We start from the raw sequence: 144,179 nt of genomic DNA on the forward strand, positions 1-144,179 counted from the left end.
CTCTCCCAAAAAATGGAGGAACTCATCTTTGGAATGTATTGTTAGCTTGGGGAAGAGTTGTATAAGGACACAATAATCTTTGTGAGCTAAGAAGGTGGAAGTTACAACGTAAGGAGTGAGACCAGTAGAGCATGCAAAGTAAGTGCCAGCAGGGGCAACAATATAGAGAAAGCTAGAGTTAACAACATGAGTGAGATTGCAGGTTGTTTGAAGCTCTATAGGGGGAAGCATGGACGGACCCAGGAGGCACATCCCACACCCAGATACCTGGGTAACCATGAGGCCCACCCCATCTTGCCATTGCCACCGTAAAGCCATGGTGTCATTAGTCACTGTTAATTCTGCATATAAGGCTAGCCCTTCATAAAAAGGGGGTCTAGGTGAATAACGTACCCAGCATACCTGAAATTCAGACATATTGGTCTGATGTATGGCCTCTATAGAGGCGTTAACCATGGTCAGAATAAGGTCTGATGATGAAGGCAATCTAATGGTAGGGTAGATTCAAAATAGAGTGACATCAGTAACAGCTTGTGGTGTTGAGAGAGAGGGGGGGTATATGTTTTGAGCCTGGCTGGGAGGGGGCTGATGAAGAATGGGATTTGGTCCTATAGCAACTTTAGAGAATTGAGGGGGTTTTTTAAGAAGTTTAATTTTAAAAGTGAGGCTGGGGTCTGTCCCAGAGACATATAACCTAAGGCCCCACTCAAAGCCTCTGTTGGTCCAATCCTGTCTTTTGCCTTCTGGCATGAAGCTGATATTGAGTGGATTAGACCACCCTTTTCTAGAAGAATCATGTCTGCATTCCGAATTTAGCGGTTTTGGATCAGAGACAGTATAAGACTTTTTTGGGGGGGGTTAAGTATGGTCTCGTTAATTGAAGCTTGTAAAGAGCTTAAATCCGTAGATAATTGAGCAAACTCTTTTTGAAGCTTAAGCACATCCCATAATTCAGTTATCTGTTTAGTGAGATGTTCTTTGGCACCAGTAAGGGTAGAGGGGTGAACCTCTGGAGGTAGCAGAGTGCGTAATAGAGTGGGTGCACAAAGCTGGGAGGGGTAAGGGGGCGGTCTGAAAGGGGGGGGGGGCGATGCAGCAGGAGGCCAGTCAGGATTATGGTATTTAGCAGCCTCCTCCTCAAGAGAGGTAGCGTCACCTGGATCAAGAGGCTCGGGATCGCAATTTTTTGAAAAAACTGGGTTAATGAGAGGCATACATTGAGAAGCAGTTTTGGGGAGAATAGGCTTGGGTAAGGGCGGATATAACTTTTCTATTGTTCAGGGGGCACCAGAGTTATTGGAGCTACAACCCATATCAATAATGACTGATGGGCAAGGGGATTTCTCAGGAGGAGAAGAAAGCCAAACTAAAGAAACGCTGTGTGAGAGAGGGTGGAGGCAGTACTTAGCGACAGAAAGGAGTTGTTGTTTATCTGGATCTGAATACACTTCCTCCACTATGTCTCTTACGAGTCCCCAGTAGGAGTAAATCGTGGAAGGAACAGAATCAGGTCCCTCCTCTAGAATACGGTGATTTAGGTCTTTACCGACCTTTTGCCATTTTTCAGGATGAATATCAGGACCAGAAATAATGAACCAGGGACACACTTTGTCAATGAAAACAAAAAAAAATAATGAGGTCCTTTTTCTTAACTGTAATTCCTCTTTCCCTGAGTGAGTTCTTTAAATCCTTAAGAAAAAGAGCCTCTTTACTAAGCTTTTGGCCCATTCTGAAAATTGGACGAGAATGAAAAATAAGAGCCCTGACTTACCGTGTCCTGTAGCCGAAATCGCGAGCGACGAAATGGCGGGGCACTCTTCAAAATGTCTCTCGGCGTCCCGAGGAGATCTCTAGCGCAGTTAGTTGTCCGGTTGAGACCCGTGCCTTGAGCCCCACGTTGGGCACCATTTGCCCCCGACCTGTGGGGCCAATGTTACGCAGGGTGGTCGAGGAGGGCTGCAACCTGAAAGAACGGGCGGGAAAGAAGAAGGAGACCAAGCGGAGGTTTTGTCAAGGTTTCATTTAATGTTGGATTTTTTAGCTCTTTTATAATCAACCAGCAGGTAGGGCAATAAAAAAAAGGGAAAAAGGGAGAGGGGGTACAAGGAAGGAAGAAGTAGGGCCACCTGGCCGTAATCTTCTGGAGCATCTTCTCAGAATCTCTCTTGTGACATCTCCCAGAGCAGCTGTTTGTTCTTGGGGGAGGGGCTGCATGAGAGCTGCTAGTTCACTTTTGTCCTTAGGGCAGTGAGGGGCCATATGAAGGCTGTTAGTTCTTCTTTTGTCCTAGGGCAGTCAGGTCATGGTCTGTGACAGATATTTACATGGATGGAGAACACAGGAAAATGCTCCTAATGGTTTATAAAGATGGCACATGTGAATTGCTAGACACTATTTTCAACAACTGACAAAGTCACACCCAACTCACATCTCTTTCAACACCCTATGACTCAAGTACAATGTTATGTTCCCTATTTCACAACGATAATCAGACACAATGTATAATCCAGAAACTTAGTCAGTAACACACAGTTAACATGAAGCATATCTGGGATTTGAATCCAAGATATTCTACTTCCGTGTTAGTCTTAGGTCCTTCTCACTGCACATCTCATCTGATCTCACTCTTCAGTGAAGATTCCTCTTATTCTGTTTTTGTCTTTGTTTTCCCATTTTTATCTTCATTTGTGTATGTGTGTATGTACATGTACATATGTACAAAGTGTATGTGCCATGGTGTGTACGTGGAGGTCAGAGTATAATCTAGGGTATCATTTCTCTCCTATCATCTTGTTTGACACAGGATCTCTTATTCTCTGCTGCACATGTCAGGCTAAGCTGGCCTCTGAGCTTCCAGGGAGTCTCCTGTCTCTACCTCCCATCTCACCATAGGAGTGATAGGATTACCAGGTCCAGCTCTGCATGGGCTCCTGGGTTGTGAACTCAGATCCTAATGCTTATGTTGTAAGTGCTTTTACCCACAGAGCCATTTTTTTAAGCTCTCCTATTACCATTTTAAGTTTTGTAATTATATTGAGGTCCAGAAGATACTCTCCCCATTTGATGACTAGTAACTTTAATTCTGTCTGCAACTAAATTTCTCCTATTTCATAATACAGAGCACATTTACATATTCTGGGTTGAAGATATCAATATCTTAGAGGAGACTAGCATTCTGTCTACTCCAAGTCCCACTATGTACTCTCCACATCAGCACTCTGTGTTTACAAACAAAGCTATGCCATGAGCAGTTTCTCTTTGAGTGAGCCAGATGATGTCTCATATACTCTGAATATTCCAGGGCACCGAGGTGATTGACACTAGGCAAATTTGGATTTCCAAACTATGTTTTGAGTATAGTCATAAACTCCCACAAGTAAAGTTGAAATGAAAGGGACACAGGTAACCACTGACAGTCAGAGACCATGACCTGGCTGCCCTGAGGACAAAAGAGAACTAGCAGCTCTCATGCAGCCCCTCCCCTGAGAACAAACAGCTGCTCTGGGAGATGTCACAAGAGATTCCTGAAATACCACAAGATGCTCCAGAAGATTACGGCCAGGTGTCCCTACTTCCTCCTTCCTTGTACCCCCTCCCCCTTTTTCCCCTCCTTATTGTCCTACCTGCTGGTTGATTATAAAAGAGCTAAAAAATCCAACATTAAAGGAGACCTTGACAAATCCTCCACTTGGTCTCCTTCTTCTTACCCGTCTGTTCTTTCAGGTTGCAGCCCTCCTCGACCACCCCGCGTAACATTGGCCCCACAGGTCGGGGGCAAATGGCACCCAATGTGGGGCTCGAGACACGGGTCTCGACGGGACAACTAACTGCGTTAGAGATCTCCTCGTGATGCCAAGAGACATTTTGAAGAGTGCCCCGCCATTTCGTCACTCGCAATCTCAGCTACGGGACATGGTAAGTCAGGGCTCTTATTTTTCATTCTCGTCTGATTTTCAGAATGGGCCAAAAGCTTATTAAGGAAGCTCTCTTTCTGAAAGATTTAAAGAGCTCCCTCAGGGAAAGTGGGGTAAGAGTTAAGAAAAAGGACCTTATTAAATTCTTTATCTTTATTTACAAGGTCTGCCCATGGTTCATGATTTCTGGTCCCGATATCCATCCTGGAAAATGGCAGAAGGTCGGCAAAGATTGAAATCACCGCCTCCAAGAAGAGGGGCCCAATTCTGTCCCCTCCACAGTCTTTTCTTACTGGGCACTAATAAGAGACATAGTGGAGGAAGCACACTCAGACCCTGATAAACAACAACTCCTTTCTGTCACAGAATACTGCCTCCATCCTCTTTCACATAGTGCTTCTTTAGTTTCACTTTCCTCTCCTCCTGAAAAATCCCCTTGCCCGTCGGTTATTATTGATATAGGTTCTAACTCCAATAACTCTGGTGCTCCCCAAGGAGTAGAAAGGTTGCACCCGCCCTTGCCTGCGCCCGCTCCCCCCGAGACTGCTTCTCAATGTACACCCCTCATTAACCCAGTTTTTTCAAAAAATTGAGATCCCGAGCCTCTTGATCCGGGTGATGCTACCTCTCTTGAGTAGGAGACTGCTAAATACCATAATCCCGACTGGCCTCCCGCTGCATCAGCCCCCCCCCCCCCTTTCAGACCGCCCCCTTACCCCTCCCAGCTTTGTGCACCCACTCTATTACCCACTCTGCTACCTCCAGGGGTTCACCCCTCTACCCTTACTGGTGCCAAAGAATATCTCACTAAACAGATAACTGAAATACGGGATGTGCTTAAGCTTCAAAAGAGTTTGCTCAATTATCTACAGATTTAAGCTCTTTACAAGCTTCAATTAAGGAGACCATACTTAAACCCCCAAGTTTAACCACAACAAGGACCACTAAAAAGACTCTCGCCCCACAGCGTTCCCTGGCCTTTCCGGTGGTTACACGCTTTGCCACCGCCCCTCAGGTATCCTCTATGGATGCCCCACTGGAGGAATTTAATTCTCCTCTGGGTTCCAACAACAAGGATGAGACCTCCGAGGCTGAGGAGGGTCCTGATGACGCATTAATTCCCCCTATCAGAATCCCCGCTGCTGTACCAGCCGCTCAGGCCCCAGACGTCCATTATCGCCCCCTGCGCTTTAAAAAGATAAAAGAATTTCATTCAGCAGTACAGACATAAGGCCCAACGGCCCCTTTTACCCTTTCCCTCCTTGAAGATCTCTCTGGGGGGGGGTGGGTCACTTAACCCCTGGAGAATGGACCCGAGTTGTTCAGTCAGTTCTAACCCGAGGACAATTTCTATCCTGGAAGCCAGACTTTATGGATAGGTGCCAATCCATCGCTATAGTTAATCTAAGGGACCCCAATTTGCCCACTGCAAATTGGACCCTTGATAAGCTGACTGGCCAAGGTAGATATGTCACTGAGGCCCACCAATGGGGCTTTGCTCCTGGCCTCCTGGCACAGACAGCCAATGCGGCCCTTGCTGCCTGGCGAATGATCCCTATGCGGGGTTCTGTTACCTCCCCTTTGTCAAAAATTACTCAGGGTACCCAAGAAGAATATACTGATTTTGTGGGCAGACTCACTGAAGCAGCAGAATGTATTCTCGGCCCGGGAGGCGCCAAATCCAAGTTCCTAAAACAACTAGCCTACGAAAACGCAAATTCAGCTTGCGGGTCCGTCCATGCTTCCCCCTATAGAGCTTCAAACAACCTGCAATCTCACTCATGTTGTTAACTCTAGCTTTCTCTATATTGTTGCCCCTGCTGGCACTTACTTTGCATGCTCTACTGGCCTCACTCCTTACGTTGTAACTTCCACCTTCTTAGCTCACAAAGATTATTGTGTCCTTGTACAACTCTTCCCCAAGCTAACAATACATTCCAAAGATGAGTTCCTCCATTTTGGGAGGGATGAACATCTCTATCATGTGCCAAACGGGAGCCTATCACTGCCATCACTCTTGCTGTTATCCTGGGGCTGGGTGCCACCAGAGCAGGCACAGGCATCGCTTCATTAGTCACCTCCCAACAACAATTTAATCAACTCTCTTTGGCAGTAGATAAGGACTTGCAGGAATTACAAAAGGGTCTTCAAGACTTAAAGGACTCTATGGTATCTTTGTCTGAAGTAGTCCTCCAAAACAGACGTGGGCTAGACCTAGTCTTTCTACAAGAGGGGTGTGGTGGTTTGATTCAGGTGTCCCCCATAAACTTAGGTGTTCTGAATGCTAGCTCCCCAGCTGATGGAGATTTGGGAATTAATGCCTCCTGGAGGGAGTGTATTGTTGGGGGCGGGCTTAAGGGCTTTATAGCCAGTTTCCCCATGCCAGTGTTTGGCACACCCTCCTGTTGCTGTGGTCCATCTTATGTTGGCCAGGGGGTGATGTCCACCCTCTGCTCATGCCATCGTTTTCCCCTGCCATCGTGGAGCTTCCCCTCGAGCCTGTAAGCCAAAATAAATCTCTTTTTCCCAGAAGCTGCTCTTGGTTGGGTGATTTCTAACAGCAATGCGAACCGGACTGCAACAGTAAAGTGGTACCGAGGAGTGGGATTGCTGCTAGACACCTGACTGTGTGGCTTCAGCCTTTTGTAGCTGATTTTCAAGAGGAATGTGGAAGGAGTTGAAACCTTGGCCTAAGAGATGCCTTGCAGTGCTGTAAGTACAGCTTGATGGTCTATCCTGGTGAGAGCTGAAAGACCTGAAGGCAGTAAGAACTATGGACTGTGAGGTTTGGCTTATGAGAGTGAGAAAAAGCTTTGCCTGGACTGGGCTAGCAGTTTGTGTGAGAAGCTTGCTCTTGTGCCCATGTCCTGAGAAGTTGTGCAGGGTTGCTTAGCGTAGAAATGAACTGGTGTGTGCAGAGGGATATGGCACAGAAAGGAAAATCTTTGGGTGAACTGCTGCCCGTTCAGCTGCAACTGAGAGATTACAACCTTTGAGACTGGGCTAGCTGACCGGTCTGGGGCAACAAAAAGAATGTTGACTCTTTTGAAAGGGCCTGAGTGCTCAAGGAGTGTCCTGTTCTTCAAAGTTTGCTTTATTCCCCCCTGGATTAACAAATTGGCACCCTACCTGGTATCGTGGAGTATAAGAAATGCTGGAAAGAGGGTCATTGAGTTTGCAACATGGTCTTGTGTTTTGGAAATGGCCATGGGCAGTGTGAAGCGGGTTTGCTGGTTGCCTGCATAGAGACCCCGTGGGGCCATGAGGATGAACCGTGGCTTGCAGTGGAGACCCAGTGGAGATGCCGGGACCATGAGATGGCTGCCGAGGAGCTGCCGGCTCCAATGAAGTTCCCAGGACTGTGAGTAGCCTAGCTGGAGGGGCGGAATTGGAATGCCAGAGACTTGTTGCTGGTTAGAATTATCGGACTTGAAGATTTGTCACTGGCTAGAGTTGCTGGACTTGAAGCTACAGAGTTTGATGTTTGCCCTGGTTGTTTTAAATCTTGTATTGGTCGAATGTTTCTTTGCTATGCCCAATGCCATCTATTGCAGTGTGAGTATTTATTCTGTGCCATTCTGGGTTTTTTGAGGTTATTTTTTGGTATTATGGCTCAGTTAAAAGATCTTGAACTATGGGGATATATGAACATCATTGAGATTGATAAAAACTATGGGGACTTTTAAAGTCAAACTGAAAGCATTGTATTTTACATCATGTATGGATATCAGTTTATGGGGGCCAGGGGTGGAATGTGGTGGTTTGATTCAGGTGTCCCCCATAAACTTAGGTGTTCTGAATGCTAGCTCCCCAGCTGATGGAGATTTGGGAATTAATGCCTCCTGGAGGGAGTGTATTGTTGGGGGCGGGCTTAAGGGCTTTATAGCCAGTTTCCCCATGCCAGTGATTGGCACACCCTCCTGTTGCTGTGGTCCATCTTATGTTGGCCAGGGGGTGATGTCCACCCTCTGCTCATGCCATCGTTTTCCCCTGCCATCGTGGAGCTTCCCCTCGAGCCTGTAAGCCAAAATAAATCTCTTTTTCCCAGAAGCTGCTCTTGGTTGGGTGATTTCTAACAGCAATGCGAACCGGACTGCAACAAGGGGGGACTCTGTGCTGCACTTAAGGAAGAATATTGTTTTTTGCAGACAAAACTGGCCTAGTTCAAAATAGTATTGACAAGGTCCGTTCCAGTTTGGAGGAACGAAAGCATAACCGGGAAAAGCAAGAGTCATGGTACCAAAACTGGTTCTCTACTTCTCCTCTGTTTTCCACATTACTCCCCTCTATTCTTGGTCCCTTCGTAGCACTCCTCCTTCTTCTTTCTTTTGGACCTTGGGCATTTAAACGACTAACTTCTTTTGTCAAAGAACAGGTTGATTCTGCCACCAGAAATTCGGTGTCTGTCCATTACCACAGATTATAGCTAAAAGAAGAAGTGGGCCAAACAGATGAGACACCCCTCAGCTCTCCTTCAGCCCGATTTGATTTTTCTCCCTTGGCTGACAACAGGTCATGGTTTCGATTCCCTAAATGGCTGCAAGGCTCCCAATGATGGGATTATTATGGTACCAAGTCCAGGGGCACACCGCTAAACTATGGCCACAGCCAGAGACGAGAATATTGTAGAGACTATTCCCTGGAGGCCATCCACACAGCCTAAGACAGGCGGATTACCTTCCATGAGCTGTGATCGCAGCCAATGACAGGATTATTGTGGATCCAGGAGTGGAGGCAGCCCTAATAGTTTAAGACGGGCGGGCCATCTTCAGTAACTGGTGCTGGGATTGGAAGCATGCCATATAGCCTAAGACAGGGTGCCATGCCCATTTCAATTATACAAAGAGGGAGGAAATGTCAGAGACCCTGACCTGGCTGCCCTGAGGACAAAAGAGAACTAGCAGCTCTCATGCAGCCCCTCCCCCGAGAACAAACAGCTGCTCTGGGAGATGTCACAAGAGAGATTCCAGAAATACCACAAGATGCTCCAGAATATTACAGCCAGGTGGCCCTACTTTCTCCTTCCTTGTACCCCCTCCCCCTTTTTCCCCTCCTTATTTCCCTACCTGCTGGTTGATTATAAAAGAGCTAAAAAATCCAACATTTAACGAGACCTTGACAAATCCTCCACTTGGTCTCCTTCTTCTTTCCCGGTCGTTCTTTCAGGTTGCAGCCCTCCTCGACCACCCTATGTTAGATTGGTTCTGCGGGTCAGGGGCACCATACAAATACTTTTAGCACAATTTAATTTTGTATACTGTAAATATATGCAAACATTGTTAATCCAAAAGGATCTTTCAGAGCTCTTACTATTGACCTATTTAGCTTTTCCTGTTCTTGGTCTAATTCTCCTTCAACAGCTTTTTCTCAGTGTATTTTGCCTTGACATAATTAACTTATCTTCTGCATGACTGGTTCCAAGTGTAATTCCTGTCTCTGATTTATGGTCATCAAGAAATTAAGCAGCAGTAGTTTGAGCATGTCTGCCTACCAAGACAATTTCACTCAAACTTTAAGATCATTTTTTCTTATCCTAAATATTTAACTTAATCCTCGTGGTCACTATCCTCTCCTCTCCCCTCCATTCCAGTAGCATCAACCCCCCTACAAAGCCTGGTTCTTGTTCCTGTATGCTCGTATTGCACTTTGTTCTTCATTTAAGATGACATATATTGTGTTTTGCTTTACATATTGTAGGTCTATCCATTTTGTATTCTTTACTAGACATTATGCCCAGGAAGATACAGATCCTCAAATGTCTAATGGAGTAATATAATACATTAAATGTTCTTTGTTGGATCCTTATCATTTCAATTTTTTCAGGTATATAAAAGTTTTTCTTTTATAATTTCTTAAGAATCCATTACTGTCCTGACAGAGTTCATTTCATTCTCCTGTTGCTGTTTTCCATGCACTGAGTTAAGGAGGTGGTATCTAGTCTCTGAACATGCCATGCTCTCACCTGCCATCAAGGAGGTTTCCCTAAAGACTGTAAGCCAAAGTAAATCACTTCCTCCCATCAGCTGCTTTTAATTGGGGCTTTATCCCAACAATAAGAAGATAATTGCCACTCTTACCAATGAAAAATTAAAAATAAATATACTTTATGTATAAAACTTAGTATTTGCAAAATAAGATATCTTATAAAAGATGTTGCTGTATTTTCCTATCAATGACCAAGGTTTATACTAATTTACAATAAAAGCTTCTGTCTACTTACCAGAATGTAACAATTCTCTGCAGAATCATAGTGGGTACACTGCCAAAAATACTGACTCTTACTGAATATAATGTCTGCTTAAATTATATCACTACAGTTACAATTATTTATTTTTTCCACAATATGCAATACCCTTAGTAAATTCACCAACAGAATAATACATGACTCTTTCTTGGCTAATACAGAAATTGACTTTCTACATATTTGAGTCCAAATTAAAATTGTATGAAAACCTTTTGTATTTACATGTAAAATATATGGTGGATCTAGTCTCAAGTAGTGAGAATTTTTTTAATATACCAGGTTAAATATAGAAATATTTAACAATTATGCAAGACACAGTAAAACTATAATTTGTAAAGAACTGTACCTTACATTGTGGAACTTTTAGCATTCTGCGGATGTTAGATGGTCGCAGTTAACTCTAGTTCTCTAGGACATAAAAAATGCTTAATGGGCCATCATGTTCTATTTTTTTAAGTGTTTTTTTTTTGTTTATTTTTATTTATTTATTTGGGAGCGACAGACAGAGAGAGAAAGAGTCAGAGAGAGAGAGAATGGGCCCGCTAGGGCCTCCAGCCACTGCAAATGAACTCCAGATGCGTGTGCCCCCTTGTACATCTGGCTAATGTGGGTCCTGGGGAATCAAGCCTCGAACTGGGGTCCTTAGGCTTCACAGATAAGTGCTTAACCACTAGGCAATCTCTCCAGCCCAATGTTCTATTTTTTAAAATGAATATTCCTATGGAGAGTTGAAGAAAGTGTGTGGCATAATCTGCCCATCTTCCAAAATTATAACTTCGTAAACAATCCTAATATTGGGGAAGTACCAGATGCCAGGTTATGGTGTACCTTGTCTGTGCTAACCACAGGCAGAAGAACATGCTCTCCTCCTAACCCAAGATCTCACAATCTAACTACAAACTTGGGCAGGAGGCATTTTAGCACATTTGCTCTGATTTCCTCCTTTGAGTGCCTATGCACATAATGTACCAGAATGCTGGTCAATTTAGAAGTAGTTTTGGAGTACTTAAAAGGAGGATGGAGTAAAATGCCTGTTACTTCTTTAGGGAATGGGTATATGAGTAAATTGAGACCTTAGAAGTGAAGCATCTTTTAGTAAGTGTTCTTTCCATAACAATTGAAACTGTTTGAAGATGATTTCTTTTCCTTGAAATCTCACCCATGCTAATGGAGTACAAACTTTTTTACCCACTTGTGTGTGTGCGTGGTATGGTGGTGATGGTGGTGAGTGAGAGAGAGAGAGAACATGTTGTAGCCAATGTGCTTGACTGCTATGGGCTTGGCGAGCCTGCAATAGGGTGAGTAAGCCCACAGTGGGGTGGGTAAGCTTGCAATGGGATGGGTGAGCCTGCAATAGCCAATGCAGAACATCTGGGTAACCTGATCCATCACTTTTCTGCTATTCCTTGCTTGAGTCAGTCTCTTAAGAGTCATGAAGCTTGACTTTTTCCCCCAACCTCCTGTGTTTTGCAGATTGCTGCTGGGACTGCATGCTTCTGTGTTCTGCAGATTCAAGCTAGGGTACCCTGCGGACCTCTCAGGCTCTCATGCTTGCTCAGGAAGCACACTTTACTGCTATGCCATCTTTCTAGTGCAGAACACAAACTCAATATATGCTGCCAAAAAGTCAATTCCAAACACAAAGCAGACTGAGGTAGGAGGATTAACATTGAATTCAAGGCCAGTCTGGATTACAGTGAGACCATGCTTCAAAAAACAACAAAGTCTATTTCAAACTTTTTAATTGTAATAAGAACAACTAACATAATATGTGCCTTTTAAAAAATATTGAAAATATGCAAAATGTTATCATTAGCTCTAGCTATACTACTGTATAAAAGATCTCTATGATTTATTCAACATATACAGTATAATCTATAATTCTTGAACAGTAGAAACTCTCTACTCCTCTCCCAACATATCCTGGAAGCACCATTATTTTCTTTGATTTGATGAGGTCAGCATTTTCAAATGCCTCCTATAATTGGGTTTGCACACTTGTCCTTGTGTAAATTTTTTTGTTTATTATAATACCCTGTAAGTTCTTCTTGTTGTTGCATATTTTAGAATTTCCTTCTTTTTGAAGGCTGAAAATTCTACCATATTCTATTGAACTATGGACCACATTTTCTTTTTTTTTAATTTTTATTTTTTTTAATTTTTAAATTTTTATTAACATTTTCCATGATTATAAAAAAAAAAAATCCCATGGTAATTCCTTCCCTCCCCCCCCCCCGTATTTTCTTCATGTGTATGTCATTGGGCATTTAAGTAGATCAATGTTGTTGTAGCTATTTGAATAAAGCTGCAGTGAACATGGAGTTTAAATATTAATTCTTTATCTATTGGATTATTTTGCAAGGAAATGTAATATAGAGTATAATTTTATAATAAGTTCTCTTTCTTGTATTCTAGAATATGTCTGAGGACAAATATTAAAGTCTTGTTTACAAAATATGGAGGTTTAATTGGTCAAGCCCACAGAAATCATCTGCAAGAATGTGCATGTTGAATCTTGGCCACAGAGTAGATGTCCTCACCAATATATGTTTAGAGGAACTTGAGCTCATCACTACCTCCATGGACTTTTTTGTTGTACTTGTTCGTTCACGTTTTGTGTAGCTAGGACTGCTGAGCTTTGTGTCTCTTGGTGTGGTACACAGCACTGCGTACAGGATGAATGAAAAATTGGATGACTATAAGCAGATGATCAGTTGTTCTGAAAAGCACCTATTAAGACACTTAATATCATCATGTAGCTCCTTCTTTGACAACCATGAAGTGTCAATTTCATTTTAACCAATATGATAATTTTAAAAACCAATATTATTAGAATTTGAAGTTGAAACTGTAGTGTATTTTTTTTCCTTTCTGTCCTTCTGTGTGTAGGTAGCTAGACAAAGATGAAAGACAAATATTGAATTTTTGAGTATGGTGCCCTATGCAAAACGGATGCAAACAAATCAACAGAATGATGTGCCCTAGGTCACAAAATCTCTACACAAACACTAGAGTCAAGTCTTTTTAGCAAATTTAGTGTGTTCTTGTCTCAGGCATGTCAGGTCAATGTGGCTTCTGCAGCCACAGGGATGCTTAAGTACCACCAAATGAAAAATATAGGCACTGTGATATCAAAAGTAAACAAATATGAAATAGCAAGCTCTTGATGGACCACAAGAATCTTTAAGCAGAAAAGCAGCAACTCCCTGTACCATTATTTTAGCCTGCTCTGGCCTACTACACAGTGCCAACTCATCAGTAGGAGAATTCAGGACAAGCATTTCTTGGAGCCAAGAAAATGAGATGGTTAATGAGATGGCATCTGAACACTCTGGTTTTTTGGCAAGTAAAACCAAGTGGACACATCATAATCTAAACATTGCTCCATGAAAAGAACATACCATAAATGTTGGAAATATTAAATCAGCCCTCAATACCAGACAATGGTTTTCTAGTTGAAGAAATGTAGGAGAGTTGAATTATTTTGCACACTATCCTAATGAAGAATAGTTGAAATATCTGTACAATCCCACCTACCCTCTCTCAGATAGTTATACCAATAAAGGCTTTGGTTTCAACCTGGATCTCTGTCAAAGAAATGTAGGGCAGTAGTCTAAGAGATTATTCATTCTAGTATATGCGTGTAAATACAGAAAATAAATAACATACATTAAGGTCATAAAACAGGATGATTTAATGCAGAGATATCAAGGCAAGAAAGACAAGTCAGGTCTTCTCATTCTGGAAATGTCATAGAAGACTCCTCTGAAGAAGCTTCCGAGTTCTACACATTCATTCATTAATAAGACGTGTCTTTCAGGACAATAAATTTATAAGCAATTTGGCAGTATTTGTGAACAGGCAAATATTCTCCCACCATTTCCTTCAACAACTGAGGGAGAAGGCAGGAGGAAATAAAAAGTCACTGTTCAAAAAGCATAATAATATGACATTGTAATATATGCCATAAAGAGTAAAGCAGATATAGTGGATCAGAAAAGTGGTCGGGTGTTAACATCTAAAAAAGATGGGCAAGGAGACTATTCATGATATGATATTAGAACAGAGATTAAAGCAGGTAAGGTATTCAGCTATAGTATTCTTGGAAGGGAATTCCTGACACAGGCCACATGTAATACAAACTTTTCAGGTTGTTTTCTTCAAGACTACATAATATAGTCAGAGGCAACTCTGGAGCAGACTTGAGAAAACATCCAGAGGAAGAGGAGATTTCAGAGACGTGATGGAATCCACACTATGTGGGATCTTAGAGAGCACTGTAAGGTCTGTGAGTTGACAATGTGCCATATTATTTTTGTCCCACTTGGGCAGAAATCAGAGAAGATAGACTTGGTCAAACAGAAATCTCTTGCCTCTCTCTTGACCTCTAAAATTCTTCCTCTCAAGTACCTACTTGCATATACCCACAAACACAATATCTATCCTTGGAAAAAAGCTGTCCATGCCAGCACTCCAGTCACTGATGGAGCTTATTACCTGCCCACATGTCAAAGTTCCCCCAGGTGACCTTGGCATAGATACAGGATGAAATCAAGACCTTTATTGGTTTAACTTTTTCTTGAAATACATGGACATGTATGTGGCCCATTGGTCTTGGTCATCACCACTCATATGATGTACATGAAACCACAACATCAGCATCACCTGTGACCTTCTGAGAAAGGCAGAATATCGCCCTCTTCAGATAACTTTGTAATCAAAATGTATAATCTGCCAGATCCTCTAGTGATTTGTATACATATTCAAGACTGAGATACATTTCTACAAATCATTTACCTCTGCTCTCACTTCTTCTCTATGTCTATACAGACAAGTCTAACTGCCCAAGCACATTTCTTAAATTAAAGTAAATGTGAATCAGGAAGAAATTTCTGAACCAGAATTTCTCAGGAGATTCCTCGTGCAAATCTGCTCTAACTTAGCACCCATGGTTTATTACACAGAAACAATTTATAAATTCATTTCTGTAGCCGGAAATATATCCTACTGTGCAATTTGATATCATCATATAATTATTTGTTAATTCATTTTGGAAACTTTTTTTCTCTCCTCTTAAGTTATAAATATCATGGAATGTTCAGCATGTTGACATTAAAAAAATGCTCAAGTCTATGTAGAAAAATGTGAAGATATATATTTCTCAGAGTCTAATAATGTGAGGCATTTTTTTACTTTCATTTTCTTCTCTTTCCCTATCTTTTTAAGCAGTATATATGAGGAATATAGTTTAAGATCAGACTTTTTTTACCCACATAAGTGTGTGCACATATACACAAGCATTAAATATATAGCATTGCATGCATTGTCATATCCAACTAAAATAATAAACCTCAAAACCATATGTAATTATGCCCATATAATTTCCATAGCTACCAAAACAATCCCAAAACCTCAACAGTTCTATCAAGGGACAAAATAAATATATCACAAAATATTTTTTCTCCTTAAGTTCATGGTAAAGAGAAGTTTATAATCTGACTCAAACATTGTATTTGAAAGTGACTATGCTGCAGAAATACCAGCCTGAAATATTATCTGTGTTTGACAAAAATAAAAATGGAATCCATTCCCAGTGCCTCATATTTATGTAGTCACTAAAAACCAGTAGAAAAATATCTAATTTTGAAGTTGAAGGTGTTTCTTCATCATTAAAAGTACATCTTCTGTGGCATGAGAAAATTAATTTGAAAAAAGTAAGATCAATTTGTGAAGTGACATTTTTCCCATTTCAGTATGGAACACTGCAGATTATCACTCAATGGACAGATGAAAGGTCACTGCCAAATCAAAAAACTGGCAATATAAGTCATTGATCCAGGAGACCAAGCAAAATACTGAGAGAAAACATGAAACTGTCATAAATTAAACGAAATCAACAAAACTGACCTGCACCTTTAAATACAAACTTGACAAATATTTGTCAGGTAAACCATTTTGCCCATGCAAAAGGTGATCATTTAAAGCAGTTCAGAGTTATCTCTATATTTTCTGAGCTATTTCATAGGCATCACTTTTTTCTACCTCATTACAATTCAGAAGAGTAAAATCAGTTGAGTTGTTTCTCAGGAAACATGTTCTTTCTCATTTACTAATCTGTCCACTAAGTAGACATGCCTGTCCTTGTCAGAAGCCGTAGTAGGACGTGTGCTTGGCAGATAGAGGATGAACATCCGTAATGCAATGTATTGACACAAGATACAAAAAGAAACTCTGCTATGCTTCCATTTTAGTACTAAAGAAATGACCATCCATAGTTACATTGTCCTAATTCTAATAAAAATGTCAGACTGGAATACACAGCTATTATAGTTAGAATTAAAATACAAACTTTCCAATAACATGCAAAATTAGTTTGAATAATTCAGGCCACAAAATGCCCTCTGAATTATCTTGGTAAAAGGAAAATATAACTATATCTCCTTTGTTTAAACTGTATGGAGCTTGAATGTTATAAAATTTTATCTTCCTTCAAAACAGAAATATACAGGTTTAGCTATTGATAACCATCGTTTTTGAAATAAAATACTAAGGAAGTTCAAATATTTTAAACTATTTTTAAAAGAAAACACACTTTTAGTGATATATACTATTTTTTTGTCCTATTTCAGTAGTGAATCACTTGTGTTAGTTAACATTCTGATTGCAAAATTCTCACCCAGGAGAGCTCTAGAAATGGAGTATTTCCATTTAAAGACACTGGTGGCTAAGCTATGTGGTTTTAAAATCGTGTCTAAATTTTTTTTTAAAGGTACAGGACAATGTTAAAGAGATAAAATAAACTTTTTTAAAAAATTACAATATGCAGGCTGAAGTATGGTATTTCAGTCTCACATTGCAACCTCAGTTGCAGGTTCACAATGCTGGTAGAAATCACCCAACCAACAACAGCTTGTGGGGGGAAAAAAGAGGTTTATTTTGGCTTACAGGCTCGAGGGTGAAGCTTCATGATGTCAGGGAAAACGATGGCATGAGCAGAGGGTGGACATCACCCCCTGGCAAACATAAGGTGGACAATAGCAACAGGAGAGTGTGCCAAACACTGGCATGCGAAAACTGGCTATAGAACCCATAAGCCTGTCCCCAACAATAACAATGCCTCCTGGAGGTGTTAATTCCCAACTCTTAATGCTGGGAACCTAGCATTCAGAACATCTATTGGGGACACCTGAATCAAATCACCAAATACAGCTTAGTGGTTATGGAGCTTGCTGCAAAGCCAAAGGACCCAGCTTCAATTCCTGAGGACCCACATTAGCCACATGCACAAGGTAGCACATGAATCTGGAGTTCATTTTCAGTGGCTACAGGCCCTGGAATGCCCATTCTCTCTCTCTCTCTCTTTCTCTGCTTATTTCTCTCTGTCTCTCTGTCTCTCTCTCTCTGTCTCTTTCTCTCTCTCTCTCTCTCTCTCTCACACACACACACATCCAAGTCAATAAAAAATAAAAATAATACATAATGGTTGTCTAAAATCTATGGCCATTGTATCATGCTTTAGTGTGGACCTAATTGGAGATTTAGATAAAGCCAACATTTTTTAATAAAAAACATAGAACTTAACTTGCTTTAGATCATACAGTTTTCTCAGAGCTCAGCCATACTGACCACAGAATGTAACTGGGCACTCATGTCAGTGTTCTCTGGTAAACAGAATCATTTTGGGAAAAGAAAAAAACCTAAGTGAAAACCTCTGCAATTATTAGTTCCCTCACGCCATGAAGTCATGGTTAGTCTTACCAGTGTTTCCTAGTTTTCTCCATTTATGGCTATTTCAGCTTGCTGTCTGTGGAATAAAGGAATAATGTGGTATAGGAATTTGATGGATATTCAAAGGCTGAATTATTTTTTTTGCAGAGTTCATGCTGTATCATCATATTATTATGTGCAATAATATTTTCTTTTAAGATTTTGATATATTCTACATTTCTGTATGGTTTACAAGTTACTTTCATTAAAAGAACACATTGTCATGAGTGTGTTATTTTACAAATTTTAACAAACATGGATATTTCTTTCAACAATGTAAAATTTATTGAATAACAATGAATCCATATGCTATAGCAGGTTCATTGGCGATAATTTACCAAGTAGTCCTGCTTTCATTCATAGCCAGGGCAAGGTAAATAAAGATTCTTTTACTCCAGTCATGATTACCAATATAAACTCACAGATCACACACTACACAACACAGAATAAATATATGTACATATATGTATATATGTCATTTACAAAATGGCCACAAAGATTAAAGAGAACACCTCAGTGCTCATGGTGTTCAAAGAGGCTTGAAAGGTCAAAGCTGGGATTTGTATGTCCAAGAATCATGGGATGGGTGAGGGGGGGGAGAATCTGCCACTCCTGCTCCTGAATCAGGGTGCTGTCAGGTCATGGGCTGAAATGTAGCTCAATAATTGAAGTTTGGGACCATAGAGACAGTGGAAGACAGAGTGCAGGTCTGAGCTAATGGACAGACAGCAGGGTAGATGGATGAATGGGCCGAGTGAACTATAGGACAAGTAGAAACCAAGGCCCCCAGGACAGTGCTTTCTGTCGAGGGGTCCTCTGATTAACGCAACTGGAGGACCATTGACAAGGTCAGTAAGGCTAGGAAGTTAAACCCTTTCCTCAGTCTGTTGTTTCCAATAATTTCTCCAGATTGGTCTTTCTGGTATGATTTTAATGCACTTGTATGTGGTCCTCTAGTCCCAATTTACTTTGATAAATGTATAGTGTGACACCCATTTTAGCCTAAGTTATCAGGCACTCCCTCGTGGTTGGTACCAGAAAGATGTCGCTTACTGCTGCTTGAAAATGGAGTCTCTCAAGACAATGCATACTCTAAAAAGCCACTGTTTAACACAGTTGGAGTAAATTCCAAGTGGGAATTTGAAGTAAGTAGTATGAATTTATCATGGTGTAAGATATCTTAACCAGTTGTTTTAGTCAAGTGACAGGATAAAATTTTTAAGTTAATGATATGTGAATTTTCATTCTTGTTAACATTTTTCTAGATTCTTTCATAAATTCATGCCTTGGAATCAGTACCTCAAAACCACATAAAACATGTCTAGTATGAATCCTGAGTTTACTCTTCTTTGCTCCCCCAGAAATTTCAGTGCATTGAGGATATGGGGACTCTGGAGGACTTAGAAGATGAAGGAAGCAAAGGAAAGCTTCTTGGCATGAGTGATCCCCACAGGCACTCAGTATGGGGGGACTAAGGATGACAGACAGATTCTCTGGGCCTTTGTGCTTTATAGTAGGTTGGAGATAAAGGAGTTGGCAGTATGAAATCATTTATGCATCTGAGTCAAAGGAAAATAACATATAACCAATATATGTGCTTTTCACTTCTGCTTTGCCAAAGGTTTTTTCCTGTTTTCACTGTGGAGAATAACATTCCCCACAGTAAATGATTCAGATCTGTTGCATCAAAGAAACCTCCCAAGATATTTGCTTTAAAAAATTGTTTGGTCACTGAGACCCCACTGGATTTGTAAAATCACCATTTCCAAAAACTGCAGCCTTAATTCAATTGGGTTTCCAAATTCATTTTCATCACAGCAAAGTTTGGAAACCATTGCTATGTAGGCACAAATGAATGTTGATTTACGAACTTTATATTCAAAAATTAGTACCATATCATCATGCACCTAATTTTATTCTAGGGACTAATCTTTCAAATATTCCTCAGGCTGAGATAAAATCTTTTCTTTCCACAGTAACATGGGAAATTAAAGACAATGAAGTGAGACAGTAACTAGAACCCCTACCACCCCCCCACACACACACTTCTTAATTCTTAGACCATTTCAATACTCACTGCCACATATGGCAAAAGAATGAATTGCCATTTTACACCATTCATTTACATCTATTTGCTTCAATTTAATCTAATTTATGCTAAGTATGTGTGGTATATTTTTTTTCCTGAAAGGACATTTTGTGAATGAAGGTGCCCATAAGGAACAGATGACTGGAAAGTGAATCACAGCAATAAGCATTTCTCACTGGCTACTAGTCCTTTTAGTGTAACTTTAAAATTGGAAAGATTCTAAAGATATATGGTATAACATTGACGTATTATAGAAGACTGTCTCTTGCAGAAAAGAACATGTATTTAACATGACTATAAGCCATACTGGAAAGTTAATATTTGTAAAGTATTGATGCATACATGCACATGACACTAATTACCTGGTACAACTGTACACCTCAAGACATCCTGTGTTTAAACCTGCACCACATAATCTATGCACTGTTTACTTTACATATGATGAAATAAAGCACATTGACTTAGCTTGGGTATTTTTTCTTTAAATCCCAGAATCGATTTATGGAAGAGAAGACCTTCTTCCAGTGTGAGACTGGGCTCTATAGCTATGAAGGAAGTACTCAAATGGAAGGAAATACAAGGATAATTGTTTAAAGGGAATTATCTTTTGGGTGTGGAGAATAGAATGGTCTTGACACAGGGCATTATTCACTTCTTAGAATCCACACATAGAGGCCAGATTCTTGAGAAAATTCCTAGGTTTCATGGTTCACTGCTTAATTAGAACTTTCCCTAGTACTCATCATAAAAGAATATTCTTTTCCTTACTTTCACAGAATATAAGTGGGATCAGGATCACTTGAATATTGAAAATGTACCTTAATGACATTTAACCCCCAAAAGAAAAGAAGTCATAATGTCCCAACCTGGTGACTTGCAACTTCAGTACTGTTTTAGAGAACAAAGAGAGACTACTATTCATTGAATACATCATGAATGAAGTTTTAGAATCATGATTGTGCTTGTTATCAGGAGGTAGTAATAAAAGTGAGCAAATCGGAGCAGGGAGTGGTGGCAGTGCCTTTGATTCCAGCACTCAGGTGGCAGAGGTAGGAGGATCACCGTGAGTTCGAGGCCACCCTGAGACTCCATAGTGAATTCCAGGTCAGCCTGGACTAGAGTGAGACCTTACTGCAAAAAACAAACAAACAAACAAACAAAAAATGTAAGCAATCTATCTCAACAGTTCAAGAGACACTTTACTATAAGCAAAACTAGAACATTTCTCTATAGGGCGGCCAGGAAAGCTGATCCAGAAGAGCTCAGAGTTTTGGAAAAGGAACAAAAGGAGTCAGTCACATTAGGACTAATGGTTGAGACCTGTGGCACAAGAAACTGAAGATACTTAAGACGATAGGGGTCTGAGGCAATCAGGCAGATTGGATGGAACTGTGTTTCCTTGTAACCTTTAGAAGAACCAAGTTAAAATTACAAAATGTCTCAGCCTTACTTCAAAATATTACAGAGGAGGGCTGGAGGGATGGCTTAACAGTTAATGCATTTGCCTGCAAAGCCAAAGGACGCATGCATCTGGAGTTCCTTTGCAGTAGCTCTGGTGTGCCCATTCTTTCTCTTTTTCTCTTTCTCTCTCTCACTCTTTCTCTGTTAAATAAATAAATAAAATATTTTAAAGTATTACAGAGGAAAGATATAAATATGGCAAACAATATGGGTAAATCTTTAGTATTTTTCAAGTGGAGCAAACTCAAAATTATCTTTTCTTGGTATGTTTGAAAATTATATAATATTTTTTTTTTGAATTTAGCATAGGAAACATCATCATTGATTTTAGCTACTTACAAAACAGTTGCTATTTTAAAGTAATGATTGGATTTTGCAAATGAATATCCTTGTTACATTCTGAGGAAAGCCATGGTCCTGAAGCTTTAGAGCTTAACAAAGACATGGTGCATTATACTCCACTTTAGAAGGAAAATATTTTGGAACGAATTTCCCCATCCCCATTACACATGTGCACGTGCGCACACACATGCACACACACACAAACCCCTTCCAAGTAATCCAGTCCAGTTAGCAGAATATCTAACTTCTTTGTTTCCCAAATACAGTCATTAAGCTGCTATGAGGAATGTCCGTGGTATTTCTTCATGTCTGTATTTAGTAAGTGGCCAACTGTCTCCTCTGGGAATGATTGTGATTCTGATAGTATGATTGCCCTCCATTTTGTATAAAAATATCTTTTTCTTCATGTAATACCATGACCATGTGGAAGCATGATTGTGAAATTGTTCCCAAATGTCCAAGAATACTTTCCATGTTTATCTCCTCTTGTTTATTCCATATATCTCTTTCCTTTAATCATCTGCTACTGTAACATTTTCAGTTCAATATTTTCCTTCTGTATGCCTGTGAGTTCTGTTACGTGGGGAAGACTCATAGTACTTGTTAATCTTCTTATCCTTTTCCATCACAGTTGACTGGTCACTTTTTATCACCCAAAAGTGATCCTTGTTGCTGGGACAATGGTGTTGGCAGCAGCATCATGAAATACAGGACAGATGTACTGGTTTGATATAAGAAAAAACATATAAGATCATTCATATGAAAGCAATCATGTTATGCCTTTACCAAAACTTAATCACTTATCATTTATGTACTTTAAAACATTTCTAATACTCCTAAAAATGCTAGACAAAATCTCAATGATAGATTTTTATCTCAGGATACCATGTTAATCCTCTGATTCAGTCACAATCCCACATGAGTATTCTGTAATATAAGGATTAGATTACAAAAGTAATCACCCATGATAATCCTTAATAAAAGAACAAGAATCAGACTGGTGGACAAGGCAATTCACACACACACACACACACACACACACACACACACACACACAATCACAGCATGCTATGGAAATGTTTACCTTGTACATCATGTATTTCTATAAATAACCATGAAATATATGCCAAAGAGTAGCCCTTATTTGGTACCATAGTTGATTTCATTGTTGATCAGAACCCATATAAAGACAAATTTATAGCTGAGAAGAGGATATCAAGGAAAGCAAATTTTGGAAGTGATGCTCCTCTTAGGATCTGGGGTCCACATGAACCTGCTTCTACGTGCTGTTGTTTGTATAGCCTGAAAGCCAGAGCTGTACCCACAAGCCATGGAAGCAAGAGAAAAAGGCAAAAGCATCCTACTGTGGTGACAGATCCTAGTGAAGGAGGGTGTCCTGGAGTGGGGCAGGAGAGAGTCTGCCTGGCACCTCTGGGAGTCTCTAGAAGTTCCTCTCTCATTGCTTCAGTACAATCTGTAAAAGTAATGAAAGACCAGTATAAGCAGAAAACGAGCAAACAATCCAGAGACAGTGGACATTACTCAGAGCACTCAGAAATGGAAGCTGAGATCACTGCCAGGTAAATAACAAAAGTCAACCAGCTAAGAATTACAGAAAGCAAAGGACATACGGAATGTGTGATGGGCAAATACTGCTGACTAACAATGTGTATGTTCACAAAACCTAAGAGTTTTTGACACACTTAAGTGTTCAATAAATATTTATCAACTGAATGAATTTATCTACCAGGATAATCATATATAAAGTGTCATTAAACAATGTTTTGTGAACTAAACAAAAAGATACATTAATGACAGAGTTAGAAATCTCTACTGTTTGCTCCCAGTAAATGAATACTACTGTATAACCCTATATTGTGATTTCATTAACTTTGTCTCCCGATAAAATCTTCTGAGTAGTCCTATTCCTGATTAAAAGTTCTTGAATTGAACTTTGATATTTTTTTTAATATGGAATGCTTTGCAAATTTCCATGTCCTCCTTGAGCAGGGGCCATGTTAATTTTCTCTGAATTGTTCCAGTTTTACTATATGTGCTGCCAAAGTGAGCACCTGCTTTGACTTTTAATGTATTTATATCAAGGATCCCAAAGAAATAAAGTTTATAAAAAGAGGCACCTTCAGGTGACCAGATTGCAGGGGCAGAATGACGTGGTTAATTTCAAAAGTGAGCCTGAAAAAATGACAACATAATCCCACCCGTCTCCACACTTGCCTGATTCTCAGTTTTATCTTCACCCTTCAAACTCTCCTAGAAACATCAATTGAAGAAAATTACAGGCCGCATTACCCAGAATCCTTTGCTAACACAGCAGTGGCTAACAAGTTAGAAAGAGATAGAAAAGGAGTGTCAGCAGGCAGGTGTGTGGGCATCAGTAGGCAGGCAATGAATCAGGTGTTGTTTTTGCCAAGCCCCTGAAATCCTCTTTTGTAAATCATCAGCTTTCTGTTACTGTAGAAAATACGAGAGATAATAAGCTTATGTATGAAGAGGAACAGGTTATGTTAGCTCACAGTATGGGTAGTTTCCGTTGATGGTTGGCGCCATTGCTTTTTGAGCATGTAGTAAGACTGTACATTGGTGCAGTGTGCATGGCTAAGTTGTAAAAGAAAGAGAGAGGAAGGCATTTAGGTGCTGTTATTCCTTTCACGGGCAAGTCTGTGGTGATCAAATCTTCTAAGAGACTTCCACCACTTAAAGATTACACCACATTCCAACAGTGCCTTGAGCAAAGAACGCATCCTTTAGCAGATTCTTTATATGTACTTGCATATGCAAACCATAGCATCTCCTGATGATTACCCTGTTCTGTGATCTGTGCCTTGTGACTACTGCTGGAGGATTCCTGGACCCCTTCTGAAAAGGACTCACCCAGCTGCCGTATGTAGCTGAGGTCACTGGTGACAACTTCTTTGCTTTCTATTTCTCAATTTTCAGTGATTTCTTTTTCTTCAGACCTTGCAATGGTTAGCAAATCTCTTTCGAATATCATACACAGGTACAACCACTTATGAATAAAATACTATACCACTCCACATTTTAAATTATGTTTTTTATTTATTTATTCATTCATGCATTTAATTGAGAGAATTAATTAATAAATTGTCATGGCCTCTTGCTGATGCTGTAAATAAATTCCAGACACATGCATTTCTTTGTGCTCATGGCTTTAAGTGGGCATTGGGCAGGCTTTGTAAGCTACAACCCACCACCTCAGAGTCTTCTCTCCAGCCAACTATCCGAGTCTTTTACCTCATAAATGATATGGCAAAATTTCATGAAGCAGAAGGAATAATCTCTTAAAAGAAAACAGAAAAGGCAAGTATTTGTTGATATTTGCTTAAAATTACTGCAAAGTTTTCTAGTCTGAGAGTACCTCAAAGATGGATCAGAAGTAGTTTGCAGAAAATACTGGAAAACAATATTATTTTAGCAATAATTTTTCACTTTTAAAATAATTTTAATGCTACAATATTGTAATTCTACCAAACATCAGATAGCAACTAGGAGTGGGTGTTCTGAACCATTACAGAATTGTTATTAAGTTATCTACATTGTCATACAATAATAGTGGTAATCATACTGATGTCTTGCATTAGCACTATAAAATGTTTCAAGGAATAGTGTTGTAAAATTTCCTCTTAAATATTCAGTCTTGAAGAATTATTCTATATTTCCTCCCAACTTTCTATTTGTTTTCACATAACATAAAATTATCACCAACATATATACAATAAGTATGGAGTCTTTCATATAAGCAAGACATTATTCTATACATGTGTCTGGGACACATTAAATGAGTGCAACAATTTACATGCTATTTGTCTTTAAATGGGACCTCAGAGTCTTCCATGATGCTTCCATTTATCAACCACACTGTAGCTGTACATTCTGACTCCTAAATATATCTTACATCCTCTATACTTTCTCATCTACATGATCTCTCCTTCCCTGGTTGTCCCTTGTTCTTCCTTTTTGCCTCCCTCCTTTCCATGACATTTACTGACTTTTCTCCATTATAAACTCTTCTTACATGTCTTCAAAAAAAAACTTGTACTTTGAAGTAATTTCAAATTTAGGTAAATTAAATATTATGAACCCCTATAGACATTTTGTCCACATTACCATACAAGCATTTGCAACCACAGTAAAATAATCACAATCAAGTAGTTACCACTGATAAAATATTGATTAAATATTTTCAGCTGGCCCACAATCACATTCAAATTCTAATGATTATCTTAGTATTATTCTTTAAAGGAATAGGATCACCATAAGACTATATTACATATTTTAGTGTTAAAATTTCAATACTCATAAAATTATGGAATAATTTGTCTGGTTTCCTGTATTTCTTATTAACAATGGATTTGAATGTCAGATACTTCTTAAAATGTCATATTAATTTATCTTCTCAAAACATGTCATGTTACACTAGCTAAATTTTATATCACTATGAATTTAATCTTTATCATTTGATTAAGATAATATCAGGTTTTTCCACTGTAGAATGAACCAATAAACATATTTATAGAGAATATTGAAGAATTTTTTTTAAATTATACTCTATCACAAACTATACTGTTCATCATTCAATTTAAAGCTATCAATTTTTGCTTGTATTGATGAATTGTGCATTAATTAATCATTGTTCTGGTTGTTGGAACATGCTCATGTTCCAAGTCTAGTATTCCATTTAACTTACTAGTTATTTAACCTCAAGTAGACTTGCCTTTTTTCAGATTCAACTTAGCAGGGCATGGTGGCACATGCCTTTAATTGTAGCACTTGGGAGGCAGAGGTAGAAGGTAGGAAGAGCACTGTGAGCTTGAGGTCATCCTGAGAGTACAGAGTGAATGCCAGGTCAGTCTGGGCTAGAATGAAACTCTACCTTGAAGAAAAAAAAAAAAAAGACTAAAGAAAAGAAAAAGAAAAAAGATTAAACTGTTTTCTCTAATAAACACACCTTGATGTTGAAGACACTACAGAGATAATTAAAGGTTGTCTTTGAAGCAAAGGAAGCCAATAGCAGGCTGATATAGCAATTCTATTTTAATTAATTTATTTGATTCTTGGTATCTTAGTTGAAATGTAACCAACATTTAAAACATGCCTTATTCATACAGAAACATACAATCCCTAGGAAAGCATACAAAATCAACTTCCTAGATTTTATGATACCCTATTTTTTGAAAGAAATCTAAGTCAGCTTGTTGATGTTTCATTCCAAGATGCTAGTTAAGCTATTAAATTTTATGAGATCTGGCTCTACCACATACTAGACCTATGAAATTAAGCAACATATTTATCTTCAATGACAAATAAGGTTTATCATATGAATTACTATTCTGTACATAAAATATAAAGAAGTAGGTTCATACATAATAGGTTATTAGCATGAACTCTGACATATACTGAAGTATATTTGGTATATCATTATTGGTGTTGATATCATGTTCATTTAAATATTAACATTAGAACTTTCTAAATTGATATTTTGGCAAGAATTTATATAGTATCAAAATCAAAATTATATTGTGCAGTTACCATTAAACTAGGCAGAGATATTTTCTTAAGAAGCAATAATTTAAATAAATTGCTATACTACTTATGACAGAGTTTCTATTTATTTTAAAAGATGGGTCTTTAGCTGGCGTTGGTGGCACACACCTTCAACCCAAGCACTCAGGAGGCTCAGGTAGGAAGATTGCTTTGAGATGGGGACCAGCCTAGGGTTACAGAGTGAGTTCCAGGCCAGCCTGGGCTAGAGTGACACTCAACTTTTGGAAAAACAAGAAAAAAATATATTAAAATAAGCAAAATAGGGCTGGAGAGATGGCTTAGTGGTTAAGTGCTTGCCTGTGAAGCCTGCGGATCCCAGTTCGAGGCTTGATTTCCCAGGGCCCACGTTAGCCAGATGCACAAGGAGGCGCACACATCTGGAGTTCGTTTGCAGTGGCTGGAGGCCTTAGTGCGCTCATTCTCTCTTTCTCTCCCTCTCCCTCTTCCTCTCTGTCTGTCACTCTCAAATAACTAAATAAAAATAAACAAAAAAAAAATTTTTTTAAAGCAAAATAAGCCAGGCATGGTCACACACGCCTTTAATCCCAGCAATCAGGAGGCAGATGTAGGAGGATTACTGCGAGTTTGAAACTACCCTGAGACTACACGGTAAATTTCAGGTCAGCCTGGGCTAGAGCAAGACCCCACTTCAAAAAATAAATACATAAAATATTTGTCATTGTATGCTACACATATGTACACATTCACACACATACACACAATAATACCTAACCAATGACAAAAAACCTCCCTAACATGTTTTAAGTAATTATATGTTAGTAAAATTATTTTCAAAGTATTTACCTAATCCATAATTGCAAAATTAATTATGGAAATTACCTTACTGTTTGCTTTCATTTAGAAAAGCAACTATTTAAATATCTATCTGTATTTTTCTTTTAGGAGTCAATAATGTTCATTTTGTAACTTTCATAAAACTTTTATTTTTCATACAAATTTAAACGTATTTTGTTTCTAAATTACATAGAAGTGAACATTTATAAAATAGAGCTTTAAGCGAAAAATCAAGGTTGTATATAAGTATACACCTTCCAAATCCTCAATTATTAGTGACAATTTACTTGGACATAACAAATAAAAATACTTGAAACTTTCTATTGATATGGAAAGGTGCTACTGCCCTCTTATGGAAGATTTTTGACTTACAGTACTTTTGCATATCCATTTCATAGTGGGGATATAAAAAGATTTTAACATTGTGATTTGACTCATTATTCTTTACTGTGTTTTTAAATATTTGTTTCTCTTATTTCTTATGATCTTAAAATGTTTTTTAAATCATTTCATAATTTTTTTCTCTCCATTGTAGTCAGTAGAATTTCAACAAAATTCTTTCTTGCATGGTGTTCTATAACCAATTAAAATCATAATGATATATTCAATGGAAAATTAAGACATAATAGTAGAATATTTCAGTATTATAGTAGATAAAATAATCATTTCAATGTTTAAACTATGGCTAACATGTATGACAAATTGGAAAGTAGAAAAGAGGGAAATATTGAATATCTTAGTTCAGATGTATTGTATATGTCATTCATTGTCCTACAGACAAGGCAAATAATACTACATTATTATCCCAGTTTATTTTCACATTAACCTGAATAGCTTAATGCTATCATCATAGTGGATTCACATAGGCAAATGGAGTCATAAAGAAATTGCATAAACTGTTTAGTCACTTAGAGACTAAGCAACACTATATAAGCCATGAATCTATGTAGAGTAGTTCCAAATTCCACTTGTTCTCTGATCAAGGCAAAGTATATGAATATCTTTCATATTTATTTTGGACTTCTGGACAATTTTTCAGTTCATGACTGCTTAAATAATGTAAATTATATCTATACCATATTAAGTATATTAATTTTATCCTGTGATAAGAATGGGTTTGTCAGGTCTTCTTTGCAATGATAAAATATAAAAATCTGAGCTTATTATAAAGAAAAGATGTTTAATTGACCTCTCAGCTTTAATGTAAAAGGCCCAAATTAAGCCCCCTCATCAATTTGACCTCTGAGGAATCCCCCAATGGCTACATCACATCATGGTTAATGGCAACATGATAGAACTGGCAATGAGAGGAAGAGTTCACATGGCAAAGACAGGAAATCATTAAGAACAGGAAAAGGCCAGTTTTTAACAATTTTTTTCTTGGGAACTAATTGGGTTCCAACAAAGGCTGTTCAGACCCCTTCTGTGGATGGCATCCTCAGAGAACTCCTACTAGATTTGACTTCTTGGACCTTCCATCATGTGTCACTTCATCACATTAGGGAATCAGCTTTGAACATATTAATCTGAATGACAAATCACATACAAACCACTGCTACTTGTGGGGCCATTCAGATATGGCCTTTTTTTATTTTCTTCTTTCCTACTTCCAAATCTCTTTCTGCTCTATTCCTCTTTCCTTTAAAAAAAATGTTTTACTCTTCATGTCAATTTATGCATATATTTTGGAAATATATTTCTGAATAAAACCAAATACCTGGCACTTGGAGTTAATCAGCTAATGAAGGAAAGAGAATATTCTGTGATGAATGCTGTTTGCAGAAATCAGCAGAGTACATTAACAGAGCATACTGCCTGATAAAGACCGGGACCATCTAAACAGAGAGCTGAATGGTGGGTTGATTCTAGCCAAAGATTAAGGATAGAAGTAAGAGAAAAGTAGGTAGGCAGTAATAAGAAGTAGATGAGAAAGAAGAGTGGGTTTCAAAGGACTAGAAATACAGCAAGACTGTGGCATGTTAGTGGGCAGCTGTGCTGAGGAGGTAAGATTGAGAACCTGTCTTGAAGAACTATGGATATCACTTTATGCAATTGGCAGTGAAAGAAATCGCAATTTTGAAAGATTTTGGTGCTTTGAAGGATGTATTATTATGTAAAATATTGTAGGAGTTTCTTTATCTTCTTTAGGCTTAAGGCTTTATTTTGCATAGCTGTATTACCATATTGCCATACAATTTTAAAATCAAATGTTTTTAATGTAGAAATAAAACCTTTATTTAAATATAAAACCAACAACCAACAACATTGTCTCAAAAACAAAATAGGAGCTGGAGAAATAATTCGGTGGTTAAGGTGCTTGCCTGCAAAGCTTGACAACCCGGGTTCAATTACACAATGCCCATTTAAAGCCAGATGCACAAAGTGATGCATGCATCTGGAGTTCATTTGCAGGGGCTAGAGGCCCTGACATGCCCATTTTCTCCCCCCCCCCCCCGCCTCCCCTTCCTTGCAAATAAATAAATAAATATATAAAATATAATAAAACAAAAATTAAGATATTAAAAATGTTTTCTAAATATAAATAGGTACCAAGAAAATTTGTATAATGTATTAGTATTTCAATAACTATGATGTGTATTTGTAAACTATTTTGCAGTCTTTAACATATAAATAGCTAATTGTGGGTTCCTGGGCCCAGCTGCAGTTTCCCCAAAGGCAGAGGTGTCCCAGGCAACCCTGGAGACCAAGGTCGTGCGTGCATGAGGAGAGAAAGAATCACTCCCGGGAGTCAGTTTGGGTGAACAGCTCTCAATTTATTATCAGGGAAATGGATTTATAAGCAGTTGAAGGCAGAAGAGGACCCTAAGGGGATTGGTGGGTTTAAAAGTTGCTAGCCTATGCCTAATATGGGGACATTCTTTCCAGCAGTAGGCAATAGTAAAGGGAAGGTATGCAAAGGTCCTGGCTGATACCATATATGGAGTTTCCTAGGCAACTGGTCAAAGGCCACAGGATAATGGGCAAAGTCTAAGTCTTATCTGAATGTCCAAGTAGCCAGGGCTTGGAGAGGGAGTGGCCTTACTTCCTGCCGATCTCGGGTCCAGATTTTGTCCGTGGGTCCTGGCTCACTGCGACCCCCAAAAAGAGCCTAGACCCCCAAGAATGGTGGGGAGGAGCTCCCCTGCCAGTCCTGTCCTGAGAAATGACCAGTGGGTTCAGGCTGCTGAAACCCCTCCATAGCCTGGGGCCTTTGTCTCAGATAGCTTAGGTTTGCTTTAACCCAAGACACTGCCTATGTTCAACAGTTAAAAGCTAACTAGTATTTCCATTATAGATTAGGCATGTATTATGTGTAACCTGTTATATTTAATAAAACATCATAATAATCTCTGAAAATAAATAGAACTTCTTTGAAATAGGCTACAAAAATAGATTTCTTAATATAGTTTTGAGTGGTGTGCTCAAAGTATGTAAAATAAAAGTCTAAGATACCTTAGAACGCTGATTAAGTGCAGATATGCTTTCATATTTGGAAAGAAACTGCAGGTGCCTGACCTGTTTAACAGTGCAGTTTTGGTCTGCTCATTTTCTTGCATATCCAAGGTAACCCTGAGAAGTCATCTATAGGAGCCAGAAAACCTTTCCATGCCTGGATGACCATTGAAAGACATCCAACAGAGGAAAGCAAGATGCCCCATTTTTTTTCATCCATTAGCTAGTGTGTGCGCCTTTCTGCACTGACACTGCAGACAGCAATGCCATTCACACATACACACAGTCCACTCATTTCTGATGGCCAGACCACTAGTGGGCATGTAGAAATTTAGAGTTATATTGAGTTTTTTTGGCAAATGACTGTTATTTTCCTTCAGAAATACCATCTCTGAATTCCAGAAATGTTGAATCTCTATTGTCAAAACTTTTATGAGATTATTTGAAATTATATTTTCATAATATAGCAATGTGACTTAATTATAGGCAATTATGACTTCCTATGAGAGAAGCTACTTGTTACATGTTGGATCAAGCCAAAGTCTCAGTATTTATCATTACTCTATGTGTCATAAAATATCCTTCCGGGATGAACGGCTTGCAGTTAGGGCACTTGCCTACAAGGCCAAAGGACCAGGTTGATGCCCCTGGACCCACGTTGCCAGCTGCACAAGGGGAAGCACACATCTGGAGTTTGCTTGCAGCAGCTGGAGGCCCTGGCCTGCCCATTCTTCCTCTCTCTCTCCTTTCTCAAATAAAATAAATAAAAATAAAATATTTTTCAGTGAGGAAAAAAAAATTCTATTCAGAGAGTGAAACCCCACCTTGAAAAATCAAAAGGAAAAAAAAGTTCTATTCATTACGCTAGCCTAAGTCTATTTTATCACTCCACCTAAAAATAGACAACCAGGTCAAACAGATAACTTCAACAAACTAACATTTTTAAAACCTGAAAGTTAGCATAAGAATTTGTATTAAATCTTTCCTGGAGGATGGTTGTGACAGTTAGCTCTCGGTACAGGCACAAAGCCCCTGACCGAAGCCAGCATGTGGGAAGAAAGGGTAATTTGGCTTAGAGAGTCAAGGGGGAAACTCCACAGTTGCAAAGAAAAATGTGGCATGAGAAAGAGGATGGTCATCACCTGTAGTGGTCTGATTCAGGTGTCCTCATAACCTTGTGTGTTCTGAATGCTAGGTTCCCAGCTGATGGAGATTTGGGGATTAACACCTCCTGGAGGGAGTGTAATGTTTGGGTGGGTCATGGCTGTTCTAGCCAGTTTCCCCTTGCCAGTGTTTGGCATACCCTGCTGTTACAGTTGTCCACCTGATGTTGGCCAGGAGGTGATGTCCATCCTCTGCTCATGCCATTGCTTTCCCTTGCCGTCATGAAACTTCACTTTGAGCCTGTAAGCCAAAATAAACCTTTTTTTTTTTTCTCCCCACAAGCTGCTCTTGGTCATGTGATTTCTGCCAGCAATGTGAACCTAACTGCAACACCTTCTGATCAACATCAGGTGGACAACAGCATAGGAGAGTGCACCAAACACTGAAAAGGGGGAGCGGGCTATAATATCCATAAGCCTGTCCCAACAACACATCTCCAGCAAGGTTCCAATTCTCAAGTTGCCATCAGATGTGGATCAAGCATTCAGAACACATGAGTTTATGGGGAACACCTGAACCAAACGACCTCAGTGGTAAAGAAATATTACTTAGCCCCAGATAGATCCCCAACTACAGACCAAAGTAACAACTACACCCAGACCTAAATTGGTAAACCAGTTATTTTATTGTAGTCTAGGGTGCTAGGGTCATAGGTGGCTCAAAGGCGGCTGCAGCACCATAAAGTGCATCCCAGCATAGGTAATGACTATATATCTGGACCACACGGCCATGCTTGCAAGCAGCTCAGCTGGGCACTCTCCTCTCCCAAGCAGTTCTCAGTCTTCATATGCTCTGGGGGAAGGACCTTGTGAATCTTGTCAGTTTCAGGAGCTTTCTGATTGTTGCAAGATCCTCAGCCCATTTCATTTTCTGAGATTTCAGGAATTTCCTGAGTCTGAATCAACTTCCCTTGAGAATGATATGGTACATTTTTTTTTTTTTTAATTTGAAAGCGACAGACACAGAGAGAAAGACAGACAGAGGGAGAGAGAGAGAATGGGCGCACCAGGGCTTCCAGCCTCTGCAAACGAACTCCAGACGCGTGCGCCCCCTTGTGCATCTGGCTAACGTGGGACCTGGGGAACCGAGCCTCGAACCGCGGTCCTTAGGCTTCACAGGCAAGCGCTTAACTGCTAAGCCATCTCTCCAGCCCGATATGGTACATTTTGGAGGAATACTGCATAATAAAACTATGAGAGAAGCTACTTGTGACATGTTGGATCAAGCTAAAGTCTCAGTGTTTATCATTACTCTATGGGTCATAAAATATCCTTCTGGGATGGATGGCTTGCAGTTAAGGCACTTGCCTACAAGGCCAAAGGACCAAGGTTGATACCCCCAGACCCACGTAAGCCAGCTGCACAAGGGGAAGCACACATCTGGAGTATGCTTGCAGCAGCTGGAGGCCCTGGCATGCCCATTCTCTCTCTCTCTCTCTCTCTCTCTCTCTCTCTCTCATAAAATAAATAAAAATAAAATATTTTTCTTTGAGGTAAAAAAATTCTATTCAGAGAGTGAAACCCCACCTTGAAAAACCAAAAGGAAAACAAAAATTGTTGTCTACAATAACACAGAAAGGTAATTAAATGATAATGTGAGACTAAAATCCTGTATTAGTTTTGCTGCTGGAATGAGTCTACAATTTTAGCCATAAGTTAGGTTTACATGCATTTATGAATTAAGACTTGTTTGAATATAAGAATTTTATTAAGATGTACAAATACAACTTTTAGTTGAGAAAAGGTCTCTATGCTTCATGGATATGATTTATTATTGTTAGGAGGTATGAGTAAAGAAATTATAAAATGCTACATAACATGATATTATGTGTGATATACATATAAAGATTTAGACTGCTGAAAATAAATCCTAGAACTAGTTTACAAGTGGCTTCAGTTGGATAAAAGAAATGAAGAGTAGGCATTCCTAGTCAGAATGGCTTGCTTGTTGCTGGGTTAATGGGTTTTCCATGCCAGCATTGCCCTAAATCTATAAGTAGTACATAAAAAAGGACTGATATAACATATAATAGAGTTTATGAAAAAACTAAACTAAAATATTTATAAAGAGCTAAACTAAAATGCCCAAAAGTAGAATAAGAAAGTATACAGTTAATAATGAAGCCTCAATTTATTCCATTTAGCAAAAACTGGCCCACCCCGGTTCCCTCTACCTCAAAGAGCTCTCTTCATTTCATAAAATATAGAATATTTACTGACCTCAAGGGTTCCAATCTTGATCATTTTACTAGCCCCTCAAATTAAAACATAGCTTTAAAATGAAACAGGGAAAAAGGCATAATTCAGATCATTAAGATTGTTCTAGGAAGATGGATTTTGGTAATGGGTGCCTATCTTTTAATTCAATTGGCCTTGTTAATAATATGGTTAATGCTAGTGATGCATAAATCATATAAATGTCACACTAACACTGTGCTTGAAAGTTGTAAAGAGTCCCCCTTCCCAGGTCATGGTAGACTGGAGTACAATGCTCACAGATCAAGGTAGAATGAGATACCATGTTCTTAGGTCAGGAAAGACTAGGACACCAGCTTCTCATGTCAGTATACTCCAGGGTATCATGCTGTATCACATTTCCAAGTCAGAATTCACATAGGTACCAAGGTCTCAAGTCAAATTAGATTAGTATACCATGATGCAATGTCAGGTTATTACTTCTTTGCTTTTTATAAGTAGTCATTTAATGGATACTTAAACAACATATTTTTCTGCAAATGTAATAACATTTACTGAGAAAAATCTATTCTCAGAAATAGACATGTCAATCTCTTTTAAAGAAATTATATTTTCTTTAATACATAAGTGAATTTGTCATGAAAATGAATTGTTAAAAACAAAGCAGCTGTGATGTTATCATTCGCCTATGGGATTTAGTTTCTTTCATTCTTATGATGCCACATGTGGTACTGATTGCATGAGCAATGCATGGCACATTTCTACTGTTCAATAAATCTTGTATTTTAGGGTATATAGTGATGGTGGTGGTGGTGGTAGTGGTGGATGTACATATGTTGATGCTGGCAGTTTTAATAACCATGGTATGCTAAAGCAATAGTAAAATTAAAATGATATGGAATTTAGGACAACATACGGAATTTTAATGTAATAAATTTGGCCTAACCCCCTTTTTATCTCCACATGTCAATCCTTCTTAACACAGTATTTAAGACACCCATACATTTTAGAACAACCTGGTGACTCAATTTTGGGTCAGTCATTTGAAACATTTATTTGTCAATGCCAACATCATGAAAATTTAAGAAACAATGGTATATTCAATACAGATCACATAGTATGTGTTCCTTCTGTACTTCAATAGTTATCTAGAGTTTTATCATTTACTTTCCTTTTTTTGAAAACTTTATGCCTTAAAAATGTCAAGTAGACTTCTGAAAGCATTCACCTGCTCCAAACATTGCATGGATTCTACTCGTATTTGACTGACACAGGTGTAGCTCCTTTGAGGATAAAACAAAGGAAACACAGAGTCAGCTCACAAAGAGTTGACTATTTCATATTTGAAAAATGTTCTTATAACTAATTCCAACTTTTCACCTAAATTGCTATAATTATAACAGCTCCATTTAGTTTGAGATAAACCAGGGATTTTTTTATCCTTCTTTTTTTCTTCTTTACCCTCACAGTTAGTGACCATGAATATATGCCAAATGAACCCTGAAGAGTTTTTACATCTTTGTTTCAGAGAGATACAGACAGAGGGAAGTAGACAGACATAGAGATAATGAGTGTAGGTAAACCACGGCCTCCTGCAACTGCAAACAAACTCGAGACACATGTGCCACTTTACACATCTGGCTTTATGTGCATAGTAGGGAATCAAACACAAGCCATGAGGCTTTGCAAGCAAATGGCTATAACTACTGAACCATCTCTCCAGACCCTCTATTATTTTTCAAAATGTTCACACTCCACACCTAAACCTAACCCCCAAATGGTTCTACTTCAGCAGTTTATAAATATGGCATTCACGTGCACAAAATTCAAAAGTGCAATTGTCATTTAGAAACATGCTAAACCTTAGATTTTCTGGAGTTGAATATATATCTATAACTTCAGTTTTAATAGTAACTTTTGCATAAACTTGCATATAATATATCTTTAAGTGTTTTCAAGCTGAAAGTGCTAGCATCATAAGAGAATAGTAATTATTCAAAGCTAGATAGAATATGGGGAGGGAACATAGAGAAAATAAAGACAAGTTGGCTAACAACACCAAATTATATCTACATAAGGGGAATAAACTCTAGCCTTCTACAACCTATTAGAGTGACTATAATTTGAAACATATTTTATATTTTAAGTAAAAAGGAAGACTTCATAGACTCCAAACACAAAAAAATGGTAACTCTTTGAATTTGAAATGCTGACTATGCTGATTTGATCATTACACATTATATTGTGTTATCATGGTGAACACCATCAATATGCACAATGATACCTGACAAGAAACAAGAGTTGGGCTGGAGAGATGGTTGAGTGGTTAAGGTGTTTGCCTGCAAAGCCAAAGGACTCAGGTTCAATTCCTCAGGACTCACATTAGCCAGATGCACAAGGGGCACATGCATCTGGAGTTTGTTTGCAGTGGCTAGAGGGCCTGGTGTACCCATTCTCTCTCTCTCTCTCTTTCTCTGTCAAATAAATAAATAAATAAAAGTAAACTATTTTTTAAAAAATGTAAAGAAATAAGAGTCAAGTCACTGGAGAGAGAGCTTAGCAGTTAAGTTGCTTGCCTGCAAAGCCAAAGGATCCAGGTTTGATTCCCTAGTAGCTATGTAAAGCCAGATGCACAAGGTGAGGCATGCATCTGGAGTTCGTTTGCAGTTGTTAGAGGTTCTGGCACATCCATATTCTCTTTCTCTCTCTCCAATAAAAATAAAATAAGTAAGATTCAGGCTGGAGAGATGGTTTAGCGGTTAAGGCCCTTGCTGAAAAGCCTAAGGACCCATGTTTGACTTTCCAGATCCAACATAACACAAGGTAACACAAAGATTAGGCAAGCAGAAGGGTGCACATGCCCACTAGGTGGCGCAAGCATCTGGAGTCGATTGCAGTGGTTGAGTTCCTGGTACGCCAATTTTCTCTCTCTCTCTCTCTCTCTCTCTCTCTCTCGCTCTTCCCTCCCTCTTGCTTTCACTCTCTCTAAAATAAATAAATAAATGAGATTAAAGAAAATGAATACCAAGTAAATAAATAAAATTGTAAGTGCCAACACTTGAAATACATTTGTTTCCATGTGATGACATCCTATGACCTTGATGCATGAAGATAATAGCTCCTTTACAGTGACTCCAATGCCTACCTGTGAGACCATGTCCTTCATCATGCCTTTTTTTTTTCATTCAGAGCACTGTACTAAGCCATTTTGCCACTCATCAGTCTACTATACAATTGAAAAGAGACATCCCTTGGCTATAGCAACATTAAAAGAGATAGTAAAAGAGAACGTATTAGAAAAAAAAATTACAGTACAGAAAAGGATACTTTAAACTACTTTTTTTTTTTTTTATTAAATGGTACAGTACCTGGGGAAGGACAGGTAAGAGGTGTCACTAGCAATGCAGAGTACAAAATAAAGATGATGATAATATTTGTTTTCTAATTATAACAGTAGTTTGGCTTAGTAGTAAGAATAAGGCTATTTATTTATTATTAATATTTTGAGACTGGATCTCTCAGTAGCACAGCCTTGACTCGATCTCATGATGTAGCCCAGTTTAGCCTCAAACTTATAGCTATCCTTCTGCCTTAGCCCTGTGACTTCTGAGATTACAGTTGTGAACTACCCCCCACCCCCCAACCATGCCTAGCTCAGCGTTTTAGTTAACAGATGCTGAAAGTAGAGTGAATAGTAATTGGTAGAATGATTGACAACTCTTCGCCATGAAAGCAAAAGGAGAGGACTGTGTTCACTGCTTTCTCACTTCTTGGGCTTGCTTTTCTCAAGTAAGGGTGTTCATAGGAGTACAATTCCTGCATTATGCTTACTACTCTGTGAACAGCAGTGTGGGAGTGTAGTTCCCGTGTAAGGCAGGTTCCCAACTGGTCACCTTTACCAAAGGGAACACTGTAAGCAGCACCTTACAGAGCTACCCAGGTACCTAGGTCCACTGCAACATTGTTCAAAACAGCGAAGTTGTAGGAACAAAGTATCCATGAAAGGATGACTGGATAAAGAAATGGTTATAGGCTGGGCATAGTGGTGTACACCTTTAATTCCAGCACTCCAGAGGCAGAGGTAGGAGGATCATCATGAGTTTGAGGCCACCCTGAGACTACATAGTGAATTCCAGGTCAGCCTGAGCTAGTGTGAAGCCCTACCTCAAAACAAAACAAAACAAAGGTTATATACACAGGTAGTAAGCTACTATTCAGCCTTAAGAAAAGAGGTACTACTATCTGCAATAACACAGATAAACATGATAGACACTGTTTTGTGTGAAATAAGCAAGAAACAGACAAACATTGCACAACCTCACTTATATGTAAAATTAAAAAAAAAAAAACAGTCAAATATGTGAAATTGAAAATAGAACAATGGGTTAACAGGGCTGCAGGGTGACAGAAATATAACTTCAGCAAAAGTACTTCTTAAGGCAACACTAACTGCACAGGAGGTTTCCAGAGAGCTATATGTATTTTTCAATAATGTGAGGCAACAATCAAACAACTTTCACCCACAACGCTACTTACCAGCCCTTGCTCTCTAAAGTGGTTGTAGCCCTATAAACCAACTTGTTCATCCCACTTGGAATGTGAGGAGTATTTGAAATGCTTAATTGCTGGCTGAGATGCAAAATAATCTGACTCAGGTGGTACAAGAAACATAATCCCTGTCAGGTAACTCAAGGAAAATCAATAAGAAAAGCAAACACCATTTTTTTAAACTTTGTTTATTTGTAGATTAAAATGTAATGCCATACGATTTTAACAATCACTTAAAAAAGGATTTATATTTGCATAAAACAGAAGCAAAACAGAAATCTGTGAAATAAAATGCCATCTTGCTTCAAGTTTTTAAATCAGTACTTAGAGTACTAATGTACATCTATATACATTGCAAGTATATTGTATAAATATACTATAGGTAAGCTTGAAACGACAATAAATATTAAGTAGATTTTTAGGCACACGGCATAGGAAAAAATGCAGAGTCTGCATAATTCTTGAGAGTGTGGTATGACTCATTCTTAGATCATTTTCAAACATCTATTTTACACAAAATATACAGCCATGATCCTCAAACACCTCTCAGTGTGACCTTTCATCTCAACATGAGTACATTCCTATTCTTTGATACTATTGCTCTATACAGCTATTACATAAGAAAATAATCTGCAGGTTTCTTCAGCTAAGTGCCTAAGCATGTTTTCAATGCTTCCAAAATAAATCCAGCCTATATACATAATATATCATGGAAATATCCTGATAGGCACCAACTCACACAGCTGCTCATTTTAATACTGGGAGTTACCCTGAAGGCAAATTTATAAGGTATATTCATTTTTGGATTGCCAATACTATTCAATCGAGAAATTATTAGAAACTGAGGTAAAACCTTTTTTGTTTGTTTTATAAGAGATAGAAATGTTGGAAAATACGCCAAAAATATTTTTTTTTAAAAAATCCCAACAAACATGGACCTCTGTCATTGTAAGTTTTGTTCATAATCCTCTGTGTGTAGATTTAAACCAAAGAACTCAAAGCAACACTTTGCTTGGACTGTCTTAAACTGTCGGGATTAAAGACAACAGCCAGGGACGCCTGAGATCGCCCTCCGTAAGTGAAGCCCGACGCTTCGCACCATAGAGCCACGGTTCATTGAGCAAACAAATGAACCAAACATAACCTGTGCTTTTGCCCAAGCTACAAGTCAGACTCAGGCATATCTGGCATATCAGGCATGTCTGCCATCAAATAGCCGATTCCGTAACGTCCATTGGGAGCAGTGTCCAGCGTGGGTGACCCACTCTGTTTCCGATAAATATTTTTACCAAAATTGGGAGATGACATTTCGCTGGGTATCTTTCCGTGAATGAGGCTTGCATCATCTCCCTCTAAATTGACTGGCTCTTTCAGGACCCTTCCTCTTTTATAGGTCACAGATGCCAAGTTACCAGAAGAATCATCTATCAGACTGCAGCAACGGATAATGAAGACGACTGGGACGGGAAGTATTGCCAGGACCATCAGAGAGAAGCACACAGTCATTCCCCACACAGGGTAGCTCAGAAACTCCTCAGATGCCTGTTAAAGTCAAAACATCAGTTACTAGTCTTTCTATGTCACATCCAAAAGACTTTCATTGCTTTCCGGTATGACAGAACTCAGTGGAAATTCACCAAAATCCACAATTAGTCATTAAGACTCTTGTCATTTTTACTTCTGTTCCTCAGCATATTGCACTGACACTATAATTCTAGGAAGACGTGAATAATAAAACAAGAGAGAAATAGAGAGACAAAGACCTCAACTCTTATAGCAGAATGAACTATAAAATCAGCTCCTGCAAAACCAAAAGTGGTGTCATGCCTTTCATCCCAGCACTCTGGAAGCAGATGAAGGAGGATCACCTTGAGTTTGATGCCAGCCTGGGACTACACAGTGAGTCAACCTAGGCTAGAGGTGAGACACTACCTGGAGAAGAAAAAAAAAAAAAAAAAAAAAAAACTTCCCATTTTCCCATTCCACATAGAAAACAGAAAGAAAATAAATCAGTGTAAGTTTCAATAATCAGGTTTTGGAGTGTACTGCTACTAAGCAACAGTTCTTGTACATGTGCCATTATTATCTTTCAAAAATTTGAGAACTGAAATTGAAGCAAATAATAACACAAGAGTTTGATAGGAATAGCCAGCCTGCTCATGTCTCCATTGTGACTTTGCTATTATTATATGTAATTATGAATAGTTACTGAGCATACAATAGTTAAAATAAGCAAGGTGTTTTTCATAACTAATGGATATCTTCATGGCCAATCCACATGACAATAGAAACGTAGACAGTCATTGACTATAGAAAATGTTTATAAAACTTTATTTCAGGATTTGCTTACTTTAAATTATGTTTATATGGTTAATGTGCATTTTTACTGTTGTAAAGTCACAGATATAATATAACTAATTTGTTCAGAAACTATGTTTAGGGTGGTATGTATAAAAAGTTTCTAGTTAGAAGGACCCAGAAGACATCACTTCTACAAGGTAAAGATGAAGACCTGGTTTCACAAGCATAAAGCAGGTAAGACTCATTTGCTCAACAATTTCATGACATATTATTTTTTCAGTTTTCAAGAGCACAATCCACAGTTTACAAATTCCCTAAACAAAAGTAATATTGCTAAAGAGCCAAAAGGCTACACACCTCTAAAGTGGTTGTGGTGGTTTTAATGGATGCCCCCAATTGATTCAGAAGTTTGTTAAAACTTGTAACTTAGATGTCCAACCACCTAACTAGAGGAGGTGTCACTGTGGGCAGATCCTAGGATCCTGCCATAAGGTGTGTTTGGGGGACGATCAGAATTCCAGCTAAAGACATACAGAAGGCTAGAGTTCTGCTAGTAGGAGTTCCTGGAGTATGATTGCTGCTGGTGGTGGTGGTGAATTTTCTCCCTGCCATAAATGTGCCTGGTTTGGAAGTTCACCCCAGAAACATGAGGCAGTCTACTACAGTAGTATACTATTTACTTTAAAAAACTGTTAGTTTCAGGCTGGAGAGATGGCTTAGTGGTTAAGTGCTTGCCTTTGAAGCCTAAGGACCCAGGTTCGAGGCTCAATTCCCCAGGACCCACTTTAGCCAGATGCACAAGGGGTGCACGCATCTGGAGTTCGTTTGCAGTGGCCAGAGGCCCTGGCGTGCCCATTCTCTCTCTCTCTCTCTCTCTCTCTCTCTCTCTCTCTCTCTGTCTCTCTCAAATAAATAAATAAACAAACAAAATTTTTAAAAAAAAACAACCTCTTAGTTTCTTTATAGTGTTTTTACCTGATCTTCAATCCATGCATTATACCCAGGAGGACTTAATCCCATGTTCACAATGCTAGAGGTCAGCAGGGAAAGCAGCATGAGAGGGGAAATGTACTTCCACATGTAATAATAGTATCTGCTTGGAGGAAAGCCCAACATCTCCTTTAGGTCCTCTATAAACCTGAGAAGAAGAGATTTAGTTATTCTTCAAGTTTGCATTGCTACATGTTAAAACTGTGCAGGTACTAATGACTTACAAAAATTTGACTTTGAATTCCTTGTAACATTTTGTCCTGATCAAACATTCATTTTAGGAGATAACTTACAGATAAGGAACATTTATTTATTGAGTAAAATGAACCTATGCACTGCAAATTTCATTTGGTTAAAACCCTATCTATATAATTATAATTATATAGATATATAGATATATAATTATTGAAAAAAATTTAATAACATTTGATGAATATGATATCTTCAGTATACAAATCATGTTTATATCACTTTTAAATAGTATAGGTTCCTTAATATCATCAAATATCACCAATTAATGATATTTTCTCCATTATCACTATTTTTTTTTAAATTTCAAGATACTTCATTTTCAAAATGGGTCACACTAAGCTTTGGGCCCATCCTGCCATTGTACAAGCTACAAATGCTTGCTCAGTAGCTGAGTGGCACACTTTAGTATGTTTTAAAAGTGAGTAAAAATCCATATAAAACCAATATTCAAATAGTTTTCATAGGAACACAGATAAGTGTGGCCCCATTGCCCAGCCTTCCATGCTGCTGCATCTGTGCCAGCCCTGCTCTTACAGAGACATTTCAATTATCACTTATTTTTTTAAAATTTCTTCTAATTGAAAACCTAATTAGACATGTCTTGAACATATACTTAATTTCTAGGTTCCCCACCTGTGTTTGCTATTTCCTCCTACATTCTATAGAGTCAATTATAGACATTGTCTGAGAGTTGTCTTCTCAGGATTTCTGATGGAATCACCACTGTGTTTTGCATAAGTACAAGACCTCTTAGCAGGGTTTTTTTGGGGGGTGGGGGGTGAGGTAGAGTCTCACTTTTGCCCAAGATGATCTGGAATTCACTATATAGTCTCAGGCTGGCCTCAAACTCTCAGAGACCCTCCTATCCCTGTCTCTTGAGTGCGGGGACTAAAGGCTTGAGGCCACCACAAAAACACATGACCCCCTTATCAAAAATAAATTGTACATAGAACTGTAGAATCATCCTGAGACTTGGTTGACTCTTTTAAAGTCAGGGTACTGACGTACAATTTATTTCATATAAAATTCAGCCTTTTTAGGTATATATTATGAATAGTGTGAACCCTGCACAGACAATTAGTCATTAACAAATTATCAAAGCCCTTTGTATTTATCTAAAACTGAATCACACTTCTCATCCAATGGGCTTCCTAATGATCTCTGTGTATCCTAAATCTAAATGTATTCTCCAACAGATTCTTCAGTGAGATTAAACAGGTTCTTTCATGTATGAAATTGTCTTTGGTCACTGTACTTTAAATGCCAGTTTAAATAGATTTGAGATACTTTCCTTTCTTTGAATATCATAATCATACCTAATAACATAATATTGTTGCATGAATTATTGATATAATTTGATATTTCTATTAAAATGATTTTATCAAAACAACATCTTGTCTTTTGCAGGACTTTAATTTTCTTCTATTGAACTATAGCTCTATTGAATTATTTAACATTGACTATTTCTGATACTGGTCATAATGTCTAATATTATTTTCTACAGTACCATGTGCCTTTTCAACATACACATTGCCTCTTATTTCATGTTGGTTTCTTGAATTATAGTTTTTATGTTTATTCTGGCTACTTCATATGTAAGAATACATACATACATATATATATATATATATATATGTGTGTGTGTGTATACATACATATATACACACATATAATGAATATGTTAAATTATAGTTCCTTTAACTTATGTTCCCATTCCTTTTCATGCATTATTCATTATTTCATTATTATTAATGTTGTTTGTAAATTCTTCCATATTCCAATTCTCACATAATTAAGCTATTGTGCTTACAGGTTTGTGTTCCTTGTATTTTGTTCTCAGCTTTATTCACACATTATTTTTACACTTACAAAAACTACCTTCCATGGTGACTGCTTTATTTTATATCTCCATCAGTAATGAAAAAAATTTCTTTTGTCCCACCTTCTCAGCAGCATTTTGTGTGGCTGGTGATCTGTATGTTGGCCATTCCAATAAGCAGGTGGAACTATCTCATTACTATTTTAATTTTCATTTCAAATGATGTCATGGAACAACTTTTCAAAACTCACTTGACATCCACAGATTTTTCTGAGGGTTAACTTATGCCAGTCAGCTCTATGGCTTTTTTGCTGTGTGATTAATTCAAATCAATTTCCTAGTCTATATTTCTTTGAACTTTTAATAAGAAAAATAAAACCATTATCAACTTTGTTAAAATATTTATTCACTACTAATAATATGCTTTATATGACTTGAGGACTCAATTCTTTTTATTTATTTATTTACTTATTTATTTGAGAGAAAAAGAGAGTTAGAGATTGAGCATGCCAGGGCCTCCAGCTACTGCAAACAAACTCCAGACACATGCACCACCATGTGCAACTGACTTACGTGGGTACTGGAGAACAAAACCTGGGTCCTTTGGCTTCACAAGCAAGCACGTTAACCACTAAGTTATCTTTTCAGCCCATTGACTCAATTCTTTACCCCACATGTACTCATATTTCATAGACTCTCATAAATTTCATGATATTATTATCACTGGATCCACGTATGCCAATTAGAGACAATGACCTTAAGCATATTGGATCAATGCTTCAAAGTCTTGTATCTCATGAAGTTAGTCTTTTCATGTCAAATTCATATGCTTTTCTCATCAAACAGGTGCTTAACACATTGAAATAATGTTTCAATATGATGCTTGTGAGAAGCAAATGATACATTTATCTCAAAGCAGAAAAAGCAGTTCCCTCAAATATTTCTAATAATATAAGGCACTATAAATACATATTTCTCACATTATAAAGTTTAGCAAAATAACTAGCATATAGGTTTTAAGTAGAAAAGACTATTTAATCCAGGTCTACTGCTATTCCAATAGATGATGAGCAAGTATCCTGGTATTTATCTAATTCCCCCACCTGTGAAATGGAGGCCACAATAACACCTAAATGAAACTGAAGGTCCTTTGACCAGTCAGTGTCCACTGGATCTTATATTACTCCTTGATGATCAAAATTATGCCAAAAGCTCCAAAATTCTCAACGATCTAATGATGCACATAATGCTTTTCACTCATGTGATGGGGAAATGTACTTGAGTGAATTCTCAAATGCAAAGGCTCCTGCTACATATTTGACATGTTAAATGATTTTGTCTTTCTATTTCTCTCCCATTTTAAATAAAACAGATGTTGATAGTTGGGCTTTTCAAACAGAGATGAAAATGAGTGCACGTAATCAAATATACTTACTTATCTATGCCATACACAAAGCTGACAGCAACGTTCTCCAAGATGACTACAATTAGCAGAGGCAATGTAGCAGAATAATCATCAAACATTGTAACAAAGTAGTTTCCAGAGCGCTGCACAAATATCAGGCCAATGCAAAACGCAAGAAGGCAACAAATAACTAGAAAAAAGAAATAAGTGTGAAAAATGAGACGCTACTCAAAGTCAAGTCCTTTTTAAATGTATAACTATTATATTCATAAACATGTTTTAACTTTTATTACTTGTTATGAGCACTATTTTCTAATACTATAGAACTTTATATATTGGGATTTACATTACAGAGGCTTAACCTCAGTTAAGTTCACTATCAAGAAGAAACTCACATCCCTGAATCGGTGGAAACTTGTCTACCTGAACAAATAATAGATGAGGCAAAATGGAAAGAAAACTTAAACATGTGAATTCCCATGTTTGACTTCTACTATTAACAGCACAGTGAACTTTCCAGGCAGCAAGTAATCATATGTAATTCTAACCTTTAATAAACTTCTATTGATCTGAAATCCATGTGAAAACCTTGAATTAATAATGAGTCTAATCTGGGTTCTAGTGAGATTAAAAAACCCATATGTGTTTGACTGAAATATGATTATGACCGAAGCATAAAAGGAAATTCTCACCAAAAGAGGCCTTAGCACCAACCTCTGTTTATGTCTTTGCCATTCCTGAAGCAACTGGAGTGTACAAACTAGCTATCACAAGGTCAAGAAATCTGATTACTCAAGCAACATAGTAGTATCTAGCTATAGTTTCCTAAATTATATTAAAAGTCCAACTGCATATACTTATAAACACTTGCCATTGATATTTAATCATAGAGATACGTTTGGTATCTATGGTGGTTTGATACAGGTGTCCCCCATAAACTTAGGTATTTTGAATGATAGCTTCCCAGCTGATGGAGATTTGGAATTAATGCCACCTGGAGGGAGAGTAATGTTGGAAGTGGGCTTATGGGTATTATAGCCAGTTTCCCCTTGCCAGTGTTGACACACTCTCCTGTTGCTGTTGTCCACCGCACCCCAAGTTGGCAAGGAAGTGATGTCCACCCTTTGCTCATGCTGTCATTTTTGCCTGCCATCATATAGCTTCCCCTTGAGTCTGTAAGCCAAAATAAACCCCTTTTTCCCACAAGCTGATCTTGGTCAGGTGTTTTGTGCCAGTAATGTGATCCTGACTACAACAGTGAAGTTGGTACCAAAAGTGGAATCATTGCTGCTTGAAACTTGACTGTGTGGCTTTGACCTTTTGGAGCTGATTTTCAAGGGGAATGTGAAGAATTTGAAACCTTGGCCTAAGAGATGTCTTGAAATGTTGAAAGTAAAGCTTGATGGATCATTCTAACCAGAGATAGATTACTTGAAGGCAGTTAGAATTATGGACTGTGAGGAATGGGTTATGACAGAGTTTTGACTGGACTGGGCTAGAGGCAGTTTGTATGAGAGACTTGCTATTTTGCCCATGTCCTGAGAACTTGTGCAGGGTTGTGTTGCATAGACTAGTGTGAGTTAAGGGATATATCTGTTCAGCTGCAATTGTATGAGAGATTACAACCATTGAGAATGGGCCAGCTGACATGCATTGGGACAACATAAAGAATACAATATTTTGAAGGGACTTGAATGCTGAAGGAGTGTCCTGTTCTTCAAAGTCTGCTTTATTCCCCCCTGGATAAACATACTGGCAACCCCTGGTATTATGGAGTATAGATATGCAGGAAAGAGATGGTCATGGAATTTGAAACACTATCTTGTGTTTTGAAAATGGCCATGGGCAGTGTGAAGCAGGTTTGCTGGATGCAGTGGAGATGCAGTGGACATGTTGGGACCATGAGATGGCTGCTAAGAACAGTTGCTGGCCCCAGATGAAGTTATCAAGAACTGTGAGGAGCCTAGCTGGAGGGGCAGAAATGGAACTACAGTCATTTGTTGCTAGTTAGAATTATTGGACTTGGAGACTTGTCACTGGCTAGAGTTATAACACTTGGAACTACAGAGTTTGATGTTTTCCCTGTTTGTTTCACATCTTGTATTGGTTGAACATTTCTTTGCTATGCCCACTGCCATCTTTTGCAGTGTGAGTGATTCTTCTGTGCCATTATGGTTTTTGGAGGGGGGATTTTTTTGGCTTTAAGCCTCAGTTAAAAGATTTTAGACTATGGGAATGTTTGAACATCATTAAGTTTGATTAAGAACTATGGAAACAGCCAGGCATGGTGGTGCATGCCTTTAATCCCAGCACTTAGCAGGCAGAGGCAGGAGGATTGCTGTGACTTTGAGGCCACCCTGAGACTACATAGTGAATTCCAGGTCAGCCTGGGCCAGAGTGAGACCCTACCTTGGAAAACCAAAAAAATAAGTAAATAAATAAAACTAAGGAAACTTATAAAGATGGGCTAAATGCATTGCATTTTACATCATGATTGGTTATCAGTGTATTGAGCCAGGGGCAGAATGTGGTGGGTTGAGTCACGTGTTCCACATAAACTTGGGTGTTCTGAATACTAGGTTTCCAGCCGATGTAGATTTGGGAATTAACATATCCTAGAGGCACTGTATTACTAGGGATGGGTTTATGAGTATTATAGCTAGCTTCACCTTGCCAGTGTTTGACACACTCTCCTGTTGCTGTTGTCCCCCTGATGTTGGCAAGGATGTGATGTCCACTCTCTGCTCATGCTATCTTTTCCCTCTGCCATCATGGAGCTTCCCCTTGAGTCTATAAGCCAAAATAAACCTTTTTTTCCCAACAAGCTGCTCTTGATCTGGTATTTTCTGGCAGCAATGCGAACCTGGCTGGAACTGTATCCATGTGATATCTTCACATTTCTGTTAATCTTTCTTCACTCAGGCTCATTAGTACAATAGCTTAATGAGTAAACTGTCTCTAATTTATTGCTTGACACCCTTTTAACATGGGTGAATAAAATCAAAACGGATAGATCAGAACAGTGCAATAAAGAGGAAATAAGACATCCACCATTCTGCCTTATGAGGCTTTCCCAACAGCCTCAATAAACTTGGGTTATATAGAGCAATTGCCTCCATATCATAGGTACTGTGTGTGAGTTACATCATAGGGAAAGGAATAGCCTATACAGAAAGGGAAAATAAGTATTTACTTTCAAGTCTACTGTATATTAAATATAAGTGTTTGTCACAGTGAACAATAAATTTCAATCATCTCATTTAATTCCCTGAGTTATTAAGACATTGTTAATTTTGTTATGTAGGTGACAAGCATGCTTCAGAGAAGTTTAACTGTTATTCTAAAAATCACAGCATGGAATTAGCATACCTTCAGTTTTCACCCATGTCTGCTCTACCTGCTCTATAGATGATATCACTTTCACTCTCTGAATGACACAGTAGAATCTAAGGTAAATATGAACAAAATGCAGTCTGGATATTAACAACCATATTTTGTTGGAGAACCTCTAATGGATGATTTCTGTTAGTAACAGAGAGTTGGCAAAGTCTACCTTTTGATTTTCCCTTTACCAACTCTTTTCTCTTGATGTTCTCTTAATGAGCTTTCCTTCAGGGAGGAGTTGTTTTAATATGAGGCCGGAGATAATAATGCAAAGACGACAAACTATATTTCAGGCAGGGCAGTGAAATTATTATTCAAAAGAAGAAACTTCTTTTGGGGAGAATACAAAGATATTCATCAAATTTTGTTCATCTGGGTTGGAGAGATGGCTCAGCAGAGTTAAGGTGTTTGTCTGTAAAACCTAACGACCTGGGTTCAGTTCCCCAGTGCCCATGTAAAGTCAGGTGCACAAAACCGCACATGCATATGGAGTTTGTTATGAGTGACTAGATGCCCTGGAGGGTCCATTCCCCTCCCCCCACATTCTGCTTTCAAATTAATAAAAGTATATTAAAATTTTTGTTCATCTGAGTATAAGATACAGATAAAAATATGTTAAAATTGGGCAGGAGAGATGGTTCAGCAGTTAAGGCATTTGCCTATGAAGTCCAATGACAATGATTTGATTCCCCAGTGCCCATGTAAAGCTATAAGCACAAAGTGACACATTAATTTGGAGTTTATTTTCAGTGGCTAGAGGCCCTGATTCACCCATTCTTCCTTGGTCTATCTCTTTTCTCTGTGCTTTGCTACTTTCAAATAAATATTTTTTTTTTCCCATTTATTTGTTTGAGAGAGAGAGAAGGAGACAGACCTTTAAGAGGCTGATAGAGAATGGGCATATCAGGGCCTCCAGCCACTGCAAACAAACTCCAGACACATGCACCCCATTGTGCATCTGGTTTACGTGGGTCCTGAGGAATTGAACCTGGTTCTTTGACTTTGCAGACAAATGCCTTGACTGCTAAGCCATCTATCCAGCCCAGTAATTTTTGAAATACTTTAAAATTTGTTGAGAATAAGTTTACTGTTTTGTTTAGCTGAGTATAGAATATACATTGAATAAAAGCTCCTAAAAATTTGCTAAAAATAAATTGTTTTGAAAGGAAATCTGGACACACATCATTACTGGTAAGAAATATTAACCATGTTGATAAAATGTCTTATGTTCTTTCCCACTAGAAACATCATATACTAGTCAAGTATAGTACTAGTATATTTGCACTCATCAATTTCAACCAAGCATTTTTCAGTTGCACAGTATTTAAATATAATTTCTCCCTATGTAATTATTTGTATGCAAAAATACATATGAGCATTGTAAGACTCCATTCTAGTGTAAGAAATTACTATAAGAAAATTTTTCCATTAACTTGTCATGAATAATTAAATATAACATTAAACATATACTCTATATATTATACCTGATATGTTATAAAACACTATCAAATCTATATTAATTAAATTCAATATGCAACACTCTCCTAGTTAATCTCTAATTTCTCACCAAAAACAAAATGGTCTGTATCAGTTCCAAAGTCAAACACATAAAGTCTCACCAGTCAGAATTTCCTTCCTCACTTTGAAAGTGTCCACAATAGGAGTAATGATTCCTTCAATGGTTCCAAACATGCTGCCAAGCCCAAGGTTTATCAACATGAGGAAAAACATCACTGACCAGAAAGGAGATGCAGGGAAATGTGTCATGGCTTCCGTGAAGGCAATGAAAGCTAACCCGGTCCCCTGAACAGCCTGTAAAGTACAAGACAGCGAGACTAACACAGCAATATAATGTGAGGGCACTTTTACTCAGTAACAGAAGGAGAAGAATCTCTAAAAAAATTACCATAAACTACTAATAATAAATATAGTGACATAGGCCTTCATGTTAAATGATGTTCTCATTCTCAGAACCCAGAATTAATGATATAAGGTGAGTAAATAAGGAAATTCTATCAGAATTACTAAAATGGGTACACAATTACATCATGTTTCATACTATTTCACTAAGATCTTGAGTGAACTGCTGTATTAAAGAATGCACAGATAGGGCTGGAGAGATGGCTTAGCAATTAAGACCTTTGCTTGCAAAGCCAAAGGACCCAGGTTTGATTCGCCAAGACCCACATAAGCCAGATGCACAGGGTGATGCATGCATCTGGAGTTCATTTGCAGTGGCTGGAGGCCTTGGCACCCCCATTCTATCTCTCTCTCAAATAAATAAATAAAATCTTAAAAAAAAAAAAAGAATGCATATATAAGGCCAGGCATGGTGGTGCACACCTTTAATCCCAGCACTCAGGAGGCAGAGGTAGGAGGATCACCGTGAGTTCAAGGCCATAGTGAATTCCAGGTCAGTCTGGGCCAGAGTGAAACCCTACCTCAAAAAACAAAACAAAACAAAACAAAGAATGCATAGATAGTATTTATTACCTCTACTCAAGCCTATCAGTGTAAATAATGATTTATTACCATAGAAACAAATACAAATATATGCAAACATTATTACCTATAAAGTAGCTCAGTCAGTATAAAGAAAACATAGGGCTGGAGAGATGGCTTAGCGGTTAAGTGCTTGCCTGTGAAGCCTAAGGACCCCGGTTCGAGGCTCGGTTCCCCAGGTCCCACGTTAGCCAGATGCACAAGGGGGCGCACGCGTCTGGAGTTCGTTTGCAGAGGCTGGAAGCCCTGGCGCGCCCATTCCCTCTCTCCCTCTATCTGTCTTTCTCTCTGTCTGTCACTCTCAAATAAATAAATAAAAAAAAACTTAAAAAAAAAGAAAAGAAAACATAGACTGTGAATAGTAAATTATTTTAACTTAGAAGAAATTTGTTAATTAAAATAAAAAGATATAGATAGGAGAAATGTCTCAGCAGTTAAAAGGCACTTGTTTTCAAAGCCTAATGACCCAGGTTCGAATCTCCAGTACCCATGTAAGGACAGATTCACAAAATGGCAAATGTATCTGGAGTTTGTTTCCAGTGGCTAGAGGCCCTGGCATGCCCATTTACTATGTTTGCCTGTCTCTTCTATTTCTCTCTGCTTGCAAATAAAATCATGAAACAAATAAATGGATGTAAAAATAGTAAGTTGATTATAAAAAGTAAATTTTCAATCTTAAAATGTCCACATCATAATCTCGTCTCCATTCTACTATTACTATCTCTATAATTAAAAGAGAGTTGGTTAATGTGTGTAATAATCTCTGAAAATATTTTTAAAAATAGGGAAAGACCAAGTAGCTATAGCCACCTGATATTCGATAAAAATGCCAAAAATACTCATTGGAGAAAAGACAGCCTCTTCAGCAAATGGTGTTGGGAAAACTGGATATATATCTGCAGAAGGATGAAAATAGATTCTTCTCTCTAGCGATACACAAGAATTAAGTCCAAATGGATTAAAGACCTTAACATCAGACCTGAAACTCTGAAACTGCTAAAGGAAAAAGTAGGGGAAACCCTTCAACATATTGGTCTTGGCAAAGACTTTCTGAATACAACCCCAATTGCTCAGGCAATAAAACCATAGATCAATCACTGGGACCTCATGAAATTACAAACATTTTGCACTGCAAAGGACACAGTGAAAAAAGCAAAGAGGCAACCTACAGAACTGGAAAAAATCTTCGCCAACTATATATCTGATAGAGGATTAATATCAAGGATATACAAAGAACTCAAAAAGTTAAATAATAAGGAATCAAAAAAGCCAATCAAAAAATGGGCTATGGAGCTAAATAGAGCATTCTCAAAGGAAGAAATATGAATGGCATATAAGCATCTAAAAAATGCTCTACGTCACTAGTTATCAGGGAAATGCAGATTAAAACTACATTGAGATTCCATCTCACTGTTGTCAGATTGGCCACCATCATGAAAACAAATGATCATGAATGTTGGCGGGGATGTGGAAAAGCAGGAACCCTTCTACACTGCTGGTGGGAATGCAATCTGGTCCTGCCATTGTGGAAAACAGTGTGGAGGTTCCTAAAACAGCTAAAGATTGATCTTTCATATGACCCAGCTATAGCACTCCTAGGCATATATCCAAAGGACTCATCTCATTTCCTTAGAAGTACGTGCTCAACCATGTTTATTGCTACTCAATTTATAATAGCTGGGAAATGGAACCAGCCTAGATGTCCCTCAAATTATGAGTGGATAATGAAGATGTGGCACATTTATACAATGGAGTTCTACTCAGCGGTAAAGAAAAATGAAGTTATGAAATTTGCAGAAAAATGGATGGACCTGGAAAGGATTATACTAAGTGAGGTAACCCAGGCCCAGAAAGCCAAGCGCCACATGTTCTCTCTCATATGTGGATCCTAGCCACAGATGATTGCGCTTCTGCGTGAGAAGGAAAATACTTGGTAGCAGAGGCCAGTAAGTTAAAAAGGAGACATAAAGGGTAGAGAAAGGAAGGGAGGAGGGTACTTAATAGGTTGATATTGTATATATGTAAGTACAATGATTGAGATGGGGAGGTAATATGATGGAGAATGGAATTTCAAAGGGGAAAGTGTCAGGGGGGAGGGAGGGAATTACCATGGGATATTTTTTTATAATCATGGAAAATGTTAATAAAAATTAAAAAAATTAAAAAAAATAGGGAAACATTTGAAGATTAAGGTTTAATCAATTTTAATTTAAATTTTAATCAATTTTTTTCAGTAGGACTCCAGTTGCTCATGAAAGAAAATGACAAGAATAAAAAATTCTGCACAACACAGGAAACAATTGAGTGGAGAAACTGTCTAGACAGTAGGAGACTATCTTTGCCAGCAGTACAACTGACATAAGATCAGTATCTAGGATATACAAAGAATTTGAAGAACTAAATAACAATAAATCAAATAATCCATTTATAAAGGGACTAATGAACAAATCATACTCAAAGGATGAAATACAATAAAGATATTTTAAAAAAAAAGTTTATCCAGGCATACTGGTACATGCATTTGGGGGGCAAAGGTAAGAGGATCACCATGATTTCAAGGTCGCCGTGAGACTACATAATGAATTCCAAGTCAGCTTGGAGAAAAACTACATTGGAACACCAGAAGGGGGAAAATGTTTAACCTCCATAGCCATCAGGGAAATGCAAATTCAAACTACGCTGGGGTTCCATCTCACCCTAGTCAGAATAGCAGCCATTATGAAAACTAATAATAATACATGCTGGTGAGAAAGTGATCAAAACAGAGCCCTCAAACACTACTTGTGGGAAGGTAAACCAGTCCAACCACTATGCATGTCAGCATGGAGGGTCCTCACAAAAGTAAAAACACGTCTACCATAGAAACCAGCTTACCCGCTCCTGGGTATTTACCCAAAGGATTGCCCCTCTACATACCATCCCATGGAGATACTTAATATCAGCGTTTATTTCAGCACTACTCACAATAGTTGCATTATGAAACCAACCCAGGTTTTCAACATTATATGCAAAGAAAATGTGGTACATGTGCACAATTTATTTGTTCATCCATAAAAAGTTAGAGTTATCTCATTTGCAAAAAAAAAAAAAAAATGCATCTAACACACTCAGGAGGCAGAAGTAGGAAGATTGCTGTGAGTTCGAGGCCACCCTGAGACTACATAGTGAATTCCAGGTCAGCCTGGGCCAAAGTAGACCCTACGTTGAAAAATAAAAGAAACAAAATATATGCATCTTACTTGAGATAATAAGCATATTAAATCGGTCTCAGAAAGAGAAACACCATGTTTTCTCTCATTTGTACTTCCAGTATTTTATATAGCTATGAAAGCATGTATGCATGACAGAAGCTTACCATTTGAAGGGAACAATGAGAATTATCCAAAGGGAATGAGGTAAGAAGCAGGAGGAAAGAGTAATGTGGTAGAAAATATACACAAAATAGAATTCACACTTATGGAAATGCCCTTATGTATTTCAGTACTATGTAAAGTTAACATAGACCAATAAAAAAATAGGAAATGAAACAGCAAATTTTCCGTTAATACAAGTAATAGAATGGAATAAAACACCAACCATTCTAATCAAGGGAAATGAAATGTATGTGTAAGCAAAAATTAACATGAGTTTATTTTTAACTAAATATCGCACATACTGATTTCTGAAATCACAATTTACTTCTAAAACACAATCTTAGCCTATTGAAAGTTAATTATGCTAGCTCATAAAGTCAGCAAATGATCCAGAATCTTCAAAGTATTTGATGGGCAAATCAGTAATTAATTATCTTTTCTTATGGAATTCAAAGTTATAATCACTAGTTATGTGTTCAACCATAATGTCAAGAAAATTATTCAGAGTTTAATTTCAGTAGTATTAACTATCTTACAACAAGCGATTCCTGTCAACTTTCTCCACTGTACGTTTCTTTAGACAGTACAGGTGTGTACACTGATGTTCATCAATACATTTTTATTAAAATTTATGGTTGAAGTAAGGAAAAAAAGATTAAGATGACTTGTTGAATACTACTCTCAAACTATTAATTTCAAACATCATTCATGCATCCAAAACTCGTATGTCTCAATTCACATTCTGAATGAAATAGTATACCAAGGAAGCTATCAAACTAATCATTCTATGAAATGAATCAATTCATCTATATTGATATTTTATGTTAGTGTGGATCCATCAACAAAATTGTTTTTTAAAGTATACCAAATCTTTATAAGTAAGCATATTCTCCATGATGAAGAATTCTCAGAGAATTTTTGAGACAACTGAATATTCCACAGGGATCTTAAAGCTCACTTTCCTGAAATAAGCCTTCTGGATCATGCATTATTTTAACTGAAGAGTAACCATGTCAGTGCTCAGACACCACCTACTAACTTTGTTTAGCTCATCTTCGATTTGACAGGAGTTGAGATGGAGATCAGGGAACTCTTCTTCTTTTACTTTCTGAATAATATCGTACACTAAATGATAGTCCTCGGCAGTCACAGCTGAAAGATTGATGTGATGAGGAATGATATCCTGACTAATGTTTCCCATTTTCAAAAATTTTATGATCGTCTCCGAATTTCTGAAAAATATAACATGTAGCACTCAGGTTCTGTGGTATATATTTTATATAGAACTATGTTGTCCAAAGCTAATGGGAATTAATTATCCTTACTGTGCAATGCATTTTTCATTCACGATATTTGCTTTGAACCCCAGAACTGCAAACACCACCAATGTTGCCAGGACAGAAGTGAAAAAATTGATGAAAGACACCAGAACAGCATCAAAGTGGCAGTTGTTATCTCTCTTGTTGTAGCTTGAGAAGGCAATGACACCACCAAATCCCAGACCTAGGGCAAAGAACACCTGAGTAGCAGCTTCTCTCCAGACCTTGGGCTCCAGCATCATTTCCAGCTGTTTGAAATTAAACAAAACAGAACTCAGCTACACAGTAGTAGTGGTCCAGAACAGTTATCTTGATGGAATTAGTCCTACCATGTGAATGAATTACATTAATATTTATGTACCCAAGGGTTATTTAAATCTGGGAAATGACTTGTTCTTTAAAAATGAATAGGTTTTTTTCTTGTAAAATTTCAAGCAAAATGAATAGGGAGGACTACCAAGCCTTTACATGAAGATTTTGTATTAAAGGAATTTATTAATATGTAAGGTAAATCAACAAATGGGTATATGGAGAAAAAATATTATTTTATTGTTTCACATTTTTATTTTTTTTCTTTTTCAAAGTGAAATATGCAAATTACCAGTAGAAGTTAAATAACTATTTTACTCAAGTATTTTGTTGTCTGTTGGAAACCTAATGATGAAGGCAGATGAGTATAAACTTAGCGGGCTTGTACCATCTGTACCTTATATAGTCACACATTATTCACTCATTTTAAATTTCCCTGAAAGCCCACTTCCTTGAGAGTAAAAGGAAGCCAATGAAATCACCTGTTAAGATATTTTTTCACATCAAAAGGTCTAATGATTTGAATGTGCAAGTATTTTCCATGAAGCTGTGGCTTAATTTTGGAAATTATTAAATATTCCAAAGATATAATAAAAATCAAACGGAATAATTGGCATTAGCTATAGCTAACATAGACTTCAATAAGTATTGTTGTTCATTTTCAGTAATCTGTTTTGTTTATTTCTTATCTTTTTTCTGTCATTGCAGTCAAATTGGCTTGGTAGAGAGCAATGTCAAATGTGTGCAAGAACATGTATTGTGTGAAGAGTTTTTGATATATCTTAATATGCAGCTACATCATTCACTAAAAGAGAAACACAGGACAAACTACAGTCCTCTCTGCCTCTCAGCTTCCTAGGTTGGTAAATGGGAGGGACAAGAGGTGTATTACTCACCACAGAACCTGATCCATCAAAGGTGTATCTCATAATGTATACAAACCATACTAGCAGATGAAGATCAGCACTTCTTAAGTTTTCTCATCTCTTTTAGTACTTATAACAACCCAAGAAATTGTTGCTGTGATTACTAGAATCTATGAAAGTCTAAAATTCTTGTTTTATAACAGTTCTAAGGCAGAAATAAAAGTAACATAGGTAAATTCTAAAATGCCTGTTTTCTCTCAAATATTGGAATTTCTGTTTCAGTTAATTTGTAGTACTTCTTAATTTATAAAATCCCATAAAACATGATAGCGATTGGATTTATAATATACTTGAGATTAGTTATGATATACATACTGTTTATGGTCCATTTCTACATTGTCAGGCTAAGATTCATGTGATTCTCCAAAATACACTCAACTGTCTATTTTGAATTTATCCACTAGATGGCAGAAAATAGTTAGTTCTAAAGACTTTCAGACTACTTAAAACATCTGAAATGAATTTCCACTTGCAGATTCATAGTATTCTACAATCTAACATATTTTCTTCCCTTAAACAATGTAACATTGAAGCATTCAGTTGTGGTGGCACATGCTGTAATCCTTGTGCTTAGTAGACTGAAGCAGGATTACCATGGGTTTGAGACCAGCCTGGGCTACATACTTAATTTCAGGCCAGTCTGGAAAATAAAGTGGGACTTTGCTATTTTTATTACCATTTTTGTATTAGCCATCACCTAACATAGATTTTGATTAACAGTAAATGAAAAGTGAGCTATGAGAAACATTTAGAATTCATTTAGTACCTAAAACATTGATTATTCATCCATACTCCAAGTTTAGAATGTTAATTTATGCTTCAATTTTAAATATCAGAGCCAAGTGAGAGTATTACATGATATTTTATAATATATGCTTAAAGTATACGTTCTGAATTGGATCACTACCAATCACAAATTTTGAAAGTGATTATACCCCATAAATTTACACAGAAATTGGTAGTCTTGAACTCAGAAAACATTCTCTTCAGTGTTTTAAGTACAAATACTTTTGGTCATTAAGTATGGGTGATATGAAGCAAATTTTAATTATAATGTAGCTGAAATGTACTAATCTAAAATAGTGTTTAACTAAGAAGTTCCAATGAGACCAGATGTTAAACAGGACTTTTGAACTAGGCAAGGAAACCAGACACCCACATCAGCGTTTTTGCCACTACAGATGAGAAGCAACTCAGAACCAGACACACAAAGAACACAACTTCTTTAACCACGTATTAAGGCAGCTGCCAGGGTGAAAAGGAATTCCACACAAGCTAATCCCTCCTGCCCCAGCTCCCAGCGCCATGTTAGCTGCACATTCATCCTTCAGATAACGTCTTGCTCTGAACTATTTGCAAACTGAGTCTTCATGTGTGCTTGTCATAGGATTAACAAACTAATAGTGGAGTGCAGTCTTATTTTAGTGAATAAAAAAAAATACACACTCAAAACCTATGTTGATTGCTGTTCAGTGACTAAGTCCAAAAGTTATGAGTAACCAGACTCAACATGCCCAGCACTGAGCTTAGCTCTGCTTATATAAATGTATAAATCCAAACTCCATAGGAAGCTAAATAAGAATGTTCCTAAAATGTATATGCATTTATAAAAATTGTCATGAGAACCATTACAAATATTTCAGAAGGAAAAACTTCAAAACAAAAGGAAACGGGTACTTTCCCCATGTGAGAATATTCAAAGATAGATACCATAAGCTCTTTTGCTAGAGTATGGATGTTAGATGATCAGTTAATCACTTGAAACAGTAAGTAAATTGATATTTTCATTAATTTGTGCAGTAGGAATACACTGCTGTCAGTATTTCAAATAAATCTATGACATAGGAATGTTAGGAACCACTGAAATTTCATACAGGGCATGAATAGATATTAAAATTTCCAAAATGTATTCATTTAAAAAAAAACAGATTTTAGCTTTTTATAAAAAGGGCTTTTGCAGTTTAAACACAGAAAATCTTGCTCTAGAAACAAATACAAAGGCTTAACTGTGGTACAGAAAAGCACTGGTATTTCTCAGGTGGCAAAAATAATTGTACTTTTTAAATGTACATATGTTAGAACAATTAACCTTAAAATTCCCATGTAGATATTATAAAAAATAATTGCATTTTTCTGTGATCAGAAGCCTTAAGAAGAAAAACAGGACATACCTTAGGTGTGAACATGTGTCGAATGCCATCAATTGAACCATTTAAAAGGAGGGCTCTAATGAGGAAGCATGTAAGTACGACGTAAGGGAACAGAGAACTAAAATACATGATCTGCAAAGAAACAAAAATAAAAATATGTAAGACACACTAACAACTTCTCTTACCATTAAACTTGCGCATTGGTGTATACCTTTCTTGTTTCTGTAGAATGATTATCAATTCTAGTAATAACTTGTAATGTCACCAGTAAGAAGTCTGTTCTTCATTCAGCCTTTATACATTATTGCTTATATTTAGGGGTTAAACATGGTAATTGAATGTATGTATATAATGTTTAGTGATCATTTCTGGGTAATTATAATTCTTTGTGCTATAAATATTTTCTAGTCATTTTGAATGTATAAGTTCTTCTAAATGATAGTCATCCCAATGTGCAACAAAATGCAAGAATATATTCTCCCTATCTGTGTTTTACTCACTATTGTCAAATCACTCAAATGTGATCACAGGTATTCCCTTCCCAGCCTCCAGTGAGCATTGTTCCACACTCCACTTCTCTATGGTTATTATTATTATTTTTTTTTTTTTGGCTTCCAGACATACATGAGAACATGCAGTATTTCTCTTTCCATGACTGGTTTATTTCACTTAAAACAACATCCTCCAGTTCCATCATATTGCTCTGAATGATGGGATTCCTTTCTGTTTTATAGCTGAATGATGTCAGTTTGGATATCTTGCCAGTGTGTTTAACACACTCATAATAAAGAAGCCTTTACCATATATGCTGCTGAAATTAACAGCATCTCATTCTGCATAACGGCCAAACACTGTCATTATGTTTGTGTAAGTATTACATATATTAAAGAAATCTTTAATCCAGTTTCAAATAGTCCATAGGTTTGGTGCAGATTGAATTATGTTGATTTTTATAGCTCCTATTTCAAAGCAAAATATAACACAGAATTTTAAAGGAATTAACTATGTAACAAGTCCCAGTTTTATTTGTTAAGACTTTTCTTCTTCTAACCAAATGTGTCATTATGATTCAGTAAAGCTTCCCAAGTTAAAAAAAAAAAATGTAATCCCTATTCATTCCATCCTCTATGAAACATTTTGCCCAATGTTCTACAGTTTTCACTATTAAACAATTCAGCAAATGATTATCACCAAAAGGAATTGTCCAGCTAGACCCTTGCTGCCTCCTGGAAATCTCCATATGGAGACCTAGTGGGACTTACACTTTCCCTGTTCAGAGGAAGCTTCTGAATTTCCCTCCAAGATATAACGGTCATCTTCATTCAGAAAATCATTGCAACCACCCAACCAATTGCTCAAGCCCAGCATCTAATGTAGTCTTAACTGGTATCCAGACTGCTATTCCAGTTGTCATTCCCTGACAAATAAACTCTAGAAGTATTAGACAGCATTAGAACAAAGTATAATCCCTACTTCAACTCTCCAAAGTCTTAATTGATCCCTGACTCCCCCACGCCTTCCCCTGCTGAGCTCAGACCCTTTTGTCCTTGCTACTTGGTGGGTGAGTGAACTCAATGCTCCTTCCTGTTCTTCTTCATTAATGTCTCATCTTTTGCTAATCCCAGAAGTCTTCCTCACCATCCCAACTAAGGCCATGCCTTTTTTCCTGAACTATACTCAGCACCTGCTGCTGCTCTGCCCCAGGAATGACAACGCTCTTGCCTGAAGGATACTTCTCTTTGGGCTAGTTTTGTTTGACAGTGTTGAAATTACCTTACATGTGTTTACTTATTTTCTGTTTCTTGAGTGGTATGTAAGCTAAGTGAGGGTAAGGGCCCCTTTTCTCCTATCCAATAGCATTTTTCAAACTCTTAAGACATTTGCTGATAAGCAATACCTACATAGCAATGTATGGAAATAAGGAAAGACTGAAGGAGGGTGGTAAAGATGGAGAAAAGATACCTACAGCAAGGATATGCTGAGTGGGAAGAAACTGAATCCAAAAGCTACAAACCCCATGTAAGCTAGCCAAAGCAGAGTCTTTTCAACATATTTAAACTTAAAGAAGACTCAATTCACTGCTTACATAAATGTTTTAAATAACTTCCATGAACCCTAGTTGTTTGTTTCCTACTCACCTTGCCTTCCGAATATTCCTGTCAGCTTATCTTTAGCATCCTAGAAATCCAAACTCCATATCATTTATGGAGGGACCTGATGGTCTCTGTCTCAGAAGAAAATTCCCAAGATGTTTCACAAAGTGCATTAGTCCATTAGGGTCCACAGATACTTTAATCTATACCCATGCTTTATTTCCTCCAAACTGCATTAGCTGTATGGAAAAGTCACACAGGAGTACTCAGCAATATTTGGGCTTGGTGCATGCTGTTTTGTGAACTTAAAATGGCCTGTCTCTGAACTTTCTGGTGAAGTTTCCTTCAATTCTAACACATAACCAAAAATTGCATCCTTTATGAAGCCTCTAAAAGTGCAGGTTAATTTCAATATCTGCTTCATCCACTGTCTCAGTGCCAATATTACTTTACTAAATGTGGCAATTGTCTGTCTTAGTCATTGTACTATGAGCTTTATGAGATCAAAGCCTAAATTCTATTAACCTCTGTATTACCTTTAATAGCAAGCATATAGTAGATGCTCAGAAAGTATTGTACATTAAAAGGATTATACATTAAAAGTATCAACATAAAAGGATATCAATATATCCTAGTTTTTTTCTTTATTCTGTAGTATTTAAAAAATATTTATAAGTATATAATCAGAATTATTTCAATTTGCTTTTTTGGGGGGATAGTTTTTAGGTAGGGTCTCACTCTATCTCAAGCTGACCTGGAATTCACTATATAGTCTCAGGGTGGCCTCAAACTCACGGCGATCCTCCTACCTCTGCCTTCGACTGCTGGGATTAAAGGCGTGTACCAGCACGCCCAGCTCAATTTGCTTTTCTTGATTCAATGCATATCAAGTTTATGTAAAAGACAGCAATTTGATTCTAAAATAACTTTTTAGAGAAAGAACAAACATATTTAAAATGTTTAACGTGGAAGAAAAATAAGTTCACATATCACACACTTAAGTAGTATTACATATGTCACACCCCAATTTTATTCTTCTATGATCAAAGGGTAAAAATTCAATCATTAAATGCTAACAATTAAAAAGGTTGTATCCTATGTCAACATTATATGATGTACACATCATCTTGTTATTAAACACAGGATTTTGGCATTTGTTCAAATAGCTACCAAATATCTGTATAATATTATAAAGTAAATTAATCTCAGTCTATCCATATATACCATAAGCAAATACTATAAGGATAAATTATTTAATTGTGATTATGGTCTGCACTGCATTCTTGTTGTTTTGTATGTCATTACTTGAAGTTATTTTATGGGTGGGCTGTTTGCCAGCCAGTGTCACGAGAATTGAAACTTCATGTGCTCACACACGCCGTGTGCTTTGTTCCTTGCTGTGTTCCCAAAACTAGGTCAGTTGTTAGCTCACATTAAGCAATCTATAATGTTTAGAAAATTAATGAAAGCATGAATGAGTCTTTCATTGTCTAGAAAATACATGTTTTTGAATAGAGAAATGAAGTATTTCCCTTTGGTTAGCATGCCTTCCTCACTCATGCCAACGAAATGTCTTTCACAGCAAAACTATATTAAGTAAAAGATTACTTATCAGCCAACATATCTTACAAAGTATTTTCATATTATTTAAATATTTTTTAAATCAGCAAATTTAGTTTGTTCCTGGTATATTGGAATGTTTCTTATCATCAGAACTTCAGAGTCACTTTTTTTTAGAAGATTTTATTTCCAGTTTTAGATGACAGTCATTTATTAGTTATTTGACTCTAAACAAGTATTTGCTCTTTCTCAGTCATCATGTCCACTTTGTGGTAAAGGGAAGAAGTATGTGAGTCATCTGGCTGATAGATTAAATTAACTGTTGTAGCCGTGTTTGGCATAATAATGATAATAAGAGCAAAGTGGTAATAGATGAAAATATCAGTTTCAGTTCAGAAAAAATATAGCACTTCCTCTCTATCCCTCAATGTTGGAGTGAGTAGCCCCTAGTAGATACTGTTACAAGGGCACACACAGTGCTGTGGGCAACCAGTGATGCAGAGCTATCACTGAGGCAACTAATTCCATCATTACCAGCCACTCTGACTCCCTCCATAATCTGTGATTTTGAGTCCCAGATCTCTTCTCTGAAGCCACACTAAACAGCCTTCTTTGCCTCAATTGTTTTATGGCTGTAATCACTAAGATTTCTCCATAATTCAGGGAAAAATTAAAGACATCTATGAAACTTGGTGCTGCAGGAGTTATATAACTGAGGTACTTTTATCGGGCTCAGAAGATTCTTTACTAAACTATCACCCCATTTTGCAATTCAGGTAGGTTTGAATTGGTATCTATCTACTTGTAATTAAGGCTTGTCCCAATTGGTATCTATCTTTCTCCTTCTGTCTATCCTCCCTTTTCTCCTCACATCTATATTCACAATGTACATCACAAATCATTATCCTTTTGTAGCTGCTAAGTTCTGCAACATGTTTTTACACACACTAGCCTCACACCACAATTCTCTATCTAATATTTTTGTAATTATTTGGATAAATTTTTGTTTGTTTGATTAAAATGCACTTAGAGAGCTTTATATCTTTCCTTCATAAAGGTCTTCTTGCTAAATTTAGCTGACTTTTCCAACTGAGGAATTCTGACAATTAAGACACTCATATATTTGTTCATGTTAATATAACAGAGCTAGCTGCCTCCACATCTGTACTACTAAATCATTCATGAACAGAAAAAAAAATGGCACTGTGGTAGAATTCCTGGATCTAATGTCTACACCTAATACAAAACAAGAAAAACAGCAATTTCTTTCATACTTTGCCCAAATGGCTCTCTCTTAAACATTCTCATGGACATACTAATTTACCTTGTGCTACAGTTTACTTGGAAAATTTTATTATATAATGCTAAAAATAAAACCCACCACACTAGTGGGATGGAGAGATTTCTTAGCAGTTAAGATGCTTGCCTGCAAAGCCTAATAACCTGGGTTCAGTTTCCCAGTACCCACAGAAAGCCAAATGCACACAGTGGTACATGATCTGGAGTGGCTTTAGGCCTTGGTGCATGCACTTTCTGTCTCTCTTTCTTTCTCCTTGTAAATAAATAAATAGAATACTTTAAAAAGACTTACACATTTAAAAAAATACCACACTACTAATTTCACAGCCAATAAATTTCAAATCTTCTCAACATAAATATGTTAATTAACATGGACAGCAGACATGCTAATTAGCTTGATGTAACCATGACATATTGTCCTTAAAATCCTAACATCAAGTTTGTACTTCATAAAGGTATACATGTGTAATTTGTAAATATGCAATATAAGTTTGCAAGTATCCTTTTAAAGAGGAAGACTATGTTCCCTATGCAACAATAAGACATGGTTAACAACATAAAAGGCTAAATTATGGAGGCTTTTGAGACTCTAATTGATAAGAGGTGATCCTCTTTGTCCCACAAAGCATTACCTGAGAAATTATATGAATGTGATTATATTTGGCTTAAAACCTATTATTTTATTATAATGTGCCTTAAGTGGCTCAGACATAGTAAAGGATACACTCAGAAAAGTTGTTTGAACTTATTTAGTTGTAAGATGGTACATTTGCAAAGCTTTAAAGTAGATGTGGTGCCTATTATATTTACTTATTTTTATGTGTATCATATAGTATGTGTAGCATGTGTGTGGGGGGTGGGGTACATCCACGTGTGTACACCTGTGGGAGCCAGAGAGGCAGGATGATATTGAATTCAAAGCCAGGCTTGACTACATAGGAGATTATGTGGCAAAAAGAAAAAATTCAAAATAGATTCTGAATTTAGACATATATGTATATCTGTGTTTAATTCCAAGTCCTGGAACTGATTTACCATAAATTTGGGGAATCTTGCCTAACTTTGGGCATATTCTTTAAACCTCTTTTTTTAAAGCAGTAAAATGAATACGAAAGTTGCAATTGCTTCTTAAAGAGTTTAGGATGAGAAGATGAATATAAATTATTTATCACATTCTCCAGAGCAAAATAGACATGTATTAAGGATCAGCTTCAATTACTGTTTTTTTTTCCTCAAATCATTGAGCAATTCATCTTTAATATTACTTTTCATCATCACCAGCATCATCATCATGTAGTAGTAGTAACCTACCATCATTCCATTATATTTTTATTTTTGTTGTTGTTGTTTTTGAGGTAGAGTCTCATTCTAGCTCAGACTGACCTGGAATTCACTATGTAGTCTCAGGGTGGCCTCAAACTCATGGTGATCCTCCTACCTTTGCCTCCTGAGAGCTGGCAATAAAGGTGTGTGCCACCTCATCCAGCTTCCATTATTTTTTAATATATGAGTGTGAGTTAGCCTGAAAAGATACAAGGTCCCAGCTACATTTAAAAATAAAAATACTTTTAGTTGTATATAACACACATACAATAAAGCAAAAAATATAATAGGCACCACATGTGTTTTACTTTCAAACTTCACAAGTATGCTATCTAACAACGAAAGGGACCAAGAGAAGATGAGGAAACACTAAATACTTGCTATGGTCTACCCAGGCCATGGTGAAAGTTATAAAACAGTGACAGTGATAATGAAGGGAAAAAATACATTTTGAAAACAAAGTAGTGGATAAATACTTTGTCCTAATATTTATCTGAAAAATAGAGAATTGAATGTTTTTTTCAACCACAGTCTTATTAAATTTTCAATTGTCCCTGTCAGGCATGCACTTTTAGTCAGTTATTTCACTCTGATTTGCAGGTTGGAATTATCATACAAGTACTTAATGACAACAGAAACTTTAAGAAACATTCAAGGGTACACTAATTTAAACTTATTTATGAAACTATTTCTTAGAACACCTACACTGCAAAGAAATTAATGATATAAAACAAACAAAAGAATAAAGCCTTTGTTCTACCACATTCTTCAATTTCCATGTCTAAAACTAATTTGTAATCAAAGAACTAAAACATTAGAGTCAGCTAAATAAATAAGAAAAAATGAACTTTTAAGTGCTGGCAAAAAAAGGTTTTTTAAGATTTTGTAAAAATAAAGGATGTCCATGAATGACATTAGATTTTACTATAAACATTCATATCTTTATTTATTTCCTTTCCTCAAACACATATTTTAAAGCATCATTTTTGACCAGGTTCTAACTATCTATAATGAAATATTGCATGCAGCTTGTCCACAGAGATTGATGACAGGGTACAGGGGTCTGGCAATCCCCAACCACAGTGCTTAGCCAACCACAGAGGAGCTGTAACATACTAACTTTTCCAGAAGACTGAATGCCTTTGATCATGGCTAAGCAAACCATGACCCAGGCAGCCAGCAAGCAGACAGTCATCCTCCAGTTTAAGCCCCCACTTTCTGAAATCGAGCTGGTAATATCCAGTGCTTCTCGGTACCAGTAATATGTAGTGGCAGAGCTTTTCTCACATTCTGGCTCTATAACTGTGGAAAGAAAGACAGCACACAATCAGTACAACCTACAAATAGTACTTTTCCAGCAAGCTGGTAAATCTTTATGTTTCCTAGTCTAGAAAAGCACTATCCTGAACAGTAGCCTTTAGATTCATAATGAAGAATGAAATGTTTATAAATTTTTTTCAAAAGCAAGACATATATCCAATTTGGTATTTCCATGTGTGTGTGCACTTGCCTGTGGGTGTGTTATTTTATGTGTGGGCATGTTTGTGTGTGGATGAGGATCAGAGGTTGACTTCAGGTTTCTTCCATCGCTTTTCTACTCTACTTATTGAAACAGGGTCACTCATTTGACACAAGAGCTTGCTTCTACCTAGACAGTTTGTCCTAAAGAATGACCTGTCTTTGCTTCCTGAACGATAGGGACACAGGACCACCTGAAATTTATGTGGGTGCTGGGATTTGAATTTAGGCAGGTCTTTAAACTTATTTAGCAAGCACTTTCCTGACTGAACCATCTTCCCACTCTCCTCTTTCAAATTTCTTATGAGGAATTCCTGAAGTATTGGTAAGCTTCCTACCAAAATAACTAAAACAAATTGGATCCTTCTCCCTTCATATACTTATAATTATCTGATTGACATCATATAACAGTATAGTTAAATATGCAAGCTGCTGGTCATGGGAACTTTCTGAAATGAGGCTAAAGTGAGATGTACTATAACCATAAATTTCAAAAAGGATTTAAGATGTAATGCATGAAAAATAACCCCAGTAGTTATGTTAATGATATTAATATACATTATAGTTTAAATTATTAAATATTTTGATATATTGGATTAAATTAAATACTTCAACTGCTTCATTTTATTTTCCTTATTTATGGCTATTTGAAAATTTTAAGCCATACATGTCAGTTGCATACTATAGGAAATGGTTCTTTATTTTGCAGGAGTACAAAAATGATGAGAACTTACAAAGTAATAGAACCAAAGTCATGGACACAGTAACTCAATTCAAATTCTACCACGGTCTCTATTTAATGTGTTTTGATAACAATGTAGGTACTATTTTAAGTGCACAAGGTTGCAACTAAAAGCCTGTAATGTTTCATCCTTGTGGTGTGGGCACAGTGAAATAAGTTGGAAAGAGCCAGTAAATCTATGTAATGTCAGTTCTATGTCTCAATTTGGGCCAATCCTAGAAGAGAAAAATATTTGTTTGAATGCTGTTTTTGAAAGTTTTCCTATAGCATTAAAAAATTAAAAAGTTTGTATATACTTCAGTTGTAGAAAGGAAAAAAAAAAAAACAACATGCTGGAAATGAGCTTGAAGCTCAGGCCTGTTGGGCAGTTTTCTTCATGTTATAATATGCTATCCAGGCTGTGCCCAGCGGTGGACCTTTCATTTCACAACAGTTCTACAGGACAAGATATGTCCACTGGTACAATAGAAGGAGAGTTATAGGAGTAACCAGTTGTTCTCTGATTTGATTTTGTCCTTTAATACAAGAGGAAAATCAGGCCTGGTACTATAAATCTAGCCAAAAACATGTGGCTAGGGATCTAAAGTATAAGGGAGAACTCAATATTACAATTATATTAATTGAACTTAACATCAAGATACCTTATAAATATCTATGTTTGTTCCCATAGATTTGTGCTGCTTACAGCCTGGAACCCAATAGTTTCTTTATGGTAGTGTAGTGGTAAATATAGTAATACACAGATGACAAAGTTACCAGGAGTACGTGACTAGTTTGTTCTCAACCCAAAACATGACATTGAAACTACACCCTCCAAAACTCAGGGAACCACAGAAGAGGAAGCAGTAGAAAAGGAGAATGGGAAATGGGGCTGCAATGATGCCTTCTGGATACAACAGGCCTCCTACCTTTACGGACTTAACATCTATGGTCTTTACATTCCAGTAACACTACATTTTACATTTCTTACATGTATGTGAAGCATTTTTGACCAATGGACACTGATCCCAAGGAAGTGGTTGCTGAAAAGATTGAGAAAAGTAAAACAAAGTCCAGCCAATAATAACATTGTAGTAGAGGGCCACAAAATAGCACACCTGAAAAATAAAGTGATGAAATTTTAATTAGCAACACTTGCCCATTTTTAAAAACAATGAGATTAAACTCAATCTGCTTAAGAGTAAATTACTTCACAATCTACTTAAAATCTTTATTATGTATTTACTTGAAACACATTATGTTTTCTTAAAAATAATTTCTCATGGAATGGAGAGATGGCTTAACAGTTAAAGGCACTTGCCTGCAAAGCCAAAGGACCTTGGTTCAATTACCCAGGACTCATGTAAGCCAGATGCACCAGGTGGTACATGCATCTGGAGTTAAATTCCAGTGGCTGAAGGCCCTGGAACACCCATTCTCTCTATATATCTGCCTCTTTCTCTCTTTCAAATAAATTAATAAAAATAAAAAAGAAATAATTAAAAGAAGTAATTTCTGTCAATAAGAATTAAAACATGTAATAACAACATTGAATGATATCAATATTTAGATCTTATTTACTTAATAGTCTCTACTTCAGTAGTTTCTAAAATATGATTAAAATGTTATATAAAAACATGGGCCTGGAGGGATGGTCTAGTGCTTAAGGTGTTTGCCTACAAAGCCAAAGGACCCAGGTTCGATTCCCCAGGACCCATGTTAGCCTGATGAACAAGGAGGCACATGCATCTGGAGTTTCTCTGCAGTGGCTAGAGGCCCTGGCATGCCCATTCTCTCCCAATCTCCCTCCCTCCCTCTCTCTCTCTCTCTCTCTCTCTCTCTCTCTCTCTCTCTCTGTCTCTCTCTCTCTCTCTCTCTCTCCCTCCCTCCCTCTTTCCCTCCCTCCCTCTTTTCCTCCCTCCCTCTTTCTCTGTCAAATAAATGAATTAATTAAAATATTTTAAAAGAAATGAAAATTTATTAAAAAAAAAAAAACAGTTTCAGCTGGGCATGGTGGCACACACCTTTAATCCCAGCACTCAGAAGGCAGAGGTAGGAGGTTTGTTGAGAGTTTGAGGTCACCCTGAGACCACATAGTGAATTCCAGGTCAACTTGGAGTAGGCTAGAGCAAGACCCTACCTCAAATTTTTTTAAAAACACAGTTTCATTTAAATGTGAATTATGTCATTCTGAGTCCCATAAAAATTATAACCTACGCCACACAAGGAAACTTACTACGCAACTTGCGAATCCAATCCCGCCCAGTTTAGGACTTATGTAATTCCATACACCAATGCTGCCTCTCCGAATTCTTTGACCCACAGAAAGTTCCAGGAAGAAAAGAGGAATACCTATTACCAGAAGTAGTATTAAGTATGGCAAAAGATATGCACCTAGAGAGATAAGAACAAACAAAATGTATTTTCAATAGTCATATTAGAGTATTTACTCATTCTAATTATCTCATGAAAGATAGTATTTGAATTTCTATAGGGTATAATAAATGGCATTTGCCAATACTAATGTGTAGTATTATGAATAAAATAATACCATAGAAGAAGCAAAATAACTTCTAACACAGACAAGCATCCTTTTATGAGATACATATATAAAGAGAACACTTCAATAATCAAATGATTTTGTTTTCCAAAATTATGAGTAGGGGGCCAGGCATGGCAGTGCATGCCTTTAATCATAGCACTTTGATGTGCTGACATAGGAGAATTGCCTTGAGTTTGAGGCCAGCCTTGGCTACAGAGTGAATTCCATGTCAGCTTGGGCTTAAGTGAGACCCCCACCTCAAAAAATAAGTTAAAAAACAGGACACCCAAATTATGACTAGGAGTGGATACAGCATTTAGTAAACTAAATCACTTAATCATTATCACAAATGTGTTATGAAGAAATGACCATTTTTCAGCAAGACCACATCTACACTCATATGACTGGGGAGCTATAAATCAAGTGAACAGTCTGCCAATGTTAATCTTAGATTCCACTGATTGGAAAAAGAGGTTAAATGTGAAAACTATACTCATCACTATGTAAGAATACACCATACACCATAAATTAGTATAAAATAACCTCTAAACTAAAGTTCATTTATTCAAACTCCCCATCTGTTATTCTGGACAACTAGATGCTAAGTACAACAGTCATATAATCAATGATCCCAATTTTCATTTTATGAGCCTATTTATATTTCTCCTATTCTAGGAAAGTGTTTAATGTTTGTGAATAGATTCTGGAAGCTATTCAAATTGTTCTCGCAGTTACTCAGCTGAAGAAGTATACAGTAATAGATTCCCTTTAAATTATTTACTTCAGCACCTGTAGATCTTTTTAACTATGACTATGCAAATTTACTTTAATATAGTAGTCAACATGCATGAGCTTACAAAGCAAACTATGAAAGTTCTGATTCTAAAATCATTAGTAGAATTCAAGGGTTTCTTGCCACACAACTCTACCATCAGTCCCACATGAAAACAATGTTTTTTTGGTTTTTTTAAGATAGGGTCTCATTCTGGTCCAGGCTGACCTGGAATTAATTATGTAGTCTCAGGGTGGCCTTGAATTCATGGCAATCCTCCTACCTCTGCCTCCTGAGTGCTGGGATTAAAGGCGTGCACCACCACACCCAGCATCAAAACAATCTTATTTACTATTATTCAGAATTTTTAATTGCATGTAAATGTATGCTTAATATAATGATTTATTTATTCCTTACAAGAATTCAGAGTAGGGTCTGGGTAACCAGCTCAGTAAGTGCTTATCATGCAAACATGAGGACCTGAGCTTGTATGTCCAGTGGTACATACCTGTAATCTGAGCACTGGACAGTGAGGGACAGAACAGTAACCAGGATTTACCAGCTAGATAATCTAGCCAATAGGTGAGCTCTTGGTTCAGCAAGAAACCCTATGTGTTGGGCTACAGAGATCGTTTAGCAGTTGAAGATGCTTGCAAAGCCTGGTCACCCAGTTTGACTCGCCAGATGAACAAAGTGGAACATGCATCTGGAGTTCATTTCCAGTGGCAGGAGGCCCTGATGCACCCATACTCTCTCTCTCTCTCTCTCTCTCTCTCTCTCTCTCTCTCTCTCTCTCTCTCAAATAAATAAAATAATATAATAAACCCTATCTCAAGGAACACACATGACATCAACCTCTGGCCTCTACATGCACAATGATACATAGTACAAGCACCCACACACATTTGTACATACACACGCATGCATACTATACACACACATACACATCAAAATAATCCAGTGTGTAAGCACTATTGGCCTCATTTTACAGGCCTGAGAACTCAACTTGAAGAGACAGCCTATGGAAGGCCATAGGGCTAGAAACATGGACAAGAGTTAAGTTGTCAACTGTCAAAGTGACTTCAAAATCTGGGCTTAGTGTCCTCTGTACTGAAACACCTATTAAATTTATTTAAATATGTCTACACAAATCACTTATTTATTCATTCTATTTGAGTTTCTGCTATTCAGTAAATGCTTTCAGATGTTGGCTGCATGAGGCTTTTTGGTTAAGATACTCCTCAAATACATAGAAAACCCAGCGCTGTGCAGCACAGTCTTGGTCCACTGTGATCTGTCTTGCTACACTGTAATCCAGGCAATACTGCTCTTTTAAGCTCTCTCTTATTTTCAATTGTACAAGGTAGTATTTTGATTTCAAATACACATAGAAATATGATAGAGCAACATTTCTTGCTAATAAACTAATAACAAAATGTGAAACCTTATTAGAATGCCAAATGAAATGAAACCTGACTTGTCAGCCAAGACAGCCTTCCTCCTTAGCAGTGTGGCTAGTAATGTGTACAAAGTAAAAGGTCTCCAAATCAAAATTTATCTGTTGACAGTCTTCGCAAATGAGATGAGCAGTAAAAAATAACAAATAAATAGAATAGTACTTAGATGTGTACTTCTAGACAATTTATGTGTGATCTTATTGGCTACCTAATGAGATTTTAATTTTGTTGAGCTATGAGTCTTAAATCACTAGCTTCATAGAATAATTTTACCTCTCAGACAGATTTTTCAAACCTCATTTTGTGCATGGTTGTATCATCTTAAACATTCTCAAGTATGTATTTAGTTACCATAATGCTTTAGGATTTTATCTCCTAATACATAAAAATAAAGTTGAATGAGTTGTTTCATCTAATGTAGGGCTGTGGGTTGCAATTATAGTAACATATAATGATGTGGCTATTCAATCAACAAAACTACCGTGCACCATAACCAAATATCAAAATATTCCTTCCAATTTTGCATGATAAAATGCATGCCTTATGGAATATGTAGTTTTCAATCATATTTATTTTAGCAAATTCCATATGCATAGATAATAAATTTTCTATCTCAATTTGGCATTCTGTTAATTTCTGGAGCTAGAGATTGAACTCAGCTTTCATATATAGTAGACAAACATTTTACTTCTGGGGTACATCTCTTGAGTCCAGTTTCATTTTAGTATATTATCAAATTACCACATTTTATTCTTTGTGTGGACTTTTTGCTATATTTTAAGATAATTTTGCTTTAAAAATGCAAGAATTCATTGTTATATCCTTAAATGCAATTAGTAAGAATATTGATACAACTACTTTGCTTAGAATCAAGCATCTTTGTTTTTTAAAGTTTTTATTAAAGGTGAATATCAGTCTACAATTACTATAGAATTGGAAAACAGTGATGTATATTCTCTAAGAATAAAGATGACTGGGAGGTGAATTATCTTGCTAAATGCCTTGTAATGAGTTCTTAAAGTTCCAGCTTACATTTGAAGACTAAAATCATTCTAAACTACACATATCTTCTGCATGTGTCCCATAGATAAAAATTAGCAAGTTTTGGGGAAAGTATTATGTCTTCCTTCACAGTGCTATATTAGTCTAAAAGCTTTAAGTTCTTCAAATAAAAAAAAAAAAAGTGGCATGTACAAAGTACCTAACATTTGTTAGAAAAGTTCCAATCAGAAATTCAGAGATGTTTATAGTATCCAGGGAAAGAATTGGGGAATGTGCTACCCTTAGGCAATCCCTGAGTATTTGTAAAGTGCCAATCTGTTCCTATGGAAACTTAATCTGAGCACACAGCTGGGATCATTTCCCACAGATATCTTTGCAGTGGAATTCATAGTTTCAAAAACAATGAGATTGGAGTAACAACGGGAACCATTTGAAGTAATGGATTGCAATTTTCTACCATAGTAATTCATCATTAAACCAAACAAAACCAACTTACCACCTCCATTCTTTTGACATAAGTATGGGAATCTCCACACATTCCCAAGCCCCACAGAAAATCCAACTTGGGCCAGGATGTATTGCAGTTTACTGTTCCAAGCTGGTCTTTCATCTTCAACTTCAGATCCTTCCTCAACATCTGTGTCTTTCTCTTCTTGCACATCAACAATTAACTCACTCTTTTTAAAAGCATCATCAGCTGAGTCTTCATTGGAAAGAAGGTCTTTGACGGATTCAATAACCTCATCATCTATTTCTCTTTTTACCACCTTGCTGTTCTTAGGCATTGGAAAGTATGGGAAATATTGAAGACTCACTCCCTTGTGGCAAAAATGTTTAAAATATTACTTTAAATGAAGCAAAGACAGATGAAATATTAAGTAAGCCCTTGGTTCAAAGGGATGATGTCTTATGGATCCCAGATTTGATTGCAATATTCCGTATATACCTGTAAAAACATAAATTGACATGATTATTTATAATGAAAAAATATATAGAATGCTAAATGATCCTAGCTTACTCATTTTTATGATAAAATCTTTCTGTAGAATATAAATCACAATTGCCCTTGGCTGTTTAGAATTTAACTATTTCTAAAAGTATAAGAATTATAAAGTATATTTGAGTTTCACACATTTTCTTTTAGCTAATTTCCTCCTGGGGGAAAAAAATCTACTTTGGGCTTGAGGAATGGCTTAGCAGTTAAGGATTTGCCTACAAGGCCAAAGGACCCAGGTTCAATTCCCCAGGACCCATATTAGCCAGATGCACAAGGGGGTGCACATATCTGGACTTTGTTTGCAACAGCCAGAGGCGTGCCCATTCTCTCTCCTTCCCTGTCTGTCTGTCTGTCTGTCTGTCTGTCTCTCTCTCTCTCTTTCTCTCTCCCCTCCTCTCTTTCTCTCTCTCTCTCTCTCTCTCTCTCTCTGTCAAAAAAAATATATATAAAATATTTTTAAAACTCTAGTTAAATCCCCAATAACCAATTTGGAGTACATATTCTCTGATTTAGTAATTAAAAATCTTGGAACTTTCTTATTCATGCTTTACATCACTACCTAAAGTAAAACTATTTTATGTCTTTCATTGTGTTAATAACATACAAAATTTCAATCCAACTGCATAAACTTCTCTTTTTTAATCTCTTGTATGTATTTGTTTCTTACTCATGATCCATTCACTTCCTTATAATTATTTTGATAAAGGTTATGAATTAAACATGCAATCTCTGCATTTGAGGCTATGTCTAATAAAGAGAAAAGGGATAGCTGAAATAATTTCACTTTGTTATAGAATTTAAATGTCCAACATCATCACCATGAAAAGATAAAGAATTTTAGAGTTGTGAAGAAGTTGAGCATACCATACATAAGAAAGAGCATAAATATTCAGAAAGAGGAAAATTATCATGGTATGTGTGGATATTTGACCCAGACAAAACAAGGGCACAATGTATGTCTATAGACAAACCACACTGCCTACTTTAAAAAGTGATCTTAGAAGTTGGATGGGAAAGCTTTGTAAAGTGATAATCTTAGAAGTTGTCATTGATGACCATTGAACTCCAACAGTCACTTCAGGATAAACACTAGAATTCTGTGACATAGCAGCTATAAGATTTGCAGAGAAAACTGCAGCCTTGGAGCATCTGTAATATTAATGAGCAAGAGAAACTGCTAGAAATTCAAGTCCCTGAACAAATACAGCCCACAATATCTGCATTCCATTAGCTCAATTTTATATAACTGTATCTCTGTCCATAGTTTATGCATGGTCTATCGCTTATTTTTTGGTATAACAGCATGTTGCTCTTATGGGAGACAAAACCTATGCATCAACAGTTTTATCAAATATGCTTGTCAAGCTCTCTTTCAAAAAAACATGAATTGAACATATAAAGTTCTCCAGTTTACACTGTCTATGTTTCATTCATGAGATACTTTGATTTTCGAAAAATAAAGCTGTAACTCTCTCCTCTTCAAACATAGGTCATTATGAAGCATGAAGTAGTTATTCACAGACATAGGGGATTGATAAAGGGGTAGCAGCTAAGGGAGATGAAACATAAGTAAAAGACAAATATAGAATATAAACATACATAAGGAAAATGAGTATTTTGGTAACAAAGAGGTCAAATTTAAAAACTATGCATATAAAGCATAGGAGTAATTAGATTTAAAAAGCTATGAATAGAGTTAAGAAAGAGGAAAATTTATCATAGGGATTAAGTCACATTAGAAACAAAACTAGAATGAATGCTACTAAAACTTCACCTAAAGAGTGAGGAAGTAGGGGGCTGGGGACAAGCTTTGAGAAATTTCACATTAACACACGTGTACACAGGGTTAAAGGCTTTAAAATAATATATACCTCAACTTAATGAAAAGTAAGGCCTGGAGAGGTGACTTAGCAGTTAAGTGCTTGCCTGTGAAGCCTAAGGACCCTGGTTCAAGGCTTGATTCCACAGGACCTACGTAAGCTAGATGCACAAGGTGGCGTATACATCTGGAGTTTGTTTGCAGTGGCTGGAGGCCCTGACCCACCCATTCTCTATCTGCCTTTCTCAAATAAATAATAAAAATAAACAAAAAACTATAGCCCTAATGGAAAGTAAACTCAGATATACGTGATCTAATAAACATGTACAAAACATATCTAATAAGAACAAAACATAGTAAACATTAAATACTAAAATACTGAGATACTGAGTAACAAGTTTTAAGTAAAGATTTGTACTTTCATCATAACAAAACTGAAGTGTAAACAGTGATAAATTACGGTTAAAGAATTTTTAGAGATTTCAAGCTGAAATAAAGAGAGCTCAGAATATCTAAGAATTTTATAAAAACTAACAGTAAAATATTAATCTCTAGGACTGAAGAGATGGCTTAGTGGGGTTAAGAGCTTTCCTGTGAAGCCTAAAGACCCTGGTTCGAGGTTCGATTCCCCAGGACTCACATTAGCCAGATGCACAAGGGGGCGCACGCATCTGGAGTTCGTTTGCAATGGCCTGGCAAGCCCATTCTCTCTCTCTCTCTCTCTCTCTCTCTCTCTCAATCTCTCTCTCTCTCTCTGTCTGTCTCTTTCTCTGTCTGTAGCTTCAAATAAATAAATAAAATAAACAAAAAAATTTAAATATATATATATTAATCTCTAATTTCTATGCACCATTGTTTTGTGTTGCAATTTTCAATGTCACATATAAATATTGCTGTCTATAAGGGGAGTGGTGACTCCTTCAGCCTGGGGATGAGGTCTTAGGGCAAGTGGCTACATGATCACAATTTTCAATAGAGAAAAACAAGATCTCAGTAACAGCGGTCATGAATATTATGTGAATATTAACTATAAGAAGGAAATAATTGTAGAAATTGTGTTGAAGGAAAATACAGATTGAAAATTGTAGAATAACTATCAAAATCTTGAAAAAAATGTAACAAAAAGAAATAAAAGTGTGAAAATGCCAACAGTTACTTCATGCAGGTATAACAATACTTAAAAGTGAGATGAAGTCCTCAACCTTGACATGTTTCTATATTATCATTTTTTTTAAGTATAATGGTATCTAATATGTGGCTAGGAAGAGACATTGGTTCCAAATACAACCTAGTCTGTGGAGATGTATTTAAATCTCAGGTCTAACACTTAAAGGTTTTATGATGCTGATCAAGTTATTTACCTGATTTATAAACAAACTGGACAGCAAGAACCTACCTTGAAACAAACAAACAAAAAAAAAAATGGAGAAATGCCAGCTCACTGAGAGTACATATATTATATTCTCTTTTACTAGTATGATTATCATCCCTCTTTAGGATGTATTATACTAGCATGTTGTATCTTATCCTATTAATAAGGAATTTTAAGCAGAGAATTAAGGCTGTAGTTTTTAGTATTTTTAGCACTACTTTTTTTTTCATCAGTTATCTACTACATGCAAAGACACTTGAAAGTCTGGTGGCTTACAAGAGTGCTAATTGGTTTTGGTTCTTTGGTTCAGCAATGTAAGCTAGGACTCAACGGGCAACCATTTTTCTTGTCATTACTTCTGCACTGAACAGATATGTCCACTCCAGGCATATGGATGGTCTCAGATGGTGTGACGTGACCCATCTCATTCTGACAGCAGTACATTCCAGTAGGGGGTGAATGCTCTGAGATGGTACGATGTGGTCCGGGTACTTTTGTTCTTCTAGATGTGGAGATGTGGCTTCTCCAAAATGCCGGCTCCAACTTTTGTATACATTAGGTTTATATTGCAAAACTATAACCTAAAGAAGGCAGGCAATGCCTCACCATCGTAGATCAATTGATAACAACAAAAGTACCTCCTTTTGATGGATAGAGCTCAAGGCCATATCACCAGGGATATGTGTACAGGGAAGAAAGCACTATCACCATCTTGGAAAATAATCTTTCACATTTATCTAATTAAACAAAGTTCCTTAAGTTCCTTAAGAGTTTGAATCACAGGGAAACAAGAAGATCAAAAAGTTGGCATTGGATTCATCATCATGAGTACAGCATAGCCATGTCTGTAGTCATGTATCCTGGTTTCTACTTCTCAGAACTATTTTCATTCTTGCCCTTTTCCATCTCATTGCTAAGTACCCTATTGTGTTTTGAGGCCTGAAATTCTGCCAGTATCTTTTCTTCATTTGCTTCTTTGCCAAAATCATTTTCCAAAATTGCAAATAAGATGTCTAAATCATAAGGCACTTACAGATATTAAACTAGTTTTTCTTTCTACTAATCTGTATGTACAAATATCAATATGTAAAAATTATTAAGGATTTTATTATTTAACTTTAAATATATTATTTTTTTCAACATTCAATTTTTGTAATGCTTAACATTCCTTTTTTATTTTATTTATTTATTTATGAGACAGAAAAAGACAGATAGAGAAAAAGAGAGAATGGGCATGCCAGTGCATACGAACTCCAGACACATATGCCCCCTTGTGTATCTGGCTTACATGGGTCCTGGGGATTCAAACTCAGTTCCTTAGGCTTTGCAGGCAAATGCCATAACTGCTGAGCCATTTCCCCAGCTCCCACTGTTTAACATTCTTATTTTTTTTTTCAAAATAAACCTAGTTTGAAGCAAATAAAACATGATTGCAAGTTTTTAGGCTAGCATCATAGATTTCTAAAAAAAAAAAAAACTTTTGGTGTTTTCTTTTAAAATTAGCTTATGCTTATTTTAGGTCCTTGTTTTATCAGTTTATGTTTAAATCAGTTTGTCAGGGTCTAGTGGAACAAATATTGATTAAAATCTAACCTGCTGGTATTTTAAGTGGCATACATCAATTCTTGTTTTATAGTTATGAAATTGTTGTGAAAGAAAAAAGATCAGAGATTTTATGAAAGACTGAAATAAAGGTCTTGACAATTAATATAAAATGTTTCAATGTAGGATTTAATCCAAATATTTATTTTGTAAATTATATCCCTCTTTACATAAAGTTTTTAAATTAAGCAAATGATGGCAAATATCACATATCCAACTAAGAAAGAATACATTTTGCAAATGACAATATAAAAAATCACAATTTGTATTTTACTTAACATATATTCTGCTATTGCCTTACCAGAATTTTATCAAAGGTAATAGCATGACATATTGGTAAGGTTGTGAGGAAAGTTGATCAACCTCATATCATTAGCATAAACTAATATGGCTACTTTGAAAAATGTTGTAAAAATATTTTTGATGTGTCTGTGTGTGTAGTATGTAGTATGTATGTGCATGTAATGTATGCACATATGTATGCAGATGTATGCACCCCATGCACAAACATGCAGAAGCCAAAGGAAAGTGGAAGTGTCCTCCTTTATTTCTTTTCTTCTTTATTTTCCTGTCACTGAACCTGAGGCCCCTGATTTTTCAGTTAAACTGGCTCACCAAATAGTTCCAGCAACCCTCCTGACTCTGCTCCCTCAGCACGCATAGGTAGCCATGCCAGACTTGTTATCTGCATACTAGGGATAGAACTCACATCATCATGCTTGTACAGAAAGTGTTCTTATCATTGAACCATCTCCCCAGCATGTTGGCAGATCTATCTAACACTAATAATAGACTTCTTATGGTGACCAGCAACTACACTCTAGTAAATATACCAGAAAAATAAAAACTACCGACATTTTGACAGACATATTTATAGCAAACTTACAGCAATTTTGTACCTCCCAAACTGAAAACAACTCATGTGTGCTTGCATCAGTGAGTGAATAGTCACACAAACTGTTATGTTCCCAGCAGGAATTCTAATTAGCATTAAGAATGAACTTATTGTTATCTGAATCAATTTGGGTGGATCTCAAGGAAATAAATACATGTTTTATGATTTCAATTATATATGTGTAAAATGGCACAATTACAAAGATGGACACTGCACACAAGGGATAGAGGTAGGGGAAGGTAAGTATGTTATAAAAGGGTAACAGGCAGGAATTTTTCCAGATGGTAGAGACCATTTTCATGTCGGCATTATGGCAAGGGTTACAGGAAATTTCATATTGCATTCAAATCAATGCACCCTCTGAAAAAGTACTATGGATCACAAAGGTGGGTATTTGTGTTTGAATATAGTAGCATGTTTTTTAAAAGGCATTAAAGAAGCCAGGTATAGTGGTGCACACCTTTCATCCCAGCGCTCAGGAGGTAGAAGTAGGAGGATCGCCATGAGTTCTAGGCCACCCTGAGACTACATAGTGAATTCCAGGTTAGCCTGGGCTAGAATGAAAACCTACTTTGAAGAACAAAAAAAAAAAAAAAAAGGTATTGAAGATGGAGAGGCTATATGAAAGATTCACCAGCCCTCTCTACCTGGGAACTTTTTTTAAAAAAATTTTTTGGTTTATTTTTATTTATTTATTTGAGAGCAACAGACAGAGAAAGAAGCAGAGAGAGAGACAGAAAGAATGGGCGTGCCAGGGCCTCCAGCCAATGCAGATGAATTCCAGATGCATGCGACCCCTTGTGCATCTAGCTAATGTGGGTCCTGGAGAATCGAGCCTCGAACTGGGGTCCTTAGGCTTCACAGGCAAGCGCTTAACCACTAAGCCATCTCTCCAGCCCTACCTGTGAAGTTTTATTTACATAAAAATTAATTATAAGGCTAGAGAGATGGCTTAGTGGTTAAGGTGCTTGCCTATGAAGCCTAAGAACCCATGTTCTATTCCCCAGTACCCACCTAAAGCCAGTTGCACAATTGGCACGTACATTTGGAGTCTTAATTTCTCAGTAATGAATACAGATAACCTTTGTTCAAATTAGGTAATAATTATAGTTGTAAGAAACTAAAAAGAGGCAATTTAAAATCCATTATCAACTACCATAGTTTGTTATTTGTACATATTATTTGTTTACAAGTCTTATCACAAATGACCATGAAGGTATTTAATATGTTGTTTTACCATTATTGAGTGTCGAGGTATTTATGATAAAGAACACTACAATTCCTGTAGTGTCCCATATCCTGCTACTCCTCCCATACATAGTCTGTTTCCTCTCCTGTTAAATAAAGCAGAATTGACATCACACAAGTTCCAAGACTAGCCTGGAAAAGTGTAACAGCTTCTGTTTTGAAAGCTAGACATCATGGGGAAAAATTACTTGGCTCAAGATAGACTTTACATGGAAATAAATAGATAGCAGATAGATAGATAGATAGATAGATAGATAGATAGATAGATAGATAGATAGATAGATGATAGATAGATAGATAGATAGATAGATAGATAGATAGATAGATAGATAGGAGATGAGAGATAGAAATGATAAGAGGAAAAGAGGAAAGGAGAAGAGTAGTAGAAACAAATGGGAAAAGAAAGTAAAGGGGAGGAAGAAAGGGGAAGAGGAGGTTTGTAGAGAAAATAAGGAGACTGATTCAACTAGCCAATAATATTTTAGCTTCTGAGCATGACAGAACAAAAGTATTGACATTCCAGCCACAGTTAAACTGCCAAGATAAATTGTTAATTATTACCAATCAAAACAGATGAATCATCCAGCTAAGCCCTGCCACACTAGAGAATAATTAGAAATAATACCATTATATAAGTTTTAAGGTGTTCTATTTTAGAATGGCTTAGCGTATAGCAATAGATAATATTTACTTATAAAAACATAGATAATCTATTTGTTAGGAAGACAATAACAGAGGCAATTTATTTTCTAGGTATTTTATAGTCTATATTATTAGAGCTTTTTTGGAAATCATTCTGTAGGGAGGAATCTGTACCATATAACTTGTAAGCAACTTGGTGCATATGTGGTATTAATAATTTGTTTTCTCTGAGCTAATCATTAGTTTAAATATTATCCAAGCATATGATCAGACAGAAACTTGGTCTCAATGGTCTTGGAGGGTGTAGGCCCTTCTCTGCTACACCATGAGACCACCCTGAAGTAATGGAAGAATCCTCCCCTGCCACAGGGAGAAGGATGCAACGTAATCTTCTCTGAGCCTCCTGGGAAGAAGAATAAGACTGGATTACAAATGTTATTTTCATTCCTATTTCCTGTAAAAATTCTGATGAAAAAAGATCCAGAAGACCATCCCAGAGTGCCAACTCTCTTAACAAAACACAAGTAAGTTTTCAATTCCTGGTGTTTTGTCTATGTGACAGGCAGCTCAGACTGCTTCCATATTGAGTTCAGCTAAAAGTATAAATGCTTTATTGAAATTTAAAATATTATGCAAGATAGTATTCACAATATCTTGGAGAATGTGTGAAAGCAGCATGGTAGAGGGTTTAAAACACACACTGACCTCTTTAACCATAAAACAGGTATTAACTTTTAAAGTCACATGTAAGTAGTCTTGTGTGATGTTCTGTATAGTTGATATTATGTTTGAGGCACTATGCATAGTAGAAATGAAACAAAACATCACTGTCAAACCCACCAGTAGCAAAATGATTATAGCCAAAGAAAGACCCATAGGAAGATCCATAGGGTTTACTGGCTATCTAGTCTAGCCAAATAGTGAGATATAGGCTCAGTGCAAGACATTGTCTCAAAATTTAAATATTTGGTGAATAGGAAATAGAAATTGGCTAGGTAGCTTAAGCTAAGAGAATACTAAAATGAATAGCTTCCTCCTTGGCTAAATGTGGACAGTATCCTTAAGGGTGGAAGAAGAATGTTTGTTTCTTTGCTTGTCCCCCCCCCCGCCCCCACCCTTATCTCTTTCTTTTCTGGAAAACTACACCTCCTAGAAAGATTCCTAGAGCAGAAGTAGGATGACCGGATCACCATAAGTTTGAGGATAGCCTGAAACTACTTAGTGGATCTCAGGTCAGTCTGGGCTAGAGTGAGACCCAACCATGGAAAAAGAAAAGACTTATAAAACATTTCCCCTTTATGAGGCAAATGCACCCTTTCCTGGAACATTAAGATTTGTAGGAAGATGGGCCCCTTTTCCTTGATCTAGAAGCTTGGTTAACCTGTGGGGTTTTCTCTCCCCTCCTAAAGAAATTCTGCTTCTCATAATAACCCCAGTCAGTCACTAGGTAGGTTCTGGAGACAGCCACCCATGTCTGTCTCAATAGGAGACTTTCCCTCCTCTTAAGAAAATCTATAAGAAAAATCTTCCTAAATTTCACCCTCCTGTGATCTGTGAAATTCATTAATCAAATTTTTAAGACAAAAACTTCAAGGCCACTAATTCAGTAGGAGCTCTGTGTGGCCATGAGTTTTGGGCACCCTAGTTCCTGAGTTATTTCTCAACTAAGGGTCCAAAAAAGCTTTGCAAGCAAGCACCTTTAACTTCTGAGCTATCAATCCCTCAGTATGCACATAAAGCCAGATGCACAAAGTAGCACATGTGACTGGAGTTCATTTGACATGGCAAAAGGACCTGAATTGCCCAAGTGCCCACTCTCTTTACTCTTTCCTCTTTCCTGTCTCCTCTCTCTCCTTGCAAATAAATAATAAATTTAAAATAAGCTTTACAAGAAAAATTTAAAAAAGCTTCTGACATGCTCAATTCCAATATCAATTGAGAGCTAATGAATAAAACACCTGACATTGACCACTAAATTCCACATGTGCACGTGCACATACATGCACATAAACATACATACACATACTTGTACACACATGCACACCCAAAACAATATGAAGTCTATAATCATCTTATTCAATATACTACTGGGAGTATTTAACTTATGTAGTAAGGCAAGAAAGGGAAATATAAGATACAAAGAGCAACAAGGAAGAAACAAAACTTTCCTGAATTTCATACTTTGCAATTGTCCATATTTAAAGTCCTGAAGATCCTTCAAAAATGAAAATTCTAGGTTTGAAGGGATGGCTCAGCAGGAAGAGTGTTTACTGGGTTAAATTTCCAGTACCCATATGAAAAGCTAGGTATGGCCATGCAAATCTGTAACCTCAGTACTAAAGTGCTGGAGCAGAGACAAAAGAATCCCTGGACCTCACTGGTCAGTTAGTCTGAACAACAACAACAAAAAAAAGGCAGCTAATAGGATGGTTTTGTACATATGTAAGTAGAAGAACAGAATAGTGGGATGAAAAGGCCTAAGTGAGGTCAGGGAAAGAGACTGAGTAAAGGAAAGGTGGAGGGAGGGCTAATCAAAATCTAAGAGGATATAAATAAACAATATGGAAACCTACTTTTTTGGACAATGGAACACTCAGGAGTCATAGACTGTTACTAGAAAACTTTCAGTGCCAGGGATGGGATACCTTCCAGTGAGTTGTTGACTAGGGAGGCCCCTCATGCCCATAAAGCATTATAGGCCATTGCCAAGGCCCTTGGTCTATTACCAGGAATAGATGGTAAGACCCTATTGCTAAAGACTCCACATACTTGGGCTACAAGGTCACTAGAAATCTTGCTGGAGATGAGCTGAAAACCTCCTCCATGTAGACCAGCTGAGAGAAAGCTGGGAAAAACCACACTGCATTGTAGTTCAATGGGAGAGAGAGAAATCACCAGTGAAGATACTCAACAGTGGACACTGCAAGACTTAGATTTTGCCAGTCAGGCCAATGAGACAACAGGTAAAATAGTGGCACATCTGGTATGGGGGAAACCAACTGCCCTCTAATTTGACTGGAGGCCCACTCCATGGGAGGGAATATATTCCTGATACTGAAAACCTAAAACAGGGGTAGTAATGAGACCTAGAGGTGTAATATCTGCTGCTGTCTGCCTAAATGTATATACTATGCTCACCAAACTGCCAAGTAAGCACTTCTCTTAATGTTCATACCCATATATTAATGCTCCCCTCACTTTTTGTTAGAGAACCTTCTCTTTTCAGAAGGAAGTGACCTTGGGATAACTCAGAAGGCACCATGGTGCTGAGAAGTGACAGAGGAGTGCTCAGCACTGCAATATCTCTATCACACCTTCCAAGGCTCAGGGGTCCATTGCAGAAGAGGTGGCGGAAAGAATGTAAGATCCAAAGGAAGGGTAGGACTCTACAGTGTGCTTCTCTAGACACAAAATGGCCTGGATATCCATGAAATCACAGTGCTTGACACTTCCTACACAAGACCATCATAATAGGAGGAAAAGATCATGACATCAAAATAAAAGAGAGACTGATTGAGAGAGGGAAGAGATGTGATGGAGAGTGCAGTTTCAAAGGAGAAAGTGGGGGAAGAGAGAGAATTACCATGGGATATTGTTTATAATCATGGAGTTTGTCAATAAAAAATAAATATTTTTAAAAAGAATAAATAAAAGCAAAAATAAGTACATACATAAAGTAAATTTTAAAATGGCAGCTCCAGGTTTAGGGTGAGACTGTGATTCACAAAAATGTAGTAGAAAAACTGTACAGGAAAACACACAATTTTCCTCTCTGGCCTCCACACATGATTCATTGGATGTACACTGCAAACACATGTGCATATGCTAAACCAAATATAACTAACACACACACACGTGTGCATGCGCATACACACACACGAAAAAGTAAAATCCTCCTATCAGAACTCAATAAAGTCAGTGTACAAGATAAGTATGTATAAATCATGTTACCATGAGCAGACATAAAAATCCAAGAACAGTGACAATTGTTTAAAAATGAAAATTTAGATGAAATATGTACAGTACTTATTGCTCAGATAACTACAAAGTGCTTTAGAAGGAAATGAAATCTACATAAATGTCCAGGTGTACTGGTTTGAATGTAAATCTTCCCATAGCTTCAGGTATTTTTGATTAAGCTTCCTACTTAGTCTCTATCAAGGACAGCCCTACTAGAGGAGATATGTCACTTGGGATGGAGTCCGGGCCTGAGTGTTCTGAATAAGGCCATGTTTTTCATGCTTTCCAGTTTCTTTCTCTCCCTGCTATGGAAGTATGAGGATGTGAATCTGCTTCTTCTCCTATGACAAAGTACCCACCCCCCCCCGGAATCGGTAAGCCTAAAATGAAACTTTCCCTGTCATATGCTGTCAGGTGTTTGTCCCAGCAATGAGAAGCTAACTGCAGCACCAGATATACCATGTTCATGGATCAGAAAATACAAGATAGTCAATATATGTCCATTCTCCTTTATTTGATATATAGAGTTAATAAAATTCTTATCAAAATAAAGCAATAATTTTATATAGAAAAATATACTAAATTTGTATGCATACAAGAAAATTAGACTAACTTGAATAATATGGAAACAAAAAAGTGAAGCAACATTAATGATTTTACTCAATTTTAAGAGTAATTTTATAGATATATTAACAAGATTATGTGACATTAAAAGAAAGATGCAGTATTGGAGAGACAGATTAGTGCGTAAAGTGTTTGCTGCACATGTGTAAAGACCCATGTTCAGAACTCAGAAGGCACGTAAAGCAGGCAGCCTGAAAATTCCATGTACCTATGGTGAGATTGGAGGTAAGGACATGAGAATCCACAGAAGTTCATGGGCCAGCTAGCCTGGTGCCTTCAGAGCACTGAACAAGAGATTCTCCCTCAAACATGTTGAAAGGTGTAGAACAGTATCAGAAATTGTGCTCTGACTCCACATGCACACCATGGAATATGTATGCTGGCACATGCGCATACACACACACATGCACATACACACACAAAAAAGAAGCAGATAAAAAGTAAGATTCATGAATTCTAGTTCAGCCCTGGCTAGAGTGAGACCCTACCTCGAAAAACCAAAAAAAAAAAAAAAAAAAAAAAAAACCGTAAGATTCATCAAAGCAAAAGTTAATAAGCTGTGTTTCAAAATAAATAAAAAAATATTTCCTCTGTGAATGCTCCTACTAATAAAATTAAAACAAAAATCTAAGTACTAGAAGAAAATGACAGAAGACCATGAAGACCACATATTGAATAAAGGACTAGTACTTCACATATATAAAAACACTTAGAAGTCAATCATTTTAAAATAACTGGAAAGTAGAAGAGAAACAGCAGAATATTTCATTGAATGTTGTTTGTACATGACAAACACATGCATGAAATGATGTTCAATATCAACAACCAACAGTGGAAACACAAATTAAAATCACAATAAAATGTCACTATATTCCTATCAGAATTTCTAAGATATAGCAACAGCCAAATTTTGGCAAACATAGACCAAAAATAGATCATTCATTTATCCTTGATGAGAATGGAGAATGTTATAACCACTCTACAAAAGGTGGCAGGTTTTTTATGGAAATTGTTTTAAAACTAAGCAACTAAGCATACAACTGTAATGTAACCTAGCAATTACATTCCTAAACAATTAGCACCAATAAATTAAAATGTAAATTCAACACAAATCCATATAGGTGTGTTAACCGCAGCTTTCCTACCAATGAGCCTAGATTGGAAATTTACAGAGGTCATTCTATGGTTGAATGATTGAATAACCTCTGGTATACCTATGCCATGGACCAAGAAAAACTACTGCTTTGCAAAGATGGAATGGAAATGCATAGAAGTACAGTGAGTGAAAAAGGTCATTTCCAAAGGTTTCTACGCTTATGAAATTATATCACTTATGCAACATTCCTGAAATGGTTGTGCTACTGAAAGGCCAGTGTTGCTTGTGTGACAGGACTGTTGGGTTACTTGACTGTAGCAAAGTCAATGTTCTGATTATGAAATGTTTCCTTTGCAAGAAAGTTTTAATTTTTTTTGAGGCAGGGTATCTATCTAGTCCAGGCTTACCCGGAACTCACTCTGTAGCCTGGGCTAGAATCAAATTGACAGCCATCTCCTACCTCAGCCTCCTGAGGGCTGAGATCAAGATGTGTGTGCCCGGCTAGAGAGATGGTTTAGCAGCTAAGACACTTGCCTGCGAAGCCTAAGGGTCCAGGTTCAATTCTCTAGGTCTCATGTAAGACAGATGCACATGGTGCTGCATGTATCTGGAGTTCATTTGCAGTGGCTAGAAGCCCTGGCACTCCCATTCTCTCTCTCCCCCTCTCTCTCTATCTCTGTCCTTCTCTCTGTCTCTAATAAGTAAATAAAAAACTAAGTCAGGAAAAAAAAAAAAAAAAAGATGTGTGTACCACCACACCTGGCATAAGAAAGTTTGTTGCTTTTTTTGTTTGTTTGGTTTTTCTTTTTTCTTTTTTTTTAAATTTTTTATTTATGAGCGACAGACACAGAGAGAAAGACAGAGAGAGGGAGAGAGAATGGGCGCGCCAGGGCTTCCAGCCTCTGCAAATGAACTCCAGACGCGTGCGCCCCCTTGTGCATCTGGCTAACGTGGGACCTGGGGAACCGAGCCTCGAACCGGGGTCCTTAGGCTTCACAGGCAAGCGCTTAACTGCTAAGCCATCTCTCCAGCCCTGGTTTGGTTTTTCAAGATAGGGTTTCACTCTAGTCCAGACTGACATGAAATTCACTATGTAGTCTCAGGGTGGCCTTGAAGTCACAGCAATCCTCCTACCTCTGCCTCCCAAGTGCTAGGACTAAAGGCATGCACCACCAGGCCTGGCTACTTTTGTTTTGTTTTGTTTTCTTTTCTTTTAATATATTTTTATCCATTTATTTGCAAGGAGAAAGAGATAGTGAGAAGAGAAACAGACAGAATGGGCATGCCAGGACATCCAATCACTGCAAATGAATTCCAGATGCATGTGCTAATGTGTGCATCTGGCTTTACATGGGTACTTGGGAAATGAACCCAGGTCATTAGGTTTTACAGGCAACCTCTGAGCACCTCTGTAGCCCCCAGCTTTTTTTAAAATTCACAAGAAATATTGTATTGTTTAACAAACCAAACAACTAAGGGGAAGGTGAGGAAGGTAAATAAAACTAAAGATCTATGAAAAGGTCATATTGAAACATACTGTTTTTGTAAGCTAACAAATAAATAAAATAAAATAAAATAAAATAAAATAAAATAAAAAAGAGTTTAAGTGAAAGTATCCTGTATGGTTGTATAACACAATAGGCTATGAAGATAAAATTCCCACTGTCAAATGTAGGATATCACCCAATGAACTGTTGGTCAGCAAGGCATCAGAGTCCACCCACTCCCAAACAACAGGCTATTGCCATTGCTATCGGTTGCCCACCAAACTCAATGGTAAGTCCTTATGGCACAAGTTTGGGTTGGAGGACATGGAGAAATCAAATTATAATTTAACCTAGATGTTTCCTCCCTGCCATCTACCTTTCATAGTGCCCAATTGCTGCTTAGGGAAAGTAGCTGTGGACCTGTGAATAATACTAGTCCCTGGCCAGAAAAGATGTGTCCATTGGTGCCAAAGTGGCATTGTTGTTATGCTGGTAACTGTTGTAGTCAACTTCACATTGCTGGCAGAAAGCACTTGACCAAGAGCAGCTTGTGAAAGAAAAAGGCATAGAGATTTGAGGGGAACCCCCATGATGGCAGGGGGAAATGATGGTATGAGCAGAGGGTGAATATCACATTCTAGCCAACATCATACAGCCAACAGCAACATGAGAATGTGCCAAACACTGTCAAGGTGAAGGTGGCTAGAACACCAATAAGCCCATTCACAGCAATGCATGATCTCCCCAGTAAGCTCCACTTCCCAAATTGCCACCAGTTGGGGACCTGATATTCAGAACACATAAGTTTATAGGGGATATCTGAATCAAACCATCACATTTCGCCCCTGGTCCCCATCTCCCATAAACTGATAACAATACATGATGTAAAATAGAATACATTCAGTCCAACTTTAAATGTCCCCATAGTTTTTATCAATCCCAATGATATTCAAATATCCCCATAGTCCAAGGTCTTTTAACTGATACTAATACCAAATAATAATAGTAAAAATGGCACAGAATAATCACTCACACTGCAAAAGATGGCAATGGGCATAGCAAAGAAATGTTCAACCAATACAAGATTTAAAACAAACAGGGAAAGCATCAAACTCTCCAGCTCCAAGTCACAAAATTCTAGTGAGTGACAAGTCTCCAAGGCCAATAATGCTAACCAGTGACAAGTCTTTGGAGTTCCAAGTCTGCCCCTCCAGCTAGGCTACTCACAGTCCTGGAGAACTTCATCCAGTGTCAGCAGCTGCAGCTCTCTTTGGTAGCCATCCCATAGTTCTGGTATCTCCATTGAGTCTCTACTGCAATCCACTGTTCATCCTCATGGACCCATCAGGCCTCCATTCAGACTATCCAACAAGCCTGCTTCATAGTACCCATTGTCATTTCCAAAATACAAAAACATGTTGCAAAATCAGTGGCCCTCTCTTACTTGTATTTATTATACTGCATAACACCAGGTAAGCTGCCAGTTTGTTAATCCAGGGGGAAATAAAGCAGATTTTGAAGCACAGGACACCTCACAACCCCAGAAAAAGTCATCTAGTGCTGGAAGCTGTCCATGGCAGCCATCCCATAGTCCTTGCTTCTCCCCAGGTCTCCACTGCAACCCTGGGTTCATCCTCATGGCTCCATTGGGCCTCCACTCAGGTAATCCAACAAGCCTACTTCATACTGCCCATGGCCATTTCCAAAAAACAAATCTGTGTTGCAAATTCAATGGCCCTCTCATTTCTGCATTTGTTATACTCCATAATACCATGTGGACTGCCAAACTGTTAAATCAGGGGAAAAATAAAACAGAATTTGCAGAATAGGATACTCCTTCATCTTTCAAGCTCCTTCCAAAGAGTCTGCATTCCTCCTTTTTCCCAAGGGCAGTTCAGCTGGCCCAATCTCAATGGCTGTAATCTCTCAAACAATTGCAGCTGGACAGGTATCAGTTTCCACCCAGTTATTTCATTTTCTGTGCCTAATCCCTCTGCTCACACCAGTCCATGTCTATGCAATGCAACCCTGCACAAGTTTTCAGGACACAAGGAGGCAGAAATCAGCAATCCTCTCACACAAGCTGCTTCTAGACCAATCCTGACAAAGTCTTTTCTCACCCTCATAAGCCAAATATCACAGTCCATAGTTCTTCCTACATTCAGGTCTTTCAGCTCTTACCAAAATAGTCTAATAAGCTGTACTTATGGTACTGCAAGGTGTCTCTTAGGCCAAGATTTTAAATTCATCCATATTCCTCCTGCAGATCAGTTCCAAAAGGTCAAAGCCACAGAATCAGGTTTCTAGCATTAATGACCCCACTTCTTGTCCCAATGTCACTGTTGCAGTCAACTTCATATTGCTGGCAGGAAACAACCAACCAAGAGCAGCTTGTGGGAGGGATGGGTTAATTTTGGCTAACAGACTTGAGAGGAAGTTTCATGATAGCAGGAGAAAATGACGGCATGAGCAGAGGGTTGCCGTCACCTCCTGGCCAACATTAGATAGACAATAACAACAGGAGAGTGTGCCAAATACTGGCAAGGCTGAGCTGGCTATAACACCTATAAGCCCACTGCCCCCCCCAAACACTGGACAGGGGAAACTGGCTATAACACCCATAAACTTGATCCCAGCAATGCATCACCTCCAGTAAGCTCCAATTCCCAAGCTGCCAGCAGCTGAGGACCTAGCATTCAGAACACATAACTTTATGGGGGACAGAAACTGTAGATTCCTGCCCTAGATTGGCACAAGATTGGGTCCAGCAACATTGCATAATGAATGTATAGTGGAAGGGCTCATGAGGGTCTTCCTCCCCTTGAGGAGCTATTTACAGTTAAGGATTACTGGGGAAGGGGAGGCATCTTTTTTTATTATTGATATAGCCACTGCTAAGTTGTCCACACTACAATAAATAATCCACCCACCTGTACATGTCATACACACACAGACACACAAAAAAGAAAGTAGGAAGAGAACTGATTTGGAAGAAGGAAATCAGTAGGAGTTGGAGGGGAATAATATGAAATAGTTGTTGGCAAATATGTTTGAACTATGTTGCATGAATGCATACAGTTGTTGAAATAAAAAAAAATAGCAAAGAAAATATTATGTATTTTATACTGATACATCTAGCTAAATCCAAGGATTCAACTAAATTTGCTCTACATGAAACTGATAAGAAAATGTAAAGTTAATTTTAGTTTCAATTTTCTCCAAAACAAACTTATTAAAAATGTTGAAAGGTGCAAAAGAGATAGCTTAACAATTAAGGTACTTGCCGGTAAATCCTAAAGAGCCAGGTTTGATTACCCCAGACCCATGTCAACCAGATGCACAAGGTGGTACATGCATCTGGAGTACTTTTGCAGTGACTAGAGGCCCTAGCATGCCCAATCTCTCTATCTATCTCCCTTTCTCTGTCTCTGTCTCTCTCTCACTCAATTAAATAAACATTATTTTTAATGTTGAAAGAAAAAAGTACTTGTAAATTCGGAAACAAAATTGAAAAGTCATGGAGTCCAAATGCCCATGGACTTTTGTACTGTGTTGGCTTGAAGGCATCTGATACCTGAACACTTCTTTAATGGCTGTTTATTTGATCTTTTTCCTTTAGTATGTTTTCTCCTCCAACCTATTTTATTTTGTTTTAATTGGGAAACTTTATATCTGACTATATGGTGGTCTGATCATATTCCAGTCCCATGTCCCATTATCCTCTTTTATCCCTTCTCCCCTAATCCCATTCCACTGAGGACACTCATCTTTCTAGATAGCCCTTCATCTTTTTTGTTGTCTCATTCCCTTTGTTCTCCTCCTTCCTCCATGTCAAAATGTTGAAGGGCTCTGAACAGTGCAGGTCTTGTGGGGGTATGGATAACCACTGTGGGATCATGAATGCACTACCAGGTACACGTTGGGATGTATATAACTCTAATTTTGGCTTACTTAAAAAATATATTCAAGTATATTTGATTGTAAAATAGTAGAATTGTTTTAGATAACTATATAATATTCCTTGTTATGCACATCCTATACATATATATATATATATATATATATATACACACACATATATACATATATACATACATATACATATATATATATATACATATACATATATATATATATATAAGTGTGTGTGTGTGTTGTTTATGATGATTTATCATGATGTTGTAATCAATAACCTTGTCTATCTTGGACTCTGAATGTGTAGAGTAAGTTTCCAGAAGACAAGCTGGTTGAGGAAAATTGTCACTTTCAGTTTGTAGAATTCCTCAAAATATCTGAGTGACTGTGCCCTCTTCAATCCACTGAGTACTCTCCTTGATCTTTTCCAGTTTGATGGGTGAAACAGCTTCCAGGGTAAGCATTCTACTGAAAGATAGCAATCGATTAATCTTGTGTCGGAAGACAGCTTGGTGCATTAATCTCAAGGAAATAAAACTGACCTTCAAGGCTAAAGCAATTGTATCCCATATCAAGAAATACAATGGAACTAAATTGCCTGCATCCTATCTTTAAAGTCTGTGATTCCCAAAAACGAGGTCATTATTGGCTGAAGTTAATATTTAATAGCTAAGCTTAGCAAGAGTTAATTACTGAACCCCAGGAGAAGAAATGAAATCTAAAGATTCTCATCATATATGTAACAGTGAAATCTTTTCATGCATCAGGGAGTGCCTGTAGATTTTTTTGCTAAGAATGCCATCTGTTCCAAAATTCTTCTTAAAGTTTTCTCTGCATAGAGATATATTCACACATTTAATCATCATATGTAGTAGTGAAGAATTAACACACTCATCAAAATAGTTGAGAGGTAAATTGAGAAGAGAAATAAAACAGGAAATTTTTCATAGTCACAGGAGTCTCATTCAGCTCTGCGATTATAAATGAAAGGTGGTTTTTTTTTTTTTGATGCCTGAATGATAAGCACACAGTTTAATGCAACACTGTTTCACAATTCACACGTTATTTTAGTTTTTTTTTTTTTTTCTTCCAAAAGAAGAAACAATGGCTGGGCATGGTGGTGCACACCTTTAATCCCAGCATTCAGGAGGCAGAGGTAGAAGGATCACGGTGAGTTTGAGACCGCCCTGAGACTACATAGTGAATTCCAGGTCAGCCTGGGCTAGAGTGACACCCTATCGCAAAAAAATTAAAAAAAATAAATTAATTAATTCCTGCAATGTGTTGTGGTGTAAAAAGAAACAAAACTGTCTAAATAAAAACCGTTTAATCTGTATATGCTAAATATTGTAGTATATTTTTAGTAGGTAAGTGTACAATTATTAAGTTTAAATTGTGGTAACTATTTTAACTTAATTTAAATGTTAAGGCATCTCATATGTACATTAATAACTCAAACAGCAAATTATCTCATTTAAAAATCCACTATTTCCTGCTAACTAGGGGTCAAAATACTTTTCCTCCAGCAACACACACAAGCATCTTTTCAAATTCTATTACAAGGCAACATCTTCAGTTAGATATATGGTAATCATGCAGGAATTCTTAAGTGAAGGCAAGAACGTGTAGTCACATAAAGTTTGGTAATAAATACTAAGAGATGATCTTCTTTGAAACTTTGTTAATTCTTGTTTTCCTGGAGAAACAAAAATTCACTTAACATTTGGCTTGGAAAAACATGGAGCATTTAACTCAATTTTACATTTGTGGGACAATAAGAAATCACCTGAATTATATGATCAGCTAACCCAAATTTAAAATAAGGGAAACAAAAGTAGTCGTCAAAGAAAACTCATTCATTTTCAAGTCCCTTTAAGTACCTGAAAATTCAAACCCAATTATCAGATGCCAAAGATTCAAGTATATCCGAATCTCAAAAACAAGATCTATGGGGATAAGAAGCTGATGGACTACTTTATTTCCTATATTTCAGAAACCCAACCTTTGGCATAAAATACCTTTTCCAACGTGGACCAGAAGGAACCAAATGCAGCCCCTAAAGCAAACCCTTCGTTACTCCCTTACTTCTTGGTTATAGGAAGGATGCTGTAGACCCACTGGAGAGGAAGACCTCGGGACCTAAAGAAAGGCCCGCAGTCTCATTTGCATAAGCACCCAAACACTGCTCACGTCATCACGCTGGCCTCGAGGCTCCGCCCATTCTTACTCCAGCGGGTTCGGGCTGGGGCGGAGGACCAAGGCGCTGGAGAGCGGGGGCTCGGCGTCGCTCGGTCAGCGCACATTCCTCGCCAGCTCCCGGCGCGTCAGAAAACTCCCCCCCCCCAGAGCTGGAGGATCACTCCGGTCCTGTCCGGGGAAGAGTCTGATCCATTTGCTGAAGTTAAGAGAGCCGAAGGCATTTGCAGCAACCACGCACAGAGCAGCCAAGGAGACAGAACAGGTTTCTGCTCCCTTAAACCCTAGTGCCACCATCCTGTCCCCTCCAGTTCCAGGATGCGCGGAGACGTGCCAGCTGCGCTTTCTCCCGCAGCCACGTGCCCAGTGCCCGGCTTTGGGACCATTTCGTACAGGATGCCTCAAGCAAAAGGGAATCCGGGTCACGTGAAAACACAGCCTCCCGCAGTCGCCGTCGCAACTGCAAAAAGATCCTGGAGCGAATGAGGGATGAAGCTCGCGGCTGCTCCCTCCGCCCGCCCGCACCCGGGTCGCTTCCCCGTTTACCTCCGAAGCGCCTCTCCTCTCTGACCCCAACTTTCCTCTCCGACTTCGCGGGTCGAACCAAACCTTTCAACCCCTACTTGACTTGGAAAGGAGTAGGTCTCCCGGGATGCCGTGGGCATTTCCACCAAGAGAAGGGAAGGAAGGATGGAGACACGTTTCGACCCACGTGCTTCTCCTAACAAGTGCCTCCTAGAGACCCCGGTAGATCTCCGATTTGTACCCGCGGAGGATGCCTGGATCTAGAGGGTGCCCACCGAAACCGGATTAGCCCTCCCAGAGCTTCTCAGCTGTCCTCCCCCCCCTCCCACCCCAGGACATACCCTGAGTCCCTGTGGAGATCCAGTCAGCAATTTTGCCCTCCTTACGGTACCCCGGTCTCGCGAATGGCGAGCCCCACCCTACCCTACCCCTGGGCTATTACCGTGAGTGCGTCTCTCCGGGTTTCCAAACGGAAAACGGTCTGGTCCAGGAGGCTGTCCCCGAGGCCGCAGTGATGCTGGCACAGCTGCGTGCCAAGGGCGGGCTCTGGGGCTTAGTTTCTGGGGGCGGGGAGGTGGGGGTCCTGCCCTACAGGGTGGCCAGGAGAGACTCGTGAGCGCCTGTGCGTGTCTGCCAGGGAAACAGCCCGAGATGCAGGCGCGCGGCCCCGTGTGCGCCTGTGTACGTGTGTGAGTGTGTATGAGTGAGGGTGTGACGGAGGCGCCCACGTGCCCAGCGCGCCCGTGCTGCGGCCGCCCACAGGCCGCGGGGAGGGCTGCGCAGCGGGGAGCCGGGGAGCTGGCCGGGCGCTGCACCTCCGCGGCCCTCCGCCCGCCCCACCACCCCGGACGCAGAGGCCACTGCGGCTGCCCGCTGCGTCTTCCCTGCGGACAGGGCTGGGCTCCAAAGATGCGGGATGGAGCTGGGGAATCCCAATCTAAAGCAAACAAAACGGGCTGACCCCTGCCATCATCCGGTCTTCCCAAACCCAGACAGCTGAAAGGGTGGGCACCAGTTGCCTGCCTCCTTTGTCTCCGTTACCAATAGGAATGGTCCGACGTGCCACCCTCTTGTTTACTCACCTAGGCTCTACAAGGAGGCTCGTAGGGAAGATTCAGTCTTTATCTCCAGACTAGCCATTTACATCTTGTGCAAAATAAAAGCACCTTGGGCATTTGTCCCTGTATGAAGCCAGGGCCTGATCCCGCTCTAAGAATCTGGCCAGGTTATGAAAGACCATTGCAGCTAGCTGGTCCCCACCCTATGTTGATGTCTATATATGCAACTCCCTTTCAAGGAGTCTACCATAGGAAGTATGACTTACATCTTCTGGTATTCAAGGTATGCTGGCAATTAAGCCATATGGAGAATTTCACAAAACGCATTTCTGAACACAAACTTGGCTTCTTTTGGAATATGAGCAGAACTACCGCCTAAACAGGGCGTGTACTCTAGGGTTTAACTTGATGCCCATGACGCTTTTAGATTTTGAAATAATATAAAAGTGGACCTAGGACATATTGCGTTGAGTTCCCTGGTGAGGTACAGTTTTTTTTTTTTCCCCACTTTGTGATGTCTAACATTCTCATTAAAAATACCTTTGTACATTCTCACTCTTCCACCAGTCTCTTGTATTTTAATGGCTTGTATCCAATTAAGATTTAATTAAATAATAAGGCTACTACAGACAGGTTTTTATGCAATGAGAAAGAAATCACAAGACTTAAATTTCAAGCCAGAACATCACTACTAATCCTTTCAAAATAACCATGAAAGCTTTCTTTTCTCAGCCTCTTCAAATCCCACTAAAAAAAAAAGAGAGAGAGAGAGAGAGAGAGAAAGAGAGAGAGAGAGAAAAGAAAAGGCAGAGTTCAGAGCTTATCCTCTGGATACTCTTACCCTGCCATGGTAAATGGATATTCTTCCTCTGTTTGGTGGGAAGAAATAATGAAAATATCTGCAACAAGCTTATTACAAAACATTGTGCATCATTTGGTTTTTATTTCATATACTGATGGCAGGCAAATATGAATGTTGACATATGTACATTGTTCTATATACTGAAACGGAGATGCAGTATATTACCCCTTATAACAATAATTTAAGAAAGTGAATAGTGCTACATGCTCCAAAATCAAGATTAAGTTTACCTATGGGAAACAACGTTGTGTATATGCTTACAAGAATCATTTACCATAGACTAAAATCTATGAAAAGAATTTGCCCTTTACATATTTTCATTGCTGTTTGACACCTACTTCAAATGCATGTGCAAAGTAGGTTGCCACAAAATATTGCAGTGATGTCCTCATAATAACTGATACTTGATGTCCATGATGACAAGCAGGAGAACGCCTCACCTCCATATATGTGTGTGTGTGTGTGTGTGTGTGTGTGTGTGTGTGTGTGTATGTATATGTGTGTATGTATGTATGTATGCATATATATATATATATATATATATATATACACATATATATGTGTATTCAGATGAAAAAGAGAATTAATTGGAATCTGAGTAACTAAGCCTTTTTACCATAGCAGTGTATAAACCAAGTTCCTTAGAATGATATTTATGTGAAAACTCTGAAGGATATAGCACCATCAATTTCCGAAAGAAGTATGAGTGTTACAAATAATAAAATACTACCCATTGAAATCAGTTAACATCATGCAAATTTATTAATTTTTGTTTACACATAGCTATTTATGCAGCATTCTAATAAAAAAAATATGATAGGGTTTGAGAAATGGCATAGCATTTAAGGTTCTTGGCTGTAAAGACTAACGACCTTAGTTCAATTCCCCACTACCCATGTAAACCCAGATGCAAAAGGTGGCACATGCATCTGCAGTTCATTTACAGTGCTGGAGGCCCTAGCATACCCATTCTCTCTCTCTTTTCTTTCTCTCTTCCTCCCTTCGCCCCTCCCTCCCTCTTTCTTTCTCTCTCTCTCATTATCTGACTCTTTCTCTTTCCTATTGTCAAATTAATAGATATTCAAAAATAAAAATATAATGGTCCATGCCAAATGTTATTTGACATAATGTCTTAATTTTTTTTATGAAACTGAAGTCTGCACAGTCTCAAAATAGCTACTTATTGCATCTGCCCTTCTGTATCCATAGATCTCCCAATCACTGATACAAATATTTGGAGGGAAAAAAAAAAAAAAAAAGATACCAGCCTGCTGTGGTGGCACATGCCTCTAATACTTGCACTCAGAAGGCTTTGGTAGGAGGATAACCAAGAGTCTGAAGCCTCCTGAGTTACAGAGTAAGTTCCAGATCAGCCTGCACTATATATAGTGTGTAGTGGTTTGAATAGATGGCCCCCAATATATTCAGTTCTTTATTGTTTGTAGTTTGCATCTGCTGGCTACCTGGCTGGAGGCAATGTCACTGGGTGATCTTAAGGTGTGGTGGTGGGTTTCAGATTTCAACCTAAGGATATGCAAAGTGTGCCTAGCTGGAGTTCCTGAAGTGTGCCATGTGGCTTTTGACCTTTAGGCTTGTACTTCTTTTTTCCATTTGGACCTGTGAAGGCAGGCCAGCTTCTTCTGCCATTATGGCACTTCCCCTGGATCTGTAAGCTTCAATAAATCCCTTCCTCCATAACTGTATCTGGTCTGAAAGTTCATCTCAGTGAACCTGAAGCTGTCTGCTACATAGTGAAACATGCCTCAAAATAAATAAATACATAAATAAATAAATAGGAAGAAATAGAAATGAAAAGAAAAAGATTTCTGTTTTGAACATCCATAGACATTTTTCTTATCATTTCCTAAAAACGTGGTACAGTAATTATGTACCTAGCATCTACATTGTGTTGTGAATTATAAGTAATCCAGACTTGACATAAAATATAGAAGAAGTTATATTAGGGCTGTATACAAGCACCATTCCATTTTATATAAGGAACTTGAACATTTTTGGATATTGGAAATCTTGAGGGTCCTGCGAACAATCCCTCATGACTGAAAGTGTTATATTTTAGATTGGGGTTGTGTATCCAAGGCCCATGAGAAGGTTTGGTACTCAGCCAGTGGTACTATTATATTTGTGGAAATTTTAAGAAATAGAACCTATTAGCGGTTAAGCACTTGCCTGTGAAGCCTAAGGACCCAGGTTCGAGGCTCGATTCCCCAGGACCCACGTTAGCCAGATGTACATTCAAGGGGGCACATGTGTCTAGAGTTCCTTTGCAGAGGCTGGAAGCCCTGGCACGCCCTATCTCTCTCTCTCTCTCTCTCTCTCTCTCTCTCTCTGTCTCTCTCTCTTTATCTCTCTGTCTGTTGCTTTCAAATAAATAAATAAAAATAAACCAAAAACATTAAAAGAAAAGAAATAGAGCCTAGTTGAAAGTAGTCACCTTGGTCCCCCTGGGCATCTCTTCTGCCTCAATACATGCCCCAAAACAGCCAGGCCACTTATCACAAACTGAAAACAATTGTCTTGCATTAGTGATAGGAGGGTGACAAATTTACAAAGGATAATTTTATTCTGTTGTTCCTACATTGTTTTCATTCCTTTTTTGCCTCTATTTATTTACTTGTTTATATATTTATTTTGTTTTTCGTTTGCTTGTTGGTTGGTTGGTTTTGAGACAGTCAGTCATAATGTAGCCAAAGCTGGTTTAGAATTTACAATTTTCCTGCCTCAGCATATGTAATTTTAGGATTTCAGCACATCACCATCCTTGCTCACCTATGTGGCAGATGCAGGGCTGCAAAACAGACTCCAGGAAAGTTAACTACATTATCTGATTTTCTGTGTGGGTAGGGAGTGGGTTAACTACATTGGGAAATGGCAATGCAATCAAATCAGTTTAAAAAAAAAAAACAAAACTAAGACTAACTGGTTGAAAAGCATAGGTGACAATACAAAAATGACTGAATTTTGCTAATGTTTCTGCACTCTACAGATAGAGCTTTAAGGGCTCTGGCAAGTAAAAATCCCAACACAAGCTGTCACTTTATTGATTCTGATGCACTACTTGCTTCCGTTTCCTGATCATGATCACTAAGTTCTCCAGTTAGTCTTTAATTATAAATTTATTTATTTAATGTTAGATCATGTTTTACAACATTGTGTGTATGTCATAAACTATAAGCTGTAATCAGCATGAATCTCTATAGGTACTTGGAGATTCAAAATCAAAGATTTCTAGACATTTGATTTGGATGCAGTATGTAAGCTGTTTTTTTTTTTTTTCACTGTAAAATCTCATTACAGATATATTCAGATGCTTGAAGCTCCTTGATTTTTGTTTCTAAAATTATTTTTAAATGAAAATGATACTTGCTCATTGAATATATTTCAAACTCTGAACTGGTATGTGATGAAATGTTATAAGCCCTCTGTGTTTGGGGAGTGTTTGAAGGGAGGACTGAACTCAATTTTAAATAGATTGGTTAGGGAAGATCTCACTGAGATTTTACTGGAACAGGGAATAGAAGGATTTGGAGTAGTTAATCTTACAGAAGATGAGTTCCCTGTGGAGGCCAGTGTTTTTAAAGGGTCCTTTCAAACAAAGCAAAAGTCTTAAGATCAATGAAAAGATTCTAGAGGAAGAGTTTGCCTGGACTTTCTGAGGATGAAAGATGAGGTCCAGTTATAGCAAATGTTTTTCATATTCCATGGAGTCAAGATGAGGATATTTAATTTAATTTACTTTTTAAATTTATAGCATTTGATTTTCTGTTGTCAAACAATGACTACATTCTTGAATTTAATCCTATGTGACCATAAGATGGTACTCTTTATATACAAATTGTTGAGTCCAACATTTTCCTATTCCATTTGCAATGTTTATAATCTACAAAGACAAATTAAATTAATTTATTATTGGCTTGTGTATTTAGTGTTTCTTGTTTGTTTATCATGGTATTGTTGAGAATCTGAAGTTTGCACTCGAATTGTGTTCTCTGAAATACACTTTCAAAAGACAGAGATTTCATATTATTCAACTGGGAAACTGATGGAAGTAAGAAGGAAGGATCATTTAGAGGTATTTTGCAGTTATTTGGCTTTTTGCTGCCAATCAGTTTAAGTTCAGTATTTCTTCTCTAGGAAATGAAAACATTTGGGCAATTTACTTTTTTAATTGGCCATTTCCCCTAATTCTTAAGTGCTTAAGTAAATTTGTTTGTACTTTTTCCTTTTAAATCCTAGATTATACTGTAGACATACATTTCTTCATAAGGCCTTTCAACCTTTCTTCCAACTTGTTTTTTTTTTTTTTTATTAGGAACATCTTTTTAAATTTTTTTATTTTTATTTATTTGAGAGAGAAAGAATGTAGCAGAGAGTGGGGAAGAGAGACAATGGGCACACCAGGGCATCCAAGTACTGCAAACAAACTCTGGACTCATGCACCACTTTGTGCATCTGGCTTACATGGGTCCTTAGAAATCAAACCTGGGTCCTTTGGCTTTTCAGGCAAGTACCTTAACCACTAAGCAATCTCTCTAGCTCAGGAACATTCTGTCTATGGGTATATCATGTGTTGGTATCTTTCTCTCCTCCCTACACCCATTCCACAAGGTGCTCTCCTCAGTGGGGGTTTTCTGTTAGGCCTTTCAAAGGAAAAACTTAAATACAGGTGGCCTAATTTTTGTTTTATAGAAATTTCCTTTCTTGTGTTATATTTGAATTTTTTACTTTTTTAGAGTTTATATACTGCATTCTAAAACTTTTGTATTTGAACAACTATTATTATACTTTAAGATTGTTTTAAAGTTACTATTTATAGGAAAAATAGGAAGGTAATATTTATATCATCTGTAATGATTTATGATTATAGTAAAAACTGCAGATTTTTGTCAGACACTACATTAATTAACAGTTTCTTGTAGGGCTGGAAAAATGCATTTAAGGTGCTTGCCTGCAAAGCCTAACAACTGAGGATTGATTCCCATGTACTTACATAAAGCCGAATACACGAAGTGGTGCAGGTGTCTGAAGTTCAGTTGCAGTAGCTAGAGGCCAAAGCATGCCCACTCTCCCCAAACCCCCCACAGCCTTCAGCCTCTACTTCTTTCTTTTTCTCTCCCAAATAAATATTTTTAAAAAGGACAAAAGGCTAGTGTCCACCCAACATTTGAAAATTAGAGTTCCTTTTAAATAATTTTAATTCTTACATAATTTATAAACTTTTTAAAGAATATTTTATTTATTTGCAATAAGAGAGAAGTAGAGACAGTATGAGAAAGAGAGGGAATGTGTGAGCCAGAAATCTTGCCAGTGCAAATGAACTCAAGATACATATGCCACCCTATGCGTCTTGCTTTATGTGGAACCTGGGGAATTGACCTGGGTTGTCAGGCTTTGCAAGCAAGTGCATCTAAGTGCTGAACCATGTCCCCAGCCAAATATGCTCTGAATTTCATTTTACTGATGATTATTGTCATTGGTGTTTTGCTCAGAAACTCTGATGTTTATGAAACAAATTAAGTTGGAATTGTTGAGATGTAGTTGGCACCTTAGCAGTTCTCCATGGTTTTTTTAGTTCAGTATTTTAGCTTCAAAGAGCATGTATGATGCTTTATCTATGGGATTCAGCTTATTAATTCTGGATTTTTATATCTTCAAATATGTACCCTAGATTTCACGGCCCATTATGACTGCATAATCCCTCTCTAAAATATGAGTTGTCTTTTTGCTGATGTGTTTGAATATGACTTCTGCACCTCCCAGAGACAAGCTTAACTATACTTAATTATATTTGTTCTTATGCTTGAATTAAAAATCATGGTTCTAGAGCTGAGGTTCCAGTTGATCACATAGACTGGAAGTGACTTTTCTCAACTAAAAAATAAAATCCTTATTAACAAAAAGATGCAGGAGAGATAGCATTTTAATTGACCAGAAATATTAGATAATAGAACACCCCTCATGTGTCTGCATACACACACACACACACACACACACACACACACACACACACACACACACAACACAACACAACTTGTGGTATGAAAATACCTTCTATGAACAGCATAATTACTTTGCATTTAGGAAGAGGAGAGTTTGAGTCATTGAGAGAAAATATCAGAATCCGATAAGTAATTCTGGTAGCAACTAGTCGAAATTCATACCAAGGTTTCTCAGCTAATGGTAGGTTGAGATTCATGAGCTCTCAAACATGAAGGAAAGGCATCTTCTCTGAGACCTGGTGGTGTACCCAGTCCTTGGATTCTACTTTAAAGCCTTATAGGAAAAGGAGACTTGCTGGTGACTACATTATTAAATCATGACTTCCATGTAGGTCAGAGAATTGTAACCCTGAGACATTCTGGTATACATATGTTCAAAATGTGTATTGTTTTATGCATATACTAGCTTCTACCCCTGTCAATTGTTGGCATATGCTAGAGCCTTTCAATGCTCATTGTACATAGACCACATTCAGCACAAGGTACTTCTCTTATTTGCTATAAATTAATTTTGACCCCTAACATACAGTGAAGCTGACAAAAATGATATCACCTTCATTTGGGGGACTTTCTTGAAATTCACAAGCATAATCTGTGCCCCAACATCACTCTTATATATTTATATCAAGGATCATGGGGATTCATATATGATCTGGACACAAGAGGGAGAATTCTCTGATAATTGGGTCATGTGTTCCCACTAACACACCCACTGCCTCTGGTTACACAGTCCTTTCAAATTCAGGCTGTCTCGAGTTTATGTGTAGAAATCTCAAAGAAAGAAAATGTTGTGCTTAAGATTCCTTCAACCCTATAGCTAATGTTTGCTCATTTCTTGTTGCTATTGTAGGTTAATAGATGCTAATAGTAACCCAATGCTATCAAAGGTATATCATCTAGGTGGTTTACTTACTATCAATTAAATATCTATATATATTCCACAGACCTTGATATACTGCCATGTGGTCCTCCCTTCTGAGTACCAGTGTTGGCCAATACATTGGAAAGCACATACACAGGAGTGACACTTAGAAAGACCTGGGTATATAAATAAGTCATATGGAATCCTACTTTTGTGGACTATGGAACACTCAGGAGCTATAGATTGTTGCTAGAAAATTTTCAGTGTCAGGGATGGGATACCTTCCACTGAGTTGTTGGCCAGGGAGGTCCCTGATACTCCCAAAACATTATAGGCCATTGCTGAGGCCTTTGGTTTCCCACCGGGAATAGATAGTAAGACCCTATTGCTGAAGACTCCACATACTTGGGCTGCAAGACCACTGAGAAATCCTGCTGGAACTGAGCTGATAACCTTCTCCATGTAGACCAACTGACAGAAAGCTGGAAGAAGCCATTCTTCATGCAGTTCAATGGGAGAAAATATTCAACAGTGAAGATACTCAACAAGGGACACTGCAAGCCTTATATTTGGCCAGCCAAGCCAAATGAGCCAACGGGTTCAATAGTGGCACGTCTGTCATGGTGGAAACCAATTACCCTCTAATTGGACTGGAGGACTGCTCCATGGGAGTGAATACATCCCTGATACTGAAAACTTAAAACAGGGGTACTGCTGCTGTCTGGCTAAATGGATATACTATGCTTATCAAACTGCCCAGTAAGTACTTCTCTTAATATTCATACCCTTACATTAATTCTACTCTCACTTTTGGTAGAGAATCTTCTCTTTTGAGATGGTAGTGACCTTGGAACAACTCAGAAGGTATCATGGTTCTGGAAAGAAGTGACCAGAGTGCTCAGTACTGCAATATGTCTATCACACCTTCCAAGGCTCAAAGTCTAATATAGAAGAGGTGGTGGAAAGGAAGGGTAGGACTCCTTACAATCTGTTCCTTCCAGACACAAAATTGCCTGGATATCCATGACCTCACAGTGAGTGGCACTACCTATACAAGACCATCATAAGAGGAGGAAAAGATTATGACATCAAAATAAAAGAGAAAATGATTGAGATGGGGAGGGGATATGATGGAGAATAGAGTTTCAAAGGGGAAAGTGGGACAAGGGAGGGTATGACCATGGGATATTTTTTATAATCATGGAAGTTGTTAATAAAAATTTGAGAAAGAAAAAAAAAGGAAAGACCTGGGTCTGGAGGGAGAGCACAGCAGTTAAAAGCACATGCTTGTGGGTACTGCCTGCCCAAAACCACATGCATGAAGTGGCACATGTATCTGAAGTTCCTCTGCAGTGGCAAGAGGCTTCAGGTTGCCTATTTTTTTTCTCTCTCTCCTTACAAAATAAATAAGTAAAAGAAAGAAAATAAAATTTAATCCCTTGGAAACATTCCTTGAGATACCTGTTTCCTAGTAGGAAGGATGTTCCATAGAAATGTTACATAGAAAATTGCTCAAGAATCACTATGACAACATTTAAACTAAGAAAAATGTTTATGACAATACCTGCTGCATGAGGAACCAAATATAAACAACAGCAAAAATTCTCACTAAAAACGAATGAGAAATAAAGGGAAAATTTTGTTGTCCAAAGAAGGAGCTATATCGTTTATAAGCATCTAAGTATGGGTCCTAAATAATTGAAATCCATATCAAATGTCTAGAGTTGAGGCTTCAATATAATAGAAATGTGCTCCCTATTGCGTGAATTGAACTCTGTAATCCGTTTCATTGACACTTCTCAAAATCAGTGTAGCCAGTGTTCCTCATCATATTTCCTGCTATTGAAAAGATTATCTGAATCCCACTTACCACTACAGGGAAGTCATTGATAGTTTAACACATGAACAGATTCTAGAAAGGAGCTGAAATTTCCTTCGTTAAGGTCTGTTGCCATAAGGCTACTGTGGAATGAATGTGTTTTTGTTTTTTTTTTTTACTCTGGATTTGGTCAGAAAAGCAGATCTTATATAAACAGGGAAATAAGATACTATATTTAGAAAATACTACTTCAAATATGTAGAGGAAATTATGGTAGAGAAGTACAAATGTAAAATGATAGAGAATCAAATATTTAGTAACATTGTCAGATTTAAACAATGGATCAGATGGACATTCCCAAGTACACAGAGAATTCATCAAGCTACCACACATGTGGCCTCCTGGGAATAGTTTCTTGCTTTTCACTTTTGTCTTTCAAATTATTCAGGTGTTTATGGCAGTTGTGAGAATGTACAAAGAAGGAGTGCAAAGGGAAGTAATGTATGCTGTGTGGCTATTTCCTCTGAATTTAAATATGCCCGCCGGGAGAGAAGAATGCAGCTGACAAGACTGAAAGTTGGCAGGTTCATAAGGCCACTTTCCCAAGGTTACATGAACAGTAAACAATTGCTATGAGAGAGGAAGCTCTTCATGGGAGTAGGATGGTTGGTGAGGCAGTGAGCTGCAGAGACACTGTTTTCATGAGTCTTCACCCATGCCCCCTGTGGACCTTTAAGTAATGTAGCTGCCTTTGATTCACTCATTGTTCTATAATTATCCCTCATGTGTGCACCTGTGATTAACCCCAGTAAACTCACTTGTTTACTGAGCTGGACTTGATGCCCTATCAGAGCTGAATAGACATTTGATCATATCAAGAAAAAGTCACATCACATGGCAGTTCCAAACAGCCATGTCAGCACAGAGTATGACATAATTAACCATAGATGAGAATTTTTCCTCAATGAATTACCTCCTGCTACTCTATTACTACTCTACCTTCCCTCTTCTCCTCTCTCCTTCTCCAATCTTCTCTGCTTCGCCACTCTGTTTTACCAAGTGAATTTAGTTAGGGCCCTGATGTGCGGGGCATGATCCAGGTCAGGTAGGAAGTGCCGAGGGAAGAACCAGGCCTGCTGGTTCCTCAATAGGAGTTGAGAAGGATGATGAGCGTTGGACGACTCAAAAACCTCTCCTGGCCACTGGAGAAAAACCACACTGAGTCGGGAGTCTTTTCGATGCAGGAACTCGCAGAAAAAACTCACTTTATTACTCTGAGCAGTTGCCCATATAATGTTGGGGATGAAGGCGGGGATTTTAGGATGGGGGCAGAGGTAAGGGCCAATAGTAAACTGTAACTATTGAAATGGTAATTACAATTGCCCCACAGAGGTGGCAGGCCAGAAGCCATTAGGGGTCTTTTTTTTTTAATTTTTTCATTTATTTTTATTTACTTATTTGAGAGCAACAGACAGCGAGAGAAAGAGGCAGATAGAGAGAGTGAGAGAGAGAGAATGGGCATGCCAGGGCCTCCAGCCACTGCAAATGAACTCCAGACGCATGTGCCCCCTTGTGCATCTGGCTAATGTGGGTCCTGGGGAATCCAGCCTCGAACCAGGGTCCTTAGGCTTCACAGGCAAGCACTTAACCACTAAGCCACCTCTCCAGCCCCCCTTAGGTGTCTTGCTGAGTCCTAGCTGGCCAGAGACAGCTCACCAAACTTTAGCTAGGCTCAGGAAGTTCCACTATGCCTCACGCTTGGGCCTTTCAGAGCCCAACACTGATGGGTTACTGTGGTTTGAGTCAGGTGTTCCCCCTTAAACTTAGGTGTTCTGAATGCTAGGTTCCCAGCTGATGGATATTTGGGAATTAATGCCTCCTGGAGGGAGTGTATTGTCGGGGGTGGGCTTATGGGCTTTATAGCCAGTTTCCCTGTGCCAGTGTTTGGCACACCCTTCTGTTGCTGTAGTCCATCTTATGTTGGCCAGGGGGTATGTCCACCCTCTGCTCATGCCATCATTTTCCCCTGCCATTGTGGAGCTTCCCCTTGAGCCTGTAAGCCAAAATAAATCTCTTTTTCCCAGAAGCTGCTCTTGGTTGGGTGATTTCTAACAGCAATGAGAACTGGACTGCAACAGTAAAGTGGTACCGAGGAGTGGGATTGCTGCTTAACACCTGACTATGTGGCTTCAGCCTTTTGGAGCTGGTTTTCAAGAGGAATGTGGAAGGAGTTGAAACCTTGGCCTAAGAAATGCCTTGCAGTGCTGTAAGTACAGCTTGATGGACTAATCTGGTCAGAGCTGGAAGACCCAAAGGCAGTAAGAACTATGGACTGTGAGGTTTGGCTTATGAGGGTGAGAAAGAGCTTTGCCTGGACTGGGTAAGCAGTTTATGTGAGAAGCTTGTTCTTATGCCCATGTCCTGAGAAGTTGTGCAGGGTTGCTTTGCGTAGAAATAAACTGGTGTGTGCAGAGGGATATGGCATAGAAAGAAAAATCTTTGGGTGAACTGTTGCCCATTCAGCTGCAACTGAGAGATTACAACCTTTGAGACTGGGCTAGCTGACCTGTGCTGGGGCAACAAGAAGAATGTCAACTCTTTTGAAGGGGCCTGAGTGCTCAAGGAATGTCCTGTTCTTCAAAGTCTGCTTTATTCCCCCCTGGATTAACAAATTGGCACCCTACCTGGTATCGTGGAGTATGAGAAATACTGGAAAGAGGGTCATTGAGTTTGCAACAGGGTCTTGTGTTTTGGAAATGGCCATGGGCAGTGTAAAGCGGGTTTGCTGGTTGCCTGCATAGAGACCCCATGGGGCCATGAGGATGAACAGTGGATTGCAGTGGAGACCCAGTGGAGATGCCGGGACCATGAAATGGATGCCAAGGAGCTGCCAGCCCTGATGAAGTTTTCCAGGACTGTGAGTAGCCTAGCTGAAGGGGAGGAATTGGACTGCCAAAGACTTGTTGCTGGTTAGAATTATTGGACTTGAAGATTTGTCACTGGCTAGAGTTGTTGGAGTTGAAGCTACAGATGTTTGCCCTGGTTGTTTAAATCTTGTATTGGTTGAATGTTTCTTTGCTATGCCCAATGCCACCTATTGCAGTGTGAATATTCTGTGCCATTATGGGTTTTTTGAGGTTATTTTTTGGTATTATGGCTCAGTTAAAAGATCTTGGACTATAGGAATGTATGAACATTGTTGTGATTGATAAAAAGGATGGGGACTTTTTTTAAATTTATTTATTTATTTGAGAGTGACAGACACAGAGAGAAAGACAGATAGAGGGAGAGAGAGAGAATGGGCGCGCCAGGACTTCCAGCCACTGCAAACGAACTCCAGATGCGTGCGCCCCCTTGTGCATCCGGCTAACGTGGGACCTGGGGAACCGAGCCTCGAACAGGGGTCCTTAGGCTTCACAGGCAAGCACTTTACCACTAAGCCATCTCTCCAGCCCTACGATGGAGACTTTTAAAATGAGATGAATGCATTGTATTTTACATCATGTATGGATATCAGTTTATGGGGGCCAGGGGCGGAATGTGGTGGTTTGAGTCAGGTGTTCCCCCTTAAACTTAGGTGTTCTGAATGCTAGGTTCCCAGCTGATGGATATTTGGGAATTAATGCCTCCTGGAGGGAGTGTATTGTCAGGGGTGGGCTTATGGGCTTTATAGCCAGTTTCCCTGTGCCAGTGTTTGGCACACCCTTCTGTTGCTGTGGTCCATCTTATGTTGGCCAGGGGGTGATGTCCACCCTCTGCCCATGCCATCGTTTTCCCCTGCCATTGTGGAGCTTCCCCTTGAGCCTGTAAGCCAAAATAAATCTCTTTTTCCCAGAAGCTGCTCTTGGTTGGGTGATTTCTACCAGCAATGTGAACCGGACTGCAATAGTTACTAAAATGTATAGATCTTTTGGAAGAATTTCCTCTTAAAGAGATTGGAATTAATTAGCTTATGAAACCATCTAAACATAGAAGTCCTTGGGAGGCAATCCTTTCATATTTTCCAACATATTTTTATTAAAAAATAAATTTAAAAAGTTCTTTATATTTAGATTTCCTTCTTTATTTATAGTCTTTCTGGGTTTTTTTTTAAGAAATCATAATTTCAAACATAGTTGTACATTATACTATTTAAAATCCTAAGATCCAGTTTCCCCATTAAAATAAAATCTTGATAGCTTCAAGCTGCTACAATAAAGTATCAAAATTTGTGTCTTTAAAAAAAAATAAACATTTATTTCTCCCAATTCTGAGAGCTGGAATTCTAGAACATGCCTCCAAATTTGATGTCATGTCTGGTGAGGTTTCCACATGGCCAAACTTATTGATGTGTCCTCATATGGCAGAGGAGAGAAGCTCTTGAGTCTTTTCTACTGAAGATACTGGTGACTTTGGTGAGGGTTCTGCCCAAATCTTCAGTTGCTCACACCACAGTATGTGTTTACATTATACTTCTGAGGCTACTGTGTATTCTGCTTTCCTTGAGTCTGATCAACTCTGTTCCAAGTTTCTTCTTATTGTGGACCTTACCTTAAGGAGAACACACATAAGGGGAAAACAGAATGTCAAAACAAACCATGTTCATGATATACACGGAGCTTCTGTGAAGAGGTATGTTTCATGTCATCCACTTCCCCTTGTCCACAGCAAGGCAAGCTCAGGTGTAGCTCTTTTTCATCTGGATTCAGGAACTTAGAGTCACCTGTCCCACAAGCCATCAGCCTCTTAACGCCCAAGGGAAAATGAAATGTGTAATGGTGAAATAATGATACTATATCTAAGATTCAGAGTGGATCATAGTCCAAAATTATTCTGAAATCTCACTGAGTTAACTTTCTTATGTTTCCATACTAATCAAAGAAATGTTACTTGAATTCATGGATCTGGTTCCTGGAAGTAGCACCCCAGTTTTGGTGTTTTTTTTTTTTTTTTTTTTATCTCCATAGCTTAATGGTCCTCCTTTAATACATATCTCCTTTTTTTATGTCATCTTTGGCTACAGTTGAAATGATGCTTTTGAAACTTAGACAACCATAATTTTTAGCCAGATTGGGGATATCTCTAGACATATAATGCTTAAAACTTTTTATTTTATTTTTATTTATTTATTTATTTGAGAGCGACAGACACAGAAAGACAGATAGAGGGAGAGAGGCTTCCAGCCTCTGCAAACGAACTCCAGACGCGTGCGCCCCCTTGTGCATCTGGCTAATGTGGGACCTGGGGAACCCGAGCCTCAAACTGGGGTCCTTAGGCTTCACAGGCAAGCACTTAACCGCTAAGCCATCTCTCCAGCCCTTAAAACTTTTTTTTTATTATAACAATTATACCCTTGTCAGAAATTAGCTTAGCTATGTGGATTTATTCCCAGGAACTCTATTCTGCTCCGTGGGTCAACATATCTGGTTTTGTTCAAGCACCATGCTGTCTTTATCACTATGGATTTGTAGTATAGTTGAAGTCATAAAACTAGAAAAGGGGCTGGAGAGATGGTTTACTGGTCAATCAGCTTGCCTGAGAAGCCTAAGGACCTATGTTCCTAGTACCCATATAAGCCAGATGCATAAGGTGGCACATGAATCTGCATTCATTTGCAGTGGCTAGAGGAAACAGGTGTGACCATTCTCCCTCTTTCTATGTGCCTCTTTCTCTCTCTTTCTGAAATAAATAAATAAATAAGATATTTTTTGAATAATTAAAAAATGAACCCATGAGAGGAAAAAAAGTGGTTTTAAACTGGAGGAGAGAAAAGTCAGTAATAGAATACATGTGGCAGATCACCAGAATGGGGCCATGAGTGTGTGGGACCTGCAGGAGGAAGGCAGGGTGATAGTAGGTGAAGTTCTATAACAAAGCATATATGGAAATGGCATCATGAAACCCATCACCTTGTGTGCTAAAATAAAATAAATAAATAATGTATTTGCTTCCAACCTCACTTATGTTTCAATACCCTCACATAATTCTTTTTAAAGGAATTTTCTTTCATCGGATATAATTGCAGCTACTTTAGCTAATTAGCTATCTTTGAGGTTATGACTTCAGTTTCTTTTCTGACTAGATTTTGTCCTATTGAAGGATTTAATGAGTGACTGGGAAACTAAGTTCAAGTTTAAAACAAATCTGATGGCTATGCCCTCACTGTATCTTCCAGAATTATTCAAAATACTTAGCTTTATTTTGTTTCCCCTTTTCCCTCGTTGAAAATGACTGACTTATCTCAACCCTGCAAGTACTGGGACTCTTCTTTTACGCTTCTTACAAAACAACAAAATCTTCCTTATACTCTTTTACTTATATATATACTCAACTTTTCTAAGCTGTGTGTGCCTTCATTATCTGCTACACTGGAAAATTAGGGTCACTTGAGTCTAGAAGTTCAAGATTAACCTGGACAACATATCAAGAACTTGTCTCAAAAAGAAGAAATAATTTCAGTTGGGCAACAAGAAATCATGGTGTACCTACACATACATACACACATGTAGACACATACACACACACACATGCAAATAAAATTTCAAAAGGAAAATATATATATATTAGATACATATGGCTAATATAACTATATGCATATATCCAAATACATGCATATATGTTTTTGGTCTTTAGAAGTGATATGACATTTTCAAGAGGAAAAATAATCTTCTCTGTCTCCCTCCTCCTCTTCTAGTTAGAATCCACAACCATTATTTCTTTTAGAGATCATTCGTCAGTTTTCAGTATGTATTCAAAAATGTCTTGAAATTTCCATTTCATCATTACAGTGGAATCCACAGAGGGATAATTGCCTGGGCTCATATCATCATCTTACTCAGAAACCTTCCCTAAATTGCACATATAAAGTATGTTATCTGATTTGAATAATGTATAAATCCATGAATGCTGTGTGAAAGAATTTTTACGAGTACAGAGCATTTAAAACAACTCAGTGATGCATGTCAAAGAAGAAGTGTGGAGACAAATCCTCTGAGGTTGGAGTGAAATTGAAGGCACCAGAATTAAGTCATTTAAAAATATAATTTAAATACAAATTCAGTATAATTTAGTAGAAGATTTGTGAGTTTTATGAATATGAAAACCTAAAGACAAACACACACTTAGCAGTGTACATGACTCCTCATCAAGCATGGATTTCTCAATGCCATTTTTCAATCAAATAATCAGTTTCTGGAAGAAATGGCTGTCTGGAGGTGTGATGTCCAAGAGTGTCAGGTGAACATGGAAAGATCTCATGTCACAGTGGTTACAAAGAAAGAGTTAAATTAAGAGGAGGCAGAAGATAACTCAAAGCGCTTTTATTTTATTTTGTTTATTTATTTTTAGTTTTTCAAGGTAGGGTTTCACTCTAGCTCAGGTTGACCTGGAATTCACTACATAGTCCCAGGGTGGCCTTGAATTCATGGTGAGCCTCTGAGTGCTGGGATTAAAGGCATGCGCCACCACACCCTGCTCAAAGCACTTTTATCTTGCTAACCCCAGAGAATTGACTTACAAATTAGTGATAGCAATTTACTATAACTCAATAAGTAAAATAATAGCACAGAAGTCCAGAATTACAATAAATAAGAGAAGAAAATGTGCTTTCCCATTATAAAATGACAACTGATAAATGGAAATGGAATGAAGGACTAAGAAAATAAAACATTTTTGTATCTAAAGGAACATGATTGACTTGGATAAGGAATAAGTTCTGATTTCAGTAACCAGTGGATAAAATGCTTTACAAAGGTATTATGAAAAAATTATGAACATATAGTTGTTAGAAGTGTTTTCCACATCAGTTTTTCTGTTCACATTTTACTACATGAATTTATCACTCATTGTGATATCAGAATTATGTGTTTGGTATGTGATGCCAGGTCCTGACACAAAGCCCACAGATCCCTTGTAATGTCCTGGTTGGTGGGAATAGCTTTGGTTCTAAAGAGGGACTCTTGGTTAGCTGTTGTACAGCTCCAGGATGGTCTGCCACTGAAAGGCCACCTAGAGGTGAGAAGTTTAGAGCTTTCAATAGCTTCCTTTATTCTCGGAGACAGAGAGAAGCAGGCAATTGAGTTAACAATCAATTATGCTTGTGTGATGAAACCCCAGTAAAGTTCTAAACTATGGTACTTGATGAGCTTCCAAGTTGAAAATGCATCCATGTGTCATGGGGATGTCACATGCCAACTCCTTGAGAACAGAAGCTCCCGTGCTTGGAACTCTTCAGAGCCTCAGCCTGTGTACTTCATCTGGCTGTCATTTTGTCCTCTATAGTAAATTACTAACAAAAATGACTTTTTTCCTTGAGTTCCTTGAGAGCGTTTTTTTTTTTTTTTTTTTTTTTTTTTTTGGTTTTTGGAGGTAGGGTCTCACTCTGGCCCAGGCTGACCTGGAATTCACTATGTAGTCTCAGGGTGGCCTTGAACTCATGGCGATCCTCCTACCTCTGCCTCCCAAATGCTGGGATTAAAGGCGTGTGCCACCACACCTGGCTTCCTTGAGTTTTTAAAGTTGTTATAGCAGTCAAACATGAAAGAACGATTGGAGGAAGTCCCAATTTGAAGCCAAGTTGGACAGAAATGTAGGAACCCTGGGCACCCACTCTATCAAGGTTTCGCACAATGCTATGACCCAACATCTGATTCATGTATAAACCATTTCCATCACTTCAAAAAATTTGCTATTATCTCTTCCAGGAAATACCAACACCAGTCTTTTTTTGTTTTTCTTTTTGCTTTTTTTTTTTAACTAACTCATGTTATTTCACATAAATACAAGCATAGAGTCCTGCTTGATTATTTCATCTTCTTTTCCTGAGTATAGCATGGCTTGATTCATCCATGTTGACTGAATTTTTTTCTCAAGTCAAAGTAATAGGGTAAAGCAAGTGGTTCCCAAATTGAAAGTCTAACACTACAGTTTTCATCTCCATTACCTATCATTGTACTGGTTGGGAATTGCCATTTTAAATATATAATATATTTAATTTTATTTATTTCACAGAGAAAGAGAGAGTGAGAGAAATAGAGAGAAAGAATGGGCATACCAGGGCTTCCAGCCACTGCAAACAAATTCCAGATGCATGTGCCCCCTTGTACATCTGGCTAATGTGAGTCCTGGGGAATAGAACCTGAGTCCTTTGGTTTTGCAGGTAAACACCTTAACCACTAGGCCATCCCTCCAGCCCTGAAGTTGACTTTTTAAACTTGACTCTGTTTTTTCTAAGTTTTATTCAGGAATATTCCACATGTCTCCCATTTACTATGAGCCAATGGTCTCCACAGCATATACTTCTCATAGAAAAGTTCTGGAACACAACAGAATTCACCAAAATCTTGAAACTTAATACTGACATTAGCATTGGGAAATTATCACAACTACCCATAGACCAAATCAAGTCATCTGGTGAAACTACATGTGATAAGAAAATATATTTCTCCCATAAGATGGAAGGAAAAATCTGAGTCTTTATGAACAATGATATAACATAACATGAACACTTAAATAATATAAAATATTTTCTGGAATCTATATCTCAGTCCTGAGTTTCACATGTGGATCTTGCACTTTCCCACTGTTCTCAATTAATCTGACCTTGACATTTCTGATCTTATCCAGCAGCATGATATCATGATCTTTCACCTGCAAACACAGCCTCAGCCAGGCTGAAACACCAGTCATGAAGGGAAGCAGTGTGTGGGTCATTTTACTTCTATTAAGTCAAGCCACCTGGCCAACGACATATGATTTGCTGAGTAACTGTCTCTGTTCTCCAAAAACCTTTTTGTTGGAAGGTAGGCAGCTCTTAACCTAAGATTATTCATCGTTTTTCCTGAGAACATCTACCCAACATTCCATCCAGCTGGAAGGATGTAATCTACCTGATGCAGCTTGTTTGTTCTGCATATCCACAGTGCCAGGACTGAATTCTCCAACCCCTAAATTGAATCTCCTTGAACAAGATATTGTCTTTGGTAAGAACATTCTTTCTCCACAGCAAATGGCAAATGATTCCTTTGGAGTGTAACTTTATTCTGACTAAAAGGTCCTTAGGGATGGAAAGGTGGCTTAGCAGTCTAGGCGCTAAGGACCCAGACTTCCCAGAACCCATGTAAGCCAGATATACATGGTGGCACATGCATCTGGAGTTCATTTATAGTGGCTAGAGGCCCTGACATTCCCATTTTCTCCCTCCATCACTCCATCTAATAAATAAATAAATATTAAATTTGAAAAGAAGAAAGGGGCCTTAGAGGATTCATCAAATGTGAAGGAAAACAGTTAAGCTATATGCTGCCAGCATTTGTATACATTTATACGTACATTCATTATAGGTACGCCTATACATATTTATTAAATTGATGTATATGTAACTATACTTCTATATCTATGTAATATTTTTTTGTTTCACTTTGTTCAGTGCTGAGAATACATATCATATTAGGAAGATCTAAAAAATCCATAATAAAAAGTCTTAGTATTACTCCCTAAAACAAAGCCAATTTTGGTGAAAATGAATTGTGTTGCACATTTTCTAAAATTCAAAAAAAAAAATCTCTTCAATATCATAGAAATATGTCTTTAAATCAGAATCAAGCTATAGGAAGAGATTTGGCATTTTAGCTCTTTAAAATAATTTCCTCAAAACATTTAAAAATTTAAATTTTGTAGTAAAAAGTTAATTAGAAAGATCACTAATTTAAATAAAATTGGCTTTTTATCATACCAGCTGCTGAAAATTTTGTGAAAGAAGCTTCAGGTTGGCAAGCAGAACTACAGCCTGTCTAAAAGTAAAAATATCTGTAGGCATGAAAGATGTCAATGCAACCACAGAAACACAAATGCTTGTAATGTGCTTCTGAGGATTTTTCTTGAGGGTGGTTTTCCTTTGCAGTGAGGATGGGAAATCAGGAAAATGTCACTTGACAAAAGTAAGTGTCCTGCAACTAAAATGGCTTACAATCACAAAAAAAGTCATTGTAGACAGATTATGTATGTGTAGTATAGTATACATGTGCATTAAATATTTTTCATAATACAGTGTAATTGATGAGTCTTTCTGATTTTATTTGGTGGGCTATATATGCTTTATTTTTGAGAAAGTAGAGAATTTAAAAGATGTTCCATGTGGTTCCATTTATTACTTGCCATTAGAAAGTAAGATTGTCAAAAACTAAAATATTGGGCTTGGGAAATGGCTAAGTAGTTAAGGCACATGCCTGCAAAGCCTAAAGACCCAGGTTCAATTGCCTAGTACCCACATAAAACCAGGTGCACAAAGTGACACATGGATCTGGAGTTCATTTGCAATGGCACTACATCCTGGCATGCCCATTCTTTCTGTCTCTCTCTGCTTGCAAACAAATATATAAAATAATATTTAAAAATAAAACTAAGATAACTTTCTCTCTAAACAAATTTATTATATTCTGAGATTTTGTTTCTTTTGCTTCTGACTTGTAAACAGGCCAAGAAATTCTTTGAAAAGAGTTCTGAAATAGTTTTGTGATTTGTATATTGTGATGGTTTGACTCAGGTGTCCCCCACAAACTTGGGTGTTCTGAATGCTAGATTCCCAGCTGATAGAGATTTGGGAGTTAATGCCTCCTGGAGTGAGTGTATTGTTGGGGGTGGGCTTATGGGTGTTGTAGCCAGTTTCCCCTTGCTAGTGTTTGGCACAGTCTCCTGTGTCCACCTTATGTTGGCTAGGGGGTGACGTCCACCCTCTGCTCATGCCATCATTTTCCCCTGCCATTGTGGAGCTACTCCCTGGAGCCTGTAAGCCAAAATAAACCTCTTTTTCTAAGAAGCTGCTCTTGGTCAGGTGATTTCTACCAGCAATGCCAACCTTACTGCAACTGTAAAGTGGTACCAAGAGTGAGGTTGCTGCTAGACACCTGACTGTGTGGTTTTGGCCTTTTGTAGCTGATTTTCAATAGGAATGTGGAAGGATTTGAAACCTTGGCCTAAGAGATGCCTTGGAGTGCTATAAGTACAACTGCTACAGTTGAAAGGCCTGAATGCAGTAAGAACTATGTACTGTGAGGTTTGGTTTATGAAGGTGAGAAAGAGATTTGCTTGGACTGGGCTAGCAGTTTGTGCGAGGCTTGCCATTATGCCAGTGTCCTGAGACGTTGTGCAGGGTTGCTTTGCATAGAAATGAACTGGTATGAGCAGAGGGATAAGGCACAGAAAAAAAAAAATCTTTGGGTGAACTGCTGCCCATTCAGCTGCAATTGAGAGATCACAACCTTTGAGATTGGGCTAGGGGCCTGCACTGAGGCAACAGGAAGAATGCAGACTCTTTTGAAGGGGCCTGAGTGCTCAAGGAGTCCTGTTCTTCAAAGTCTGCTTTATCTACCCTCCTTCCCCGGCCTGCATTAACAAATTGACACCCTATCTGGTATTGTGGAGTATAAGAAATGCTGGAAAGAGGGTCATTAAATTTGCAATACAGTCTTGTGTTTTGGAAATGGCCATGGGCAGTGTGAAGCAGGTTTGCTGGATGCCTGCATGGAGACCCCATGGGGCCATGAGAATGAACCATGGATTGCAGTGGAGACCCAGTGGAGATGATGGGACCATGAAATGGATGAAGTTTTCCAGGACTGTGGGTAGCCTAGCTGGAGGGGTGGAATTGGAATGCCAGAGATTTGTTGCTGGTTACAATTATCAGACTTGGAGATCTGTCACTGGCTAGAGTTGTTGGCCTTGGAGTTACAGAGTTTGACATTTTCCCTGGTTGTTTTCAATCTTGTATTGGTTTAATATTTCTTTACTATGCTCAATGCCACCTTTGCAGTGTATTTATTCTGTGCCATTATGGGTTTTTGACATTATTTTTTGGCATTATGGCTCAGTTACAAGACCTTGGACTATGGGGATCTATAGACATCATTGGAATTGATAAAAACTATGGGGACTTCTAAAGTTGGACTGAATACATTGTATTTTATATCATGTATGGATATCAGTTTATGAGGGCCAGGGGCAAAATGTGGTGGTTTGATTCAGGTGTCCCTTATAAACTTAGGTGTTCTGAATGCTAGATTCCCAGCTGATAGAGATTTGGGAATTAACGCTTCCTGGAGGGAGTGTATTGTTGGGGGTGGGCTTATGGGTGTTATAGCTAGTTTCCCCTTGCCACACTGCCCTGTTGCTATTTTCTACTTAATGTTGGCCAGGGGGTGATGTTTACCCTCTGCTTATGTCATCGTCTTCCCCTGCCATCGTGGAGCTTCTCCTTGGACTCCATAAGCCAAAATAAACTTCTTTAGCCCAGAAGCTGCTCTTGGTTGGGTGATTTCTACCAGCAATGAGAACCTGAATGCAACAGTATATTGTTACTCTTTATTTATAGAGACTTAAAGATGAGATGGAATTATCCAATGAATTCATTTGTTTTTTTTAAAGAAAGAGAAACAGAGAAAGAAAGAATTGGTGTGCCAGGGCCTTATCCACTGCAAACTATATATGCTTATACCACATCATGGGCATGTGTGACCTTACATTTGCCCCACCTTTATACATCTGGATTAGGTGGCATCTGGAGAGTCAAACATAGGTCCTTAGCCTTCACAGGCAAGTGTCTTAACTGCTAAGCCATCTCTCCAGGCCTGAATTCAGATTTTGAAAAGTCAGATACTTCAAAGATATTTTTAAACTGAACATTTCTGTTACATGGAGTTATATAAAAAATACTACCAATCATTTTCTCTACTGCCCAAAGTATCTCTAATTTATCACTTACATGTACTAATGTACTTTTAAATTTTAAATTAAAAAAAAAAACTCTTAGTTCAATAACATTGGCATTTAAATATCAATTTACAGGCATATGTTAGCTGGGTATCTTAATATCACAAGTAGGGTCATGGATTTTTCCATTGATTGGACATGTCTTCTCATTTCTAGGATGAGTTAATTAGGTCAAAATAAAGAAATAAGGCTGAAGAGATAGCATACCAGTTAAGGTAATTGCCAGGAAAGCCAAAGGACACAGGTTCTGTTCCCTAGAACCCATGTACAGCCAGATGCACAAAGTGGTGTAGGCATCTGGAGCTCATTGGCAGTGGCTAGAGATCCTGGTGAGACCATTCTCTCTATCTGCCTCTTTCTTTATCTCTCTCTCAAAAAAAAAATTAAGGTGCTAGAATTAAATATATTTTATAAAATCAAATTACAGTATTTATGCAATATTTTCTTTATTGCACAATATGTTCTTGCATATCTAGTTCAAAATACATATTGCTATTCACAAAAGGGAAAATAATATTCATATTTTTCAGTACATGTCAGAGTCTATATTCCTCATTTTTCTTGTTACATAGCTTAAACTTAGAGAAGCTGTTGAACATGTATATTTTATCATAAGATTAATATAAAGTTTAAAATCTGCATGGCCAAAGGTAATTAAATTTTTCCACTAATTTGTGTGTGTTTATGTAAGTAACTGTACTCAACCATATTGTTAATTGTTCATGAGAATATCCTGTTAGCATAAATTTACATATCTTTCTTAGAAAGCATTTAGACTTGAACCAATCTTTCATGTTTACCTTCTTTCTCACCATTTCTCTTGCATTAATAGTATAACTTTCTTGATTAATCTTTTTTTTTTTTTTTTTTTTTTTCCCGAGGTATGGTCTCACACTAGCCCAGGCTGACCTGGAATTTGCTATGGAGTCTTAGGGTAGCCTTGAACTCACAGCAATCATCCTACCTCTGCCTCCCAAGTGAGGGATTAAAGGTGTGTGCCACCATGCCTGGCTTTGATTAAACATTTTGTTCAAGAATAGATGCTATTAAATTATCTTGAGTGAGTTAACCTTTGTAATCATACCACTTTATTAAAATAGTCATGAAAATCTAATCTCCTAAAACATACCTTTAGCTATCACATCATCTGTTTTTCATTAATTAATTTTTTGAAGATCTCCCTCTAGCCCAGCCTGAACTGGAATTCACTATGTAGTCCCTCTGCCTCTTGAGTGCTGGGATTGAAAGCATAAAACTTGTTTTTATCATATAAACCTAATAACAACATGACTAAACAAAGCTGAAAATTCTTAGAAAGCTGTCTTTTTTTGTTGTTTTTGTTTTTGTTTGTTTTTCGAGGTAGGGTCTCACTCCAGTCCCAGGTGACCTGAAATTCACTATGTATTCTGGGGTGGCCTCGAACTCCTGGTGATCCTGCTACCTCTGCCTTCCGACTGCTGGGATTAAAGGCGTGCACCACCACACCAGGTTTAGAAAGCTTTTTCAATCATTTCATTTAAGAAACCTAATCCAGGAATGCTGTTGCATAGCAGATTCCTCAGAATTGAAGAGAAGAAAGCTGATTCCGTATGTCAAGACTGAGAAATCTGAAACTTAAAGGTCACACAACCACTTCCCAAGGTTATGCTAATTAGAAACTGAAACATCCTTCCTTGGAGGGGTTGGAAGTTCCAGAGAGTCAGGAAGTCTACAAGTCTGGGAAAAGGTTTAGAGACCCTGCCCTAGGGCTATATAAAGGGGAAACAACTGCTTCTGCTCCAAGTGGTGCAGTATGTTCCAAGGAAACAGTTTCCCTGAGTTTTCAAAACCTATGCTAAGTTGGGCTTCCTGGTGATGTAGCTGCCTCTGAATTGAAGCTGCTATGGGGAGGTTTGGGGTCCTTATCCAGAATGGAATGAGACTTGTCACGCTGCTTTTTAAGTAACTGTAAGGAAAGTGTCAGAGAAAAGCAAAAGAGAACACCAGACTTTATTTCTACAGACAGACAGTTTATTTAGAGAAACAGTGAGGGGCAGCAGCCTTCCCTCAGGACGAAGGCCAAAGCACTGAGCCAGGCTGGGGTGCAAGCTTATAAGGAGGATCCTAAGAACAGCAGAGTGGACCAGCTGTAGGTCCAAGGAAGATAAAGACTATAGTTATTTGTGTCTTTACTTAGAATAAGCATTTTTAGCAAAAATTGTCTAGAGAGGCTATCCCACCAGATGGTTTCTGTTCCTTCAAGTTTTCTGAGCTAAGGGAAGTTTAGTCCATCATTCAGAAGTAGACAGGGCTGTCAAGGCTGTGCTTCTGAAGTTTCTTTATTGCTTGCTTGTCTTTGAGATAGTTATTAACTCTTTAGTTCCCTCTAGTTTTCAGGGAAGGCTATTAACCCTTCAGTAGCCCCAATGGAGGTAAAATAATATAAAAGCAAGTACCTTTTCTTCAAGCAGCTTATCACCCAAATGGAAAACATCACAAATACAGTTGAAAGGAACATTTGAATGTTATAGCTATAAGTGGTCATTTAAGCCTACATTTTCTAGGTAAATGACAATAAAATAAAACAATTTAAACCTAATTAAAATATTGATAAATCCTCAAGGTACATTCAGAAAATACCTACAACTTCACCCACCACCCTAAATGAATTACAACTTTTAACTATTTTATTATAATTGTCTCCTAATTCACCTGATTCTTCCCTTATCTCTCTGTACTTCATACTTCATTTACAGTAGCAATCAGAATAACAGTTCCAAAATTGAAGTTCTGTCCTGTCACTCTTATGCCCTAAAAGCTACAATGGCTTACCATTTTATTCAGAATAAAGTCAAATTCCACCAGAACACTTACAAGATCTTCCTTGATTCCCCTCCTTCCTTTGACACAGCTTAATGTGTAAATCTTTCTTGCTCAACCAGCACCTGCCATGTTGTCTTTCTTCCTGTTCTTGATTACTCCAGGCATGTGGCATCTTTCTTTCCCTCCAGTGGCTATTCTCTCTGCCAAAGGCACTCTAATGCAGACTGCAGGCTTCACATGAGACAGATAGTAAAAATGTATCTGGTAAGTGAACAACTGACTTTGTGAGCAAAGAGAAAACATTAGATTGTTCCCTAAAACATGTCACTTTCAGGTGCTTGAAAGATGGCTCAGCAATTAAAGGCACTGGCTTGCAAACCTGGGCTCAATTCTCTCTCCTCTCTCTCTCTCTCTCCCTTGCAAATAAATATATTTTTTACATGTTTTTTTTTTTTTTAAATGAGCTGTCTCTAAGTACCCCAGTGAATACTAGGGATGAAGCTTTAGTGAGTCATCACCTATGCTGGCTTTGGCTTTCTGATGACATAGCCCCTGTGTGTCATCCATGCCTCTGTTAGTAACTCCCCACCCACATTCCTGTAAGGAATTCTAATAAACATATATACTTATTTTATCTCTTTGTTGACAACTTCCATGATTATAAACAATATCCTATGGTAATTCCCTCTCTCCCCCAACTTTTCCCTTTGAAACTCCACTCTCTGTCATATCCTATCCCCTTTCAATCAGTCTCTCTTTTATTTTCATGTAATTTACTTATATATTTATAAGAGAGAAAGAGAGGTGGGGTAGAGATGAAGAGAATGGGTGTGCCATGGCCTTCTGCCACTGCATAAAAAATCCAGACACATATGCCACTTTGTGCATCTGACTTTACATGGATGATGGGGAGTAAAAACTGGGAAGACAAGCTTTGCAAAAATAAATAAATAAAATGACTTTAGGGCTGAAGAGCGGGCTTAGAAGTTAAGGCATTTGTCTGTAAAGCCAAAGGACCCTGGTTCAATTCCCCAGGACCCATGTAAGCCAGATGTACAAGGTGGAACATGCATCTGGAGTTTGTTTGCCATGGGTGGAGTCACTGGTGCACCCATTCTCTCTCCCTCAACCCCCTGCCTGCCTCTCTCTCTCCCTCTCTCTCTCTCTCTCTCTCTCTCTCTCTCTCTCTCTCTCAATCTCTGTCTCTCTCAAATAAATAAATAAATAAATAAAAACTTTAAAAAATCTTAAAAAAAAAAGCAACTTTAGCCTCTGAGCCACCTTCCCAGCACACATTTTATTAATCTTTCTTTTTTAAGCTATAGCCTAACCAAAAAAAATCTGGCACACATTTCCTCTAAAATTAAAATCATTCTTCCAAGCAAATTTTCCCAAGTACAAAAGCTTTAATCAACTGTCTGAAAGGATTAAGAAATCCATAATTGGGTAAAATGAGTTTAATATCTATATCCTATTATAAGGGTACTTATGTGAAACAAAATTAAGATTGCCAAGTAGAGTGAAATATTCGATTAATTTTTACAATATTATTTACCAGCTTCTGAGACATACTTTCTTTTTAGCATGTGTTTGATATTACAAAACAATCATATCCAGTAAGAAGGATTGAATCCTTTACCTACTCATGTATTCAGCGGGTTATTTATATGCTGCCTTCTTGGTGTGCAACCTGGGATTGTTTTTAAGGAATGAATCTTACAGAGGTTATCTATCTTTTAAATACAATATTAATTGCTTTGAAACAAATGAGCCCTTCCTTTTAAAATGCTTTTATTTTGTTATTTGTGGATATGGATGCTCCTGCATATTTGTTCTACAGAATGTGTGTGGAAATCATAGGAGGCCATTTGAATTGGTCTTGACCTTTCCAACTCAATGGAAGCAAGGTCTCTCATTGTTCACCAGTCCCTTCAAGAGCTTCCTGGAAAATGCTATCTCTGTCTTCCTTCTTGCAGGTAGTCACTATTGGTTTATAGAAGTCCCCCACAACCTCCTACTTTTAACTGGGTTCTGGTGATCAGAACACAAGTACTCAGAATTGTGAGGCAAGCATTTTATCCACTGAGCCATTGTCCTAGCCTAAAAAAATGACCCTTCCTTCACCATGTGTTTCTGTACACAAAACTGGTTCACTAATGATAGAGTTGACCATTAATTGCCCTACTTAAGCCTCCAGAGAGCGGGTCACATAGTCAAAGCTAACCAAAAAGGAGAAGAAAAGTCATTTCTCTATTCATATTGGCTCATGGGTAGGCATATGATGATGAGCACACCCGAATGGTCTTTTTATTTATTATTATTTATGTATTTATTTATTTTTATTAAGAGAGATAGCAAGAGCTCCAGGGCCTCTACCCAGTGCATTCGACCTCCAGAGGCAAGTACCACCTTGCACTCTTGCTCCACCTTGTGCATCTGGCTTACATGGGTTCTGGGGAGTCAAACCTAGTCCTTAGGGATTGCAGGCAAATGCCTTACATGCTAAGTTATCTCCCCAGTGTGCGTGTTCTTTTTAGAGCTTGATACAGAAACTGAGGAATCTCTCTCTCTCTCTCTCTCTCTCTCTCTCTCTCTCTCTCTCTTTCCTCTCTCATACCTCCTCTCTCTTCATTCTTACAAATGTAACATTCATGAATGTTGTAAGCTTGAAATTCCTGTTAGGGAAGAACTTGCATTTGAATGAATTACAGAGATAAACATATGAGATGTGGGAAAAAGTAATCACAGTAACATAAGAATGAACATAGGAAATAAAATCAAAATGTAAAACTGATGAGAAGGAATAAAGAGTACAGCAATAAGTGCTCATGGCTGAGAATGCAGAACGACACCCCAGGCCTACACAGAGCTGAAGGGAGACAGTTGGAGAGATTATCAAACGTCCCTTTCTTCCTCCTTTATTTCCTTTTGTCCTGTCCTCCATCCCTTTCTCTCGTCCTCCCTTCCTCTCTCCATTCCTTCCTTACTTTCTTTCTCCCCACTTGTTCCCTCCTTCCCATCCTCCCTTACAATTGTTCTTCTTTCTCTCTATCCCTCCTCCCCTTTCACTCTCTCTTTCTTCTTTCTCATCTCTTGTCTTCTTCCTTCCTCCTTTACTTTCTTTACACAAAATTCTTTAAAAGCAATGGAAGTGTGATTTAAATGTAAATGTCTCCCATAGCCTCAGGTGTTTTATTGTTGTTGTTTTGTTTTTTCAATGTAGGGTCTAATTCTAGCCCAGGCTGACCTGGAATTCACTATGTAGTCCCAGGGTGGCCTTGAACTCACAGTGATCCTCCTACCTCTGCCTCCTGAGTGCTGGGATTAAAGGTGTGAAACCACCATGCCTGGCCTCAAGTATTTTTGATTAAGCTTCCTACTTAGTACCCAGCAATCAGAACCCTACTGAAGAGGTGTATCACTGGTAGTGGATCTGGAGGCTAGACTACTGTGTGTTCACAGCCAATAGCTTTTGTGGTTGGTTGTTTAGTCCCACCAACAATAAGGTAACTGTTACAGACAGACTAAACTATAAAGAATGGTGAGATTTAAAACGTAATCAGTCTCTGTCTTCCTGAACATAAGGCAGATTGTGCTGTCTTTCTACTTGTTTGATAGAATTGCAAAACAACTTCTTTACTGCCTCTCTTGAAATTCAGATAATAAAGCAATTCTATAAGTAGAAATCTATGTCTGTTGAAAATATATAGCAGAAGATAGTTTTCAGATATGATGAGGCAAAAAGTATAATTTCCCTGAATCAAATTAAATAATAAAAATTAGGGCTGGAGAGATGGCTTAGAGGTTAAGGCATTTGCCTACATAGCCAAAGGACCTTGGTTCAATTCCCCAAGACCCATGTAAGCCAGGTGCCCAAGGGGATGCATACATCTGGAGTTCCTTTACAGTGGCTAGAGGACCTGGCACTCCCATTTTCTCTCTCCCTCTCTCTCTGCCTGTCTCTTTCTCTTTCTCTCAAATAAATAAAAATAAAGTAAAAATATATAAATTAAATAATAAAAATTATATAAGAAAATGTGTTGATTTTCATATGAAATATGTAAATTTTTTGGAAACTATATAACATAATTAACAAATACTATCTTTCTTAGTTCCATTGTTGGGTTATGTGATGCACATATTGAAAGGAATAGTTTTTGGGCTTCATCAGTTAATCATGCTGTTGTTGAGTTTTCATGTGGCTTGAATAATTATCAAAGGAAAATTGTTATTACAAAGTCAAATAGAAGTGCATTTTGCCTCTGAGAATGGATAATTTCATGTAGAGATAGAAGAGGGGAAATTATATATATAATATTATATTTCATATTATTTATAAATATATACTATTTTATTTATATTATATTATATTTTATACTTATATATTTACGCATGAAGCAGAAATGTTTTCCCATTGCATGAGGACAAACTAACATGATACAAATTAGAGTTCAATTAACTTGATGATTCTAAAAATTGTATGTACTTTTGAGACTATTTCAAGATAGTAGAATATTCAGTTTCGTGTATTACCTGCCATGCAATGGTCTGAAATTACAACCAAAATGCTCTCCAGACAGCAAAGAAATAGTGTTAGCTTTCTATTTCTTAAAAGTAAACTGGAGACTGGTTATAATATTTGAAATAGTCAGTATGATTCTGTTCCATATGCTTTAGTCTGTTTTATTCCAAATTGACATTGTGGTATGCACTATAATAAAATTCCTTTAAAATATGAATTTTGAGTCAGGTGTGGTGATGCACACCTTTAATCCCAGTACTAAGGAGGCAGAGGTAGGAGGATTGTTGTGAGTTCAAGGCCACCCTGAGAATACAGTGAATTCCAGGTCAACCTTGGCTAGACTGAAACCCCACCTTGAACCCCCCCCCAAAAAAAATGTTCAGTTTGTAATTTTCTCTTCTATCAAAATTAAAGTTTTCATAAAAAGTACAATTGAGCTGGCACACACCTTTAATCCCAGCACTCTGGAGGCAGAGGTAGGAGGATCTCTGTGAGTTCAAGACCACCCTGAGACTACATAGTGAATTCCAGGTCAGTTTGGGCGAGAGTGAGACCCTACCTCGAAAAAAAAAAAAAAAAATACTACAATTGCTTAATTACCATAATGAAATGGAGAGAGTAAAAACAAATTGTTGAATTTTTAAATTTATTTTAACATAGAATTTATACAATATCACTTTAATTGTTCCTCTTTACAATTTAATGCTTTTATATCTAACACTTTATTGGCATATACTTATTGTGCAAACTGCTAAGTGTCACTAAAGCATTTCCATAGAAGTCTATCATGTACAGCAACATATTCAACCCCCATCCTGACCTTTCTTTCCTTTTCCTCTACCAATATTTCCTTGGTTCTCCCATGTATTCTTACTTCTATTTTCATGTCATTTATGTGTATCTGTGTGCATATTATTTTATGCATCTATATAAAATCTATGCTCCATGCATGTGAAATATGTGATATTTGTCTTTCTGAGTCTGATTAATTCTACTTAATTTGATTATTTCCAGTTTTATACATTTTCACTTTTCTTTATGACTGAATAGAATTACACTGTGTATATATGCATATATATGTATCTATCAATAAAAACTTACCTGAGTATATAACTTTGCTATTGTGATTAGTCACATAATACATATAGATACACAAATATATCTGTAGCATCTTTTTAAAAAATATTTATTTATTTATTTTGAGAGAGAGAGAGAGAGAGAGAGAGAGAGAGTGAGGGGAAGAGGCAGAGTGAAAAAGAGAATGGGCATGCAAGGCTTCCAGCCACTGCAAACCAACTTCAGATGCATGCGCCTGCTTGTGCATCTAGCTTACATGGGTACAGGGGAATGGAACCAAAGTCCTTAGTCATTGCAGGCAAATGCTTGAACCTCTAAGCCATTTTCTCAGCCCTATCTGTAGTATCTTAACTTAGGTTCCTTCAAGTATATATTCAGGATAGGTACATCTGTGATATATGTCAAACTGTAGATTTTTGAAACTTTCTCACTGATTTCCATTTTACATTCTCAACATCAGTATGTGAGGGTCCCCATTGGACTGCCATTGGTTGAGGTGTGATAGAATCTCAATTTAGTTTTACTTTTTGTTTCTCTGGTGGCTGGTGATCATGGACATTTTTATTCATTTTATTTTTGTTGGTCATTTGTATTTCATTTTATGAGGACTCTCTGTTCTTTTCCTTCACTCATTAATTGGTTGTTTTGCTTGATTTTTGTTCTTTCGAGTTTTTTTTTAAAGAGTAAATTGGTTTTGTTTATTTTATTTATTTATTTATTTGAGAGCGACAGACAGAGAAAGAGGCAAGTAGAGAGAGAAAAAGAGAATAGGTGTGCCAGGGCCTGCAGCCACTGCAAATGAACTCCAGATGCATGTGCTCCCTTGTGCATCTGGCTTACGTGGGTCCTGGAGAATCAAGCCTTGAACCAGCGTCTTTAGGCTTCACAAGCAAGCACTTAATTGCTAAGCCATCTCTCTAGCCAATCTTTCAGGTTTTTATGTATTCTTCTGTCTGTTCGTCTTCTGTCAAATGTATGGCTAACACAAACCTCTTATTCTGCAAGCTGTCTGTTTTTAAACTTGTTTTTTTTTTTTTTTTCATTTGCTATACAAAAGCATTTTAGTAACATAAAATCCCACTTGTCAATTTTTGGTTTTCTTTTTCTGAGATATTATAGTTCTCAGAAAGTTGTTGTCTATGCCTAGATTTTGAAATGTTTTCCTCTAAGAAGTTCAGCACAGAAGTCTGTGATTTCAGCTGAGAGCATGTTTGTCATTACAATTAATGCATATCCACTCAGAGAACAGTTAGTTCAGGCCCTCAATTCTTTATCCAAATTAACTTGGTAGAAGTGCTTTATAATTATTGTTTACAATTTTAGAAGAGTTATATATTAATGTATAGGACACATATATAATAATTACTTTCCAATATAAAACTAGCACATATAATGTATGTGTGGTCTGTAATAACTTTAGCAAAGTCTAGGTATGCTCAATTTGAATATTTTGATAGCAAAAATGTGAGAGTTAATGGATGGTAAGAGCAATATGTATACATATTGTGGATAAGGTTTGTCGACCTACATGGCAGATGGCACTATTCCTCACTGTATTTTACCTCTAATTTTGAATGCTTGGCCAAATTTTAGTACTAGGGAGCAAAACAGTGTGCATCAACATCAAGTGTAATGATAATCTAATTTGACATCTCAAAAAATGTTAATTTCAAAGCTGCTTTTCTTCAAATTATTTCTGTTATGTTAGGCCACATTGAGTCAGAATTTGAGCATTTTGAAAATTGCAGTTTAGCACTTACTCAGCAAAACATTCAAAATGCTGACGTTGTCATAGTCATGAGATACAAGTGGGTACAAAACAAGTATAAAATTAATAACTATCTAATGCTATTTAATAAGTAGGTCATGTACAAACACTATTCAGAAATTAGTTCTAATTAAAGCCTTGTGAATAGCTATTAAAAGTTCATCAAAGATTTCCCCTAATCATTTGCCTTTTCTCTCTGGTCCTATAACTGACTCAGTGTGTTCATAAATTAATATCCATTCCAAAGCTATTCACATTCTAAAAACAATATACTCAGAAGTGGAACATCTCTCTAATAAGAACAGGAGACAATGAAACACTAAAATATCAATATTCATCTCTAGGTCTCATGTGATGTGCTTTCTTTAAATACAATATTCAGTAAAGGTTTCAAGTATCTCAATCATAACTGAAAACCACCACAAATATATGTTTTTATTCTTCATTGTCAACATTTTTCTAACACAAGGTAACATAGCATATGAGTCATTGAACTCATTGATTTTTTTAAAATTTTTATTAACATTTTCCATGATTATAAAATATATCCCATGGTAATTACCTCCCTCCCCACCCCCACACTTTCCCATTTGAAATTCCATTCTCCATCATATTACCTCCCCATTGAACTCATTGATTTTTAAACATACCTGGTTGAGAGACCTGCATGACTCCTTTAGTTTTTAGCTCATATGTACTTCCTCTCAGCCATCTGCAGCTGATTCCCTGCAGATAGCCCAAGTTCAACAAGGTCAAAAGTGATTAGTCTCTTTCTAGGGGAAATTCTCATATTCTTTACTTCACTAATGTGTACCATATTCATTTGTTCAAGAAGAGAAATACTTGGACATCATCCATGACTATTCTATGCTCAGCTTCCTTGGTCAGTCTATCTGCAGTATCTGACAATTGACTGATACTTCCTGATGGTCAATTTTCTGCCATCTATAAGAGCAGAGATCTAGATCAGGAATTTCATGTCTCCTGCTATGATGGCCTCACATGATGTCCTTGATGTCTGTCATGTGCTCTTCTTGTCGCTCTGTTTGAAATACACCAGAAAGATATTCCTAAAGTGTAAATTTGGGCTTATTGCTCTACAGAAAGTCAGCATTAGTGTCAGTGAATAATGCTTTATTTGCCACTATTTCTCCCCAAACCGACTCATGGTTAAATTCAGCACTGAATATTATGTTTCTATTTTTACCAAGATATACAAGATTGTATGTCATCAAATACTGAAGACAGAAAATAAATCATCTATAATTTCCACTAGTGAAGTGGTCTTATACATGCGAACAAAATTTATAAAACATCATGTAATAATTAAAATGTATTTTCCATGTTTGATAAAAATTCATGAGATAACTAAATATATGCATGCTTTCTTATATCAAATTAACTTAATTTCACATTTTGTTTTTTGTGACTTTATCACAAAAGCACTCTTCAAAATAAATGATGTTATATGTTACATTTAGCTATATTTTGTATTTGTCCAAGAGTTATACCTTTTAACCTTCACAGCTCAGTCATTTACTTAAAAAGAACAGCCTTGGGACTAACTTCAACACTCAATAACCCTTCCTTTTATCTCTCTTAAAAATAAGCTGCTGGGCATGGTGGTGCACGTCTTTAATCTCAGCACTGTGAAGGCAGAGATAGGAGGATCACTGTGAGCTGAAGCTACCCATAGTGAATTCCACGTAAGCCTGGGTTAGAGGGAGACACTACCTTGAAAAACAAACAAACAAATCTGTGTGTGTGTGTGTGTGTGTGTGTGTGTGTGTGTGTGTGTGTGAAACTGTTACCTCTTAAACAATCATATCTTCTTTAACATGTTATCCTTGAACAACCTCAGACACTTTGCTTATATCCATGACTTCTGTGTCAGTGATGCATAAAAATCTGTCTTGAGCCTTGACAATCCTTTGAAGATTTGTATTCCTACCTCTAACTACTCACTAGCAATATCATCTAAAACATACTTACTCTTTCCTTAAGTCTTTAATGCACCTCCATCTGGAGCAACAAAAACACTCCAGTCTCTAAAGTTGTCATCATCTCATCAAGACGGTGGGCCTTGGTCTTGTCTGGGTAGTTTTCAGGATTAAAATCTTGAAATTTTTTGCTAAAATTTTCCCTAAATGCTTTATTACCTGATATTCAATAAAACCACAATTGTTTTACTCATTTCACTTTCAAATTTCCCATTGAAAATCAATGTATGAGAATCATGCTCACATATATTTCACATTATATAGATCATGCCTTTTAAGTCTTACCCTATGTTTTATATTGTTTCTCCCCAGATGGGTAGTAGACTCTAGACTCATAGAGACCAGGAATATTTCTGTGAACTTCTTCATATCACTTATGTTATATAGAGAGCAGTTTATAATTTAGTGATCTCATGACAATGGATTGAGAGACATTATTTGCTATTAAGTAGAATTAAGAAAGCTTAATCTACTTGTTTTTCTTTTATCATAATCCTATTAAAATAGCATTAAGTATTCAATAGCAGTGCTTTCCATTTAAGATAATGTTTGTTAAACCAACATAAATGAAATCTTCCTGTGCTGGAAAGTTAAATATTGAGTTTCAAATACCTAAGAATTCAGTGTATGCATGAAAGTGCATTTATGAACTTATATATTAAGTCATGCCACAATATTGAAATTTTGGTCCAAACTTATCCTTCATCTTAAAAACATTAATAATATATCTATGTTTTATCATGCAAATTATATTTTATTTTATTTAAATTTACAATATGGCTGATAAAACTAATATTTTAAATATATACATATAAATATATATATTTTAATTGTTATTAGTTTTATTACTTTTCTATCAGCATTGGAAGGCCAAGGAGCTCTATTATTTCACTCTTTTTTTATTGTTAATGTTGCTCTTCTTTTTTTTTCTTTTCAATTTTTTTTTTATTAACAGCTTCCATGATTATAAAAATATTCACTCTTAAACAAATCACTGTCCACTACAACTGATTCTTCCCTTTCATCGTTCCTTCTCCAGATCACAGCCCTGACGGAGCCCACGTGGAACAGATGATGAGCTCTCAGTCTCCAGGTAGTGGTTCTTTTTACTTATTTATTTGTTTGCCAGCAGAGACAGACAGAGAGAGAGAGAGAGACAGAGAGACAGAGAGAATGGGTATGTCAGGGCCTGCAGCCACTGTAAATGAACTCGAGTCCACTTTGTGCATCTTGACTTTACTAGGCAGTAGAAAATCAAACCTGGGTCCTTTGCTTTGGAGACTAGTGCCTTAACTTCTAAGCCATCTCTCTAGCCCAAAACTAATATTTTTAAAGTAAGACGGTCTCATAAAAAAAAAAAAAAAATGATACCTCCGGGCGTGCTGGCACAGGCCTTTAATCCCAGCACTTGGGGGCAGTGTTAGGAGGATTGCCAAGAGTTTGAGGCTACCCTGAGACTACATAGTGAATTCAGATCAGCCTGAGCTAGACTGAGACCATACCTCAAAACAAAAAGATACTTAGTCACTGTGGAAGCCAGCCTTTGGCTACAATTCTACATTTGTTAAGCTGCCCAAGATGATTGAATAGTCTCATGGAAGAGCAGGTTCTCATAAAACAAACAAAACCAAATACAATCAAACAGGATAAGCAGGGTTTCTCTTCTTATTACAAAAACCACACATATCCATTTAATGTAACATGAGTACTTGCTTCATATATATATATATATATATATATATATCTCCAAGTTTATTCTTTTGCTTATTTAAGAGTTTATTTTTTTAATTTAATTTTATTTGACACACACAGAAAAGCAGTCAGAGAGAGAAAGAGAATGGGCACGCAAGAGCCTTCAGCTGCTGTAGATGAATTCCAGATGCATGTGCTACTTTGTGCATCTGGCTTATGGGGGTCCTGAGGAATTGAGTCTGGGTCCTTTGGCTTTGCAGGCTAGTGCCTTAATGGCTAATCCATCTCTCCAGCCCCAAGTTTATTCTTAATATGTTATGAAATTGCCTGGAAGCCCTGGAACATCCATTTTCTCCCCTCCCTTTCCCTCTCTCAAATAAATAAAATTAAAAAATAGGTTTATTAAGTTACAACTTTTTTTTTTTTTTTTTTGGTTTTTCAAGGTAGGGTCTTGCTGTAGCCCAGGCTGACCTATATTTTACTATGTAGTGTCAGGCTGGACTAAAACTCAGGGCTATCCTTCTACCTCTGCCTTCCTAGTGTTGGGATTAAAGGTATGCACCACCATACCCAGTTTATTATAACACATTTTTTTTAATGTTTTATTATTATTTATTATAGAGAGAGAAAGAAGCAAAAAGGTGGAGAGAGAGAGAGAGAGAGAGAGAGAGAGAGAGAGAGAGAGAATAGGTATTCCAGGGCCTACAGTTACTGAAAATGAACTCCAGACATATGCACCACCTTGTGCATCTGGCTTATGTGGGTCCTGGGGAATCGAACCTGGGTCCTTTGACTTTGCAGGCAAAGTGACTTAACTGCTAAGCCATCTCTCAGCCCTAACATATACTTTTAATGAAAGCAAAATAACATTCTAGGTTTCTATCACACTGCTCATAAACTTCAATTTTATTATTATTTTATGCTATCCTTTATTTTTATGTTAAGCACTGTTTGACTCAGTGTATATACCTATACACTGCTATTTTGCTCATATTAAGTCCTGTTAATCTATAGGTTGATTTATATCTAGGAAGATTTAGGCCATGTTCAATGAGACATTGACTAATGTAGAGACACTTCCTTATAAGCACTCCATACTGGACAGGCATTGAAGACACTGGTGAGTCTGTTCATAACTGCATTAGTAAAGAATTTCTGATGGGCCAAATAGTGTGATTGATATAAATCTGAAGCCCTAACATCACGTTTAATGTTTTTTACATTTAATATAGTGCCTGGTATGCAAATTCATTCTGCAAATACTCACTGAATAAATGAATTTATGCTAATCTGAGCATGAATATCTGACTGAGCTTTCTATCACTACTATAAATCATTTTTCACTTTTTGGTACATTAATTAGATAAATGTAAATTGAGGCAATATGTGTTAAGCTAATTAAAAGAATGAAGTCTAACTGTGCTAGGCAGTTAATAGTGAATTACAAGAGCCAAAATATTAATGTATACATAGAAGCATATTTACTCACTTACTTTTTTTCTCTTTTAACTCTAAATTCCATCTTTTTCTCCTAACATGATACTTGATATCCATCATATAATGTCATAGCCATGAACTACAAATATGTGCAATAGATCACTAGCCCATCCTTCTATGTGCAGACTGGCAACTAGGCGTATATGACTTTACTTCATCATTTATTTGTGAAGTTAGTGGGTTTGTATTTTATTTTTTATTTTTTTATTATTGACAGTTTTAGCACATATACAATGTATTTTGATCACAAGCTCCTTCCATTATCTTTGGTAGCTTGTTGTTGAACCCCTTCTTCCCAACTAGTTCCTCTTCTACCTTAAGGTCTCTTTTGGTTCTAATGTACATGGTTGCTAAGTTGGAATTTTTATTTATATTTTATTTATTTGTTAGAGAGAGAGAGAGAGAGAGTCAGAGAGAGAATGGGTGTGCTAGAACCTTGATACAAATGAACTCCAAACACATGTACCACCTTGCACATCTTGCTTATTGTGATCGTTCTGGGGAATCACACTTGGATTCTTTGGTTTTGCAGGTAGGCACCTTAACCACTAAGTCATCTCTTGGGCCCATAAGTTGGCATTTTTATTCCACAGATAATAATTCACCCAGAGACCAGTAAAGCATCCAAGTTCATATGTCCAGTGAAGAGTGAAGATGATATTTTAATTTAGACTCTCAGCTCCAGAATGTGTATTCTAACCCATATTTCCAGCTGCACTCATCTCATTGTTTGCTCTCTCCAGAGTATGTTACAGTTAAAATTACACTTACTTTCATAAGTAATATAGCTGCCATAGGTGTCAGGAAGGCCTTTCTTTGGAGAAATAATTACTAGTAGAAAGAATGGAAGCTTTATTTTAAATAAATTGTGTTATGTGCTAACACCTACGTTTCAAAGTTATAATTTTGCTTTATGAAAATTGGAATTAGGTCTATATTCAAATTTTAGATTTGCATTTTATAGGCTTTATCTCCGCTAATACATTACTTCTTTACACATCCATTAACACCCTTGTTTCTTCTGTGACATAGCTAACTTGCACAACTGCTGTGAAGTAAGGACAAAACACTCTGAACTACTTAACACTATTTCTGAAATATAACACATTTATAATAAATGTAAGTAGTATAATACTTCTTGTAAGGATTATAACATAATTGTCTTACTATTTGTGCCAAGTCTCTTCCCATATTTAATTAAGGTTTATGGTTCAATATCCTTGGTAGCATATTATTAAATTTCATGTTTAAATTGATAGCATAGAAAAAGTTCTGATTGTTTTATTATTTAATTGACACAATCTATTCTTATTTCCAAAGAGATAAATGAATTTTTCCAATAAAATTTTGCATTTAAATAAAATTATTTGCCTGAATAATGTTAACTGTGCTAGATTATTACATTGTCTCTGTAAAAGCACATATATATCAAATGTGACCTTCTTGTTTTATCTCCACCGATCATCAGTAATTTTACTGAAAGTTAAATCTCTTCATATTTTTAAATAAAAAAGAGATATAAATAGAACATAATTCCATTTTATACTTGAAAAATATGTCAATAAAAAAGCTGTGTGTAATACACGTTTAACTAATGAAAGCCACAGGATTTATGCTAGAATTGTAGACTAATGTTTAGTTATGAATGTGCACTTTGAGGATTAGCCTGTGGGTACAGGAAACAACATGCTCAAATGATTGCTTTTTCAGAACAATGAAATGCCTTGAGCATTATGAGATTTAACTGTAAAAAAAAACTTCACCATATGCACATATTAATGAGCCGCTAATTTTTAAGTTAAAACTTCATCCAGAACTCAACATTAAATAAAAACTAATTTCTTCTAGTAATATTGCATGAAAACCAAATGCAGACAGAATGGTATTCCTAATACTTGCATGGTTTGTCCCTGTCACAGCTGACCCTAAGTTGCTATGGTGATATCTTTTTCTTCTCTCCATTGCCCATGAAGGAAGTATCATACATACATAACTGATAACTCATCCCGAGAGGATGGCTTTCCCAAAGAACAAGGCTGTAAAATTCCACTCTCCCAGAAAGGATATAATTATGTGAGTAAATTATCTATAGTGTAGATATCAAAATATTGATAGTTTTTCATAAATCAAAAGTAAGAATGAAGAATAAATGCATTAGCAATATTGAAGAGTGTGTTTCATTTATGCACATCTAGAAACTATGGACAAAGTCCTTGCACAAAGCAAAGCTATGGCTTACACACTCACTAAGTGTCAGTCGTGCGTCCACTTTGTGAAGCACAACATATTTTCCTCATCAATCCAAAATGAACATAGAACTGTCAGGTATTAAATCAACTAAGGTTTTGCTGTGTTTTACATTTATAAATTTTAATTTTGCTTTCATTTTTTTTATTTGTTTTTTTTTTTTTTTCATATTAGGATCTCACTCTAGTCCAGGCTGACCTGGAACTCACTCTGTAGTCCCAGGTTGGCCTTGAACTCATTGTGATCCTCCTACCTCTGTCTCCTGAGAGCTTGGATTGACTGCAGGTGCCATCACATCTGGCTAACTTGTAGCTTTTAATCAGCATATAAAGTATTGCTTTCACTGAGGTATTTTCAAATATAACTTGGTTTTCAAATATAACTTGCTTTCTTCTGCCCTATCTATCTGGTCCTCTTGTATCCTTCCACCTGTACCTAGTAACCTCTTTTCTGCTTTCATTTCATGTGTTCTGTTTTCCACCTCCTCATCCTTTTGTATCTCTCATAGCACCTTCTCTAGTTTGATGAGCTATTCCCATACTCACACACACATAAATAGTTATACACAAAAATTAGAGCCTAGCCAGGAGTGGTGGCACAGGCCTTTAATCCCAGCACTCAGGAGGCAGAGGTAGGAGGATCACTGTGAGTTCAAGGCCACCTTGAGACTGCACAATGAATTTGAGGTTAGCTTGAGCTAAAGTGAAATCCTTCCTTGGAAAACAAACAAACGACAACAACAAAAAAGAGGCTAGAATCCATATATGAGAGAGAAAATGTGGTATTTAACTTCCTGACACTGGGCCAACTAACTTAATATAGCAATTCCCAGATCTATTGATTTTCCTGAAAATCGCTTACTTTTACTTTTCTTTATGGCTGAATAAAAACTCACTGTGTACATGTACCCCATTTCCATTATCCATTGTTCTGTTGATGTACATCTAAGCTGATAGCTTCTCTTACTTTGGTGAACAGAGCAGAAATCAAGATTGATGAGCCAGTAGCTCTGTAGTAGGCCACACAGTTCTTTGTACATATGTCTGGGGCTGGTACAGCTGAATCATATGTAGTTCTATTTTTAGTTTTTGGAGAAGCTTCCAAGCTGAGTTCCACAGCATTGCACAGGTTTGTGTTCCCCTTTCTATACATCTTCCCCAGCATTGATTGTCATTTGGTTTCTTTTTTTGTTTGTTTGTTTGATTGTTTTGAGGCAGGGTTTCGCTTTAGCTCAGGCTGACCTGGAATTCATTGTGCTGTGTAGTCTCAAGGTGGCCTCAAACTCATGGCAATCCTCCTACCTCTGCCTCCCAAATTCTGGGATTAAAGGTGTGTGCCACCATATCCAGCTTTGTCATTTGGTTTCCTGTTGATAGCCATTCTGACTAGGATGAGATGAATTTCAAAGTAGTTTTAATTTGCATTTCTCTGATGGCTATTTTTCTTTTTCTTTTTTCATTTTTTTTTGCTTTTGAGAATTGTCTGTTCATCAGCTCATTTATTGATTATCAACTTTGGGGTTTTTGATACTTGTGCAATTTTTTACATTATTATACCATTATCTGAAGTTTTACTTGCAAAGGTTTTTTGTCATAGATCAAGGGTTTAAATATTTGGATATTTTTCTCAATTACATACTTATTTCCAAAAAGTGTAGTGGTGAACTATAACTAAGTGGTTTTTTTCTTTGAATAAGTGAATCATGCATTATTCAGACCCAAGACAAGACAAGTGATTTTAAATAGGTTCAGTTGTTGGTACAAACTGATTTTTCCCTTTGTAAGGGAGAAATAGGAACAAGGTAGCTCCTTTTAAATAGGAAGTCAGGGACAAAGGCACAAAGTGAGAAAACAAGGAAATGCCATCTCACTTGTCCTGGCAAAGATGGAACCCAGACCGTGACTCAGTCTCATCCATGATGGCTATGAAAAGTTATTCAGCAACAGTGGCCCCTACTTCTTCCCCAATCTGACATACACAGGTATGCTGTCTCCACTTGGGCTAGGTCCATAATTCCCGCCCCCCCCCAAAAAAAAAATCAGCTCTTACTCTCCTGATCCTGATGGTAAAGCCCATCCCAATTAGCTATATATATATATTAAAAAAAAAAAAAAAAGGTTTGTTGTGTGGACAACGTGTTCTTGCTCTTGGTTGCTCATTTTTCTGATGCCTGCACCTCCAGTTCACTGTTCTCATGTGCCCTCCCCTCATCGCAGCCAGGCTGAGATAGCAGGAGGAAGAGAAATTCCTTTTCATTTTGCGACTCCCATGTCAGCTATGGGACCTTTGGTAACTAATCTCTTCTGTATTCTTCTATGTAGGTGAAGGGCTTATACGCTCACGCTCCACTTCCCATATGGGTGTGCAAATGCTCCTTTAAGAGAAGAAATGGCCCTTTTTAAAGTCTCCCATTCATTTCTCCTCTTCATTCCATGTTCACCTTCCCATATGAGATCTCAGGCCTTCACATGGTCAAGTCATCTCAGGTTCTGCCTCTGTGTGTGTGTAAACATTCTGGCCTTTTCCAAATAAACCTTATAATTTAACCTTTTTGAAATCTGTTTCTTCAATTCTTCTTCTTCTTTTTTTTTTTTTTTTTTTTTTTAGGTAGGGTCCCGCTCTAGCTAAAGCTGACCTGGCATTTACTGTGTAGCCTCAGGGTGGCCTCAAACTCTTGGCAATCCTCCCACCTCTGCCTCCCAAGTGCTGGTATTAAAGGCATGCACCACTATGCCTGGCTTTGTTTCTTTAATTCTTTATAAGAATGGATAAGAACCTAAAAGTTGAGATTCACAGATCAGGGGAAAATAACTCCCTATCCCCCAAATTCCAATAAGCAACATTTCTACACAGTTTTGATTGTCTTCTATCTACGATCAAGTGTGCTGATAGAAAAGATATGCTGTGACTACTTCTCTTGTTGGTCAGATGATTTGAGGCTGACTTCAGGTCAACAACACTTACCACTCCAGCTGAATGAAGAACAGCTAAAGGAATTTGCCGAGGAGACAACAAAGGAATGCAGAGTATGTTGGTTACAAGTGAGACAAAAACCAGCTTTGGGTTTCAGAAAGAAGTTATTACACAATTTAGAAAATCATTTAGGTTCTCAATGTTTCTTTTTTTATGGTAAAAAAGGTGTCAGGATTAGATAGGTGGCTCACAAAGTAAATGACTATGTAAGATCAGCATGGAGAGCATGTTGAAATGGAGATTCCCAAAACCAAGTACAAAATTGTCTTTAATGCGGCAATCCTAACATCCAGGAGCCTGAGGCAAAAAGATTGCCACAAGTTTTAGGAAAACCTGGGCTACAGAGAAAGTGAGATCTTCTCTCTCAAAACACAAAAACAAACTATCACCAGAGCAAAAATAACAATCTCTTTTAGCAAGTATGAAACCTATTTTCTTAATAGACCTCTAGAGATTTTTCTTTGGGGGTGTAGCTGAGTTTCAGATCCTACTGTGAACCCATGTAAATGGCATACTATCATTTATGATTGGCAAATGACTATGTCTCCTGATAGAAGAATTGGGGTGTCTTTGAGAGTTGAAAAACCCTTTCTCAGCTCTTGACTGGGCAAGGAGTTAGGGTCCTAGACTGTTAGAGTTTCCAAAAAGTTCCAGTGAGTCAGGGTCTCTGATATCTGGTCTTATGAATTAGATGAATGAATTTCACAGACCATATAGTAAGAGTTGGAAGGATTTTATTATGAGGATTATAAAGTTTATACATATAGATCATATGAGAAGGAAAGTAAATAGAGATCCTGTTCAGCAGGTGGGGGTTTCCAGGAAAGCAAAAGCCCACCCCAAGACCTAGGCCTTTATGAGAATAGCGACACAGTGAGGCCTGACATCCTGTGCCTGTGGTCAGGATTTGTGGGAAAGGGCAATCTTTCCAGAAATCTTAGTCTTCCCAGGTGATTACCTCAAAGTAGAAGAATACTCCAGAGGTAGAGATGAGTGTCTGCAGCTACTTGGAGGCTAAATTTGAGGCCTTGTCACCTCTAAACTGCCACATTTTCCTCCTCTGAAAAAGTAATACTAACTGCCATTAGAGAATTAGAGTAACAAGTGCTGTGACTTCTTTGAGCTGAGTGGTATTGCAGGGCAGTCAGTCTATCTAACGGACCACAAAAGAGCAATGGTAAAGTGTGGGAAGACAGTCCTGGATAAACATTTTGGTGACAAGAAGAAGTAGGCATTGAATAAACTGTGGCTCATACAGTTTCCATTCTTGAAACTTTTCGGCTGTACATGACAATGAAGAAGGCGGACTAAGTTCGCTGCAGGGCCATCTGAGTATGAGCAGACTGTAAACAAGAGGAGAAAAAGGGAAAAGAGCAGCTGAGGGACTGGAGAAATGACGTACCAGTTTAGGCCCTTGCCTGCAAAGCCTAACAAGCTGGGTTCAATTCCCCAGTACTCATATAAAGCCATATGCATAAAGTGGTGCATGCATCTGGAGTTTGTTAGCAGTGGCTGGAGGCCCTGGAACACTCATGCTCTCTCTCTAACCTGTATCTCTTCTCTCTGTTTCTCTGTGCTTGCAAATAAATGAATAAATATTTTTTTAAAAAGGGAAAGAGCAGCCTGAACACAATAAGTCCAAAGATGAACAGAATTACCATTGCCAAAAAATACAGGTACAATTCTCTTTCAACATGAAGATACAGAAACCCATATCTAAAGCTCTTCTGCAAATGGCGCAGTGGTGTCTGACATCTACTGAACCTGTTTTTATAAATCTTAGAAGGCAGATGAGATATTACAAGAATTACCAAGAATACATATACAGCCTATAACCAACGTAATGGCACAGGTGTCACTCTGAGTCCCTATGAACACATTTAAAGTCACACTGTCTTGTACAGTTGTTCCATTTGTCACTTGATCTTTGGAATTTAGAAGGGAGATTCCCTGGATACTTTATTTTTTGTCTATATTTTTCTGTTGGGTGCTTATTACCAAGTAGGTAGCAAAAACTTAGTTATACATATATTTTATATATATATATTTGAATTTCTTTATTTTATTTATTTGAAAGAGAGAGAGAGAGAGAGAGAGAGAGAGAGAGAGAGAGAGAGAGAGAAAGAGCATGCCAGGGTTTACAGCCACTGCAAATGAACTCCAGTTGTGTGCGCCCCCTTGTGCATCTGGATAACGTGGGTCCTGGGGAATCGAGCCTTGACCTGGGGTCCATAGGCTTCACAGGCAAGTGCTTAACCACTATGCCATTTCTCCAGCCCAGTTATACATATTTTTAAGGTGAACTGTAGC

General features: G+C 37.6%; 1 protein-coding gene and 1 non-coding gene across 3 annotated transcripts; both read right to left on the reverse strand.

Moving 5' to 3' along the window:
• Positions 1–23,782: 23,782 nt before the first annotated feature.
• On the reverse strand, positions 23,783–23,889 carry LOC123461854. Its single transcript, XR_006637918.1, has one exon. It is a non-coding gene; the product is annotated as a U6 spliceosomal RNA (small nuclear RNA).
• Positions 23,890–39,807: 15,918 nt separating this feature from the next.
• Positions 39,808–97,618, reverse strand: Slc6a15 (solute carrier family 6 member 15). Of its 2 annotated transcripts, none has more exons than XM_045153438.1 (12): positions 97,373–97,618; positions 75,049–75,498; positions 71,016–71,173; positions 69,771–69,897; positions 67,661–67,842; positions 60,287–60,397; positions 56,887–57,128; positions 56,601–56,793; positions 51,326–51,518; positions 46,353–46,512; positions 42,832–42,994; positions 39,808–41,097 (listed from the first exon to the last, which is right to left on the reverse strand). In XM_045153438.1, exons 2-12 carry the CDS (start codon positions 75,335–75,337, stop codon positions 40,717–40,719), a joined length of 2,199 nt encoding a protein of 732 aa, XP_045009373.1. In that variant the 5' UTR covers positions 75,338–75,498; positions 97,373–97,618; the 3' UTR covers positions 39,808–40,716. The 2 variants fall into 2 exon arrangements, with proteins under 2 accessions (XP_045009373.1, XP_045009374.1); XM_045153439.1 differs by lacking the exon at positions 97,373–97,618 and adding an exon at positions 96,228–96,247.
• Between the last annotated feature and the right edge of the window lie 46,561 nt (positions 97,619–144,179).

This window comes from Jaculus jaculus, chromosome 6, assembly GCF_020740685.1.
Source record: "Jaculus jaculus isolate mJacJac1 chromosome 6, mJacJac1.mat.Y.cur, whole genome shotgun sequence".
NCBI classification, from domain to species: Eukaryota; Metazoa; Chordata; class Mammalia; order Rodentia; family Dipodidae; genus Jaculus; species Jaculus jaculus.

Excerpts from the sequence above, each read along its gene's own strand:
- Slc6a15 (XM_045153438.1), bottom strand. The coding sequence starts at position 75,337 with ATGCCTAAGAACAGCAAGGTGGTAAAAAGAGAAATAGATGATGAGGTT. Across the intron at positions 71,174-75,048 it reads ATGTCAAAAGAATGGAGGTG|GTGCATATCTTTTGCCATAC; the intron begins GTAAGTTGGTTT and ends TTATCTCTCTAG. Across the intron at positions 41,098-42,831 it reads ATGCATGGATTGAAGATCAG|GCATCTGAGGAGTTTCTGAG; the intron begins GTAAAAACACTA and ends TGACTTTAACAG.